Genomic DNA, 103,937 nt, shown 5'->3' on the forward strand with positions numbered 1-103,937 from the left:
ACCGGTTCAATCACTGGGTCATTTTTAAAAACCATGCATATAACTTTAGGGTAATCTCACTTTAGTACACAAGCTTCAAAATGTGGCATTGCAGTGTTTGGACTCCCAAAAAATGGTAGTTTAGATCATTAACAGATGTTAAGTGACATATAAAAATACAAAAGTGCCCTTTATATATCACCTAATTTTTTTTATCAATAACTCCTATATAAACTAACTTAAACAAATGTTAGGGTTTAATAGAGAATCCATAGGCGTTAGAACTGGAGACTAACAATAGACTATGAATCATCCAAACAGTTTTCACTTTGAGTCTTGATTCTCTTGAAGAATGTTGAATGCATGCGTGACATTTTCGGTCTTCGTTGCAAATACTTACACGTGATTGATCCTTGCGATGAGTTGCAACCTTTCTAGAAAATCGTTATGACACTAATCATCTACGGACCAAAATCACTCAATTATTTTACTTAAATAAATTCACCAAGCGAATTTCTTAGTTGTAGTTCACCATATTCATTTTTCAATGTAGTTCAGCCCAACCATCAACCATGAACCATCCACATAATATTCAATGTGAAGGTTCTGTTCCTTTTTTCTTCATTGCCTCTAGAAATATTTTACCTTCTACTATTGGAGATGTTATCGAAGGCTTCAGGGGACGGAGCCAAGGACCCCCCAACCCTCCCCCTAAAAAAAATAAAATGAAATGAAATAAAACAAAACAAAAAGATCCCATTAAAATGTTAAGGAGTATTCTCTAACTCTCTAAAATGCCCTTTCACTTAATTCTCAAGTTTTTTTTAAGACATTGTTTATTTTTCTTTTATAAAAACCCCATAGTAGACCCAAAACCTCCTATCTTATTTCTCTCCAATCCCTATCTGTTATATATCTCATTTTCTTGGTTTTGCCAAGAAAAAATGGCATAGGAAAAACAAGTCAATCACATTGAGAATTAAGATTTGGGAGTTGCCACAAAGCCTATAACCAACAGATATACTTAACAAAAATTTTTCATTACCATAAACCAAAAAAATATATAATGTGGCCCCTCTAAAAGAAAATTCCTCGCTCCGCCACTGGATGGTTTATGCAACTTTCACCAGTATAAACGAAACAATGAAAGGGCAAGCAAACTCAAGAGCATTAGAACAACCTCAGTGCCATCTTCCCAATGGTCTTGGTTCCGATTCTTTCCACTTTTGAGAACACAATAGCATTAGAAGTTTAGAACATGGCCTATTGTTATATACTAAATGGAAAATGACTCAACTCATTGTCTACCCAAGAGCAGGGCTATACTAAAGACAAACAATTAATAGTGTCTTCTTTAGAACAATAGTTTTGATATTTTGTATTTGTTTAAGTCACACATTCCATCATGTGATACAGATAAGGGGCAAACTGCTAATAATAGAGACTAAATTGATAGTTTTTGAGAATTCAAGTACTATAGTGACCCGTTTTGAATATTATGTATAATTTAAGACTATCCCTAAAGTACAAGGTACTAATCATGAATTTTCCTTATAATCTGAGACTATCCCTAAAGTACGAGGACTAAATTACACTTTTAGACATCTATTCTAATTAACATCACACAATAAACCATGGCATGCCATAATTGTTATAAACATCTAATCGGTCCAAGCCTAGTTGATTTAGGATAACTAGAATTGGTACTGACCCAATAATAATTGGACATAAAACTTAAAACCAAAATCAACGCAACAGTTTAAAATTTGGAACCAGAACTGACATAATCGATTTGCTTCGGTTTGGTCTGTTGGGAAACCTGACCCACTGACAACCCTAATTCCAACATGAGCATCTAATGCATTCACCCAAATCACATAGACCAAAATTAAATATAATGCAATTTTCAAGCTCGCACCTGTCCCTACACTGACCTGATATCAACCAGTTCCAACCCCTTTTTGAAATTTTCAAAGTAAAAGCAAAGTAGAAGTATTTGGCAATACCAAACTACTTTTCTACTTTTAGAGGGGGAAAATGACATTCACATTCAAAAACTTCAAAAGAACTTTCACATTTGCATTAAAAAAAAACAAGGGGTTTAATGAGAGAAAAATGACATTCAATATTATACAAATAATAACACATTTGAATGGGTTTAACATGGAATATTCATATTCACTTTAGCCTCAGCTTGGAAGGAGTACAAATACAAATATGTAGAGTGCAAAATCTTATATTTTGTGTTATTTTGTACATATTTGTATTTATACTCCTTCCGAACAAAGCCTTAATGATGCACTTGGATGGGGTTAACAGCGAAAATGCCACTAAATACCATTTTCAAAAAAGGGGTTTAAAAGTCAACATTTACATTAACATTCAAATGACGTTGAACCAAAAGTGGTACATATTGATACATCGGATGGGGTGTGTTGGTCTTGTATCAATGGACACCGGACGATTTACCCTCTTCTTTTTGTTTTTTTTTTCGAACTTGTTCAAAGGGGTCAGTATAAGGCATGGTTTTCAAACCGGACGGTTGGACCGAAAAACTGGGAATATGCCACTTGTTTGGTTCTGGTTTTCCTCAAAACCGGATTTTTTGCTAAAAAAATTGATTTGGTCAGCAAACTGCTGATTCGGGCAGTTGAACCGTTTGAACTGTTCAACGGTTTTGACCCCTTTTTTACTTTTTTTGTCAGAATGGGTCGTCCATTTGGTTCGAATGGTTGGACCATTCAACATGGGAACCAGACCACTGACCAGTTCGTTGTTCAGGTCGGTTTTAAAAACCTTGGTATAAGGTGTCATTTGATAAGTCTAAAATCTGAGAAGTTAAAAATATATTATTTGTGTTTGAAATCTGAAAATAAGCATAGATGCCTTTTCTACTTTTAGAGGGATAAAATCTTCAACATATGAGATTTCCTAATTTACTATTTTACCTCTACAACAAATTATTTGATAATTTTGAGTTCAATTTGCATTATCTCATAAAATATTTAACAATTAATATGAATGAAAAACAATAAACAATAGAATAATTAATAATTAATATGAATACAAATTATAAAAAATAAAAATAATTTATTAAATTCAAAATAATATTGAAAATACTAGATCATATTGGATTAGTTGGTCTTCTATTTGACCAGAGATGTAGATAAAAAATTAGAATGAAATGAATCTTCGGTCTCACTTGGTGTAGTGGGCATAGTGCAGAAAACTCATTTTGGTGATTTAAATTATGGATTCATAAGTAGACCGTCACGGTTCCTCTTCAACTTATAACTCTAATAGCTACCGCTATACCCAATATTGTCAAGTTGTTACCTAACCTTGAATCATGGCGGAAACTGAGAAAACACAACAAAAGGAAAGAACCGAAACTTTCGAATTTGCTAGAACTGTTTATTGAATTCCAAGGCCTGATAAACTTGTTCACCAGAAACATATACGTGAGCTGCTTTACGAAGATAGGTGAAATTTTGTTTGGGAAGTGTTGCTACCCGGATTGGCCGAGGGCAACAAGGTAAAAACACTCCTGGGTTATGAATGCTGGCCGAAGGCTTTGAGGGGTTCAGAGGAGGTGTGCCGAGGCCGAGAACCGTAGGCCGAGGCATATCATCTCTTCTCGGCCTCGGCAGATCATCTCTGAGTACTGTAGAAGCCATTGGCTGTCGGTTAAGTGGTGTGGTGAAATCCCTGGTAATCTGAGGTTCTGTAAAACAGTAGATGTTAGAGGCCTCGAGTGAGAACCCGAGACAAAGGCTCCAACAGTCAAGTTAGTACTAGGGTTGAAGAGAGGGATGTGGTGCAGAGACAGGGCTCTGAAGAGGGTGTTCATATGCACTAGGCTCCGGGAGGTAAGGTCATTCACTTAAATTTTGATTTAGAGTTAGTATTCAAGGATCTTTTACGTTGAGGGGGTACCCCATATTTATACTTGAATTTCATGGAGGTTGGTGGAGATGAACACCCCGATGAGCTCCGCGCGAGGGCGGTGAGGTTCGCGCGAGAAGCAGGGACGCTGGGGCACTCTGCTATTGACTCCGTACGAGAGGAGCAGGGTAACCCCCGCCGTGCTGGACTGTGATACCCTACATCAGGAAGCTTTAAAGGAGTGGCCTATGACGCCGATGACATCTAGACAAAGATCATAGTCGATTAAGCGATTCTGCCTTATACTGCATTCATGAAACCTTCCAGAAATTTCAACGCGTTTGGGATGAAATTGTTCTATATCCTAACAGTGAAAAGGAAGCAAAACGTTGTAAGCGAACGGGGCAAACAAGCGGATCATCTAAACATTATAGAATTGTTGTCCTCCAAAGAAGAGGAGAGTCATCTAGTGGAACGGAAAAGGAATATTCTGGTGACGCAGCATATGAATCCTGTTTTCTTGGGAGGAAGTATGAAAAAGAGAATAGTAGAACTGTTGTCTTTAGGAACCGAGTGTTTCTGTAATTTGGCTTGGCAAGACGACTCTTGCCGATGATTTCGTCGGCACGATCAAACGTTACCTCCACTTTATGGTTCAATCAAGTGTTATAGGTTTCACTTTCTAGTTTATAAAGCTTCACTCCACTCATTTGTCGATTCCCATGTTCGATTTCGTTGGCACAATCAAACCCCACCTACATATTTTTTTCGTTAATGGGAAAAGGGTTTTTGATTTCCATGAATGGATACGTTGTATTGCTTGGAATTTTGCAACAATAATAGTAAAACTAAGAAAAAGAGCAGGATAAACGGCTTTGGGCTGCTACAGGAGCTTCGATCGGGTTGCCATCATTAAATTGTCGTTGTGTCAAGAGGAATACGGGATTGAACAATGTTTATCTCTGAATTAGAACCTGATTTAAATTGGGAGTATAATATGTCATTTTGAAAATATGGAAGATATTTTGAACTTTCCGTCAGGTCTGGAACGTGCTTGACCAATTCAGTGACTAGCCCGCGTTTTAGCAATTTAGATCCAAAATTTTGTTTCATATCCTCTAATCAGACCATAAATTCTGACTTTGTGCTGATTGACCATTCTCCCAAAAAAATATCAAAGGCCACCTAAAACTTATTCCCTTAAAATAGGTCAATCCCTAAGATAGTTACTGTATGGGTATATCGGATGATCACACAATAGATATAATCGGCTACACACGATCCATGTCAGCTAACATACTTTGATACATTGTGAAATTTTAATCATTGGGTTGAACAGGATAAAAATACCATCCAATTATACATTTGAATAGAATTCAAGAAGCAACATTTACATTCAAATGGGATTTAACACGACATTCAAACTAGGTTTAGCAAGGGATTTAGAAAATGAAAAAAGTCATATTCAATAATATATCCGAATGGGTTTTAATATGGAATATGCCTTCACATTGGAATGAATTCAACGTAAATAATGGATTGAATGGGCAATGGAGTAAAATGGGTTTAAGATGATTTGCCTGAAAAGGAATCTATACGTTAAAAAGTTCTGATTTAACTTTTATGTGCTGGACGTGAAACCAACATAGGCCATAACTTTTTGGGAAAAGTACGAATAGGCCCATTGCAGAAATCTGAACACGAGGCCAGCTCATACAGAATTTACAATGACTCTCAAATTCAACTTTTGAAATTATAAGATCGATTCCCACGCCATGTAAGCGTCACACTTCTACCTATGCTTTTCCTGTGAGGTGGCAATCCAACTCGGATTACATGTCACAATAACATTTATTTAAAATTTTATTTTGAAATTTACCCTTAAATTGTAAAGACTAAAATGACCTTGTTAGGGCCTACGACCATTGTTCTCTCACACTCTCAACTCTCTTCTCTTCGACTGCTTCTCCAACTGCAACTTTCGTTCTCTCACACTTTCAACTCTCTTCTCTTCGACTGCTTTCTGCAACTGCAATTGCAAGTTCTCCTCCCCAGCGTCGTTTGTCTTTCTCACCCTCATTTTCTCCTCCCTCGCTCCCCCTCAGTCTCCCCAGCGGCGCTCCTTTCCATCTTCAAGCTTCGTCTTCTTAGACAAGCGTTAGCAGAGGACAACTCCAAAGTTTCCTTCTTTCTCCGTCAAATTAAGTTTTTTAGGAACAAAACCCTAGTTTCCATGGCTTCCAAGAAGAAGGCGTCCGAAGGTATCGCTCTATTGTCCATGTACAATGACGAAGATGAGGACATGGAGGATCTCGACAAAGAAGAAGAAGGAGAAGATGTATAAAACAAAGAAGGTGCGGTTGTTTCTGCATCTGCCCCTGAAGCTGCTGCTACTCCTCAGTATGAAGCTTCCCTTCCCAATGATAATTCGACCCCCCAAAGCGACAGGGCTGCAGCATGGACGTCGCAACAACCCCAAATGTCACTTCCACACTCACCGTTGTAGCAGGTTCCACCTCCACAGCATGCTAATCTTTCGGATGGTCAGGGAATGAAAAAAGGGTCTTTGGAAATCATTGATTATGCCCAATACGAAAACGCTATGTCTCCCGAAGTTGAGGTATTTGGTTCCTCAATATTTATAACCACAGGTAGCTTTTAACTTGATTATTTGTTTAATTGAGAACTGAATCATTGGTAAAGAGATCGTTGAGAAATTTAATTTGTAGAAATTTATTTATATTCATGAATTCACCCACTTGAGGTTAGAGCATAAATCATATATGCAATTGTAGAATTGAGCTCCATTTATAGGTTGTGATGTTAATTTGTTCCAATAAGAAGTTTAGGATAACTCCTTTTATTTACTTATTGAACTATATTCCTTTTATTTTGTCCTAGTTCAATTATTTTTGAAACCTTTAGATGGTAAAGTATCATCCATGGTTCTATTTACATTGATCCAAAAGTGTTCAGTTTATAATCTATAATTCTATGTATTGAAGAATTTTAATTTACACCAAAAATCAATCCAACTGATCAAATTAACCAACTACAATAATGATTCATTTTGAACCACTATTTTCAAAACCATACCAAACCGAAAAAACCAGAAACTGGTCACTTGACCAGTTCCGCTTTCCTCCAAAACGTTTTTTCCCCCAACCTAGAGGACACAACAAACCTGGAAGACACAAAGAATTTTAAGGGTCCATGCTAGTAAATGGAGGTTGATCCGTTAAAAGTCAAACTACTTTTAGAACCATCAACCTGGAGAACACAACAAACCTATAATTACACAAAATATTCTAAAATATGTGGTCAACCAAATTCAATCATCCACCAAAATCTGGTAAGCAACAATTGTATGCTTGCAAAAATTCCTCATTATGCTTAGACTCATATGGGATCAGATAAATAGGACCATGCATAAAAATGATTGTCTATAGCTAATACAGATTTTGGAGTTAATAAAGTCGTATCTCTTCTCCAAACAACCTCAGTCATAGTCCAAAAAACAAACTAAGATATTCCTTTGTTGTCAAATGATATTGTTTTTTTTTATGGCTTTTGCATGCCTTTATATTTAAAATTGTTATTTTAATTTCATCTTGATAAAGTTTTACCAAGTTAGATGATGCTTACCAGGTTGACACATTTGGCCCCATCTCTACCAATGGGCTATTAAGATATATATATATTTTTATAAATAAAACAAAATTCATTTGAGAAAAGAATACCTTAGAAATGTGATAAAGCATCACCCAAATAAGAAATAAACCCAAGAGCCCCACAATTATTCCACTGGTCTTATACTAATACTCCTAGAACCGAATGGAAAAATCTGATAATCTTTTCTCCAAAAAACCTCCATCACAGTCCGATAATACAAACCAATGTATTATTTGATTGTCAAAAGATATCGTTTATTTCCAAAGACTTTTGGATGTCTTTACATTAAAATTTGTCATTTTAACTCCATCTTGGTAAAATTTTACCAAGTTAGGTGATGGTTACCAGGTTGGCACATTTGGCACCTTATTTGCCAAGGGGCCATTAAGATTTGTTTTTTTTTTTTTTTGTTGAAGAATAAGATAAAATTTATTATGAAAAATAATACATTAGGATGGTGATAATCCATAAAGAATTTCAAAAGCCCAACATTGATCTCATAGATCCCATACTAATACCCGTAGAACCGAATGACAAAATCTTATCATCTTTTCTCTAAACAACCTCTATCACATTCCAAAAAACAAACCAAAATAATCCTTTAGTGTCATAAGATATTACTTCTTTTGTATAACTTTTGCATGCCTTTATATTTCAAATTGTCATTTTAATTCTATCATCGTAAAGTTTTACCAAGTTAGATGATGCTTATCAGGTTGGCACATTTGGTATCGTCTCTGCCAATGGGCCATTAAGATATATATTTTTTTAAATAAGATAAAATTCATTTGAAAAAATAATACTTTAGGAAGGTGATAAAGCATCATCCAAAGAGGAAATAAACCCATGTGCCACACAATCATCCCACTGGTCTCATACTAATACCCCTAGAACCGAATGGCAAAATCTTATAATATTTTGTCCAAACAACCTCTATCACAATCCAATAACACAAACCAAGGTATTATTTTAATGTCAAATGATATTGGCTGTTTGTAATGGCTTTCGGACGTCTTTATATTAAAATTTGTCATTTTAACTCCATCTTGGTAAATTTTTACCAAGTTAGGTGATGCTTACCAGATTGGCACATTTGACGCCTTATTTGCTAAGGGGCCATTAAGATATTTTTTTTTTTTTTTGTTGAAGAATAATATAAAATTTATTATGAAAAATAATACATTAGGATGGTGATAATCCATAAAGAATTCCAAAAGCCCAACATTGATCTCATAGATCCTATACTAATACCCGTAAAATCGAATGACTGAATTTTATCATATTTTCTCTAAACAACCTTTATCACAGTCCAAAAAACAAACCAAAATATTCATTTATTGTCACATGATATTGTTTATTTTCTATGGCTTTTGTGTGTCTTTATATTTCAATTTTTCATTTTAATTCTATCATGGTAAAGTTTTACCAAGTTAGATGATGCTTATCAGGTTGACACATTTGATTCCGTCTCTACCAATAGGCCATTAAAATATCTTTTTTTTTTAATAAGATAAATTTCATTTGAAAAAATAATACCTTAGGAAGGTGATAAAGCATCCTCCAAAGAGGAAATAAGCCCAAGAGCCCCAGAATCATCCCACTGGTCCCATATTATTATTTATAGATTCATTCCACTTTTTTCATCACTTGCTTCCCCTTTTTATTTATTATCACAATCTCTCTAAAGTGTATTGCCTTTAGAGACATGTCCTTCCCCCGTCACCTCCTCCCCCCACCCCTTTTCAATCGTTGTAATCCCTCATGGATATTCACTCCCAACTTTAAAACAACAAGCTCACCAGAGTTGCTGGTCCCATCTTCTCCCCCCCCCCCCCCCCCTACCTTACCCTATCTGAGTTCAAAGCAATTTAATTAATTGAAATATTTTGATTCATTTTGCAGTTTGATATAATATTTATATGGTTTGTCATGTTGACAAATCATTTATTGAGATGTACATCTCCTCCCCTTACCTTTTGTAATTTGATTTAATATTTTTAGGTAATGATTTAAATGTGAATTACTACACATATTGGTGTCAATTACACTTCCATCATGTTATCACAATTTCCTTAAATGTGATAAAATATTAGTATTTATACATTCAAATTTGTGGCAAAAATTAAGCCCAAGCCTGACCCTTGGACTAGTCTACTCAGGCCCACACACCAACGCCAATGTATGGCCTATGCTCGAAAGCCATTCTTAGTTGAACCACAAATATCACCATTGCATGTAGAAACTTTATTCTGTGCCCGCTTGGAAGGGATGAAGTGCACTAGCTTCTACCACTTCGAATAAGCCCTACTTGGTGAAAATTTCAGAGAGCCCAAACCGTATGCTTTGAAGATATACTTGAAACCAATTTAGGTAAATCTTCAATTCAGCCTCCTAAAATGGGCCCTTGGTATCTCTTTGGGATGACTGAAGTGCTATTGCTCTTGGCTTTCCAAGGTGCACCCCACAAAAACGGCCTATAAGCTATGTAGGTGTGGATATGAATAGATATTCACAAACTATTTGAGTTGGAATGGTGAAAAGCTTAATTTGACTTTATTTAAATTGAGTTTCGATCTAAGCTTAAGGCCTAATATACAAGCTCATTTGTTAGTCGAGTCAGACACAAGCTCAATAAAGTGTAGTTTGTGAAACTTGCAAGCCTAATTGAACTTATATATGATTTTTTTAGGAAGGTTGCCTCACTTCTAAGCACAAGCTGAGTCAAGCTCGAGCCTATGAGTTTTTGGGTTGAGTCAAATTAAAGCACAGGCTCAAGCTCAAACTCAAGTCTTGTATTTTCTAGTGATTAGAGCGTGAATAACTATATATTTTGGAATGACAATTTTCCCCATCCTCCCCAACCTGATAAAGATAGGATGGAGATTGCTATGGTGGGGGCAGGGACAGGGAGTGAAGCCTATCGCCCCAACATTGATTATACATAATGAATATTATTTATATCAAATATATATTCTTACATATAATATTATTTATATATTATATATATACCAAAATTCAAAATGACTCAAAATATTATTTATATTTAAAAATTTTAAGTGAATCTATTTTTTCAAAAAGTACTTTTAATTAAAACAAGTTCATAGATTTGGGCCCCCATTGGGAACTATTCATAATTGGGGATTGAGGATGGTGATAACTTTTGTAGGTGTTTGGCATCAGTGTTGAGAACATCACACCATTTTCTCATAAAAATGATGATTGGCATATGGAGTTGTATGCACCTATTTTTTGCTTGGAATTGGTATTGCCACATGGGCATTTTTTGATAAAATAACATTGATTTTGTTTGGTACCAGTGTTGGCATCATCATTTTCAACGTTGATCTATATTACCCAACATCCAAAATGATGCCACATCATTGCACCGCCAACAATAACGTGTCGTTTTTTTGGAAAACATTGAATCTGGTGTTGTTGTAAACCACATTCCCGATCTCCAAAGCGTGGTTTAGAGCAACGCTTTATTTTTTCCTAAAAAACTATTACCAAACACGAGGGCATTGTTTATAATATTGCATTCTCTCGGTGGCACCTACATGGTGCCATTTTCTTATAAAACGACATAGATGCCAAACATCACTTTTGTCCATAATAGGAATCGGGTTTAGGAAAAGGGGTTTGTTTCAAAATTGGGTTGGGATGGAGAATGCACGTCCGAACCAAGTTTGGATCTCCTGTCCACAAGAACTTTGCCCATGTTAGTCACAGCCATACATAGAGAATATCTCATCCTCTACATAGTATTATACAGTGGGAGATGTTCTCAATTCAGGGGGATAGTGTATTGTGGGTAGGCGTGGATAGAGTTATCGTGGGAGTAGATCCTGAGTCGTCCGAACCCGCCTCCCATTGCCATTCCTACCATATACCACACTGCTTGACCACCTAAAATCCACCCCAAAAGCAATGTTTTTTTTTTGGTAATAAAATCAATGTTTGGTGAAAATTTCGGAGAGCCCAAATGGACTGTCAGTCAAATCATTCATGTAGTCTACCCGAAGCGACTTCTGAGTAGCTGAAACAGCTCTACGAACAGCTCATAAGCCATATTTGGCGTTAATAGGCTATTACTCATTAATAGGCTAAGCTAGTAGCTGAACCAGCAGTTTTCCCTTTCAATCGTTTCGCTCTCATCGTATTCGCCCATTGGGTATAATAGGTTTGCGCCGACGGCGGGTTACAGAGAGCGGCACAAAAGTATACTTGGGGGTCTGCTACTTGTCGCCATGCCTACAGTTAGCGTCGGAAGGGATCGCCTCTTCGAAGCTTTGGGAAGAACTTACAGTAAGCTCTTGAGTTACTACTTGTCAGTGCTTCAATTTTAGTTACTAGAATTCGACTCACTGCTCCCATTTTCTCGTTCTCATTTTCTCAAATTTCAGCCCAAGAAGAGTTCGAAGAACTATGCTTTGATTTTGGGATCGAGCTCGACGATGTCGTAAGCATTTTATAACTTCATATGCCTAACTGCAGTTCTTTTTGTATTTCACTAATTTGGACAACTTCTCTTTTGTCTTTTGATTTCTGCTAGTAAAATTCCAAGAGCATGCTACGATGCCAGCCTAATTAACAAGTTCGAATTGGACTTAAGCAAAGAAGAGTAGAATATGGGGCTAGTTCCAGGAACCCAGACCTCCAATATGCAGTAAAACCAGAATAGTTCATTACTGTGAAAACAAGCAAATTGACAAATCGCATTCACCGCATATTTTCCTTCCCTAAAATTAGCAACCAACATAATTTCGTAGTTGATAGTTGATTGACATTAACATAGTTGACTACAATGCCCACACTCAAATCATGGACCTAAAACCTCGCCACCCTTATTTTCAATACTGTAGTTGAATGAGAATTACATGACACATACACGGGAGCTAGAACCTGATGCATGTTCAGGAGTCCGAATTGGCGCAACAAGAAACAAAGAGTAGGACACGGGTATAGAAAAGTATAATTAATCTATTAAAAGAGGGAAAATGATATTTTTGTTGAATTTAAACATTATAAGGCTATAGAAAAAGGTCTAAAAGATTATCTTTGTCATTACCAGGAAAATGACATTCTTTGTGTATATTGGCTGTTCATCTATGCTGAATAAGCAAAGAGAAAAACAAAATATCACAAAGAAAGTGTCCTTAAAGAATTAACTGTAAGAAAAGTATCCTTAAAGATTCCATGGTAATAGACAGATGACAAACAAGGCATTTAATGTTTTTCAGTTTTCCACCTCAGCATTTAGTTATTGTCTAGATAATAGTTACTTTACAGTTAGTGGTTATTGTCTGGTTGCTGTAACTAATTTGTCATCATGTATAACTGTTCTTTGTTCAAGTTAATGAGTAACTTTTTGAGTTGAACTGCAATATATTCTGAGTTGGTATCAGAGCATTGACCTAATTCACAGATTTCAATGGTTAAAGGAAACTCAACTACCACAAGTACAGTTGCTGCCGCTCCAGTCAATTATACCACTTCCTATCCTTCAAACATGGGTAATATTGCTCATTTTCTTCCCATTAAATTAAATGGGAACACTTTCAATCTCTGGAAGGCACAGTTTATGCCTATTTTTTGACTTCATCAATTGATGGGGTATGTGGATGGTTCAGTCAAATGTCCACCACCGTTTTGATAGGCCCCCAGTTAACCTTACGTATGCTAGGAGAAAGAAAAGGCAGCATAAGGGGGAGATGATTAGGCATGGTGCATTTATGGAGGAGGTCAGAAGGGAATAGGAAGAGTCTTGGGGCATTTATAGCTATGTCAGTTATGAATAAGAAGAGTTTTTGGGCATTTATAACTAGGCCAGCTGGGCATTTATAGAGGGAGTCAGTTATGCTACCAGAAGAGTATAAGAAGGGGCTTTGGGGGATGGGGGGTGAGATGTTTTTTCTTTGAGTGAAGAATATTGTGAGTGCTTGGGAGAGCCGGCGGTCTCTCGAAGAACCGACCAACTGTTAATGTTTTCTGCTGAATGAATACTAGTTTCTTTGTTGTTGTTTGAGTGTGTGAACGCTGCTGTAAGTCTGTGAATTGCGTGTCAAATTTATGGGTTATATCACGTTTATTGGTGACTCAAGTGATAGTGATAGTGCATCCAACATCACTTCGAGTATCAACCCAAAATATAGTGTGGCAACAAAATGATCAAATGGTTCTTGGTTGGATCATTGCAACTCTTATAGAATCCACCATGGCTCATGTGGTGAGTTGCAACACATCTTATGAATCATGGCAGAAACTTACATGCACTAATTCTTCATCCTCCAGAGTACAGGTTCAACAACTTCGTTTCCAACCAGCCAATCTCAAAAGAGAAACCTCTAGTTGTACTGAATATATTCAAGCTATTCGTACAACTGCAGATAATCTGACTGCAATTGACAAGCCACTTAGTGATGAAAATCTTATTCTCTCCACTCTAGGAGGGATTGGCTCAGAGTATGATGACTTCGCAACTTCAGTTTCAACCCATACTGACATACTTACATTTGATGATTTTTGTGGTATGCTCATAAGTCAGGAGATTCGACAAAATGACATGCGAACTCCAACTGATCTTCTTACTGTATCTATGAATGCTGCAACTAAAACTCAACAAGGGAGTGGAACCAATAACTCTAGGCGGAGTTTAGAATGCAAGAGGCGTAAGCTTCCCGAACACAAGGAGGCTTACGCATCATTAAGAGGAGGGGGGATCTCATTTATTCTTTATTTTTAATAAAAATCTTTTATATTAAGAAGACTAAAGATGCATACCATTAGTTGAAAGGGGGGGGGGTTGGTCTTGTCAAAGGGTTAGGGGGCAAACCACTTTCTTTCTCCTTATCTTTTATTCCCTTCCCTTCCCTTTTCTTTTATTTTCCTTTCTTTCCTTTCTTTTTATTTATTTTTGTCTTTTTGTATAAGATGTGCATGAGGCGTACACCTCTAGCATGCCTCAATGCTCATGAACAAAGCGTATGAGGCGCCTCAGAGGTGTTAGCGCCTCTGGCATATGCCTTAGGGCGTTTTGGGAGCGCCTCGCCTGGAGGTGAGCCTCCAAGTGTATGCCTCCCACGCCTTTTAAAACACTGCTAAGAACAGAGGTAAATCACCACAAGGTAATTCTTACTATTAGCCAAATTATAATCATTTTGGATCTCCAAATATGAATAGGGGTCAAGGGCGTGACACCACTAACAAGAATGGAAAGGGAAATTATGATGGTTACTTCCCACGTCGTATATTCTGTCAACTTTGTAGGCAGCCCGGGCACGTTGTTTTGCATTGCCCTCAATGCTATAACCAAGCCTTCTTAGGTGATATGCAATCCAATTTGGCCACTGCTCATTACAATTCCTTCAGTCATGTCTGGTATCCTGATTCCGGAGCCTCCAATCATCTTATTGCAGACATGAATAATCTTTCTATTCATTCAGAATATCAAGGCCCCGAACAAATTTTTGTCGGTAATAATGGTGCAGGTTTGAAGATATCTCATTTTGGTTCCTCTGAATTTTATTATTCTCATCATCATTTTCTTATGAAGGACATTCTCTTGGTTCCTGAAATCAAGAAAAATCTTTTATTTGTCCATCAATTTACTCACGACAATAATGTGTGTTTTGAATTTCATCAAACTTATTTTGTGATTGAGGATTGGGAGATGGAGAAGGAACTAGCTCATGGCCCGAGTAAGAATGGTCTTTATAAGCTTTCAGTAGACAAAATCACACAATCATCATCAAATAAATCTGCTATGACAGGAGAATGTGTTAATCTTCAACATTGGCACTGTCGACTTGGTCATGCATCAACTAATACAATCAAACGTGTTCTTAATCATCATCATTTACCATATGTAGATAAGTGTGATTGTTCTCTTTGTGGATGACTATTCTAAATACTCATGGATTTATCCTCTTTGTCGTAAATCTGATGTGACTCCTGTCTTCATTACCTTTAAAAAATTGGTAGGAAACTATTTTAATTGTAAGATCAAAGGAGTCCAATTGGACTGGGGAGGGGAGTATTAGACTCTGTCCAACTATTTGGTTGATAATGGTATATTACACAGGGTTTCTTGCCCTCAGACCCATGAACAGAATGGGGCTGTAGAGCGTAAACATCGTTATGTGGTTGAAACAGGTTTAGCACTCCTACAACAAGTCTCCATGTCTTCTATTTTCTGGAGTTATGCCTTCAAAACAGTAGTTTATATTGTCAATTGGTTGCCTACACTGTTACTGCATTACATCTCACCATATGAGAAGTTCTTCTCTGCGATTCCAGATTACAATTTCTCAAGACCTTTGGTTGCATTGTTTATCCATGGTTGAGACCATATAACAAGAATAAATTGGATGCCTGCTCCCTTGCATGTCTTTTTTCAAGATACAACCCTTCACATAAGGGTTATTTGTGTTATCATCTATCCTCAAAACGCATGTATATCTCTCGACATGCAATTTTTGATGAATACTCTTTTCCTTGTGCAAGAGCATCACATCCTAGTGGTTTTCTTACACCAATAGATTCGGGTTTTTTTATCTTTCCTATATCCAATCCAGCTACTACACTTCACTTCTTCAATATTCTTCATCTATTCTTCATCAACATAGAGATACATCTCCATATTCCTCATTTCATGATGATCAGCCCTTGACAAGCACATCTCCCTCTTCTGCTGATTTAGTGCCATCTATAGCACCACCAGCACCACCACCTCGACATCACATGGTTACCTGTTCCCATGATGGGACTTGGCGTCCTAAAGTTATATTCTTGGGTGCTTGCACTACTTAAGAAGCTGAACCCACTTGTTTTACACAAGCTGCCAAGGATCCTAAGTGGTGTCAAGCCATGATTGATGAATTTAATTCCTTTATAAAAAATGGAACTTGGGTCTTAGTTCCACCAAGCCCCGGGCAGAATGTGGTTGGTTGCCATTGGGTTTTCAAAATTAAACGTCACTCCCTGATGGGAGTGTTGAATGCTATAAAGCACACTTGGTGACTAAGGGCTTTCACCAACACGCTGGAGTTGATTTCAAAGAAACTTTTAGCCCCGTTGTGAAACCTACAACCATTCGAGTAATTCTCTCACTTGCCATTTCTTCTAATTGGACAATTTGACAGTTAGACGTTTCTATTGCTTTCTTACATGGATATTTAGAGGAAGAGGTTTTTATGACACAACCCTCGGGATTTGTTGATTCTCATAACCCATCTCATGTGTGTCTCCTCAAACGCTCATTATATGGTTTGAAACAAGCCCCCCAAGCTTGGTTTCAATGCCTTAGTGGCTTCTTGCTTGGACATGGATTTGTTGGCTCCATAACTGATTCTTCCTTATTCTTTTACAGAAATGACAATCTCATCATTTATTTTCTGGTATATGTTGATGATTTACTGGTTGTTGGCAATACCAATGATGCAGTCCAACATCTCATTAACTTATTAGCATCCACCTTTCCTTTATGTGACCTGGGCAATTTGCATTGTTTTCTTGGTGTTGAAGTCTCATACAACTCCAAAGGTATTATTCTTCATCAACGTAAATACATCTTGGATATTCTTACATGATCTAAGATGCTAGAATCCAAAGGAGTATCTACACCCATGTCTCCATCAACTACACTCTCTGCTACATCTGGTTCTGCTCTTCCAGATCTATCTACTTTTAGGAGCATTTGTTGGTATGTTGCAATACTTAACGATTACCCGTCCCGATATTGCCTTTGTGGTTAATTAGGTCTCACAATTCATGCACAGATCCACTACAGAACATTGGACTGCTATAAAAAGGTTGCTTCGCTATCTTAAGGCCACCTCGACATTTGGGCTCCAGTTTCAACCTTCCTCTACTCTCCAACTCTCTGCTTATTTGGATGCGGATTGGGCTAGCAACCCTAATGACCGCAAATCCACCACTGGTTATGCTATTTTTCTCGGGCCCAATCTTACTTCCTGGGCTTCTCGTAAGTAATGCACCATTGCCAAATCTTCTACTGAAGCGGAATACCGCTTTCTTGCCATCGCAGCAGCTGAGTTAACATGGATTTAATCTTTGCTTGGTGAATTGGGTATATTTCTCCCTGCGACTCCCATTTTGTGGTGTGATAATGTGGGGGCCACCTACCTGATTGCTAATCCTATCTTCTACTCTAGAACCAAACATTTAAATGTGGATTTTCATTTTGTTCGTGACAAGGTGGCCAGTCATAATTTGGATGTCAGGTATCTTTACAGTTAGTGGTTATTGTAACTAATTTGTCATCATGTATAATCGTTCTTTGTTCAAGTTAATGAGTAACTTTTTGAGTTGAACTGCAATCAATTCTGAGTCATGGAACATTAGGGTCTGACGCAACACAGATCCTTCATCCATTTAGGAGAGTCCATGCACCGCTGCCTTGGTCTTGATCCACGATGAAATTTGGAAATCTTTCTTACAAGGAGCAGACTTGTGTTTTGTACAGAAACTTCATCTACCCAGGGGAGCAGGGGAGTCCATGCAATACTGTCTCAAACTTGATCCACAATGAAATTTGGGAATCTTTCTTGCAAGTATTAGGTTTCCCAGGTAGTCCTCTACTGGTGGATTAGTCCTATGGGCAAGAACCTTTGGCTTTCACTTGATTATGTAATTATGTTGCTTAATAATTTGTTGTTCTAGTATGGTATAAGGCTGGATCATTACATTCATATCAGCAGTAATTTCTGTTGGTCAGTTTTGAGCTATAACATTGTATCCAGACTTTATACTTTGAGGAGAGAGCTTCAAGAGGCAATCATATTGATTGACACTCCATGGTACAGCTGCAGCCATAGAAGCACCCAATCCCCAACTGAGAATTCCCATTCAGATTGATGCTTGTCTTTTTATTGTAACATATTTGCTTGAGCAACATGTAAATCATCTTTTCAGAAGCTGCAAGACACAATCCCTACCTTGTAAATCCCAATTCCCAATTGAGACAATGCAATTTCTGATTCACGAATGTAATATGTAGTTAGATGTGGGGTTAGTTTTGTTGCTGAGATGTAAGTAGTATTATACCACCCTTATGATAGGGGCAAGAAAAATTGATTGTAAACTGTGTATTTTGTAACATGAACAGTTCCTTAAAAAAATTCTAGTTAATACAGTGTCCTTATCACAAACAGCTGGCTGCGACGTCAATTGTTTTTCCAAGGCACCAAGCTGAGGCTAAGTGTGTGTGTGTGTGGGGAGGGTGCCTAGGTGCCTCCTTGAATTGTAGTGACTTTTTTTGCTGGCTCATGTGTTTTTCAGGATCTAACTTATGGGAGGACGATTGGTAGAGGAAGCCTAGTGGATGGTCTCTACATTCTCGACAACAAAGCTGGTCTCTCGGTGTCATCCTCAGAGTCACATAGTCAATCAAATAAGAGTCAAATTTTCTTATGGCATAGTCGTTTAGGTCTTGTTTCTTTCGACATAATAAAATGTTTGTTTCCAGTTTTATTTAAGTCATGTTCAGTGTCAGAGTTCATGTGTCAAATGTGTCAGTTGAGCAAACTTTTCACTCAAGCAATAAAAGATCAAATGTTCCTTTTCATGTTGTGTATTCTGATGTATGGGGGCCTACCAATGTACTCTCCGAGGGCGAATATAAGTACTTTATTACATTGATCGATGATTACTCTCGCTATACATGGGTAATTCCTATGCGTAGTAGAGACGAAGTTCCGAAGATAGTGAAAGACTTCCAGAGGATGGTGTTTACACAGTTCCATGTTGAAATACAGATCTTCCAATCTAATAATGTGAAAGAATACTTCTATGGGGAGCTCAATGAGTTCTTCGCCTCCCACGGATCTATTCATAGGAGCTCATGCGCCAGAACACCACAACAAAATGGTGTTGCAGAAAGGAAAAACATACACCTTCTTGAGGTAGCTCGCGGGATGATGTTACACATGAATGTCCCAAAAAGGTTTTGGGTGGATGCTATACTTGCAGCTGCGTATGTCATCAACCGCATGCCCTCTAGAGTACTGAACTACATGGCCTCTCATCAGTTGTTGTACCCTCAGTCTCCTTTATTTTTCATCTCCATGAGAGTCTTTGGTTGTCGGGCCTTTGTCCATGATTTGTCTCCATCCCGAGGTAAGTTAGACCCTCGGTCCATTCCTTGTGTCTTTCCTCCTCTCAAAAAGGATATCGGTGCTTTGACCCAGTTAGTCGTAAATTCTTTGTGTCTATGGACGTGTCCTTCTTTGAGTCTGAGCCATTCTTCCCTCCTCCTCAAGGGGAGAGTGTAGTGTGGAAGAGGAGAAGCAGGTTTAGGTATTTCTTCCTTCTATTCCAGACCTTACTCCCTTCCGTGTCTTCCAACGTACACGTCGGTGAGATCAACAGGGTGATAGAAATGTGGAGCAGCCAAACACTGAGCAACTGAAACCATCAGACTCCCAGGAGGTAAGTCCATCCCCTAGCCCTACTCCTACTATGGATGACCTTGACATCCCTATTGCCCAACGAAAGGGAGTCAGGTCCTGCACTACCAAACACCCCATTACCCACTTTGTCTCCTATGACCACATTTCTCCCTCGCACCGAGCCTTCCTATCAGCAGTTGATTTTATCATTGTTCCAAAAAATGTTGCAGAAGCCTTAAAATGCCCTGATTGGGTAGATGCCATGAAGGAGGAAATTAATGCCCTCCACAAAAATCAGACTTGGGAATTGGTGGATCTTCCAAAGGGGAAAGACCCCGTGGGGTGCAGATGGGTGTTTACAGTTAAGCGCAAGGCAAATGGAACAGTTGAAAGGTACAAAGCAAGACTAGTAGCCAAAGGGTACGCGCAAGTACATGGGGTTGACTATGATGAGACTTTTGCCCCGGTGGCTAAGATGAACTTAATTAGGGTTCTCCTGTCCTTAGCTACTAATTTTGACTGGGAATTGCATCAACTGGACATAAAGAATGCTTTCCTGAATGGTGACTTAGAAGAAGATGTATACATGGTTCAACCTCTTGGATTCAGTGCCAAGGGGAGTGAAAATAAGGTATGCAAGCTACGAAAGTCTCTCTATGGCTTAAAACAGTCTCCCAGAGCCTAGTTCAGTAAGTTTCACATGGCAGTTTAAGAGATGGGATTCAAACAATGTCAGTCTGATCATGCACTCTTTGTGAAGAGATGTCAGGAGCAGGTTGCTGTATTGATAGTGTATGTGGATGATATCATCATTACAGGAAGTTGGAGTTCAGAGATACAAAAATTGAAACAATTCCTTGCATCTAAATTTGAAGTGAAAGATCTAGGTCCCCTGAAGTATTTCCTTGGGATTGAAGTTGCCCGCTCAGAAAATGGTATCTTTATCTCTAAAAGGAAATACACCCTTGATGTATTACAGGACACAGGCAAATTAGGTGCAAGGCCGATAGATACTCCTATGGATGTTGACCACAAGTTAGGTGACTGTGATGGTGAACCTCTAAAAGATGTGAAACAGTTCCAAAGGTTAGTGGGAAAACTGATTTATTTGTCCCTGACCCGTCTAGACATTGCCTATTCCGTTGGGGTCATAAGCCAATTCATGCACTCTTTTAAGAAACCACACATGGAGGCAGTAGAGAGAGTTCTTAGATACTTGAAAAAATATCCCGGAATAGGTCTACTATTCGGTAAACACAATCACCTAAAGGTGGAAGTCTTTACGGATGCTGATTGGGCAGGTGCTGTGGATGACAAAAAGTCTACATGTGGGTATTGCTCATTTGTGGGAGGAAATCTACTGACCTGGAAAAGCAAGAAACAAAGTGTGGTAGCAAGGTCAAGCGCTGAAGATGAATATAGAGCTATGGCACATGGGGTGGCTGAAGTCCTTTGGCTAAAGAATCTTCTAGGGGAGCTTGGAGTTGTTGTTCATAGTCCTATGTCTCTTTACTGTGACAACAAGGTTGCAATAAGCATTGCCAACAACCCTGTCCTACATGAGAGGACCAAGCACATTGAGGTGGACAAACACTTCATAAGGGAAAAATTGGAAAAAAGGGAAATTTGCATCCCTTATGTCAACTCCAAGGAACAACTTGCTGATGTCTTCACAAAGGGGCTTGCATACTCGCGGCACAATGAGTTATGTGACAAGCTGGCATGATAGACATATTCAGCCCAACTTGAGGGGGAGTGTTGTAAGGCTTACTTAATGGCTGCTGTTACAATTATAGTTACTTGTTTTTTGTTCTTTCTTTTTTCTTATTATTTTGATTCTAGGATATGCCACCAAGGGCATACTTGTAATTTCAGATTCTTTTATGAAGTTAATATAAATAGAAAACTGGCGGCTGCCAGTAGGGGCTTTTCTCTCTCAACCGTACCTCTCTCTTCCTCTCTCTCTCTCTCTCTCCCAATCCCCACAAATCACCACAGTTGTTTTTGTACTGCTCTATTATTTTTAGTATAAATAATAAGTGAAGGGGGCAGCTAGATTATTGCTCTCCTTTCTTTTCAACTTATCTTCTTCTCTTCTTCTCCTTCTCTCTTCCTTCTTTCTTCAAGAAACTCCTTTTATTTCATATTTTTTAATTCAACAAGCTTTCTACTTGGTATTAGAGTGGCTGCTAGGGTTTCTAGAAGCATTCTCATGTAGCCCTAGATCAGCCAACTGCATGAAGTAATAAAGGGCTGATCGATTTGCTGTAGATTGTCTAATTCTTGGATTTTTTGGTGTGATCTAGTCATCAGGAAGGTGATCTACTGTTCGACATCAAAATCAGGAAGAACTAGAGTACGGGGAAGAGTCAGGAAAGTTGGACTCTTTGTTTTTTATTTGATCTTGGGCGGCCTGGTATTGTTATATTTCTTTTGATTTTCTAAAGAGTGCAGTCTGGTTTTTGGATTTTTCTGAGCCTCCTGGAGTGATCGATTCACTTTTCTCTCTGTTGGGAGGCGTTGGGAGGAGAGAGATTTCTCTCCAACCAGGGCTTTCCTCTTTCGGAAGGGTTTGTTTCTGTGTGTGTGATATTAAATTGTTTTTGGAAGGTTTCCAATTTATTTTTTCTTATTGTTGAACTGTTTGAAGTAAGATGGAGAGTTGGAATACTAAGATGAAATCTACTGGTATTGTGGGACTGGGTGTTGGAGGTAATAGTGATATTTTTGGGTCTGTGATCATTATTACAGTAAAACTTGATGGTACAATTATTTGGAGTGGACACAATCACCTAAGATGGCTATTGGTGCCGGTGGAAAATTAGGGTATCTCACTGGGAGGAGAAAAAACTTGATACAGACTCTTCCCGATGGGTGCAGGAGAATTACATGATAATGTCCTAGCTGTGTAATTCTATGTTACCTCATATTGCAAAAAATTTCCTATGGGCTAATACTGCTAAGGGGGCGGGCAGATTATTGCTCTCCTTTCTTTTCAACTTCTCTTCTTCTCTTCTTCTTCTCCTTCTCTCTTCCTTCTTTCTTCAAGAAACTCCTTTTATTTCATATTTTTTAATTCAACAAGCTTTCTACTCAGTTGATGTAATTTGGTTTTGTTTTGTTCGTAATCATGTTTTGTTCTGATGTGTGTAGTGAGGTGCCATCTTGTCACCTGTTGGATTTACTTTTCAAAAAAAAAAAGAAAAAAAGAAAAAAAGAATTGAGAATGAGAGGGTTTGAGAGAGTTGTACCTTCCAAGTATCTGCCTAATTATAGGAGTGAGAACCTAGTTTGTTTGTTCAACCCATGATGGACATGGCATGTGCACGTGGTCAGTCATGGGCTCACATTGGGGGTGTTGGCGTTAGTGATCTGATCAGCTTGGTTACATGTAGCGACCAACAATCCTAATCTCGCCTGTGGCACATGGTTCATTAATGGTATGCCTTTATATGGGCGTCCACAGACCGGTCACTTTTTTGTTTGTGCGCCATGCGTTACTTCTTCAGTCGGTCAGTTGAACATATATGATGAGTTTGTATAAATGTGTCTTCTTGGTTTGGCCATGTATTTTCTCCTCGGTTCGAACACATGCCTTCTTCTGGGTGGAGAGTAGATTTCAACCTCACAACTTATGCTGCTCACTTCCGAGGGCAAGGTGCCTAATGTCAGGTATCAAAGTCAGCTTGGTCGAAGGAAATAGTTAGGTCGACTTAGCCGCCGAAAGTAGTACCGGGCATGTTGCGTCCAGGTTGTCCAGTGAAGTCACTGATTGCCCTTCGTAGTGCCGTTAATTGTGAAAATTGGCCCTTTGAATGGGACACGTGGCAATCTCCGATTGGTGCTCAACTTTAGCTGTATCAAAACTATATAATAGCACCATGTATAAAATACCTTGGCGATTGAGTTACCCTCTATGGGCACCTTGTCACCTAGGCATTGAATTGACAGCTATGGTAGTGTCCTATGCAATTTGAAATATGCTCAACAGAAACTTGAGCTACTGTGGCAGCTTATGAGAGTGTGATACTGGACATGGGTAAACATATTTTGTCAACGTGTTTACAACCACATAATTTTCATTCTGTCTTTGAGAGAGTGGTAGTCCATCCACAGAGTTCATATAAATGCCCGGTCATACATGTGATGGATTTGGACTTGGATCAGCGTTCTTTTGCCCTTATTTCATTGGTGGCTTGGAGTGTGACTCAACATACTGCTTGATCTCCTTTAGCATGCTTTTCCAACAGAAGGCCTGATACATACACTTACATGTACATAAGAACCTTGGATGACCTGGTGATGAAGGATGGAATTAATGAAGTATCATTGGCCTCTATGCATAGTTAGCTACGAATATGATTTGGCCTTTGTATTTAAGATCTTGTGTGTCCCATGTTTGGGTGGCAGTAGCAGCAGTTCACTCTCTTTGAATATCTTCAAGGGCACTATAGATAGGTACATGTATGGGTACAATACTTTCCTATTCAGCCATTACATTCTTTGTCCCCATCTTGTAGATAATCTCATAGTCATAGCCTAGCAACAAGGGTTCTTGGAGATCCATTCATGTTATTCCATAGATTAAATTCCTCGCTTTAATATGTATCTGAAACTTATTATAAAAAAATAATCTCAAATTTTGGTTCCATAGTTCACTTGTCAAACCTTGGTTTTCAGTTCCTATTTGAAAATTTTGACCAAGAAGCCCTGTGGTTATCTCATGATCTTGTACTATGGGTCTCATGTTGGAGAACATTTTCCGTTGCTTGTCAAGCATTGTTCATCTGCCTCCTTCACTTCAAACTGGTAAACACAACCAATATGACAAGTGAACTATTTCTCAACATTTTGTGTCTATGAAATTATTGGTGTTACCTATGTCAATTTAAATAATTTTAGGTTGATGTTTTATAAAACCTACAACTTGCAGTATTTGGAGGAGTCAATGTCCTGCCAAGATGTGGCAAAAATGATCACTTCATCATCATTTTTTTTTATTTTTTATAACAGTTCAAAGTAATTTTTTTGAAAAACTTAAAGAAGACATGTTTGGCTGATGTGAGCTAGCATTCTCATAACTCACAAGTATACAAGAAATCCAGAAACAACAGAGTATATTACAATTGTCTGCTATCCAAGGCAGATTCCCGACATATATTGGCCCCTTCCATGTCATTTTGTCATCATTATCAAGTGCTTCTCCATCTTGGTTACTATTAACAGCTACCATATCTTCAAAAAAATTAAATCTTCAACAATTTCCTTGTAGGCTTGTACTACGTAGAGTTATTAATATGCTCAATGAGAAATAATATCTTTTATCAATGGTGGTGCTCCTTGTGCCTTTTTCATTACAATGCCAAAAGGTCAGTATTCTGACATTTTGTTTAGTTTGTACTTTGTACTCCATCAACCATTTAACAGGCCAAAGATATTGCTGCCATCATGGTATGAGGTTTATGCAATTCCACTTGACAATGAATTTCATGTCAAGGTCCTTTCACCAATGTCCTCACCAATTATCACTTTTTTCCAATCATGATCCCTATTGAAAAGTTGCTTAAAACAACACCGATACTCCTATATAGTTGATATTTGGCAATTTTTTGTGAATTCACCTTGAAAATTATCATACCTTGAAGGACCCAGTTATGCTAATTCAGTAAATTCCTCATAAGTTGAGATCAGATGCCTTGGTTTGTACCCTTAAAGTTAATTTCTGAAATCCCAACCTTTTGATTTCTTTTATATGATGAAATAAAAAAATATTGGTCTGGTCATGATATCCAACCTGCTGGATTATCTGCTTTCCACTGAAGGAACTCTATTTACAAAAGGAAAATTAATCAGCCTGTAACCTATTAGTTCTTGAAAAAGTGATCTTGAAATTTATGCCTACAACAGCTTCTCTACTGCCGTGCTGAGATGGCCTAGTCAGTGATCAGATTTATTGGGGAAATTCTTAAAAAACTTTGTGTGTTAGGCTACCAAGACTTGAATGGATTTTCTAAACTCTCCACTCTACTGAACTAGGTGAATAACTCTTTGATGGTTAACAAACACGTTGTTGCTTTGTGAGGCATGACCTTTACTGCAGAAAATAATTGATCTAATGGACAATCTGGCCTTTAGGTTGGGTTAGAGGTATGTAAGAAAAGGAGAATGCTATAGTATCAGTTTGTTCAAAAGCAAGTCTAACTTCTGTAAACAAAACCCATAACAATTTACCCGTGGGTCATTCTGACAGATTTTTATTGACATTTTAGGTAGAAAATTGAGGTTATTTCAAGGAAATTAGGCATTGTGAGAGTAGAGGTTATTTCAAGGTGGGTTGGGGTTTGGCAATGTGAGATTGAAAAATCAGGCACTGTTAAGCAATTGGCTTTGGCGTTTCCCTGTGGAAAGTGAGATTATGACATAGAGTGGTGGCTAGTATTCATGGGATGTAAGAAATGGCTGGGATGCGGAATGTCTGCAAAGAGCAACTCTGGCTACACCTTGGAAAGCAATTCATGGCATTCTTCCTTTCCTCAACCATTTAAGGTATGATCTAGCTTCTGGTAATAAAATAAGGTTCTGGGAAGATGTATGGGTGGCAAGTTCCTTTTGAAAGATGTCTTTCCCTCCTTTTTTGTCCTCTCCAATTTCAAAGGTAAACCTGTGGCTGACTTTGCTGATCTTCACCACTCCCCTTCTGGGTTGAATTGGAATTTGGGGTTCGCCAAAAATCTAAGAGTCTGAAATCCATTTGGTGTCTAACTTGTTGAGTATTTTGGAGTCAGTGACCCTTGTCAATGATGGGAAGGGTGCTTGGTGGTGGTTTCTTTCTTCTGCTGGGCAGTTTTCTTGTAAATCTCTATTTAACTCCCTCATTTATACTTCTCTCCCCACTTTTCTTGTACAAGAAATCTGGTGTGTTCCTATTCCTCCAAAGGGCAGTGCATTTAGTGTTCCATGGGTGCATAAATACTTGTGATCTATTGCAAAGGAAAGGACCAAATTGGGCTGTATCCCCCAACTAGTGCTTTCTGTGTAAGTTGAGTAGTGAAACTGCTTTCCACCTCTTAATCTCTTGTCCCTTTGCTGCATTTGGGATTTTTTTCCTCTTTTTGGTTTTAGGTGGAACTCTCCTGCCAGTTCGGATGGACTGTTTAGCTCATCTGCTTCGAGTAGCCCAAAAAAAGAAGAGGTAGGATTTTATGGAGATGTACAAGGGCAGCGGTTTGTTGGACAGTGTGGGAAGAAAGGAATGCAAAAATCTTTGAGGAGATGGAGAGAAGCTTGGAGGTGCTAATTGATTGGATTACTCTTAAAAGTTGCTCATTGTGTAAGAACTTTGAAACTATTTTCAGACTTTGGAGTGGAGGATATTATCCAGAATTTGGGGTAGTTGCGCTCTTCATCTTGGAAACAAAAACTTCTAGAGGCCTGGTATTCTCCAATGATTAGTTGGAAGAAGCTGAACTTTGATGCTAGCAGTATGGGTAACCTGGGTCCTTCAGGTATTGGAGAGGTTATTAGGGATGAGGGAATCAACATTAATGTCTTATTTTCAGGCCCAATTGAGCAAGGTAGTTCAGTGAGAGCATAACTCTTGGCAGCAGTTTATGGGGTAGAGAAGGCTAAAGAACTGGGAATTGACGGATTGATTATTGAAGGGGACTCAAAGGTTGTTGTGGGATGGCTGGAGATAGGGCAGCTTGGGATCTAAGGAGTGATTTCTGTAGATTTTTGTGGTTGTCAAAGACATGATCATCCAAGTTCGCTGGGTTAGAAGGTCTTCTAACAGCTTAGCTAAGCAAGGCATTCAAAGACAGTTTATATGTTGGGCTTAATTGTAATATGGGTTGGGGGGTTTGCCTAGTATTTGGCATGCTTTTTGTTTGCAACTCCTTGTTGTATATTCTTCCTTTAATTTAATAATTCTATTCTTTGTGGTTGCTCATAAAAAAAATACAAGCGAACACTTTATAAACCTATTCCCAGTATCTTTTCCTTTTCTAAAATTAGCAATTAGAATACTTTTTGAATTGATACAAAACTTACTAAATTGATTACAATACCCTATACTTTAGCTTATCAAAAAAGAAACTTGAATCATCAGGCTAGCAGAACAAAACCTAATATGGTTCTTGTTTCAGACAACAGAAAAGGCCGTTATCAGAAAAGAAAAACATTTGGAAGAAGAAGCTGGAGAAGATGAGGAAGTTATATACAAAATCGAGGTTCCAGCAAACAGGTATTCTATGTTACTAATAAAAAAGGAATTCTTTGTTTCTGTCTGCCTATTCATTCTATTTGGCAGAGATAGAGTTTGGAATAGCTCAATTTAGTTATACCAAGCCTTAATGGGGCTCTTTTGTCTTGCAAAATGAATTCTGTTCTGCCTCTTATCATATCAAGGGAAATAAGTTCTGTCAAATTGCAAATTCTCGAATATTTTTTTTGTTACCTCATTTATTTCTTCCTTGAACAGATATGATTTGCTTTGTCTTGAAGGGCTTGCACAAGCCCTTCGCATTTTTATGGGGCTTGATGAAATTCCTAAGTACATAGTCTCCAACATTCCAAGTGAATCCTTGCTTAAAATGCATGTAAAACCAGAGGTATTGATTTATTAATTAAGTCATTTATGCAGTATTTTTACACTACATGCCATTTCATGGTTTTATGGTTTTAATATGTGTTTATTTGCAGACATCTTTGATACGTCCCTATGTTGTTTGTGCTGTTTTAAGAGGTGTAACTTTTGATGAAGCAAGATATAACAGTTTTATTGACCTTCAAGATAGGCTCCATCAGAACATATGCCGGTAAAACCTATTGTTTCAAACTTTCAGTACATTATGCAGCATCTCCTACTTGCTATCCACATTTTCTCATTGTTTTCTAGTCCTATGTTTTATAGAATTGTAAGCTTTAATACAAGTTGATCATAGAGAAATAGCTCTTATTATTTATTGAATAGCTTAAATTATTTAGCCATTTATTGATAAAAAAAAATTTAGCCATTTATATGGTTAATTGCCTCATTGCCTGCTTCTAACAATCCATAGAATTCCTATTCTTGGTAGTCTTATATGCATTGATATTATATGATTACAATCTGATATGAGATGCTTGCTTCTACGGTTATATGTCCTCATGCATAACAAGGCTTATGGAAGGCAGCAAGAGCTGCTGTGGTATGGACTATATGGGAGGAAAGAAACCAAAGAATCTTCTTTGAAAAAAGCAAATCAAAGGAGGAAGTCATTGAAGTCATAAAAATCAAAACTGCACATTGGGTGATGACCATGGAACGATTCAAAAACCTCTCCACGAATGACATTCTAAGGAATTGGACTGAAGTGGCACAAACAGATGTACCTAAAGAAAGTGTGAGAGTGGAGTGGAAGCCATCTGCACTAAATAAACTAAAACTAAACTTTGATGGGAGTTCCTTTGGCAACCCGAGAAAGGCAGGTATAGGGGGTGTGCTTAGAAATCATCAAGGAGAAGTTGTGGCACTTTTCTTAGGACCAATAGGTATTGGTGACTCAATTCAGGCTGAATCTCTGGCTCTCCTACAAGGATTAAAGCTGGCTGAGCAGATTGGAGCAACAGATTTAGAAATTGAAGGAGACTCACTACTGGTCATTTCTTGGGCTAAACAAATCACATCAGCACCTTGGAAGCTCAGAATTGTCTATAGGTAAATTGACATACTTGCAAGGAGGTTCAACTCAATTTGGTTGGGTAAAAAGGACTGCAAATGGTTTGGTGAATACCCTAGCAAAACAGAGGGCAAATAGATCTACCTTGTTCTGGGAAGAACTGTAACTGTTTATAACTTGGGTCATTGCAATGCTGAAACCAAACTCATGTAATTCAATATATTTCTGAGTTTAATAAAAGTCTTATTTGATGATAAAAAAAGGTGTAGAATTTCCATCAAGCAAAGGTGGTGGGCCTTTCTAGTCATCCAGGTCTCAACTATTAAGTTGTGTCACAAGCAATCAAGAACTTATTGTGTTACAATCTTAAAATGTTAAAGTGCTTGGCTTGGCACATTCCACAATCTTAAGGCTTTTGGTGTATTGGTCAAGCACACAACATTTGGTATTAGACAAGGTTCAAAATATCGATACGATTGATACGCCGGCCTGTATCGAGGCTCATTTCTCTTTTTTTTTGTTTAGTTTTTTTTTTCTATATGTTTCAGAGGGGTCGATTTAAGGCCCGTTTACCCCTTGCACCATGGTTTGACTTGAAACACCCACTGTAGGGGCGTATTGGGAAGCTCCCGATACAGTACGTGTCGACACTTTGAACCTTGGTATTAGAGCCTACCACCATTTCTCAAGTTTGAATCACGGTGAGCGCTACCTAGAGCAGAGTGAAATCTACCACGAAAAGGGCTACCTGTTGCCAGATTGTGAGCTGTCGTGGAGAGGGCTACCTGCCACTAGTTTGAGAGCTGCTGAGATGTTGACTATGGAAGCGTGGTGGTATGTTATGGCCCTAAAATGTTAAATTGCTTTGGCTTAATGCGTTCCATTAGTCTTAGGGCTTTCGCGTATTGGTCAAGTAGACATACTTTAACATTTTAAGACTGTAACATGTTGAGAAAAGAAAATACAAAATATTCTTTATAATATGTTAAGTACATAAATTTTGATTACTTGATGGTGTAAGTACATGTTGTTCACCATGACTGCGATGACAATGAAGGTACCAAACCAAAGTTACGGAAACACCTGCGACGAGTTCTAAACTCGGCACGAACTTGCGATGAGCTCAAAAGCCACCACAGATCTATGATGAGCTCAAAGCCACAACAAACCTACGATGAGCTCAAGGGCACCACAAACTTGTGATGAGCTCAAAGCCATCATGGACTGGTGATGAGCTCAAAGCCATTACGGATTGGCGATGAACGAATACAATGGTTAGCCAAAATCGCTTGTGACAAGACATCTAGTAGGATTAAGTAGGACATGTTAGACTAACCTTGACACCACCCACACCACGTCAGACGAAAGGAAGTAGCATACATGTATTATGAGAATCCTCAGACGAAAGGAAACTTCATCCTGGAGAGATCTCATATGACACGTGGCGAACCCTTAGCAGTGTCCCCCTGACAACTGACACTGAATCAAAGATTCCCTTTCCAAATAGGAATCAAATCCTTTTGGCTCCTTACCCTTAGGGCCTTGGGATCTCTCCCTATAAAAGGAGGTGTGAATCATAACGAAGACACGACTCTGTCAATAGAAGCTCGGAGCCTACCCTTGCTCCTAGCCTTCCTTCATCCTTCAAGGAGACCACCACACTTAGCCTTACCACACCACTCACAAATGGTATTCCAATAAATGCTTAGAAAGGTATGAGAGAAGTTGGCTTGTTATGTCTAGTTAAACTATTTAATAAGATAACGAAAACAAGAAGATGCCTGATGAATGGAGAAAGAGTAGCATGGTGCTTGTATTTAAGAACAAATGTGATATATAAAGTTGTAATAACTATTGCAGGATTAGACTTATGAGCTACACTATGAAACTTTGTGAGGGAATAATTGAGCAAAGGGGAATTGGTAGAAACATCGTGGTAACCACTGACCTTCAGTTTGTAGATGATATAATCATTTTCAATGATGGTAATGATCTACAAAAGATGAGGAGTTTGAGATTGCTGATGGGGGTGTTTGGAATGTTATCAAATTACTCAAATTTGAAGATTAGTCTTGAGGAGAGTTGTGTATCAATGGAAAATTTGGAGGAGAATGAATTAGGAAGAGTAGCTGATGTTCTTGGGTGCTTGATTAATGCTTAGTCGATGAAGTACCTAGGTTATCTGGGTGGAAAGATCAGCTAACTCCTTTGCAGATGAGTTAGCTAAGCAAGGAGTCGAGAGGGAGTCAATGTTTTGGGCACAAGTGTAATTTTTCCATTTTGTTCTTGGGAGTGTTAAGATCCATTTGGAAGATAAGAAAGTTTATCTTCCTCTCTATAATTACTTTTGTGATTAAGTAATGAAATGTTGTTATTGATAAAAAAAAGTATCTAGGTCTACCTTTAGGTGGCAATCCAAGTAGTTGTCATTTCTGAACTCCTTTCTTGTTTGGAAAAGGATTAGCAGCTTGGAAACGTCATTACATCTCCTTGGGTGGAAGAATAACATTGATCAAGTTCACTTTGGCAAACCTCCCTTTCTATTACCTTTCTGTGTTTAGGGTATCAAGAAGTTGAAAATAAATTTAAGAAAATGATGAAAGGCTTTCTTTGGGAGCTAGGGGAGGGTAAAAAAGATCATTTGGTAAAGTGGGAGGTAGTTTGTGGGAGTAAGAATCAAGGAGGCCTCAGAGTAGGGAATGTGGTGGTCTAAGAATTTAGTTTTGTTAGAGAAATGGCTGTGAAGGTTGCCGATTGAGAAGAGAGACTTTTGCACTGGGTAGTAGCAATGGCTTGATGGAAAGTGGCTAGGATGTTGTTGTATCTCCTCGGGCTACTTTGGCTTCCATTTGGAAAGCAATTCATGCTGTCCTTCTGTAGTTCCTAAACCATGTCTGGTATGATGTTAATTTGGGGAATAAAGTACATTTTTGGAAAGAACCTATGGGTGGGTGAAATGCTTCTAAAAGCCGGGCTGGGCTAGAAATGATCACCCTATTTGTGAACAACTTTGTGCTTTTGCAGTTTGATGTTGGGGATGAGTATTACCATGAACTATGGTATTTTACTAGAAGAGTGAGGTGATATCTTGGCATCCCATCTATATGATGGATCTATTTGATAATGAGCTTGTTAATTGCACTTCTTTGTGCTTGGATGTGTCATTTTTTTTCTTATTAGTTATTACATGGGAGGATGGTCTGAGGAGATGGATCTTAAATTGAAAACTCATGATTTCTTTGCAGTCTTGTCATGATTTATGAGAGAGCGATGGGAGGATGTAATTGGTGATACTAATCTTGATTCTTTGGGCTTGTCCCTGTTTCTCCATGGGTAACAATATTTCCCACTCCTTGTTGTGGTGGGAAGATCCTATGGTGGATAATTGCATCTATTGAAGTATGTGGTTTTTGCACATATTAGACACTTTGATGATTTCTTACTTGCATGATTCATAATTGTTTTATTTGTGCCATCAATTTTTCTTGTATTGCTGGAGTTTCGATATCTTCACCAGTTTTGTTGTTATGTAAATGTTTAAACAGAAATGCTTACTCCAAAATCTTGTTTTAGGCGGAGAACCCTAGTTGCTATTGGGACTCATGATCTGGATGCAATAGAAGGTCCCTTCACGTATGAGGTAGACTATCAAATGATAGCAATTCCCAATCTTTTTTTTGTTCATGGCATTACACTTCTTCTTTATCTTTCTTGTGATACATTTGGTCATGATATTACATTGCATAGCATTTTAAAAAGCAAAGAAGAATTTGCCTTCACCTAGGACAATTGTTTTTTCCTTCTAGATATTGACTCCTTATGCTTGGGTAACAATCAGTTCCAGATGACTTGGGATGGCTTTACTTGGTGTTTATTTGACTTTGATTACTTTTGATTTTTTTTTCTATTCAAAATTAATCACTACTATGACTTGGATTTTGTAAAAATGGCTAATGGATTCATCCTTAGTAGTGCTATCTGCTTCCTGATATTTTGGGTTATTTCACTATGAGGGTTTGCTAAAATATGGTGATGAATCTATTCTCTATAAATATTCGTTTCAGTCATTTTTCTTTTAAGACACAAAATGAATAAGGTACCAGTCAAAACACTGTCTGTTTGTATGTCCATCTCTCCCATACAACTGTGTTAAGTTTTTAAAATTTTGCCCCTTGGAAGTCTTCATATATCTTGGAGTTTATGGAGGTTATGAATAAAAAAAATATAAAAGATTGATTTTTTTTTGTATAAAGAAATGATTTATTAATGATATCTCAGAAATGTTACAAGAACCCCAAGGAGTGGCATGAGGTGCAACCTCCCTTGAGATTGAGTGTATAAACTACGCCAAAGACATTACAATGTTGCCCAATACAGATGTTCCCTCAATACCCCTTGTTTAGCAAGATGATTGGCCAAAGCATTTGCTGACCTTCTCACCCAAAGTGAGCTAACAGACATATTATTTGTTAACCAGCTTGCCTTTTTTAGGTAATCCTTGTAGCACCAAATGACTGATTCCGGATCTGCTAACCAGCCCACAACAATCTTAGAATCTCCTTCAATTAGAAGATGCTCAACTCTTAAAAGGTTTGCCATCTGAATACCCTGTAGAGCCACCAATAGTTCAGCTCTGACCAAGTCTCCTACTCCCACTGGACCAGAGTATAAAGCTAAGATTTTGCTGCCTTTATCTCTCAATACTCCTCCTATGGCTGAGGGGCTAGGGTTTCCTTGACTGCTTCCATCAAAATTCAACTTTACCCAACCGTCAGGTGGTGGGGTCGAAGAGGCAATGATCTTTTCCTTCCTAGAGAAGCTATTTGCCACTCCTAACCAATTCCTCCAAATGTTGTCAAAGGAAAACAAATGGAAAGAATCTAAAGTTTTCGGCTAGTGGATTGCCCTTGTTAGGATACACTCCCTGATAAGTAAAGGACTTCGTTCCTTTTCTTGGAAAATTCTTGCATTCCTTTCTTCCCAAATTCACCAAAGTTCCGCTGCTCTAATATATTTCCACATAATTCTCCCTCTTTTGTTGGGCCATGCAAAAGTTGATGGATCAAACAGTAGGCCTATATCTGTAGGTTGGTTCCACCTACTTCCAAACAAAGCAAAAATCTAAACCCAAATAATTATAGCGGAAGTGTAGGAAATTAGTAAGTGGAAGCAATCCTCACCATTTGCCTTGTAAAGAATACACTAATTAGGGGACAAACACAAGAAAGGTTTTTTTTCTTCTGCAAACAGTCCAAATTATTGATCTTCCCATGGAACACTTCCCAACAGAACAAAGTGATTTTAGGGGGGAATAGGCCTAGTCCAAAGCTCCTTAACTGGACAAACAAGTTGGGAGGAGGTAGCACAAAGGGCCTTGAAGAAGGAAGCACAAGTGAAGGAACCTTTAGGGTGGGGAGACCAAATTCTTTTGTCTGGCTTTAGAGGATCCAAATGTACCACATCTAGGACACCAAGGAGTTCTGTAACAGTACCAAGTTCAGCATCCCTTAAACCCCTACAGAAACCAATGTTCCAAGTCAAGGACAAAGGGTAAAAGGGGGAGGGGAGAAAAAGGGAGACAACCTTATGCGTAAACACGGAAATGGAATGGAGTGAAGGAAAAGAGGTCTTTGAGGGCTAAGGCACCCACCCAAATATCTTCCCAAAACAAAATAGAGTTGCCAGAGCAAGAATAATACCTGACAAAGTTAAGAAATTCGGAAGGATATTGTGAATCGCTTTCCAAGGAGTGGTCAAAGTAGCCCAACGAGATACACCAACATCTCAACCATTCTTTGAGCAGCCATGAATACTAGCTATCACCTCACACCATAATCTTTCTCTCTCCAAGGGACAACTCCACAACCACTTACCTAATAAAGCCACATTCTCTAGAACCATGTTCCCTAATCCCAACCCTCCCTCTTCTTTACATCTGCATACTACCTCCCACCTTACTAAGTGACTCTTATTTTCTTCCTAGGCTCCCATGACAGTTATAACCTCAGCCCTTAGGGAGTCACGTACTCCAATTGGGCCTGAATATAGACCAATGATTTTGCCTTCACTATCCGTAAACACCCCTCCAATACCAGATGGGCCCAAAAGGAATGTAATTAGAAGCCTTCTAATAAAAGAGAACGCGGATGTGGTTATTCTCCAAGAAGCAAAATTACAGGAAGTGGATAGAAGATGGATAAGAAGTATTTGGGGGAGAGAAGTGTAAGTTGGGTTTATGCCCTTTCCTGGGGGGTGTCAAGAGGAATTTGACAATGTGGAGAAATGAGGTGGACTGTATAGAGGGGTTAATTGGGTAGTTTTCGGTCTCAATAAAAATTAAGAGACAAAAGGACAATAAACTTTGGGCTTTGACAGTTGTTTATGGTCCAAACACCTATAGGGAAAGGAATTCTTTTTGGGAAGAGCTGAGTGATATTATGGTTCTTTGGGAGAGTTCATGCTGTTTAGGGGGTGATTTTAATATTATTAGATTCTCAAATGAGTCAAATAATCCGGGCCTTGGAATAACCACAAGTATGAGGAAGTTCATTAACTTGGTGAAGGCTTTGGAACTGAAAGGATTACCTTTCTTGCATGCACACTACACTTGGTTCATTTTTCAAAATAATTCAGTTTGCTCAAAACTGGATAAATGTTTATTCACAGTGGATTGAGAAGAGATGTGGGAAGGCTTAGTTTCAAAAGCTCTGCCTACAATAACTTTAGACCATTGCCCTATAAGTTTAGGGTAGGAGAGGCTTGTAGGAGGACTAACCCCGATTTGAAAACATGTGGTTGGAATGTTGGAAGGGTTTAGAATCCATCATATGGATGGCCGAACCATGCTAGATGGCAGGGCAAAATTTCAAAAAATTTTCTAACCCCTTTCGCCTTTTGGGTACCAACTTCCCGATAAATTTGAAATCTGAATTTTCAGGATTGATCTTGCACTAAACTGGACCAGATTTGAAACCAAATTGAAAGGGAATTATACCTGATACGGAGACCACAAATTGCAGCTCCCAAGGTGGAGGTTCCCACCCAATATCAGTTCCAAAATCGGCCTCCAACTGAAGATGGCGTAGTGTACGGGAGAAACCAATTTAACAACTCTGATTTCAGCAATTTGCTATCCAACTAGCTTGGATCGAGTGGGATGAGTGAGCCTTAGTTTCTTCAATGTTTTTCTTGCAAAAACATAGAAGAAAACTGATAGAAACTAGTTCTTGAAAAGGCTAGGTTGTGATGGGTTTCTTGAGAGACGAGAGAACAAGAGAGAACAAGAATGAAGAGAGATCTAGTCTAGTTCGCCCTTTTCTCTCTTTATCTCTTTATGGTGCAAAACTCCTAATTAGATTAGGAGGTGATCCAAATCTGATTTGGATTAGAACCTTTCTTTTGATAAACATTGACCTCTTGAGAGGATAGATGCTCCATACCTAGATCCAAACCTAGTTTTTGGCCCAAATCAGTTGTCATGTGACAACTTAATATTAGTAGTGGGCCTTAGGACCATTTCTCTTAAAGGCTCACGTCCCCTAGTGTTGCATGGCTACTTTGGGCCTAATAATGTATGCCGTGGGACCCCACAAAGGTCTCACACAACTCCATGAGGGTTCAACCCCACCTCTAAAAGAAATTGGGCCGAATTCACTGCTTAGGGCAGTGAACCCCTGAGCCAACCAGCATGGGCTTAGTCTGGGCCCAACATTTACACCTAAATGATAATTGGATTCAGCCACCCTATGAAGACCCAAGGATATTGGACTTATGTGAGATAAAGCCCATTAGGTAGTTAGCCCTGTAATGGTCTCTTACACTTAACCTTTGGGCCCATGATCATTAGAACACTGTTTGACAAGGAATCCCCAAGTCTAGCCAATGGCTGAGAACATTTTGAACTAACATGTGTCTCATAAGTGTCCAATTTAAGGGGTAATACACAAAAAACATACCAATATAAAAATGAAACACCAATGTACTTTATTCATTTACAAATAAATGTTCATGTACATCAGTTTGATTGGAGCTAAGGGCATACACCGTCTAACAAGAAGACCCCTAATTTCTAGTGAAAATTAAGGAGTGGTGGGAGGAAAGTGGAATCTTTGTGAGAAAAAAAGGAAGTGATATTTGTCATAAAGCTAAAGAGACTAAAAGAGAGGATAAAAGTGTGGAATAAAGAAAATTTTGGGAGGGTAGAGGATAAGAAGAGTTGGATTCATAAAGAGTAGAGTTATATGAGAAGGGGTCCTTGAGAATCTTATCAGAATAGGAAAGGAAAGAAAGATGGGTTTTAAAAAGAGAGTTGGAAGATCTCTTGAGGAAGGAGGAAATATCTTGGAGACAAAAATCTCGGTGTTGATGGCTTTTAAAGGGTAATGGGAATACTAGATTTTTTCACTCTCTAGCAAAAGAAAATAAAACTTCATCCATGGTGTGGAGTTTGAGGGAAAAATATTAACAGGGAAGATGACATTGTGAGAGTCTTTGTGAATAATTTTAAATGCATATATGGAAGAAATGAGGACCAAAGAAATATTTTACTTGAGCTCGTTTGGGCCATATTGTCTCTATCCCAAAAGGAACCATTGGAAGGTAGATTCATGTAGGAGATAAAAGAAGTACTTTTCTTAGTGGATAATTCAAAAGCTCCAGGGCCAAATGGTTTCACTTTGGCTTTCTACCAGAAATGCTGGGAGATAATCAAAGATGATTTGTTGGAAGCCTTCAATGAATTATGGGTTAAAGGTGAAGTAGAATGCTAATGCCACTTTTATTGTAGTAATTCCTAAGAAAAAAGAAGTTTTACACCCAAAGGATTATAAAATACAAACTAGTAAGTTTGGTGGGAAGCCTTTATAAAATCTTAGCAAGGGTCCTTTCCAAGAGATTGAGCAAGGTGTTGCAGCTTGTGATTTCAAAAAACCAAGGAGATTTTGTCTAGGGGAGACAAATAATAGACCAAATTCTGGTTGTAATTATCTGGGAGGGGTCAGTTTTTCCATAGCTGTTCTTTTCTTCTTTTTTCACAACCTCTTGTTGTACTCATGCCTATTTTTTATTAATGAAATCATTTCTGTGTTGCTGATAAAAAAAATGGTTGCAAATGAATGTGTAGAGGAAAAGAGGGGAAAAAGGTATAATATGCAAACTAGGTTTGGAGAAGGCTTGTGATTTTGTGAACTGGGATTTCCTTCTAGAGATTTTGGAGAAAATGAGTTTTAGAGATAAGGTAGCGAAATGGATTAGAGGATGCATCAATTCTTGTCACTATTCTATTCTGATTAATTTAGTTTCCAGATATTTCTTTCCAACAAAGAGGGGTTTGAGGCAAGGGAACCCTCTCTCTCCTTTCCTCTTCACTATGGTGGCTGATGTGCTAAATAGAATGATCTCAAAAGTAGATGAGAGTAATCTCCTAAGGGGATGAAGAGTGGGGAGGCAAGAAGTGATTGTGACACATACAAGGTTTGTCCGTAGGTGGAGAAATTGGTGGAGAAATTTAAAAGAGGGAAGAAAGCCGAAGAACCGCCATGATGCAATCCTTTGTGAGTGATCATTCTGCCTTTATGTCATCTCGACCAAAAAAATTTATGTCATCATTCTGTACAAAGGATTGATTCATTCTGTACAAAGTGATCATACTATTTACTCTCTTGACTTTGTTCTACATGTGCCCAGGCTACAAAAAAATTTATTGTATGTTAGTTCTCTAACAAAATCCCATAATTGCTCAGTGACCTTTTTTCCCACCCATTATGTTTTTCAGGACCGGAGCACGATGAAGATGATTGGAAGTGGGCATGAAATGGATGGAGTCTACCTCCTAGATGGACCTTTAGAGCATGGATTGTCAAGCTAGATTGGGTCTTGTTCCACTGAGAAAATGAGTCTTTTGAAATTATGACATTGTCGCCTTGGTCATATGTCTGCCAATTCTGTCAAGTTTTTGTTTCCAAACTTGTTTGATTCTGTGTCCGAATTGAATTTTGAATGTGAAGTTTGTCATTTATCTAAACAATGTAGAAACACATATGTTGCAAGCAGTAAAAGAAGTAACGTTGCTTTCCATTTGATCCATATTGATGTTTGGGGTCCATATGCTGTCCCCTGTATGTGGGGGTACAGATATTTCATTCTCTTTGTTGATGACTACAGTCGGTATACATGGCATTACTTGATGAAAAGTAGAGATGAAGTTCCTATGGTTCAAAACTTCATGAATATGGCCGAGACACAGTTTGAGTAAAGAGTTAAGATAATAAGATCTGATAATGGCAAGTAATACTTTGAACGTCACTTGCATAGATTTCTTGAAGATAGGGACACTGTTCACCAAAGTTCACGTAGTCATACTCCATAACAAAATGGGGTGGTTGAAAGAAAAAGCAGGAATGTGGTTGAAGTTGCTCGAGGCTTATTGTTCCAAACTCATGCTACAACTCGTTTCTGGGGTGATGCTATTGAGACAACTGTATATCTCATTAACAGGCTCCCATCAAGGGTCCTTAACCTTCATTTTCCTCATCAACTACTCTTCCCTGATGAACCTCCTTTTAATCAACCCCTTAAGGTCTTTGGCTGTGTTTGTTTTTGTTCATGATATGAGTCCTTCTCGGCGCAAGTTTGGTCCTAAATTCGTTAAGTGTGTATTCCTTGGTTACTCTCCAGTCCAGAAAGGCTATAGATGCTTTGATGCTCTCTCTAGAAAGAGATATGTCTCTAAAGATGTTACTTTTTTGGAATCCTCTTCCTTTTTCCAATCATCTCGTCCTTCTCTTTAGGGGGAGAATGCAAGTGAAAATCAGACTCCCTTCTGCCTTCCTGTTCATACCTCTACTTTTTTTTGATGAATGATAATGAATTTATTAATTCAGAAGCAAATTTAGAGCGAGTTCATACAACATCCCAAGGAGAGGCGCGAGCTGCAACCCCTCCTTGAATCTTACAAGTAAACTAGGAAAGAAAATCAAGAATCACAACTGAGCCCAAAACAATTCTTCCTTATTTACCCCTTGCTTAGCTAACACATCTGACAAAGTATTTGCTGATCTCCCCACCCACTGTACAGTGATGAACATATTCTTTGTAATGCCACATAGCCTCTTCAGGATTTTTCAACCAACCCACCACCACTTTGGAGTACCCCTAGCTGGTTTGCAAATTGCACCCCTTGTACAGCAGCTAAAAGTTCTGCCCTGATGGAGTCCCTAATTCCCAAGGGACCTGAGTAGAGCAACAAAATCTCTCCCTTCTCATTTCTCAAAGCACGCCCCATTTCGGATAATCCTGGACTACCCATGCTACTTCCATCAAAATTCAACTTCAGTGAGCCTTCGGATGGAGGAGACCAGCTTGTAATTGATTTGTCCTTTAGGGATGAACACCTCGCTACTGCTGACCAATTTCTCCAAAGGTCATTAAAGGAGAATTGATGAAAGATTTCCAAGGTCTTCAGCCAAGGTATTGCCCTATTTAACATAGTCTTTCAATTCCTGACTGCTCCTTTCCTTTTCTTGAAAAATTCGAACATTCCTTTCTTCACAAAAAGTCCAAATCAAGGCAGCATGAGCACATCTCTACATAATTCTCCCTATTTTTGTAGGCGAATAAAAGGTAGAATGGTTGAAGAGCATGTGAACTTCTGCTAGTAGACTCCAACTATTCCCAAACAACGAAAGTAGCCAAGCCCAAAGATCTGCAGAAAAGGGACAATATATTAATAGGTGGTAACAATCCTCACTGTGAGATTTACAGAGGATACACCAATTAGGAGAAATATAGAGGAAAGGTCTTCTGTTTTGTAGGTTATCTAGAGTGTTTACTTTCCGATGGAATACTTCCCAACAAAACGCCATAATTTTTTGGGGAACTGGCCTACACCAAATTTCTTTTGACGGAAAGGGTTGGTGAGTAGAAAGTTGAGAGATGGACTTGAAGAAAGAAGCACAAGTGAAGGTTCCATTGGGTCTAGGAGTCCATACCCTCTTATCTGGCTTGGAGGTATCCAAACAAACCTGATTAAGACAACCAAGCAAGATAGAAAGAGATTCAGTTTCATCATCCCTGAGTCTTCTACGAAACCCAAAATCCCAAGTAGGATCTAAGGGTATTCCCAAGGGTGAGACAAATTTTGAGACCACCTCTTTTTTGTACAAAGAAACAGAAAATAGCGAAGGGAACAAATCCTTTAAAGGTGTGTCTCCTACCCAAATATCCTCCCAAAAATGAACAGTGTTGCCAGAACAAACTTCATACCTGATAAAATTGAGGATTTGAGGAAGGGTGTTGTGAATGGCCTTCCAAGGTGCTGCTAGGTTAGCTTGCCTTGATACACCAGCATTCCATCCATTCTTTGACCTCCAATGAATGCTCTCCACCACCTCATGGCACAATCTCTCTCTTTCCAATGGTCATCGCCACAACCATTTCCCTAACAGAGCTTGATTTTTTCTAGTTACCCTCCCAAGTCCCAAACCCCCCTCTTCTTTACTTTTGCACACAATTTCCCAATTAACCAAGTGATCATTTTTTTCTTGTACCGGCTCCCATAAGAAATCTCTCATCAACTTCACCAGTTTCCTAGCTTCCCTAACTGGTATCCTAAAAACAGACAAAAAATAGGTAGGTAAGTTAGCCAAGGTAGCTCTAGTTTGGGTAATTCTCCCTCATAAAGAGACATAATTCCTCTTCCATGAGGCTAATCTCTTTTCAAACTTTTCTCTCACTGGGGTCCAAAATCTATTATCCCTAGGATTTGCCCCTAAAGGAAGCCCTAAGTATGACATAGGCCAAGCAAAGGTGGAACTCTCAAGACACTTCGCAATAGCCTCGACCTCCCCTACCTCCAAATTTATACTGACTATGTAGCTCTTTTCCAAATTTATTCTCAACTTAGAAATACTTTCAAATCCTTTGATTAGTTCCTTTAGTTTTGCTACCTTTTTGCTAAAACCTCCTTCACAAAAGATCATTAGGTCATCTGCAAACTGAAGGTGGGTGACGGTGACTTGGTGTCTCCCTATTCTCCAACCCCTAATGGCATCTTCACTGTCGGCCTTAGTAATGATCCTACTAATCACATCAGCTACTAAGGTGAAAAGGAAGGGTGAGAGTGGATCCCCTTGCTTGACACCCCTGCAAGCTGGAAAAAAGTCCCTCACCATACCATTTACCAGAATAGAGTAGTGACAAGTACTGATACACTCAAAAGTCCAACTACACCAATTGTCCCCAAATCCACAGTTTCGCATAACCTCTAATAGAAACTCCCAATCCACCAAATCATAGGCCTTTTCAAGATCCAATTTACAAATGAAACATCTCTTACAAATGTTGCCCTTGAATGAAAGCCCCCTGGGTTTCACTAATGATAGAAGGGAGGACTGTTTTGATCCTCAACGAGAGCACTTTAGCCAGAATTTTATAGATGCTTGCCACCAAACTAATAGGCCTGTAATCTTTTGGGTGGTTGGCATCATTCTTCTTAGGTATCAAGGCCAAAAGGGTTGCATTAATTCTAGGGATTATAATGTGATTGTCTGCAAATTCCTTAAAGACTTCAACTAAATCCTCTTTCATGACCTCCCAACAGTCTTAATAAAAACCCATTGTAAAGCCATCTGGACCTGGAGCCTTGGATCTATCCATTAGAAAGACAACTATTTTAATCTCTTCTTTCTCAAATGTCTTCTGGCTTCACACCACTTGGTAGGATTGCTACTGAATAAAGATCACCCCAGAAAGTTCCTTTCAAGATTCCTCCACACAATATTGCTATAGACTCTGCTACTTCTTGTTTCCACAGATGAAATGGCAAGCCTATTACATGCACCACCACACCATCTTCGACAAATAAATCCTTGGAGTTGGATGTTAGATTCCATTTAAAGACTGTGAATGATCCGAAATCAGCCTGAACATCGATAGCTGATATTTCCAATTCATTCTCTACTGGATCTAGGAGGGCTTTACAGTTATCGAAGGGGGTTACTATAAAGACACTGTTCAGCTTCAACCTGATTGCCAATAAGTCAACTACCCTCCTCCAATCAATAACCTTTTCCTTGGCTTGTATCACAAACTTACTATCCCACTCTTCTCTCTCTAGACCTCCCACCATTCTGCATTGGCCTTTTGTTTTTTCCATGACCACTGGCCCTTGTTCTACCCTGCTGTTGCTCAGATATGCCTTCTCCTCCCATATGGAGGCATTTTTTATCATTTGCTACTCTTTGAGCATCCAGTCACTTCCCCCCATCCTTGGCTCTGTTTTCCTGCTGGTAGACACACCAGTTGCCTTCGTCCTTTACCAAAAAAATCAGCCAAAGCTATGAAGAAGCCTTTTCTATTTCTTTTACATTCAACAGCATATCTTCTCCCTTCTAATGTACTAAAATCCTGCTAGTTTATCTGCTTACTTTGTGAACAGGCTCCAGCTATGAACTCTCTTAGCCACTCGATCACTTCTAATCCTTCCAGCAATATTGTACCCTTTTTCGCTTTCCTTCCCCTGGATTCTCATCTCTTCAAATAGGAAATTTTTTGCTTCTATCTTCAAGGATCTCCTCCACTGACCTGCCTGTACGAACTCCATTCCCTTCAAGGATCTTCAAGGTCTCTTGTCAAATTATTAGACTAAAATCTGTTCCTACGTCTATTCCTCCCTCTCTTCCTTCTCCTCCTCCTGTGTATCGACCTCGGTCCTGACAACAGTTTTTCATCAGACGCAGTAAGAGGGTGGCTCTTGAAGCAGAATGCCCATCACAATTTGATTCCCTAGACTCAGGTAATCTCGAACCTCCTAACAATCATATTATTGATTCTTACCTTGATTTTCCTATTGCCATTCGAAAAGGGAAGAGGACATGTAGTAAGTATCCTATCACTAACTATGTGTCTTATGATGCTTTTTCCCCTTCCTATTGTGCCTATATTTCTGCTATCTCTTCTATTTCCATCCCTTGTAGTGTTATAGAGGCAATGTAGTGCTCCAATTGGAAGGAAGCTATGAACCAAGAAATGGAGGCCCTAATAAAAAACCAGACTTGGGAGGTTGTTCCTTGCCCTAAAGATAAGATTCCTATTGGGTGTAAGTGGGTTTATACTGTTAAGCACGAGGCAGATGGCTCAATTGAAAGATACAAAGCTCGGCCTGTTGCCAAAGGATACACTCAAACTTATGGCATTGATTATTTGGAAACCTTTGCTCCAGTTGCTAAAATGAACTCTTTTCATGTGATCATGTCTCTTGCAGCCCATTACTCGTGGCCTTTATATCAAATGGATGTAAAGAACGCCTTTCTTTATGGGGGCTTACAAGAGGAAGTGTATATGGATTTACCACCTGGGGTAAGTTTCCCTAACAGTGATGGAAAAGTGTGCCGCTTAAAGAAGTCTTTGTATGGGCTAAAACTGTCTCCAAGAGTATGGTTTGATAGGTTCATGAATGCCATCTTAAAGACTGATTTTTCTCAATGTCAAGCTGACCACACCTTATTTATTAGAAGAGTCGATGGTAGAGTAACAATGTTGATAGTATATGTTGATGACATTGTTGTGACAGGTGATGATATCATAGGTATTTCTTAGTTAAAGTCATTCCTTGCTTTTGAATTTGAGATTAAGGACCTTGGTGATCTATGATACTTTCTTGGCATTGAAGTTGCAAGGTCCAACCAAGAAGGGGATTTTTCTGTCACAAAGGAAATATGTATTTGATTTGCTTCATTAGGTTGGGAAATTAGGGTGTAAGCCTGTAGAAACTTCAATTGATCCCAACCACAAGTTGAACTCTATTGAAGGAGAAGTTCTTCCAGACAGGGGGTATATCAGAGATTGGTGGGATGCCTTTTGTATCTTTGTTTGACTAGACCTGGCATTTCCTATGCTGTTGGAGTGGTTAGCCAATATATGTATGAACCTAGGACATCTCATATGTAGGCAGTTAACAAAATTTTAGCCTACCTGAAAGGATTCCCTGGCAAAGGGATGTTGTATTCCAACCACATCCATCTAAATATTGAGGCTTACACAGATGCTGATTGGGCAGGGTCCATCGATGATAGAAGATCTACATCCGGTTATTGTGCCTTAGTTGGATGCAATGTGGTTTCCTGGAGAAGTAAGAAACAATCTGTTGTTGCTCGTTCTAGTGCTGAGGTAGAGTACATGGCAATGGCTCATGGAGTGTCTGAACTACTCTGGTTGAAGACCTTATTGACTGAGATGGGCATCCAAGCAAATGTTCCAATGAGACTATACTGTGACAACCAAGCAACCATAAATATTGCTCAGAATCCTGTCCAACATGATCATACAAAGCATATTGAGTTGGATAGACACTTTATTAGAGAAAGAATTGTTAGCGGAGAGATTTTCCTTCCTTTTGTAAGGTCAGAAGACCAACTAGCTGATTGGCTCACTAAAGGTGTTCACCATCCAAAGTTTGCTAAGAACCTTTCCAAGCTGGGCATGATTGACATATATGCTCAGCTTGAGGGGGAGTGTTGAGAATGGTTAGACAGGGGTGTTTTTGATCATTTTCTCCTTTCTTGTACTCTCTCTGTATTTGGGCATCCAGATAGGGGCCTTCTTGTAATTATTAATTTTCAATTATATAGTGAACTTTTGAGGGTGTGAACAGTGAACATCACACACCTCTTGACACTTCCCTTTCTTCTTCCTCTTATTCTTCTTTTCTTCTCTTCTTTCTTTCACTCTCTTGAAACCCTAATTTCTGCAACTCTTTCAACCTATTTTCTCTCCACTTTTCGTATCCCAACCAAAGTAGCTAGAAAGCTAGAGAAAATCATGAGAGATTTCCTATGAGAACCAGGGGATGAAAGGAAAGATCCTTTAGTGAAATGGGAGGTAGTGTGTAAACCAAAGAGCCAGGGGGATTAAGCTTAGGAAATTTGTTACATGGGAGCACTGCTTTACCTTGGAAATGGTTGTGGTGATTGCCTCAAGAGGAGAGTTTGTGGCACAAAGTCATAGTAAGCATTCATGGTGCTTTGGGCAATGCAAGTCATAGTAAGCACTCATGAGGTACTTCCTATTTTCTTTAGTTTTGCAAAATTTGATGTGGGAAATGGTAGTAAAGTCCTTTTTGGGAAGATGTTTGGTTAGGTGATATACCCTTAAAATCTCAATTCCCTTTGCTATATTCACTTTCTAGTCTTCAAAAGAAACCCATTGCTTGCCTTTTGAGCCTTGTCACTTCAGGTTTAAATTGGGATTTTGGTTTTAGAAGGGGCTTAAGGGATAGAGAATGTGAACTTGTGATAGATTTGCTAAATAAGTTTGGGTTAGTCTTCTTGGATTCAAGGGTGGATGACAGTAGAATCAGGAAATCTACTCTATATGGTTTGTTTTCCTGTGCTTCTACCTAGTTCTGTTATAGTTGGGCGAGGGGGAAGAAATTTTCCTAGTGAAAGAGATTTGGAGCAAGCCTATTCCTCCTAATGTTCAAGCCTTCTGTTGGGAAGTTTTCCTTGGAAAGATAAATACCTTCGATGTGCTTCAAAGAAAGCTAAACATATGCAAGGCAAATGGTGAAACAATTCCTCACTAATTTCTTGGCCCTTTGCAAATTGTGTTTGGACAGATATTTCTTCTCTCTTTGGCTGCAGGTGGGACCCCCACAAGACTTCACTACGTTATTCAGCCCAAGTTCTTTTAGACAAGCAAAAAAGAGAGGAAGATTACTTTGGAAGACAGCCAGGGCAGCATGAGTGTTGACCTCATATTTTATCCCAAAATTTACAGTACAGCCCAAAAAAGATTTTCCCTTTGAGTTCCCTGTTTTGCCAAAGTATCAGCCACACTGTTGGCTGACCTCCTTGTCCAAGTAAGGATTACTCCAGTTTCCCTTGTTAAACAATAAATCTTCCTCATTTGCTTTGTCAAAGTCCACGCCCCCAGACTTTTTGTCTGCAGCTACCCTATTGACAGCTTAGAATCTCCCTCAGCTTCATAATTTTGGAAAAAAGCTGAGCTGGGAGAATTTGTGGAGGTAGGCCGTTGGAAAAAAGCTTTGAAGATTGAATCTAAGGAGCTCCTATTTGAGAAACTGAGATTAAATGGTCAGCTGAGCTTGAAAATCAGGGAAGCAAAGAGAGGGATGGTGCTGTTAGAAGGTTTGGGGGTAATTGAAGGGCTCAATGAGTTTTTGGAAGGTGCAAGTAACAAAGGCAAGCAAAATAGTTGGAAAGAGCTTCTCTCAGAAACTGGAAGAAGGTTTGTAGTAGAGTGTAAGAGAAACCTTAAAGGTTATTTTATATCTTTGACAGAATTCTTTGGCAAAGGAAGAAAGCAGATGGTCTGCCTACCAGAAGGAAGGAAGAGTCAGGGTTGGAAGGCAGTCCATGGGTTCTTATGTGAACTGCTGCAACACCTGGGTGCTAAAAGAGAAGAAACAGTAAAAAGGAAGATGAGCACTTCTACTAGTCTGGTGGGAAATAATAAGCAAGAGACTCTATTAGTGACAGCTGGGGCAGGCAAATACAGAATGGGAGTAAACATACAGAGAGGAGATTGGGAGAGTAAGCTGATAGTTAAAGCTTCAGCTCATATACTAGACTGGAGGAAAGTTGCAGATCTATTAATAGCAAGTTTAAAGCTGAAGAGTACGCTTATTTTAACACCCTTTGAGAATGATAAGGCTGTGCTGGATCTGCTGGAGAATAGAGGAGAGATTGAGGCATTAAATATCCAAGCTGCTCTTGGAAGCTTCACAGTATCAAGATGGTGTCCGGGATCAAACTCCAAAGATTTCTTTGTTGAAGATGGAGTGGTGGTACATCTCTTTGGTCTTCCCTTTAACTTGTGGAAGCAGGAAGCTGCTGAAGCCATTGCTTTGATGTGTGGAGGATCTTTAGGAGGCAGGTGCCTTTTAGGGAGACCTTTGTTCAGCCTCCATTCTATTGAATGGTGTAAAACCTGAGGAGATTCCTCGAAAGATTGAGGTGCTAGTTGAAGGGCTTTGCTATTCAGTGTGGCTGGCTTCATCCTATGAATCGGTGCTCTGGAAGGAGGCTCGTAGGGAGGGAGATGAGAAGGTTGAAGAAGAAGTACTGCGTGGCAAGAAGGGATTGGTTGATTCAAACAAGAAAGGATCTTTCACAAAAATGGAAAAACCAAGATTGGAGAAACAAAAGGGTAGCACTCAGGGGGTGGGTTTTATGCGTGTGGGAGCAGTGAACAGCCTGGAGGGTGGCAGGTCCTTTGCACAGGTTGTAACTGGCGCCAACTTGACCTGTTTGAACAAGGAAAAGGAGCCGGTCCAAGGAAGAATTGGATCTAGACCGGATAAAACCAAACCGAGTGCGTGTGACTTTTTTAAAAGTCACGTGAGGCCGCAGTGGCTTAAAAATGGGCTCGAGCCAAAGCCCATTCGAAAAGTCTTGGGTGCGATTAAAGGTCCATTTGGGTCAGCGGGCCCGATCCAGTGGTTTAAGAAGGCGCGTGAGCCTTTAGTAACTCATGTGACTGGGGACATGACTAAGTTAGACAATGCTAATGGTCTATCATTGTCCCCAATCGCGAGACAAAGGGGGGAACGTGCGCAGCGCCGAAAAACAGAGAAATTACTCGACTTGCGGTGGGTTTCCTGACGAAGGCTGAAGGAGTTTAGCCCCCTGCGGCGCTCCTCAGAGAAGCCGAAGCCAAGTTATGTTAAAGGAAGACCTGAAGAGAAGGAAGACAAGGATGAAGGCTGGGCGCAGTGCAGTGAAGGTGATGAAGACTCAGAGGACTATTCGGTTGATGGTACTAGCTTGGGCAGTGTAAACGACGAAGGCTGTTGCGCTGGAGGTGACGTGGATGAGTGGAATATTGTAAGATTATTTCAGGGTGACGAAGGCAAGCGGTACAACTCGTTCCCAAGACCTCAGAGTGTGTAAGGAGGATCATAAGTGGTAGATCGGGAGAACCGGAAGCAGAGCAGGAACACACCATCAAGGGGTGAACCAGGGGTAGAGTGGAAAGATCACCAGGGTGACCAAAGGACAGAAGTACTTCCCGACCAACTCAGGGAGATAAATTTTTACCAACCTCTGGAACAAGAGAGGGAGGCAGGGAGCAGTCCTTTTCCAGCTTGTCCATCAATCCCAAGTAACCAAGTGATTTCGGTTTGTGCTACTAATGTGTCTCCAGTGTCTTTGGTTCCAGATTCCGTTCTTGCTTCATGTCCTGTAGCCCATGATTATGTAGCCGAGCCAATAGATGGGCTCTCCGAGGAGGGAGAGACCGGAAGGAAGGAAGGTGGGAAGGTGCCAGAAGGAAGGTTTAGGAGTGAAAAAGTTTGGGAAATTATTGAAAGAGTGCTTAAGGAAGTGGAAGGAGAGCTGATCTGGAGAGGGGAAGGGGAGGTAGGAAGAGGGGAGGGGTTAGTGGAGAGGAGGGAAAGAAGTGAGGGTAGAGATGGAGAGGACTACGAGGAGAGAGCAGGGTTGGAGGGAGGTAATAGGAAAGGGAGGGTGGATGGAGAAGAAAGAGTAGAGGTGGGACCAGAGGAGAGGAAGAAGGGGTAGGTGGATAGAGATGGAGGGGATCCTGTAGGAAGGGTAGGGCTGGTGGACTCGGTGAGAGAAGACATGATAGCAGAATTTGTAGGGAAGCTAGGTTGCAGATTGAAAGATCTGAATGTGTTGAAAGAAAACTTACAGAAGAGGAAGGAGAAGATCAGAATAAAGAAGAGGAGATTGAGTGAAGTAGAGAGATTGAAGAGAGATGTAGAGGGTGATAAGAGGCTCGGGTTAAAGGGAGACAGGAGTAAAGGGGAAAGTAGTGGTAAGTGGCAAGGGGTTCACCAAGAAGCGGAATGAAGATTCTTAGTTGGAATGTGAGGGGAATTGGGAGTGCAAGGAAGAGGGCGACAATAAAAGAGGTAATCAGACGGTGTGACCTAGACATTGTGCTGCTACAAGAGTCTAAGAGAATGCAGTTTATTGATAAATGGGCAAGGAGTGTATGGAAAGCTAGGGGAATTAGCTGGGTGGCTGCTCCCTTGTGGGGTGCTTCCGGGGGGATTGTAACAATGTGGTGGAAGGTCTGGAGGAGTTGATCGGAAAGTACTCGGTGTCTCTGAAGTTTAAGCAGCAAGATGATGACTATACATGGGTGCTCACAAATGTTTACGGACCGAATGACTATAGAGAAAAAGAGGAGTTGTGGGAGGAACTGGCGGATGTTAGAGGGTTGTGGGATGGGCCGTGGTGCATGGGCGGGGATTTCAATGTGATCAGATTCTCGGAGGAATCCAATAAGGTTAACCAGAGGGTGACAAAAAGCATGAGGAAGTTTAATAGTTTTGTGGATGCCTTTGAGCTTAAAGAGATTCCCCTAGCCCATAAGACGTTTACATGGTCAAACCTCCAATCTAGACCCATTTGCTCTAAACTGGATAGATTCCTATTCTCTTTGGATTGGGAAGAACATTGGGGAACCTTGGCTTCTAGAGCTCTCCCAAGGGTGACCCCATATCACTGGCCCATAGTATTATGTAAGGAGGAAAGAAGGTGTGGAGGTCCTACCCCCTTTAGATTTGAAAATATGTGGTTACGTCATCCAAGGTTTACTAACAAAGTGAGGGAATGGTGGCATGAATGTAACCCACTGGTGGATTGGGAGGGGATGAGATTTCATAAGAAACTACAATTCTTGAAAGCAAGAATCAAGAAGTGGAACTTGATGGAGTTTGGGAGGATAGAAGAAAGAAAGGGAGATTTGATGGATAAGATTGAAAGCTTTGACTCTAAAGAAGAAAGGGGAGAATTTGGAGAGGAAGACAATGATCTCAGGAGAGATTTGAGAAGACAACTAGAGGATTGTCTGCACAAGGAGGAAATTAGTTGGAGGCAAAAATCTCGATGTAAGTGGTTGCAAGAGGGAGACAGAAACACTAGGTATTTCCATTCTCTAGCAGATGGTAGGAGAAGGAAGAACTTTATCTCCAAATTGGTAGTAGATGGAGTCGAGTTAGTACAACAAGAGGAGATTGCCAGGGCCTGTGTGGAGCACTTCAAATCTATTCTAAAAAGGCCTGTAAGTAGAAGGGTGTGGGTAGAAGGTATGGACTGGCTAGACATAGGGGTGGAGAACAGGAGAAGGCTGGAAAGAAGCTTTACTCTAGAAGAGATCAAGGAGGCTGTGTTTTCTATGGATAGAACAAAAGCTCCAGGGCCGGATGGGTTCACAATGGCTTTTTTTTAGGATTGTTGGGATATCTTGAAAGATGATCTCTTGCGGGTGTTTGAGGAGTTTTTCAGGAGAGGAATTGTCAATCTGGGTGTGAACTCTACATTTATAGCTTTAATTCCAAAAAAGAAAGATGCATCCCACCCGAAGGATTTTAGGCCAATTAGCCTGGTTAATAGCTTGTATAAGATCATTGCAAAAGTGTTGTCTATGAGGTTGAAGAAGGTATTGCCCGATATCATTGCACACCATCAAGGAGCATTTGTGAGTGGGAGACAAATTACTGATCAGATTTTAATTGCTAATGAGAGTGTGGAGAACTTTAAGAGGGATAAGAAGAAGGGAGTGGTTTGTAAGTTGGACTTGGAAAATGCTTATGACTTGGTGGACTGGGATTTCTTGAGGAGAGTTTTGACTAAATTTGGGTTTGGGGCTGGATGGTGCAAGTGGATCATGGGTTGTGTCAGGAGTTGTCATTATTCAGTACTAGTGAATGGGACAGTGGTAGATTTCTTTCCAACCAGTAGGGGTATAAGACAAGGAGACCCCCTATCTCCTTTCTTGTTCATTCTAATTGCGGAGGTTCTGGGGAAACTGATCCACAGAGCAGATGATAGGGGGCTCATTAGAGGCTGGAGAGTTGGGAGGGTGGAAACCCCCCTCACTCACCTACAGTTTGCTGATGACGCGATTCTATTTTGTGAAGGCGGTAATGTGAACTTGATCAGGAACTTGAAGTTGGTGATACGACTGTTTGAGCAAATGTCTAACTTGAAGGTTAACCTCGGGAAAAGTTGTATAGTGGGGGTGAATTTGGAGGAGGGAGAGCTCAGGGAGAGTGCTGAACTGTTGGGGTGTGAAGTTTCAGGGTGGCCGTTGAACTACTTAGGGTTGCCATTAGGTGATAATCCCATGCGAGAGAGCTTTTGGAACCCAGTGGTGGAAAGGTTTGAAAAAAGACTGGTATCCTGGAAAAGAATTACCTCTCTCTCGGTGGAAGAATTACACTAATTAAGGCCACACTTGCTAACTTACCCATCTTTTTCCTATCGGTGTTTAAAATCCCAGTGAAGGTTGCTAACAAATTAGATAAGTTTATGAGAGATTTCCTGTGGGAGCCAGGAGAGGAGAAGAGGGATCACAGAGTTAGCTGGGAGATAGTGTGTAGGAGTAAGTCTTGTGGTGGTGTGGGGCTTGGGAGTATCAGGAGAAGGAATATGACTCTGTTGGGGAAGTGGTTGTGGAGGTTCCCTATGGAGAAGGAGAAGCTATGGGCTAAAATAGTGGCAAGTATACATGGGCTGGAGGACAATGGATGGGACGCTGGAATCAGAGCTAGGACCACAAGCAACTCTCCTTGGAAAGCCATTCATGACCTACTACCAGTTTTCTCCCCTAATATCAGGTATGACTTGAATTCCGGTAATTCCATAAAATTTTGGGAACAAACCTGGGTGGGGAGCGCCCCTTTAAATGATCAATTTCCTTCTTTGTATGCTCTATTTGATTTAAAAAATGAGCCGATCTCGTCTTTCATCACCCCGTCCTCTTCCACTTCTGGGATTGGGTGGAACTTGGGTTTAAGAAAGGATTTGAGGGACTCAGACCTTGACAATATTTCGTGCCTTATTGCACTTCTTGATAATGTTGTCTTAGAACCCACTAGGGAGGACTCTAGAATTTGGACACCTACCCCCAATGGCATATTCTCTCGTGCCTCGTTCTTCAAAGTCTTAAGTCAGTCCACCAGTCCTACCTTCCCCCCTTTCCCTGTTGGTGAGGTTTGGTGCAGAGCAATACCTCCTAGGGTTGGTAGTTTTTGTTGGGAAGCCTATCTAGAAAGAATTAACACTGGTGATCTACTCCAAAAGAAGAGACCCAATACTTGTTTGTCACCTCAGTGGTGTGTTCTATGTAAAGTGGATAGGGAGACTGGTTTTCACCTACTGGTGTCTTGCCACTTTGCGAGGTCAATTTGGGATTGGGCTTCCTCCTTATTTGGACGCAGTTGGAATCCCCCATCAGACTTGCAGGGCCTCTTCTCCCCCACCTTTTTCAGGTGGCGGATAAAAAGGGGAAGGATAATGTGGAGAGGACTAAGGGCTGCAGTATGTTGGACATTGTGGGAGGAAAGAAACTCCAGGATATTCTCAGAAATCCAAAGAGGAGCAGCAGATCTGAAGGCTATCATACATATTAGGGCGGTATAGTGGCTAAAATATTTGAAACTATTCACAGATTACACTGTGGATGACATGTTGAGGAAGTGGGGTGAAATTGCAAATTGCACACAGTCCAAGTCAGTAATGAAAGTGGTTTGGACTCCCCCACCTAGAGGATTCTTGAAATTAAACGTTGATGGATGCAGTAGGGGAAATCCGGGGTAATCGGGGATTGGAGGTGTTTTTAGGGACGAAAATGGGGTAATCTCTGCCATGTTTTCAGGCCCAATTGGAGTGGGTGACTCTTTTAGAGCTGAGATCCTTGCAGTTATGGGAGGAGTCCGAAAAGTTAAGGAGTTGAACATCAAGAAACTCATAATTGAAGGGGATTCAGAGGTGGTGATAGGATGGCTGTCTAAAGATCAAAATGGTTTATGGAAGTATAACAATGAGAGGAGGAAATTCAAAAAGTTAAGACATGTTGGGTTAAAAGATCGGCTAATTCCCTAGCTGACGGTTAAGCTAAACAAGGGGCAGAAAGGGATTCACTGTTTTGGGCTAAGCTGTAACTTTAGTGTATTCTTTTCTCTTTTTCTTCTTTTTTCTTTCTTTTATGAGGCCCTTAGTGACTCTTGGAAGATAAGTGTGTTTGTCTTCCTCCTGTAAATTTTCTACTGATGATTAATGAAAGTGTTATTTATCAAAAAAAAAAATGGAAATCCCATTGCTTGGCCAATCTCGGACCTTGGAGTAAGGCCATAATTTCAGCTCTTAAAGAATCACTGATACCTTTTGGGCCAGAGTACAGTGCTATTAGTCTGCCCTCCCCATCTCTAAATACTCCCCCACCCCGAGGGTCTTGGATTGCCCAAAGAACTTCAATCAAAGTTCAACTTTACCCTTTGGTGTGCTGATGGTATCCATTGGAGTTGAACCACACCCTTAGCAGTAAGAAGGTTTGCCACTGTCGACCAGCCTCTAAAAATGTCCTCCACCGAGTGATCTTTGAATAATTCAGTTGATTTCAGCCAATGAGTGACTTTAGTGAGTATGTTATCAATTACTTGTTCCTTGGACCTTTCTTTCCATTGGAAAATTCTGTTATTTCTCTCCTCCCATAATGACCAAAGGATATCAGCTCTCGTAGCTCTCCACATCACCCTACCTCTTTTCTTAGGTAGTGTAAAGATGCTTGGTTCAAAGATGCTTGCCACATCCTTTTGCGGCATGTTAGAAAATTTCTGCTTCACAATGTCTTACTCATGTGGAAATCACCAATGTATCAAAAAATTAGAGGAAAAGTGCAGAAAATCAGATTGTGGGAGGACATTTGAGTAGGGGATTCCCCCCTTTCTGAGGTTTTCCCTTCCCTCTTTGCTCTTTCCAGTCTCAAGGGAAAACTTATTAGTGATTTTATTAGTTCATCCTCTTCACTTTCAAACTTGAGTTGGAATCTGGGTTTTACTAGAAATCTGAAATCAGATTCTTGAGTTTAGGCACTCAATCAGTAGGGTCCTTCTCTTGCAAATCCTTCTTGAATTCCCTTGTTGCTATGTCCTGCTCTCCTTCTTTTACTGTCAAGGAGGTCTGGTTTCAGTCCATACCTCCTAAAGTCAGTTCTTTCTGTTGGGAAGTGTTCCATGGCTCCATTAACACCTGTGATCTTCTTCAGAAAAAAAGACCAAATTGGTGCTTGTCCCCAAACTGGTGCTCCTTATGTAAGCTACACGGTGAGACTACCTTTCATCTTTTAATCTCCTGTCCTTTTGCTAACTATGTTTGAGAGTAGTTTTCCTCTCTGTTTGGATGCGGCTGGATTCCTCCTGTTAATATGAAAGGATTATTTAGTTCTCACACTTTCAGGTGCTCTTAAAGGAGAGGCAGGATTATGGGAAGGTGCACTAGAACAGCAGTGGTTTGGACAATTTGGGTAGAAAGAAATCTAAGGATTTTTTATGACAAGGAAAGAAGCAAAGAAACTGCGATCGAAGTGATGACTCTAAGGGTGCACATTGGGTGAAAACATTAAAGTTGTTTGCTGATTTCAAGGCAGAATATTTCTTCAGATCATGGGGAACAATTGCTAATACTGCTTCTAGAAAATCTATAACAGATGAGGTCTGGTCCCCTCTGGCTGCTGGATGGAAGAAATTAAACTTTGATGGTAGCTGTTTGGGAAATCCTGGTCCATCGGGTATTGGTGAGGTGATAAGGGAAGAGAATGGAAGTATTTTAGCCGTGTACTCAGGTCCTTTTCAGCATGGTGATGTGGTGAGACCAGAACTGATGACAGCAGTGTATGGTGTTGAAAAAGCTAAAGAAATGGGGATTAACAGGCTGATTATTGAAGGGAACTCAAAGATTGTTGTCAACTGGTTGAATAAGGGGGAAGGAGTGATATGGAAGCTAAGGAATGAGCTCAGGTGCTTCAAGCAGATATCTAAAGCTATGTTGATTCAAATTAGATGGGTTAGGAGGTCAGATAACAGCATGCAAGGTTCAAAATTTCTTAACGATACGCCCCATATCATATCATTGGCTTAACGATACGCCCCTACAGGGGTCGTATCAGGGTGTGACCTGGTTCACGGGGTAGACCAACCTTAGACTGATCCCTCTGAACCAGTTTCAAAGAAAGAAAAAAGGGTGAGCGAGCTTCGATACAGGCCAATACGCCCCTACCGGCATATCAGCCTGTATCGAAAATTTAAACCTTGACAGAATGGCTGATGGACTAACTAAACAAGGGATTAAAAGACAATCTATGTTCTGGGCTGGTTTGTAATTAGTGGGTTTTTTTTTCTTTTCTTTTGGGCTTCTTTTTCTGCCTGTAACTTCTTGTTGTATATGCTTTTTTAATCTAATCAATAAATAAATTCTGTGTTGCTGATAAAAAAATCTTGCTTATGACTTGCTTGAAAATGCCAATTTTTTCAAGTTATCTAGATTTGACTCCTCTTCTTTTGTATACCAACATGCAAAACAAAGAAAACTCAAGGTACATACAGTCCAACATACAGGAATTTCTTTATGTTGAATCTGTAAACTAGATATTAGTTATTTTAATAGAAATTCTTTCATCTTTAATGGGAGATGTTTTACTTTAGGGCCATTAACTGTTGAATTACTTGAACTGCATCTCTTATTGATTTGTCTTTTAGTGGATAAACTAGCCATATGGTGAAATATTCAAGGGTAAGGTAGGCACTCTGACATGCCATTCAACAATAAAGGAGCTCACGCCCTACTTAATTGCATATTTGCTAAAAGTCAAATCATAATTAAGCTGTTATGAAAAGTTCATTGGTCTAGAACCAACAACTGAGTATGTTCTGTAGGGTGTTAAATAAACCATTTTGTAATGGTGTGCAGAGAAAAACTGCAATTTTGGGCTCTCCACATCGGAAAGCTATTGCTACCTTAGAGGCTTGTCATAATTACTTTAATCTTAAATTATTTCTCTTCAGTGTTCACCTTGAACTCATGGTTGTGGAGAAAGAAAATTTTCATTGGTTTTAAAAACATAGAATGAGGCCCAAGTATTGTAACTGGATGTAGGGTTGCCACCTATTAGGATCATCTTTTTGGAAGTAGTCAGAAAACTTCATTAAAAGATAAAAAAGAGCAACTTTGGTGAAGATTTTTCACTGAAATAAGCTACACCACTTCAGGAAGTTATAGAATATTGATGGTCAACTATAGGAGATGACTGGTTATTGCAAACTTAAGATGCTTTTTTTTGCAGTTAATTACCAAGATCAAGGAAAAATTCATGTTTTGAACTTATGCATGATGGTTGGTATCTTTTTTACTCTTGGTTTAATCCCAGACTCAAGAATCGGAAAGTCCTAACATCCTTGAACTGGAAATTTGAAAGATTACTTAATCTTCTAGATTCTGGCTAAACATGGTGAATTGGTGATGCCAATTTTTGGGTGTTGTGTAGATGATTGTGATCTTTTAAAGCCATATTTCTTTTGCAACATTCAACATTGTGTATCATTTTTGCATCTTAGCCTTTTGGGTTGTTCAATAAATGTATTTACTGACTTGCATTATTTGTTTACAGGCTTTGCCACCCACAGATATAAATTTTGTGCCATTGAAGCAGGTAAGTATCAAACTTTCGATATCTGGCATACAATTACTATCTATTGGTACTTGCTTTTCCCATTGGCAGTTCTTTCCTACTTGACAAATGTTCCATGTTTAAGAGTTGTTTTTGATCCTCACCTGTTGTCTCATTCTTTGTCATGCCATCCACGTTTTGTCATATTAAAAATTTCTCCCTTTTTGCAAAGTTCATTGACCATATTCATTCCTGCTCAAGTCACTGCTACTGCCACCTATGTTACATAGATTTGTCAATGGCACGATGGTGATATATCGTGAATGAGGGTGAAGGGAAATCCTTTCCCAATTCAGTTGGAACCACATCTATTGACTTTACATTCGAGCCAGCTGGTACCTCAATATATGTTAATTTAGAATGGTAAGGTAGGAGCAGGAAATAATACAAAGCCAAACAAACAACTGAAATGAAACTATGAGAAAAACAAAGGCTACTGCACTTGTTTATCTTTCATGACTTCGATTGATAAATTTAATCTACTTTAAAGTGTTTCTGCCAAGAGCATTTTCAAGTTTGGTTAGAAAGAAAAGGAAACGTCCAAAAGAAAATGCCAATGTGCTAACTTCCTCAAAGCTTGTCCAAGAAATCTGTATTTTTCTTCCTAGTGATGTGGAAATCAAATTATAATTTGATAGAAGTTCTAGTTTTATAATACATGGTCTGCTAGAATTGGAAAGCCTTTTAAGTCTGATAGGAGTATGGTTCTCCTCATTGGCAATGAATAGGGACAGGGCTAATTTAGAGTGTGGTGGTCGTTGGCAATTGGTTAACTATCTAGATGAGATTGGGGAGATGTTGGTAGGTTTTGATGGTGCATACAAGAAAGAAAATCCTAGAGAGTGGAAATCAATTTTGAATGGTCTTGTCTCATGGATGTATAGACATACCTTTTGAGAAATTGAAAGCATAACAACGGAGCTAACTATTACTTTTGAATGGGTGAGAAGAACAGAAAATAGGATGGTGGATGCTCTAGCTAAACAAGGGGCTATTAGACAACAAATGTTTTGGGCAAAAATGTAAACTTTTGTATTGTTGGGGTGGATAATAATCCCTCCTTGATGTTATCTTCAAGTTGATTTTAATAAAATCTATTCTTACTGATGAAAAATGGTCTTGTCTCAAAGAAGAAGGGGTATTGATGGGGTTAGGTAGCTCTTGTAGTCTTAATTGTTCATATTGTGTTATTCATTAGAGTAATTGTGCCTACACAACAAAATAGGGTGACAAAATGCAAGAACACACATATTCTTGAGGTTGCTAGGTAGATTATGTGTAGCAGTCATGGGCCTCTTCGTTTTTGGAGTGATGTTATTCATTTTTTTAAGAGAAAAGAAAATTTTCATTAAAAGGAAATAAGTATCTGAATACAAACAACAGGTAGGGTGATAAGATAGCACCCACAATCATACAGTTGTGTTTCTTATAAACAGGGTTCATTCTCCTGTTCTTGGGTTGAAAACACCGTTTACTCTCCTTTGTTCCAATGAGGTTTTTTTTTTCCTATTTCCTTTCGGGTTTTTGGTTGTACTTGCTTAGTTCACATCCTGGGTCTCCACAGATCCAAGTTTGACATGATGTCTGTCAAGTGTGGTTTCTTGGGGTATGCATCTAACCAAAAAGGGTATTGTTGTTTTGATCCCATAAGTGGGGGGCGGTTTGTTTCTATTGATGTTACTTTCTTTGAGTTAGTTCCTTATTTCTTTGATACTTCTGCATAGGGCAAAACTAGTTAGTTTCCTAATCTTTCCTTCTAAGTCTTTTGTGTCTCTTCTTGAGTCCCCTTCTCTTCTTGTTCTATTGTTGATTTTTCTACTTGTGAGCATTTTGGTGATGGTAAGTTGCAGGGATACCAATGAAGGAAAAATCAACCTTCTTTGGATGATCCACCTTAAGTCTCTTCTGATGATGCAGATTCTATTGATCCATTGACTCCTATTTTTGTTTATCCTCCACTTGCTTTATGTGTACATCCTTTTGGCCTTTTCTATTGCTCTTCATAAGGGTAAGTGCTCTTCCACTGCTCATAGTATTTCTAACTATAGTTTTTGTTGTCTTTATCCTTTGCCTATAAATCTTTCTTTGCTTCTTTCTCATTTGTTTCTATTCTAAGGAATGTGATTAAAGCAGTAGGACTTGTGGAAAGCTGTCATGTAGGAAGAGATGGATGCTCTGCTGAAGAACAACACATGGGACATAATTTATTTTCTTCAGGGGAAATGCCTGTAGGATGTTAATGGGTATTTACTATCAAACATGGGGCCGATGGATGGTAGTATAGGACTTCTTATTTAAAGTTTTAAACTGAAATAAAAAAGACAAATCACTTCTTAATAATATAATGTATAAAGACTAGAATGCCCTAATTGTCAACTCTAACACTTCCCCTCAAGCTGGTGAGTATATGTTATATAGTCCCAGCTTATTACATATGTAATCCACTTTTCCTTGACTCAATCCTTATGTACACAAATCTGTTCACCGACTTCCTGAATGTACATGCGCTGTACTTATAACTCCATTAAGCACCTTCTCCCTTTTGAAGTGACAATCAACCTCTATTTGTTTTGTTCTCTCATGGAAGATTGAATTAGGTGAAACGTGGAATGTAGCTTGGTTGTCGCAATATAATCTCATAGAGTTGTTAACTTCTTGCTACCACTATTTGTTTCTTTATCTTCCATGTTACTAAATTTCCTCCAAGGAAGGTACAATACCTTGTAGTGGATTTTTTATTAGATATTGAGCTAGTCCAATCTATATCCATTAAGCACCTTCTCACTTCAAATATCGCACAACTCTAAGAACTGCATCCGAATGAGGAACTCGAGGTTTCAACATAAATTGGCTAAGTACACTAATTGCAAATAAGATATCTGACCGGGTAATAGTTAGATATTTTAACTTAATGACCAAGCTTTTGTACCTTCTAGAATCATCAAATTCCTCACCCACATTAATGCTTAATTTGACATTTGGCTCCACAAGCATTTTAGCTAGTATGGCACCCAATAATCTTGTCTTTCCAACAAATCAAGAACATTCTTCCTTTGGCACAAATTGATATCATGCTACGACCTTGCAACTTCTATTCCCAAGAAATACTTTAATTTGCTAGTATCTTTTTTTTTGGAAATAATCATGTAGAAAATGCCTTCAATCTATCAATCCCCAACCTGTCACTACTAGTTATAACAATGTCATCAACATATACCACCAACAAAATCTTTTTAGCTTCAGAGTCATAGTTGAGTACTGAGTGATCAACTTGACATTGCCTCATATCAAAATCTTTTACCACTTCACTGAAATCTACTAAACCAAGGACACAAAGTATGTTCCAATCCATAAATTGCCTTCTTGAGTCTACATACCTTACTATCCTCCTAAGCAACAAATCCTAGTGGTTACTCCATATAAAACCGCTCAAGAAGATCACCATGTAACAAGGCATTTTTTATGTCTAATTGAAAAGGGCCAACCATACATAGTTACTAAAGATATCAACACACGACTTGATTCAATCTTGGCAATAGGAGAGGAAGCCTCTGTATAATGCACTCCATACAATTCATGTGACTAACCCTTAGCAACTGTCCGAGCCTTCAACTGTTGCACACTGTCATATGGTAAGTACTTGACAGTATATGTCCATTTACCACCTACAACATGCTTACTAGGAGGGAGTGTGGTGAGCTCCCACTTGCGAAGGATTATGTGCGAGAAATTCAGTTGGGTGAAGAGATCTGCTAACTCATTTGCTGATGGGCTAGCAAGTAAGGGGTGAATAAGGATTCTTTGTTTTGCGCTCATTTCTAATCTTGTAATCTTGTTTTGTTGGTTGCGGGGGAGTGAAGATAGTTTACCTCCCTCTACTTGTATGTGTATATATTTATATTTAATTTTAATAAAATTACATGTTATTAATAAAAAAAATTATGTGCAAGAGCAAAGAGTTCCTCTTTCATTGCTTGGTGCCATTGAAAGTGGCAATGGCTTCCTTGGCATTCTTAGGAATAAACATGGATGACAAATGAGAAACAAACTGGCGAAAGAGTTCCTCTTTCGATGAGTATACAGTATACACTTGCTTGATTGGTGGCACTTTAGTATTAACCTGCACTTGAGGAGGTAATGGCTTGGTGACAATTGGAATATAGGAATGGGGTTATCAACCAGAATTGGGAGGGGAAACACTAGAGGTGAGGGGGGAACATCAAGACTAGTGAAGAAAGGAACAGATTCAAAGAATGTACAATCAGGATAGTCAAACAAACACTGGGAGCAGATTCAAAGAATGTTGCGAAGTCTAGGTTTTGTATTTGTTTCTTCAATAAACTTTTGATCTTAACTCCAGATTTTCCAGCACATTGTTCCACATCCATTCTAACAACAGCATCTTCCATTGGCACTTCATGCCCTTGAATAGCAAAGACAATATTCAATCGATCTGAGACTTTAAGACTCCCTTACTCTCTCAGCATCCTCAACTTCACACCTCTAGCCTTCCAACCTTGTTACTAATAACAAATTCTTTGATGCACTCTCACCTGTTTCCTGTAAATTCTCCTTTTCCAATGAATCTCCACCTTTCACTCCCTTGTTATACCTTTTCTCTCATTGGTAATAACTTGATTGACACTTTTAAAACCACCCTCCCTTTCCAATCTCTTCTTATTTTCTTCCCTTTCTTTCCTTACCACTTCTATTGAGCAAACAAAGCTCCCAAAAACTACCCCTTTACGTTCCACCTCAAATAAGGGCCCCAACTCTAAAGAGTTACACCCTTCTTTTGGTTCCACAACATCCTTTTCAATCTCAGTTAAAGAGACAACAAGATTGACCTTAGCACAGTCACTAGATTTTTCAATTTCAACTGCAGGCAGAAGTTCCAATTCTTTAGTAGAGAACTCTCCTTCCAAGTTTCTCATGTCAAAATCAAAGGAATAGGGACCCCACTTGTCTAAATCTACCTGAATTGACGAAGACTCCTGGTGGTTGAACCTTGTGCTCCAAATTGACTCCTCCACCGTACAATCCAATAGGTACTGTGAACGTTGATCTGAAGGAAGTTGCCTCACATCCTTGAACTTATCCACTACAGAAGAAAGTTCCCTTCCACGTTCGACCAATCTTCTTGAACCAGGCCCATACCTACAACCAACCCAAAGGTTCCACCAATTATGCCCCTATTAATATCTAAACCCCCATTGGTCCACGGAACTTTAGGCTCACCTAAGTCATTTGAGTCTTCAAGGGGCCCCCTTTGGAATGACCAATCTAAAGAATAATGCTCTGACTCAACAGACCCAACATTTCCACTTTTTCCATAAAACTTTTCAACTTCCCCCCACCCCTTGTCTATTATGAGGTCTACGCGCTCCTTGGGCACACCTTCCCCCATTAAACTGTCTTCGCCATATAAAGCCCTGCCAACCTTGGACTTTTCACTACTTAAGTCTCGGCTGATGTATCTCCCTGAAAAGACTCCCACCCCATGAACTTTTCCAGAAATTCCATGGTTGTCCTCGTCTTCAACCTTCAACTTACCTTCTTCCAAGCGATTTTTCATTTTCACCCCATTTAAACCAGATCTCTGACCATCAGAAACTGAGCCCGATTCAAAAAATCCCACCTCTAACCATCTTAAAGGATAGCAGCCTATCACCCCTAAAACAAAGAACTAAAAAATTTGGAATCAAATGTATTTCTTTAAATCAAGATTCATGTAAGCAGGAAGATCCTTCCAGGAGCTTGCCCAGTTAAACTTTTCTTCCACAAGCCTCCCCCACTGACCACAACAATTGCAAGCACCACACGTGGAGATGAATCCTGAAAATATTAATCCTACTAAACTTGTGATGCTATCGTTTCTGATATCTCCTCAATGATGTCCATTTACCCAACCTAATCTCTGGATATCTGACTTGATTATGCTACCAAGCAAGCACCTCTTCAACCTCTTCTTTTCTACCGAAAATAAAAAGAAAGAAACTGGTATTTAATCTTCAAACCAAGAAATTCTCTTTCGGTTTCCATTCATCTTTTGTCCACTTTACAACATTTTCCATCTCTGGATCTGAATTTACAAAACAACTGACCAGGCTCCTTTCTAGCAAGTCTAACAAAAAATGCAAATTACCAACTGAATCAACAAACACTTCCTTTATGGTGCACACACACTTAATGTTGCTTTATAGTTTATATTTCTTGAATGACTATTGTATAAGTGGCCTTTATTATGAAAATTTGATTCATCAACTAAAGACACCCTTAATTTCCACTCAAAGTGACCTGCTCAGCAGTCATCTCTGCTTGCTCTGTTTGCTCCTTATTCCTTTCATTACTTTTAGTTTTGATTCTGATGATGTGTGAGGTCTTCATGAATTATTAATTTCATTATATTGACAATTTTCAGAACTTTCTTGGAATCCATCTCACCTTTCCTACTGTCACAAGAATTTGAGTATGGTTATAATGATAGCAGTATATTGTGGTCTATAGATGATGTTACTGATAAAAATCTTATACAATATGTTTTCTTTTGCATTGGAAAAAGAAAGTGTGAATTTGTTTCATCATTTCCTTTTGTAGGTCAAAAGTTTCCGAGCAGATGAACTAATGGAATTTTACAAGGTCAGTCCAAATGCCATGGTTTTATAGATGGTTGTATACAAGTCAATAAACAAATTAAAGGATGAGAGTTGTGTTATTTAATTTCATTTCCTTATTTGTAGCTTAAGTACATTATAATAATTTTAATTTCATGGCTGCCTTTTCAAAATTTTCTTGGATTTCTTCTTCTATTTCAGTTGAATTTTAATTTAATAATATAATATCCTCTTGATGCTTTCTTTACTTCCAACACTTTTGGCAGACAGATCTGAAATTGAAGAAATTCTTGCACATAATTGAGAAATCACCAGTTTTTCCAGTCATATATGATCGCAACAGGTAAGATGGCTATTTTGTATCAAGTCCAACATTAACAGTTGATTTTTGCTGATGGAATTAATTCCATATTCTCTTAAGCTGTGTTTGGGTTGTGGGGTCGAAGTGAAAAGTGGTGCAGATCTGTAATTTGGCTGGTAATGGAAATTACTAGCCCTCAGTCATTCCATTTTCCATTGAACTGACAGTAAACATGGCTAAAATCCTGCTGTTCTATATGTTTCCCTCGTTTCTTTTTTCCCAGAACCAACTGGTGAAGTAGGATCTAACAAATCATTTTCCACTGCATGTTTCTGCTTCTGCCCTAATCCAAACTCAGCCTTATGTTATTGGCTTCCTGTCACTTTGTATAACAGCTTTTGACGTAAAAGAATGGCTATTCCTATGAAAACACTTGGCAATGCATTTTTTATCAATAGTTAATGCTATTATATGCATGTTATTTGTCTTATCGGCACTGTGAAAACTGAGCATCCTATTTCAAATTCTTGTCATCTTTTCACTGAACTGATAAACGATGCTTTATTAATAATATAATCATAAAGATGTCACAAGGGCCATCTTGAGTTCATCTAGCTTAAACAAGCTTAGACAAGCTCCAAAACCATCAATTGTCAAATTTTCTTTCTGCAGGACTGTTTTGTCCTTACCTCCAATTATCAATGGTGCACATTCAGCAATTAGTCTGCAGACAAAGAATGTATTCATCGAGTGTACAGCCACTGGTTTAACGAAAGCCAAGATTGTTTTGAACATCATGGTATGCAAAAAACCAGTTCTTATCTTGTGCTTTTGATGTTGACTTTTGTTTTTAGCTATTATGTAATGCTGCCTATGTGGAATGACTTCTCTTATGTTCACCCAGGTGACAATGTTTTCAGTGTACTGTGAAAGAAAATTTCATGTTGAACCTGTTGAAGTGGTTTACTCTGATGGGAAATCCAGTGTTCTTCCTGATCTATCAGTCTTCAATTTAGAGGTCCCTTTGTCTTATATCACTGGGTCCATAGGTGTCTCTCTAGACTTGAATCAGGTATTGCTATCTTGGGGACTCTATATATTCCATCATTGCTGTTTCAGAAAAAAAAAAAACACCAGTTGATTCAGTGCTGAACACTTATTATTAGCTGTTTGACATACAGATAAATTTGTTTTACCATTGAGTTCCGGTCACCTAATTTTTGCTTTATTAATCTGGATGAGATTTTTTTTTTTATTTTTTTTGTGCTTTTACATTGTTCAGTAGCGAAGGGTTCTGCATGTGAGGAGATCCTTTACCGAACTCAAAATAAAAGGACAACTTTGTACACAGACATCCTGGGATAGAAGGTTCCCAGTACATATCAAATCCTCTTGGCCCTCTAGCCAAACTTTTCTCCACTGAATTGGCTGATCTTGGAATCCACCTGAGTGATCTGTTCTCTATGAATGCCAAAACTTTACTCTCTGATATGATTACTAAGAGACCAAGGTCTGTCAGAGCCAAACTATTATCCATCCTATAACCAACTAGGAGCCATCCTTGATCTCAAAACCCTATTCCAAGGAATATCCCTTAGACGTAACATGGAATGCCATTTATGCTAAACAGTTTTTTCCCTCCCATGATGATTTATTTTCCCCCTTCTTTCTGTGTGTGTGCTGTCTGTAGGTATAAAGGATATACTTGTTATGACATCATCATATGTTATTTTCAACATTACTATCACTTATTCCTCTCAAGTAACAAGATACAACTTTTTTATTCCCCATGGAAATCAAAGCCCTAGAGTCCCCATAGTAGCCCTATAACTGGGCAAATAAACATTGGCCTGATCTTTAGCCACCTGCATACTTTTCTCTATCTGCTATCCATCTCCAAAATCTAAGGTACTTGGATAAGCATGATACCAAATTTGTTTTATGAACAAATCCATTATCATACTAATTTTGAAGCACTTTCTGAACCTCTCATATTTTGACTAAAAATCATCATTGGTTCACTATGATTACCCATTTACCTTATTCTTCCCCAACACTTCTATTCTTTCCTAGTTTCTTTGTACTTGAGGCCTCATTGTTGATACTTGATTTTATTTCCTCAAGTTCTTTCTCCCCCTCATATCAAGATTTAGAGTTTGTTTTGGATCGATATCCAATTGTATGTGGGGCCCATAGTTCCTCTAGAATTATGGGTGTTTCTGCGGTCCTGTGTGTGAGCTCCCAAAATGATGGGGATTTCTGTGGGCTTTTAATTACATTTGGGGTGAGGAGTACTTCCGCAGGCGTCTGTGTCTGTTATTGCTCTTGTGGGTGTGGGTTTGTTTAGAACTCCTACACGTGTGTGTTTATCGTTGTGGCGAGAATTCAAATATGTAATGATGGCAGTTACAGATTATAAACTGCCATTCTAAACTTAGTGGATAAGCAATTACTTGGCTTGCTGCCATGTGTACCATGCTGTCAGGATTTTCAGGCATCTGTAAATATCAGTTCTTTGCCTTGTTTCCTCACCTTTATGCTCTCTTGCTGCTTTAAGTGACTATTTGTCTTCTCTTTATTGTTGTTGCCCTTGCTCTCTGTTCTTTTGTACTCTGTTATCACTGTTGCTTCTTCCACTTCCTGTCGATTAAAGTGGTTTCCAAGCAAACCATAGTTGTAGATGTTCCAATGGACCCTATCGCCAGAAAACTTTCTAGTCTTGATGCGGCGCTTGTTGCTCAGGATTTGTCGTCAATGGGGATGTGTGATGACTTAAATGCTATGAATCCTCTGAGAAAGGATCTTGAGCTTGTTGCCAGCAAGATGGATGAAGTGAGTAGTGTTTCCGATTTTACTCAACGAAGTTCCCCTGCTTTAAAGAACTTTCTGCGATGCAATGGGTGTACTTGATGTAACTGTTGCGGGTGTGGGTTTGTTGAAAAGTCCCACATGTTTTCATTACATATTGACAGCTTCTTTCAGTACATTCTTTTTAACAATGCTTTGTCTTGATGTAACTATATTCACATTTTGTCTTTTCCAGTAGAAAATATATTTTCATTACATATTGACAGATTCTTTCAGTACATTTTGTCTTTAACAATGCTTTAGATGACATATTTCCTGTAGCATTAAATTTTATCCTTGGATTCTCATAATGTTTTGTTTGCTTTTAGGTTTCTAGTTTGTTGAATAAGATGCAGTTGCAAGCTGACAGGTCTGTATCAGTAGACGGGCGCAGTATTGTTGTATCTGTACCTCCAACTAGAAGTGATGTTCTTCATGCTTGTGATGTGATGGAGGTATTAACTCTGATGCATTGAGTGACCATGCTAATGCTTTTTGAGCATTCTGGAATTTTGAGGTTTACTTAACATAACCTTTTAGTAACTATGTATTCCTTTTTTTACTCTCTTTTAAGGATGTTGCCATTGCTTATGGGTTTAACAAAATCCCCAAAAGGAAGCCAGTGTCTTTGAAGCCTGTAGCTCTGAATCAAATCAGTGATCTTATCAGATTAGAGGTACCTACCAGAGAGTTCTTGTGGTTTTGTTATTTGTAAGGTTTTGTTTCTTACTTTGCAGTTACTATTTGTTTGCAATTTGTTATGTTCTGCAAGACCTGTTTGTTTTTTTCCTGTTTTTCTTACTTGCTATAGGTGCATTTTTTCCTGCACCTCATCATCATAATTTTCTAAGCCTTGTCCCAACTATATGGAGTTGGCTACATGAATATTGTTTTTCCACTCCATTTTCAGTGCCATATCCATTGTTAAAGTGTAAAGTCCTTAAATCATTTCTTGCTGCTTCAACCCATGTCCTTTTTGGTCTGCCCCTGGCTTTTCTAGCCCCTTTGACTTGTAATGGATAACTTCTTATGGGTGTTGTAGATGGTCTTCTCTATATGATTACGTGACTAAACCATCATAGTTTACTTTCCTTCATTTTATTACCTATTGGAGCCACTCATAGGTTCATTCTAATGACTTCATTTCTGATCCCCATCCTTTCTAGTTTTTCCACTCATCCATCTCAGCATACACATTTCTGCCACACACATTTTTGCTCATTTTTTTTTCTTAACTACCCCTGACATACTGCTCCATATGCCATTGCTGGCCTTACAATTGTTTTATAAAATGTTCCTTTTAGCCTATGTCGTATTGACATATAACATATGACTGGATGCACCCCTCCTTTTTGCCCATCCTGCTCTATTCTATTGGTGACATTCGTCTAAATCTTTCCCTAGTTTTGGATTAATATAACCAAAGTGTTGTCATTGGGTATTTTTTGTGGCAATAATTAATTGGATTGGATGGGATATTTTGGTGTGACTTAGTGGAAAATTGTTCTCAATATATACACAGGACAAAGCACATTGAAGTAGACAGACATTTCATAAGAGAAAGGGTGACTTGAGGGGAAGTTTGTCTCCCATACATTGCTTCTGATTTGCAGTTTGCTGATGTTCTTACAAAATGTGTTGCAAGGAACAAGCGGGAGCATGATCTACGCAAGTTGGGAATGCGTGACATTTACTCCCAACTTGAGGGGGGGTGTTGAGTTGGGCCGATTTTGAGTTATTGGGCCCATCATTTTATATTTTATTTTTAAGTTGTTAAGTTAGGAAGTTATTGGGCCTTAGGCCCATTAGTTTATGTTATTTTAAGTTGCGACTGTTCAGCTACTTAAAGTATCCGCCCTACTAAGGGTATTCTTGTAATCTTCCATTCTTTTATTTTAAGTATATAAATCAAGAGGGGTTGGCGGCCTGATCTATTCAATTCTGGTGACATCCCACTCTCTTTTCTTCTTCTCTACTGCTGAAACCTTTCAGCTTCTTCTACTTTTCTTCACAAGGCATTCATCTGAAGCTGTTATCAGCAATTTCTATTGTTGTAATTTGCATTTGTTGTTTGTAAGAGTTTGCACCTCGCATCCGTCCTTGAACCTTTGTAAAATTTTGGTTTAATTTCTCAGTAAAATTCTTCATTTATTTATCAAAAAAAGGATATGGAATTGCTTTTCTATTTTTTTTGAAGCCTGTTAGCAGCCTCCAACAGTCTTTCTATCCCAATTTGCCCCTGGGATTCTATCTACTTTGCAAAGAGAATAAAGATTATGTTGAGCAATGTGCTGCATGAGAGTGGCAATCCTTTGTGAGTAGTAGTGTAGGGAGGTTTTAGTTGTAACTTAAGAGTCTCTTTCCTTAGCTAGTCGTTCTTTATTATGTATAATAGCCCAATTAGGACTGTTCTTGTCTTCTCTTCTTATTGATGGGAAGAATTGTTTTATATACTTCAGATGGGTTGAAGGATCAGCAATTAGCTCTATTGACACAAATGCCGAGCAAGGGGTGATTAGGGATAAATTTTTTTGATTGGCTGTTTGATAATGTTTTTTGTTAATTGTTGATAAAAAAAGTGTTTGTTGTTAATTGATAAAAAAAAGGGGGTTCGGTAGCAAAGTAATGCATATACTTAATTTTGACAGTTAATGATAAAAGGACTTGTTTTATATACTCTTTAGTAGTTATTAAAGTTTCAGTGGCTAATAAAACATGCTTAATGTATATATTTCCACAGAATTCTGTGACGATTTTCATCATCATCATCATCATCATAATCTAAGCCTTGTCCTAGCTATATACATGAATCCTGTTCTGTCATTCTGTCTGTTTAGTGCCATAACATTTTAATGTTTCTTTGCTTGTAGATTGCAATGAATGGATTTACAGAGGTGCTTACATGGATATTATGCTCATGCAAAGAGAATTTCTCCATGTTGAACCGCAAGGATGACAAATCAACTGCAGTGATCATTGGCAATCCTCGTTCAACTGATTTTGAGGTCTGTTTATTGATTTCATATTATAGTTGAGGGGTGTGCAAAACTCAGTCCTACACTGAATTTTTCTTACAAAAGCGGAAATTATTTCTAAACTTTTATTTCCTTTTAATAGTAATAACTACCTTGCTGATTTTGAAAATGTGCTCAAAGCACATAGGAATTTATATTTTCCTGTTTATTTACTTGATACATTTGCATACACACATATGTGAATACACACATATTTACTTGATACATTTGCATACACACATTTTCATACACATACATATGTGCATATGTATGTGTACATTTGCATACACACACATTGGAATTTATATTTTCCTGTTTATTTACTTGATACATGTGCGTACACACATATGTGCATATTTATTGATTTCTAGTGCTTGGGTACCTAGGAAGACATGCATTTTTTTTTCTAAATCTATATTTATTTTTCAACTTAGAAAAAGGATGCTTTATATAGAGATGAACTATGTGTAGAAGCAAAGAGGAGGGGGTTTGGGATTAGGGAGGATGGTCCAGAAAAAATCTAGCATTGTTGGGGAAATGGCTATGGCGTTGGCCATTGTAGAGAGAGAGAGCTGAATTATGTGGAGGTGTGCTCGAGCAGCCTTAATATGTACAAATGGGAAGAAAGAAATGCTAGAATTTTCCAAGAAAAGGAGAGGAGCAACTAGGACTTGAAGGATTGTGTATTGAATACATTGTTAAAGACCTTGGAACATTTTCATCAATTCTCTTTTGATGATTTGTGGAGAAACTGGTTAATGGTAGCATGCTTCTCGTCCTCTAAGAATAGGGCAGATACAAGGTGGCTTCCTCTGTCTGAAGGATGTTTGAAGCTGAACTTTGACGGGAGCAGCTTGGTCAATCCAGGACCCTCCGGAAGGGGGGGAGAGGGTTCTGAGAAATCTGCTTGAAGAGGTTGTTCTTCTTTACTCGGGTCCTTTGGGATATGGAGATTTTGTCTGGGAAAAACTTCTAGCTGCTGTACAGGGGGTGCAATTTGCAAATTAGTTGGGAGTAGAGCAACTGATTATGGAAGGGGATTCCAAGATTGTGGTGGACTGGTTGAAGAACCCCGAGAATGTTGTGTGATACTACGAGAATGAAATTAAGAAGTTCAATTGGCTGATAAGTAATATGTCGATTTCTATACAGTGGGTGGGGAGATCAGCAAATGCTTTGATGTGTTAGTCAAGCAAGGGGCAACTAGGGAAGATTTCTTTTGGCCTTAGTTGTGACTTCAGTTTCTTACTTTTAGTTTCCTTGTAGTTTGTTTGGGGAGACTGTATCTTGCACCTCTACTAGGGTTGTTGTATGAGTTTATAGATAAGGGGTGATCATGGGTTTAGCACCAATGATAAAGGCTTCAGCCTAGGCCTGGGCCCAACCCAGCCCTCATCTTGCTCCTAGATTACAAGCATGGGTTTATGGGCTTTCTGGGCCTAGAGATTAGGTCAGACTTGGAATAACACTCAGTAGTGAATGTTACCATTGAATGTTGTCCCAAGTCCCACATTGCTTAGGAATGGGAATGGAGGCCTTGCCTTCATCTATATTAGACCTGCTCACTGGTTGAACCGAGATGGGTTCAGGCTGGGCTTTGCTTCTTTATTAATTGAAAATGATCAGGCCTGATCTTGGTCCTTATTTAAAGCTCGAAGCCCGGGCCTGAGCCTGAAGCCCAATAAAAACAAATATGTTATAATATATTAAGTATATATTATTTATAATGTATTATATAATGTTATTAGGCTTGTCGGGGCCACTTGATCCTTGAACAACTCTAATCTATATGAGGCCTTGCCTAGAAAGACAACTCTCATATTTGAGTTGACTCATCTCTTGGCACATGTATCAATTCATGAATATTTGTATTTTAAAATTTTTATATTTTATATATAATGATAAATATTTAATATTAAGCATATTATGTATAATACAAAATATAATATATTATACTATAAAAATATTATGTACATTATATATTATATATTTAATAATATATATTCTATCATATAGCGGGCCAAGTTGGGCCTGCATACAAAAACTTAGGCCAAGGCCTAGAAATTTGCGGGCTAAGTTTCCGGATGGGCCAAGAATGATCACCCCTATGCTCTATCTATTTGTTGGCATGTCCACTTTCTCATTGGAATCATTGTGTTGTCAACAGTGTTTTAAAACCCAACCTGGACATCAAATCATTTTCATATCTGAGTAACAGGTTAATGCTTCAACTGTTCGAGTTGAATGGGTCAACTCTTTTTTTTAAGTAAGTTAAATCTGATCTATTAGATGCTAAAGTCACCATTGCTAAAGACGAAGATGATGAAAGGCAAGAAAGTTCAGATTTGGCATTGTTACTTTAGATGCTAGATTGGTCTTTCATCTTCTACACCTCTCTCTCCCAATCCCTTTCTCACATTCCCACTTTAGGGTTTTATTTATTTTTATTTAAAATTAATGATTTAACATTTTTCAAAAGAAATGATTAAATATATTATTGCAATATAAACCATCAACTGGAGAATAGTTCAAATGGCTCAATGGGTTAGTGTCTAGGTTTAATGGGTTTAGACCAAGTCAATGGATTTTTACTATTTAAGAAGTAAGAACCCTCTTAACCTCCATGTGACAGGTTGAATGGTTCAACTGTTTAGGTTGCCCTAGACATTAACCAGGCTGCCCCTTGTGCAGCAGGCTGCCAAACCCCACATTAGCGGGAGCCTTGTGCACCAGGCTGCCCTTATACACACACACACACCATTGCATCAAGTAATCATCCCTAAATTAGCATCAATTTTTATCCCTTATTTATTTATTAATTTACATGTGTTTGAGTCTTGGGGTCATTTGCTTACATTATTATATAAGAAAACGCTTCCCAACAAATCCTCATTTATAATTAGGACTAATTGAGAAATTATTAGAAGAGGGAGGAATATAAGGGATGTCCTAGCCAATGGAGGGCCAGGCCATGTCTTGAAGTGGCAGTCAAGTGGGGAAAGAACCACCGAGGAGGCTTAATATAAATGTCATAATTCACTATTTGGCAAGGATATCAACATCTTTGGCGGTTGGCCCATTTCCCTTGATTTGGAAATTTTTTGTAAGCTTACTTTCTTTTCTCCAATAAGGAGGGAAATTACCATGGAGGAGCACTAGGGTGGTTGCTCTGTAAAGAGACTGGGCCGAATGGGTCCTAGTATCTTCTCTTGTAATATCTTTTCTTTTCTTGTTGGCTAATGGGCCTCTCTTAATGGCCTGTTATTTTTTTTTGTTTAATCTCTTTATGTTACTACCTAGCTGGCCACCCACTTAAGGGCATACTTGTCATTACTATAACATTAATTCTTAATAAAAAAAGGATTAGAGGAGAAAGGGAAGATAATTCGAACCTTTCTTCTTCTTCTCTTTTTGCCATCTTCTTCTCTTGTATTGTTGCTCTTACTTCTCTTCTTCCTTTTTTTCCCTCTAATCTTCAAATTTACACCTAATATTTGAGGACTGATTTACATCTTGGTATAAGAGCAGGTCTATTTCTTCCTTTTTCTCTTCTTCCTCTTTTCCCATACACCCTTAGATTAAGAGAGTGTATGGAGAGATAGGTTCTCTATAGTTTAGAGGATCTTTGGCCTAGTTGGTAGAGGGTTTGGAGAATTTAAATCTGGTTGGATATTGCCAAGAAGTGGTGTTGTTCTGTTGCTGCCCAAAACCCTAGCCGATTAGAGATTTTTGAAGGTACAGGTAAAGGTGAAGCTTTGGGTGTGGCGCTCTGTGCTTGGGAGGTGTCTTTTGACTCCTAAAGGAGGGCGGTTCAGGTTTGGAAGAAATGGGGAAGCTCTGGTAGGAGCAACTGGATCTTCTCTCTTCCTCTCCAACAGCTGGACGGAGTAAAACCCTAGTTTTCAAGCATCTGGGTTCTGGTTTGACTTAAAGTTTATATAGACAAAATTTCTGGTTCTTTGATTTTCGTTTGATTAATGGAGCCATACGGAAGTGAGTTCAAGCAAGTGCCGGTTTCCGGCCTTGGCTCGGTAGATTCTGTTTTGATTGGTGTGACCACAATCAAGCTAGATGGGACAAATTATCTTGCTTGGGCATAGTCTATAAGAATTTATGTCTATAGTAGAGGAAAACTCGGGTATCTCAGATAGTAAAGTGAAACCCGAAGAGACAGACCCTGAATTTGAGAGATGGATGCAAGAGAACTATACTATCATAGGCTGGTTGGTCAATTCTATGCAACTTCATATAAGTCAACATTATCTCTGGATGTCTTCGGCTAAGGAGATATGGGACAGTGTTATTGAGACCTATTCACAGAAGTTGAATGTAGCCAGAGTCTATAAGTTGAAAAGTGATGTGAAGAACCTAAGACAGGGGGAGAAGAGTGTAGCAATCTACTACTCTATACTGAAATCCCTATGGCAAGAAATTGATTTTATGGAGACAGTTGTATGGGAGAGTAAGAATGATGCTGAAATGTATAGGAAGTTGGTGGAGAGAATTAGGGTGTTTGAATTTCTCATTGGACTCAACCTTGAGTTTGACATCATTAGGCAAAATATCCTGGCTAGAGATGAGGTTACTATTCCTCAGGCATACGCTATGATAAGCAGTGAGGAGATTAGGCGACATTTTCAGTTGCAAAGTCCACCTACAGAACACTTTGCACATGTTGGAATAAAGCCAAAGGGTCCTACTGAAAAAAAGGAACAGATATGTGAATATTGCAAGAAACCGAGGCATACAAAGGACACTTGCTGGAAGCTTCATTCTGAGCTTCTTCCTAATAGGTTTAAGAATAACAATAGCTCTAAGAAGGGTAGTCAGGTAGGAAAGCCTAAGATAGCTATTGTTGCTATAGTACCTAAAGGAGGAAATAAGGAGAGTGAAGAAAAATCAACCATTGAGCAATTGGCAACAATGAAGGCGGATTTTGAAAAGTATGGGAGGCTACTAAATCACTTGGAAGCTACTGTTTCTTCATCTCACTTTTCCAACAACAATACATCATCTTCATCTGTATTTTCTCACTCAGGTATTCGTGCTTCTGCAAATCATGCTTTAGTTTCAGGTAATCATAAAATCCCTTGGATTATTGATTCCGGTGCATCAGACCATATGACCAGCCTGTCTAATCTATTCTGCTCATACCACCTTCTCTCTGGCAAAGAGAAAATATCCCTTGCTGATGGGTTTCTTGCTCCCATCTCTGGTAAAGGGGATATAAAGACCTCTGACACCCTTTATTTATCCTCTGTCCTTCATGTCCCTAAACTTAACATAAACCTTTTATCTGTTAGCAGCTTAACTAAATCCATGAATTGTAGCATAACCTTTTTTCCCACTCATTGTGTTTTTTAGGACCTGCAATCTAAGAGGATGATTGGTAGCGGCCATGAAGCAAACATAATATACTTGCTGGACACACTAGATAGAGCTTTTGGACCACCTCATGGAGTTTCCTTAGAGTCAGTTTTGTCAGAGTCTGTTAACAAAGTCTTGTTATGTCACTTTCGGTTTGGTCATTTGTCTTTTTTTTGCTTTGAGTCATTTGTTTCCAGATATGTTTAAGGGAGTGTCTTTATTGAATCTTCATTGTGAGTCGTGTGAACTGGCAAAGCATTGTAGACATTCTTATTCAGTAAGCAATAAAAGATCTCTTTCTCCTTTTCATATTGTTCACTCTGACGTGTGGGGGCCATATCATTTGCCAACTATGGGGGGTTACAGGTACTCTATCCTTTTTATTGATGACTATTCTCGTTACACTTGGATTTATCTCATGAAATCTAGGGATGAAGTACCAGCTATTGTGCAAAAATTTCATGAACTCATCCTCACCTAGTTTAACACTCGGATCAAAATATTCCATTCTGATAATGCTAAGGAGTATTTTGAGAAAACCTTCTCCGTCTATCTTAATACTTTTGGGGTTATTCATCAAAGTTCTTGTTTCGACACTCTACAACAGAATGGGGTGGCAGCAAGGAAGAACAAACATGTGGTTAAAGTTGCCAAATCCCTCTTATTTGCATCCCATGTTCCTATAAAATTTTGGGGAGATGTTGTTCTTACTGTTACTTTTTTGATCAACCGTATGCCCTCCCGGGTCCTGAACTTCAAAACCCTCTTTAGCCTTCTCTTCCCGGATGAGGATATTTTTTCTCTCCCTCTCTGTCTTTTTGGGTGCACTTGCTATGTGCATGCTCACAGTTATCAAAGACACAAGTTTGAACCTAAGGCTCGTAAATGTGTTTTTCTGGGATATGCTTCCACACAGAAGGGATATTGCTGTTTTGATCCAGTTAGTGGCACCCGCTTTGTATCTCGAGATGTCACATTTGCTGAGTTGCCTCATTTCTTTAGCATTTCTCCTGAGGGGGAGAAATCTGAAGAGCCCTTTGCTATGTCTCCAACTGTTCCTCTTCCCATTCCTCTTGAGTCCTATCATGAGGTGTCAACTTCTCCCACTGGGCCTACCTCCGATATTCCCATTCCTCCTCCTCCACCTCATTCTCCTATAATTCCTCCTCATCCTGTTCTCCAAAGGTGGTACCAAAGGCATAGATTCAGACATGGACATGTTGTTTCTACTCCTACGGAAGAGCCTTTTGCTCCTCCCATCATTACTGAGGTAACATGTCAGCTTTCTTCTAACCCATCAACATCTTTCTCAGACCTTGACCTTCCTATTGCTCTCCGCAAGGGCAAGCGGAAGTGTACAACCCATTGTATCTCCAAACACATGTCTTACAACCTTCTCTCTCCTTCCTACTACTCTTTTCTTGCTTCTGTTTCTTCCCATGTGATACCCAGGTCTGTACCGGAAGCCTTATCTAAACCTGAATGGAGGGATGCTATGATGGCTGAACTGGATGCTTTGCATAAGAACCATACCTGGGATATTGTTGACTTGCCTGAAGGGAAGGAACCAATGGGTTGTAAATGGGTGTTTACCCCTAAATATCACTCTGATAGATCTATTGAGAGGTTTAAGGCTAGGCTGGTTGCTAAGGGCTACACTCAGTTGTATGGTATTGACTATCTTGAGACATTTGCTCCTGTAGCTAAGATGACTTCAGTCAGGGTTTTGTTATCTCTAGCCGCTACTTTTGATTGGTCCCTACACCAGTTTGATGTTAAAAATGCCTTCTTGAATGGGGACCTACATGACGAGGTCTATATGTCTTTGCCTCTAGGGGTGTATGGGAAGGAAATGCAAAGGCAAGGTGTGTAAACTACAGAAATCTATTTATGGTCTCAAACAGTCTCCTCGGGCTTGGTTTGAGAGGTTCAGGGCCGCTCTTGTCTCCTTTGGTTACACACAAACTCAATCTAATCATACCATGTTCTTGAAGAGAAATGGCTCTCTGGTGACCTTCTTGATAGTTTATGTTGATGATATTGTGGTCACGGGTAATGACACTGAAGAGGCCAGTAAACTAAAAAGATTTCTCAACTCTGAATTTGAGATCAAGGATTTGGGAGATCTTCGGTATTTTTTGGGCATTGAAGTTGCTAGATCTAAGGATGGTATCTTCATTTCTTAGCGTAAATATGTCCTTGGCCTCCTTGCTGAGACTGGTAAACTTGGAGCTAAACCAATCTCCACTCCTATTGATCCCAATCATAAGCTTTCTGCTACAGATGGTGAGCTTTTATCTGATAAGGGGGTGTTTCAGAGACTACTTGGGAAGTTGTTATATCTTTGCATGACTCGGCCAGATATTTCCTATGCAGTAAGTGTTATTAGTCAATTTATGCATTCTCTCAAAGATACTCATTTAGCTGTTGCAGAAAGGGTTCTATGTTATTTGAAAGGTACTCCAGGGAAATGTATTCTATTTGCCAAACATGGACACATGAAACTGGAAGCTTTTACTGATGTTGATTGGGCAGGATGTATTGATGATAGGAGATCCACCTCATGTTATTGTGCTCTAGTCGCTGGGAACATTGTGTCATGGAGGAGTAAGAAACAGTCTGTAGTTGTTAGATCCTCAGTTGAAGGAAAACACAGGGCAATGGCACATGGTGTGTTAGAATTACTGTGGCTACGATCCCTTTTAGAAGAATTGGGGGTTGACTACGGGAAGCTAATGATGCTCTACTGTGACAACCAAGTAGCTATCAACATTGCACATAATCCTGTTCAACATGATAGTACTGAGCACATTGAGGTTGATAGACATTTTATAAGGGAAAGAGTTTCCTCAGGAGAAGTTTGTTTGCCATTCATCACATTAGATGAACAATGGGCTGATATCTTGACCAAGGGAGTTTCAAGAGGGAAAGTGACACACTATATAAGCAAGTTGGGCATGATTGACATCTATGCTCGGCTTGAGGGGGAGTGTAAAGAGACTGGGCCGAGTGGGTCGTAGTATCTTCTCTTGTAATATCTTTTCTTTTCTTGTTGGCTAATGGGCCTCTCTTAATGAGCCTGTTATTTCTTTTTGTTTAATCTCTTTATGTTACTACCTAGTTGGCCGCCCACTTAAGGGCAGACTCGTTTACTCTAACATTAATTCTTAATAAAAAAAGGATTAGAGGAGAAAGGGAAGATAATTCAAACCTTTCTTCTTCCTTCTCTTTTCACCATCTTCTTCTCTTGTACTGCTGCTCTTACTTCTTTCTTCCTTTTTTTCCCTCTAATCTTCAAATTTACACCTAATATTTGAGGATTGATTTACATATTGCTCTTTGATCTATTTGGGAGGAGAGGAATGGTAGGAACTTCTTAGAGAAGTCAAGACATAAAAAGAGATCTTGGAGGATACATTGGTAAAATTATGTCATTGGGTTATGACCTTAAAGCTTCTTGACCGCTTCTAAGGAAGTCTTTGGACATTTAGAACAAAAGTAGTGGATAGGTTAGAGGCTACTAGAAGATGATGAAGCAAAAGCTAATAGGAGGTGGGTTTTGAAGAAAGAATGGATAGATGGCAGTCAGAAAATGAATTGGAAGAGATATTGTGGACAGAAGAAATTAGTTGGAGACAAAAATCTAGATGTAGGTCATTTGAGGAGGGGGATATTAACTTGATTTTTTTTCCGCACCTTGGTGACTGAAAAAAAAAAAAGAAAAAACTGTGACTGGGTTGGAATGGAATGAATCTCTTGGGAGTTATTGAGGAATATCATCAAAGGCAGATTTACTTCCAGAGCAAATGCAATTTTCATAGCTTTTATTCCCAAGAAAGTGGATGTATCTTATCCAAAGGATTTTAGGTCAATCAGTTTGGTGGAAGTTTGTATTGAATCCTTGCAAAAAGTCTTGGCCTTGAGATAGGAAAAAGTGCTCCCTTTCTAATCTTCCCCAATCAAGGTGCCTTTGTGGCTGGTATGCAAATAATTTATCAAATTCTAACTGCAAATGAGTGCTTGGACAATAGGAAAAGAAAAAGGGAAGAAGGGGTGGTTTATAAGTTGGACATAGTGAAGGCTTATGATTTGGTTGGTTAGGAGTTTCTCTTGGAAGTTTTAAGGAGAAGGGGTTTTGTTGAGAGATGGTGTTTATGGGGAGGGAGAGTGTTGTGGTGTTTCATTTACAATTTGCTGATGACTTGATCTTGTTTTGCAAAGGTGAGGAGGAGGAAATGTTTAATTTACAACTTGAAAGCGTATCAATTCTTAAGGGAAATTGGGGAACAAAGTTGTTTTGTAGGAGTTAAAGAATTGAGGGAAGCAAAGGTTAATCTAGCTACTTCTTTAAGGTGTGAGGTGGAGAGTTGGCCTTTCCATACTCAAGAGAGTTTTTGGGCTCTAGTCTTGGGAAGAGGTTCACAAAGAAACTAGTTGGGTGGAAAAGTAATTATATTTTGCTAGGAGGTACAATCACCCTAATCAAATCCATCTGTTAAACTTGCTAGTCTACTTCTTGTCTACCTTTGGCATCCTAGTGGGAATTACCAAAAAATCTAGAGAAAGTTATGTGAAATTTCCTCTAGGAGTTGGGAGATTCTAAGGACCACATGGTGAAATGGGAGATAGTGTCACAAAGTAAGGAGCAGGGGTCCTTGGGATAGGTAACATCAAAAAGAGGAGTATATCCTTGTTAGGGAAGTGGATTTGGAGGTTTCCATTGGAGTAGGATAGTTTGTGGTACAGGGTAATAGTCAACATTCATGGTCTAGCAATAAATGGTTGGGATGTTGGTTTGGATCTGAGGGCAAGCTGTTTCTTTCCTTTGAAAGTAATTCATTGTTCCTTTTTTCTTTCCTTTGCAAGGTATGGTGCTTGTTCTGGTAGTAATGTGATTTTTTAGGAGGATAGTTGGCTTGTGGAGATCCCTCTTACGGTTAAATTTCCCTCTATCTACTCTCTTCCTTTGCATAAGTTAAAATCAATTTCTTCGGTACATTGTGATGGGACAGCTTGGGAACTAGGGTTGAGGAGAACTTAGAGAGTTTCAAATGGGGGCCCTTGATGAGTTGCTCTAAGTATTGTTCCTTCCTGGCTCTCAAGTGTGGTTAGTTTCTCTTTCAGGCCTCTTCTCCTGTGCCTCTTTTTTCAATCAAGGTTTTAAAAAACGAACCAGACAACGAACTTCAGGGTCTGGTTCCCGTTTGAACCGAACGTAGGGCTCGTTCTGACAAAAAATTAAAAAAATGACCAAAAACCGTTGGACAGTTCGAACGGTTCGACTGCCCATGTCAGCGGTTTGCTGACCAAATCAACGGTTTTTGGCCAAAAGACAGTTCTGGGGTAAAACGGAACCTCAGGTGACCGGTTCCTGGTTTTTCTAGTCCGACTGTCCGGTCTGGTTTTGAAAACATTGTTTTCAATGCCCTTCTTCATTCTTCTGGCCTGCTAGCGTCTTTTCCTTCTAAGGAAGTGTGGTGCAGGCGTGCAGCCCAGTACTTCCAAGAGTTGGGGTATTTTCTTGGGAAGTGGTTCTTAACATGATTAATACTTGTGACTTGTTGCAAAAAAGGAGACCAAATTGGTGTCTCTCCCCGAGTATTTGTTTTCCTTTCTTTGCTTGTTAAGAGTTGGCAGCTCACCTTTTAATCTCTTGCTATTTTGCTTCAAGCATTTGGGAATGGTTTCTAATCTCTTTGGTTGTAGATGTAAACATCTTTCTTGTGTTTCAGGCCTCTTTGATGCTAGCTTTCTTAGACGGCCTAAAAGGGCAAAACATTGTGGAGAGGTACAAGGGCAGCAATAGTTTGGGCAATTTAGGAAGAAAGAAATAATCATATGTTTCAGGGTAAGGTGAAGACAAAGGAGGAATTAATTGACAACATCTTGTTCCGGGTTGCACATTGAGTAAAAATTTTGGATTTGTTCAAGGATGTTTCTATTGATGATATCACTAGAAACTGAAATGCAGACAACTTGTTCAAACTCAAGGGCTGTCATACAAGAGATTTGGGCTCCATCACCAAGTCAAAGACTAAGGCTGAACTTTGATGGGAGCTCCTTTGGTACCTGGGCCCGTCTGGCATAGTAATAAGAGAAGGGGTAGTGAGAGTGGTGGCTTTGTAATCAGGACCCGTAGGAAAAGAAGACTTCCTAAGAGCTGAAGTTATAGCTCTCCTCCAAGGGCTGAGATTGGTGAAACAGCTCGGCTTTCAACAAATTGAAGTGGAGGAGGATACAAAACTGGTGATAAGGTGGTTACAAAGCGGTAGCTTGGGAATTTGGATCCACAGGCAGGCCTCGAGGGAGATTAGAAGTTTATCAAGGGAGTTAGGTGCATCTGTTAGATGGGTCAGAAGATCAGCAAATGATTTGCCTGATACACTAGCCAAACAAGGGACAAACAGGGGTGAATTGTTTTGTACTGAATTGTAAATTGAAAAGTTCAGGGGGGCTAGTCTCCTTTCTTATGGGGACTGGACCTGTGTATTCACTTAATCTATTTTAATGACAGTTATTGTTTCCTATCAAAATAAAAGAAGAAAGAAAGAAAGAAAGAAAACAAGATGGTGATTGGTGGCTGACTCTTCTATGCCGAAATCCAATAGATCCAAACAACTCTACCCATCTCACTATGATGCATATAAATTTTGATGGATACACCTTTGGGTATTGGAGAAGTTATTATAGACTGTAATGGCCATATCAAAGTCATTTACTTGGGCCTGATAGTCTATTGGAAACTCTATATCAGCACAATTGCCAGAACTCCTACACAGTTTAAGACTGGGTAGATCACTAAATATCACAAGTTTGATTATAGAAGGGGGCTCAGAAGTAGTGGTGGGCTGGATGAGAAGCAGAGTGGGAACTTGACAATAAAGAAGCTCCATGAGGGGGATCAAATCAATGATAAGAGACTTAAACATCACATATTCATGGGTTCACAGATCGACAAATAGCTTTTCTGATACCTTGGCCAAGGGGTGTCAATAGGAATCAGCTATTTTTGGGGGCTGTTTGATGATTTACAAACAGGGGAAAGGATACACAGTTGAACATATGTAAGAAATAAAAGAAAAAGGGCTGGTGATAGTGGTCACCTCTTTGGGCACTTTGGCACTTGTACATACTCATTTTTCTTAATCAATAAAAACCTAGGCTTCTATCAAACAGGATATCCAAACTAGCATGGAATTTGGAAAAAAAAATGTTTTACACTAAAAAAAGGCAAGGAAGTGAGACAAAGAAAGGGAGAGAGAGCTTCTTTGTTTAATTTTAGTATTTCTGTATTTACCTTAGGTGTCTGTTCAATTGTATATGTGTTTTTTTTGGGGTTTTCTTCTTGTATTGAAGTTCAGTGAGCATTAATTAATCCTGCTTTTTCCAGATTGTCCGAACAAGTCTCATGTCGGGCATATTGAAAACTGTTGGGCACAACAAAGACCATCCAAAGCCCATAAAGGTACACCGGTATTCAGAATTCTATATGTGCTTCATGTTTTTTCTTGTTATAGGGAAACTGCATGAACTTTCTCTTTAAACATCCAAAATCATATAATTCTATTGTTGAGTCTCAGTTCTTATTTCCACTCATGTTTAGCTAGTACTTCTGTCATCCATGTTGTTGTATTGTTCAAGCATTTTTTTTTGGTTGTCTGATCACAGTGGGGACCTTCTGAAACTTGAATTCACTAAATTGTGCATCCCCTGTAGGCTTATTCCATTTTTCTATACTTGGATTTTCTTTCCTCTTCTTTCTCTTGATTCTTTACAGTAAAAAAAATATAATGAGAATTTTATGATAAGAAAAGTGATAAACCCTTAAATTCAAAAAAGATTTAAATATAGAGGGTTAAAACAAATAGAATAAAGGTCACATAATTACAACTATCTGTATGAAAAAAACATAAGCCCCATGGGTGAACACCCTGGCCCAGTGCCCACAAATTACATTTTCAATTATTTCTTCATCAGCTGTTTCAATAGATTCCTTTTAGCATCCAGTGGCTGAGTTCCCCTTTAGATTTTTGTTTCGTTACTGAGGTTTAACCATCCAAGAATTAATGCCTGTTTGGAGGTAGCACCCATAGGAGTGGTGAACCCCTAAATTCAAGAATGACTCAAATGTAGAGGATTAAAACAAATAGAATAAAGATAACATAATTAAAACTATCTGTATGACAAAAAAAACATAAGCCCCATGGATGAACGTCCAGGCCTGTGCCCACAAATTACACTTCCAATTATTTTTCATCAGCATTTTCAATACATTCCTTTTTAGCATCCAGTGGCTGAGTTCCCTTTTAGATTTTTGTTTCACTACTAAGGATTAACCATGCAGGAATTAACACCTGTTTGGAGGTAGCATCCATAGGTTGTTCCTAGTGTTTAACTTTTGAGTTTCTAGTGCCAATTGTTTGGAGTTTGTAATTTGTACTTGGAAAGTCATTTGAAACACAATCATAACTAATGGCTTGACTTGACTTCACCCAAACATTACAAATATAATATTCAGAGTTGTGAATGATAACCACTGATTCTAGATTGATTTAGGGAAGAAGGAATATAAAATAAAAGAGAAGGATGAGGGGAGACCGTAAGAAGGGAAAGGTTGGGCAATTAACTTTTATACCAATGCCATAATTACAAAATAAACCCTGGTATTATTCAATGAGTCAATGACTAAAATACCTTAACAGCTTGAATTTGTTTAATCTTAATTCTCCTCAAGTTTGACGAAGTGTTGTACTTGTACATACCCACCTTGCACAAGTTGTCCTCAATTATAGGCCTTGGCACTCCCTTTTTCGACTAATCCACTACTTGAGTGTTGGACCTAACAAAAGGCAAACAAACTTATTCACTTTCAACTTGTTTTAAGATGAAACGTCTATCAACCTTGATGTGGTTAGTGTGATCATACTGTACTGGATTATGTCCAATGTTTATAGCAGCTTGATTACCATAGTACAGCTTCATTGGTCTCTTGAAGTTGATTCTCATCTTATTTAGTAAAGTCTTCAAACATAACAATTCTAAAACTCCATGTGTCATGGCTATATATTCGGCTTCAATGCTTCAATATGGCCACAAAAATTGTTTCCTACTCCAAGAGACAATATTACCTCCTATAGAAGTATAATACCCCAATGTAGATCTCTTGTCATCAAGAGGTCTTGGTCAATTTATTTGAGTATAAACCCCAACCTTGAGATTTCCATCACAAGTATATAGTAGTCCCCTTCATGGAGTACCTTTCAAGTAGCATAATGTCCTTTCAATCAAGGTTCAAAGTATCGATATGTACTAGGCTGTATCGGCCGATATGTAATGTATTGGGAGCTTCCCGATACGCCCCTATAGAGGGTGTATCGGGGTTTCAACTGGTTTAGAGGGTGGGCGGACCTTAAACCGGCCCCTCTGAACCATATTTGAAAAAAAAACTAAAAAAAAAAATTAAAAGAAAAGCTATTGATATTGCTCGATACGCCTCTACCGGCGTATCGAGCGTATTGATATTTTGAACCTTGCTTTCAATAGTTGCCAAGTGAAGTCTAGGCTGGTGCATATCCTAACTAACTACATTGACAACATAAGAAATATCTAGTTGAGTTGGACAAAGAAATAATAGTATGCCAATAAGTCTCTAGTGCATTTCCCTTGTTTAGTATTACACAACCCCATCGAGCTTTTCAATATCTTTTAGGATCTATATTACCTCCATGCTTTTCAGTAGCTTTTCAATATCTTTTAGGATCTATATTACCTCCATGCTTTTCAGTATTTTTTAGAAGATCTAGAACACAATTCTTTGAGAGAAAAAAAGATACCTTTCCTTGACCTTTCAACTTTAATGGCTAAGAAATATCTATGGTCTCCAAGATCCTTGATTTCAAACTTAGTGGCTATATACTTAAGTCTTGTTATCTTGACATATTGTTTTTTTATGTCTTTTGAAGGGCTTCACAATGGGGTTAGCCCATCCCCCAACCCAGGTGCAGGTGGGATTTGATCCCAAGTCTCCACTACGACCAACAGGAGTTATCTTTGACATATTGTTGTACAATGGTTTGAAAGTTGACATGCTTCACATTGTATATCCGAGGGTGACACAAATTGAAAATGTCTCTAAGAGATAGACTTCAAAGAAGAAACATGACCATAATGAGTATGGCTATGCCATAACTTTAGTTGCTCAAAGATATAGGGTCACAAACTCTCTGAGATAGACATCCCAAAAACTATCCTGGTTTATGGTCTAGAAGGTACCCTTTTCTTTGATGGATAACTGATTTTTTTTTTAAAATTAGGAAATGGAGTTACGAAAACAGTGCTAGCACCCTAATGCCACAAAATTCTTTTTTAGGAGGATACTTGGGTTGGAGAGGCTCCTTTAAATGATCTCTTCCCCTCTTTATTCTCTATTTCACAGTATAAAAAAAAAACCTTGTTTCTAAATTTGTCTCCCCCCTGGACAGTGATTTAAAAGGCACGCCTAGGCGCAAAGGTGAGGAGCATTTTGGGGTATGCACCTCGCCTAGGTCCTAGGCGCACCTCTTTCAAAAGGCGTGCGCTTGGTGCGCCTGGGCATGCGCTTGATGCACCTCACGCCTCAGCCCAGGCATGCGCCTTTTTAAAATTTTGTGCTTTTTGTTGTTTTTTGAGTCTAACGGCTGGTCTGGGGGCTTCGAGAACCCTCTATTTGCTTATGTTGTTCATTCATTCATTGCAATAAAACATCTTCTTAAAAGGCAATGAAAGTTGTAAAATCATTATTTTTTTATGTGAGAAATAAGAATTTCAGACCCTAACATAGCCTTGTTCGGGCTTGCCTCGAGGGGTATGCTACAAAGGCGACTCATAGAATCAAGAATGCAATATGTTTTACATCATATTAACTACTTGAAGCAATGCAATTAAGGAAAAAAAGAGATTGTGGGTTTTACATGCTTGAAAATGCTTTATATGTTTGCTTTTATTTTTAATTTTTCATTTGAATACACTTTACATGTTATGTTTATCTATTTTAATTTTAGATAATAGGTTTTTAAATCATTTGTTTTAAAAATTAATTTTATATTTTTACTAACACTGTTTAATATTTTTTAAACTTTTTGCATTTTTTTAAATCTTTTGGCATTTTTTTTTGGAATTCTGACTTTTTTTGTTAGCTTTTTTTTTTTTATGTAATTTTTCGCCTTTCTTAAAAAGGCGCACGCCTAGGCACAAATTGGCCCTTGCACTTTTTTTGCACCTTGTGCTTTTAAAACACTGCCGTTGGAAAATCCGTTGGCACCTAATTGAGATTTTGGGTTTCGTAGAGGCTTAAGGGAGGAGGAAATTGATTGCCTACCTAGTCTGTTAAGTCTCCTTGACTAAGTTTGCTCGGACCCTTCTGAACTAAATAAACATGTTTGGACACCCCAGCCGACTGAGCCTTTTTTGTGTGCTGCTTTTTTCAGGCCCCTTTCTCAGTCCCCTTCCAACCAGCCCTTCCCTATTAAGGAATTCTGGTGCAAGCCTATTCCCCCTAAGCTTTTGGCTTTTTGTTGGGAAGTGTGTTATGGGAAAATAAATACCTTGGATATTCTTCAAAAGAGAAGACCTTTCCTTTGTATATCACCTAACTGGTGTATCCTTTGCAGATCTTATGGCAAGGATTGTTACCACATTACTAATATCTTGCTCCTTTACTGTAGAGTTATGGAAGTGGCTCTTCTTGATGTTTGGGTGCAGGTGGAATAGGCCAGCAGAAGTAAGCTTGCTTTTTGATCCTTCTACCTTCCCATGGCATCAAAAAAGAGGGAGAATCATGTGGAGGTGTGCTAGAGCTGTGCTGATATGGACAGTGTGGGAAGAAAGAAATGCTAGAATCTTCTAGGAGGAGAGGAATATACAAGAATTGGAGGAGTGCATTCTGCTTAGGGTGATATGGTGGGTAAAAGCCCTGGATTTATTCCACCAATTCTCCTTTGATGATATATGGAGGAATTGGTTAGATGTAACAAGCAGCTCCTCATTAAAGACTAGAGTCTGCATGAGTTTGAAACCCCCTCCTAAAGGTTTTTTGAAGCTGAATTTTGATGCTAGCAGTCAAGGTAATCCAAGCCCCTTTGGATTGGGAGGGGTACTAAGGAATGAATTTGGAAATGTGGTCCTCCTTTACTCGGGTCCCCTAGGGATTGGGAACTCTACTAGGGCAGAATTGCTAGCTGAATTTGTTTTTCTGTTTTCTGTTTCTTCTTGTTCTTTGGAGAGGGCGCAGCTTGCGCCTCTTGACAGGAAGTTTCCATTTCCTCCTGCTCTTTTCTTAATGAAATCTTAAATTATTTATGAAAAAAAAAGTGCCTTGCACCCTTTAATGTACTTCATATATTACATTTGGCCCAAAACAATTGATTCCTAGTTGCTCCTTCCTTGGACAATGAGTTTGATAAATTTGCTGATCTAGTTACACAGTGGTAGGTAGCCTCCAGGTCCCTTGTCAATAATTTTATTTCCCTCGTAATGTGTCTGTAGTGCTTGGTTGTTAGTTCGCATCTGGTCCATTGCCACCTTTATATCCTCTTCCACTAGGAATGGCAATGGGGCAGGGATCATATTCCCCATCCCAAACTCCGATTCTGTAATAAATCCCCGTCCTTGACCCTGATGTTCCCCACGGGGATCCGAATCCTTGAAATTTTTTAATTAGCACTATTTTTAAAAAATAAAATTACTTAAAATAAAGGAAAATTTTAAAATATAAATAATATTTTAAATATTATATATATATATATATATATATATATATATATATATATATATATATATATATATATATATATATATATAATATAAAGAATATCATACACAATAATTTTGCCTTCAAGGAGTCACCTATACTAATTGGTCTAGAGTGTATTGTGATGATATTTTTCCAAGGTATACTTCATCAGCCTCACAACAACACAACAACTTAGCCTAACATCACCTGTAGATATAAGAGTATGAGATTTATCAGCTATAGTATTTTTATTTGTAGTCATTCATGGAGAGTGGGAGACGAGAGAGATAGAGAGAAAGAGAAGAAAAAAGGGAGATACGATTGAGAGGAAAAGAATCACTACTGGCTGCTGCCAGTTCTCTATTTATATTAACTTAATAAAAAGAGTAGAAATTACAAGTATGCCCTTGGCGGTACACCCTAGAACCAAACTAATAAGAAAAAGAAAAACGAAAAGTAACTAACTGATAGTATCTTAAGAAGTCAGCCTACTAACAACAACTACAAAGTAACAATTAAATAAGCCTTACAACACTCCCCCTCAAGTTGGGCTGAATATGTCTATCATGCCCAGCTTGTCACATAACTCATTGTGTCACGAGTATGCAAGCCCCTTTGTGAGGACATCAGCAAGTTGTTCCTTGGAGTTGACATAAGGGATGCAAATTTTCCTTTTTTCCAATTTTTCCTTTATGAAGCGTTTGCCCACCTCAATGTGCTTGGTCCTCTCATGTAGGACGAGGTTGCTGGCGATGTTTATTGCAGCCTTGTTGTCACAGTAAAGAGACATAGGACTATGAACAACAACTCCAAGCTCCCCTAGAAGATTCTTTAGCCAAAGGACTTCAGCCACCCCATGTGCCATAGCTCTATATTCATCTTCAGCGCTTGACCTTGCTACCACACTTTGTTTCTTGCTTTTCCAGGTCAGTAGATTTCCTCCCACAAATGTGCAATACCCACTTGTGGACTTTTTGTCATCCACAGCACCTACCCAATCAGCATCTGTAAAGACTTCCACCTTTAGGTGATTGTGTTTACTGAATAGTAGACCTGTTCTGGGATATTTTTTCAAGTATCTAAGAACTCTCTCTGCCGCCTCCACGTGTGGTTTCTTGAGAGAGTGCATGAATTGGCTTATGACCCCAACGGAATAGGCAATGTCTAGACGGGTCAGGGACAAATAAATCAGTTTTCCCACTAACCTTTGGAACTGTTTCACATCTTTTAGAGGTTCACCATCACAATCACCTAACTTGTGGTCAACATCCATGGGAGTATCTGTCGGCCTTGCATCTAATTTGCCTGTGTCCTGTAATAGATCAAGGGTGTATTTCCTTTGAGAGATAAAGATACCCTTTTCTGAGCGGGCAACTTCAATCCCAAGGAAATACTTCAGGGGACCTAGATCTTTCACTTCAAATTTAGATGCAAGGAATTGTTTCACTTTTTGTATCTTTGAACTCCAACTTCCTGTAATGATGATATCATCCACATACACCATCAATACAACAACCTGTTCCTGACATCTCTTCACAAAAAGTGTATGATCAGACTGACATTGTTTGAAGCCCATCTGCTGAACTGCCATGTGAAACTTACTGAACCAGGCTCTGGGAGATTGTTTTAATCCATAACGAGACTTTCGCAGCTTGCACACCTTATTTTCACTTCCCTTGGCACAAAATCCAGGGGGTTGAACCATGTATACTTCCTCCTCTTACTCACCATTCAGAAAAGCGTTCTTTATGTCCAATTGATGCAATTCCCAATCAAGATTAGTAGCTAAGGATAGGAGAACCCTAATTGAGTTCATCTTAGCTACTGGAGCAAAAGTCTTATCATGTCAACCCCGTGTACTTGTGTGTACCCTTTGGCTACTAATCTTGCTTTGTACCTTTCAACTGTTCCATCTGCCTTGTGTTTAACCGTGAACACCCATTTACACCCCACGGGGTCTTTTCCCCTTCGGAAGATCCACCAATTCCCAAGTTTGATTTTTGTGAAGAGCATTAATCTCCTCCTTCATGGCATTTGTCCATTCAGGGCATTTTAAGGCTTCTGCAACATTTCTGGGAATAGGGATGCAATCAACTGCAGATAGGAAGGCTCGGTATTAGGGGGAAATGTGATCATAGGAGACAAAATAGGTAATGGGGTGCTTGGTAGTGCATGACCTGACTCCCTTTCGTTGAGCAATAGGAATGTCAAGGTCATCCACAGTGGGAGTAGGGGTAGGGAGTGGACTTACCTCTTGGGAGTCTAACGGTGTTGATTGCTCAGTGTTTGGCTGCTCCACATCTCTATCACATCGCTGATCTCTACGGCGTGTACGTTGGAAGACACGAAAGGGAGCAAGGTCCGGAATAGAAGGAAGAGATACCTGAACCTGCTTCTCCTCTTCCACACTACTACTCTCCCCCTGAGGAGAAGCAGGGAAGAATGGCTCAGACTCAAAGAAGGACACATCCATAGACACAAAAAACTTACGACTAACGGGATCAAAGCACCAATACCCTTTCTGAGAGGAGGGATACCCCAGAAAGATACAAAGAATGGACCGAGGGTCTAACTTACCTCGAGATGGAGACAAATCATGGATAAAGGCACGACAACCAAAGACTCTCATGGGAATGGAAAATAAAGGAGACTGAGGGTACAATAACTGATGAGGGGCCATGTAGTTCAGCACTTTGGAGGGCATGCGATTGATGACATAAGCAGCTGCAAGTACAACATCCACCCAAAACCTTTTTAGAACATTCATGTGTAGCATCATCCCGCAAGCCACCTCAAGGAGGTGTCTGTTTTTTTTCTCTACAACACCATTTTGTTGTGGTGTTCTGGCGCATGAGCTCCTATGAATAGATCTGTGGGAGACAAAGAACTCATTGAGCTCCCCATGGAAGTATTCTTTTGCATTGTCGGATTGGAAGATCTGTATTTCAACATGGAACTGCGTAAATACCATCCTCTGGAAATCTTTCACAATCTTTGGAACTTCGTCTCTACTACGCATAGGAATTACCCATGTATAGCGAGAGTAATCATCAATCAATGTAACAAAGTACTTTTATCTGCCCTTAGAGATTATATTAGTAGGCCCCCATACATCAGAATACACAACATGAAAAGGAACATTTGATCTTTTATTACTTGAGTGAAAAGTTGTTCTACACTGTTTGCTCAACTGACACGTTTGACACTGGAACTCTGATACTGAACACGACTTAAATAAAATCGGAAACAAAGACTTTATTATTTCAAAAGAAACTAAACGACTATGCCACAAAAAAATTGACTCTTATTTGACTGACTATGTGACTCTGAGGATGACACCGAGTGACCAGCTTTGTTGTCGAGAATGTAGAGACCGTCCACTAGGCTCCCTGTACCAATCGTCCTCCCATAAGTTAGGTCCTAAAAAACACATGAGTCAGCAAAAAAAGGTTACACTACAGTTTAAAGAGCTTGTAATACTACTAATTGAAAGCAAATTTATAGGAAGTTGAGGGACATGCAATACACAATTCAGGTTAAGGCCATGGGGAAGAGATATTGATCCTTGGCCTGTAATGGAGGAAAAAGAGCCATCTGCAAGTCTCACTCTATCCCTTCCTGGCAAAAGGCTATAAGTCTGAAACAAGTTCGGCTTACCGGTCATGTGGTTGGAGGCCCCTGAGTCAATGATCCAAGGGGAATCCGTGGGAGTGACATGGAATGTAGAAGTCGTATTACCTGAAGTAGATACAAATGAAGTAGAGGGAGTACCAATGACTAAGCTGTCCATTTGTCGCAAAGCCCTACCATAAGATTCCAGGTGTTCTCTGAAGGAATTCTTTATATCTTCCTTGGGGTCAGAATTATTAAGGTGGTCCCGGGTACTACCGGCAACCTGAGTATCTTGGGTTGCCACATGTGCTGCATTCTATGCTGTGTTTATCTTCTTTTGACCTTGACCTTTACCCTGTTCTTGATTCTTCACGGCCCATTTGGGTTTCCCGTGGATGTCCCAACAAGTGTCACGTGTATGCCGTGAACGCCGACAGTGGGTACAGAACAACTTATCTTTATCATCAGTCTTCTTAGTGTCACTTTTCTTCCCCGTAGAGTTATTATTCATTGCAGCTAAAGCAACTTGTTGCTCCCCCTCAGCTGTAACCATCACACTCCGCCTGTTTTCTTCCAATTGAACAAGGGAGTATACCTCGTGAACCGACGACAACTCTTTGCTTCCTAGGATCTGAACCCTCAACGGTTCATATTCAGGGTTCAGTCCCAACAAGAAGGCAAACACACGTTGCTGAGAGACCAACTTCCTGTAGGCCTTAGCATCATCATCATGTTTCCACTCTATAGCCTGATAATGATCCAATTCTTTCCATATGGAGGTAAGGGCTGAATAATATGAAGACAAACTACGGTTTCCCTGTTTACAGGTTGAAGATTCAACTTGTAATTGGTAAACCTTGGCATAATGCCTTTGCTCAGAATAGGTAGTTTTGGCCTGTTCCTAGATCTAACTAGCGGTGTCTGCCCACATAAAGTTCTTCTTCACATCAGGTTCCATGACTGCGAGGAGCCAAGACATCACCATGCTGTTTTCTTGGTCCCACCTATCATGTTCTGCTGTCTCACCCTTGGGTTCTTTCACCCTTCCATTAATGTAACCAGCTTTACCCCTTGCTGTTACATAGAGTTTTACGCTTTTAGCCCACTCCAGGTAATTCAGACCATTTAAAGGGGTAATTGGCATGGGAAACATCATGTTTTTACCTCCCATACCAGCTGTGCTGTGGGTCGGTGTAACCCCCGATGAAGTTGATTCATAATTTGCCAAAGGACACTGCTGAAAACAGTCCAAACACCACAAAACTACACAACAGCCACAAGCAGAATACCAATCCTCAAGGAATTTACTTCTAGGATGTGAGGAAGAGAACAAGACACCGCTGAAATCAACTCTGAGATGGTTCAGTCATTAAACCAGCCCGGTAATCAGTCCAACACAGCCAAGGCAGACATTAATATCAGTTTGACTGCAGCTCATACAATCTAACAGTCCAGCATCCAAACAAATATATAGAACCAAGGAATAAGCCCTTCACACCATTGGCCAAAAAAGACAAAAACAAGAACACACCTGTCCAGCACCTGTTCGAAGGTGCCAACCTGAAATCGACTTCACAGCATCGAACAAAGAAGGAAGAGAGTCTCTTTCAGCATTGCCCTTCTCCGACTAGGGTTTCCTTGATATTACGACCAAGGAAAAAAACCACAGGAGGTGCCACCAGTAATCTGCTAGGGTTTCTCTGTCTTCCACGTCCAAGAATTTAAAGAAGGAAGAAAAGGCGAAGCAGGTTCAAAACAGGAGGGATCGAAGGTCTTTTACAGCCCAAAAAACCTAGCTCTGATACCATGTAATCATTCATGGAGAGAGAGAGAGAGAGAGAGAGAGAGAGAGAGAGAGAGAGAGAAGAAAAAGGGAGAAACGATTGAGAGGAAAAGAATCACTACTGGCTGCCGCCAGTTCTCTATTTATATTAACTTAATAAAAAAGAGTAGAAATTACAAGTATGCCCCTGGCGGCACACCCTCGAACCAAACTAATAAGAAAAAAAAAGAAAAGTAACTAACTGACAGTATCTTAAGAAGTCAGCCTACTAACAGCAACTACAAAGTAACAATTAAATAAGCCTTACAACATTATCCTTAAGAAGTCAGCCTACTAACAGCAACTACAAACTATCATCATTGTGATGATATTTTATCTTTACCTAAAAAGTAAGGCTTCTTTTATTTCCAAATAATATCAGCAGTGCACAACTTCAATCTTCCACAACATATATGTTGATTTTTGTGATTAAACTTCTAATTCCAGTTAGTGCCATTTATTCCTATTTCCAAGGAAATATCCATTTTCTACATATCCTTCTGATTGAAGCATTACTCCCTTAAGCTAAAAAAGAATATCAGCTAAATGGTGGCTGACTTGTTAGCCAAACAAGGGGTTAGTAGGGAACATTTGTTTTGAGTTTAATTGTAATTTCATTTTGTATCCATTGAGAGGGTGTGCCTTGCACATCTCCTTTGATTTCTCTTTTCTGATTCTCATCAATAAAAGTTTTTAAAGTTTACTTATCAAAAGAGAGAGAGAGAGAGAGAGAGAGAGAGAGAGAGAGAGAGAGAGAGAGAGAACATTTCTGTCTGGCTGGTTTTTGTACTGAAGTGCTCCCTTCTTTGTTTTGATGTCTAGTTTTGGAGGGCTATAGTGGGTCTCATGTTAGGCCCAATTTGGTTTACCTTGTTTTGGGCTTGATATGGGGAGGTACATTGGTATATATCTGCAGAAATAGGCCCGAAATGGGGGGCTAGGTTCATGCCATGACATGAGCTTGTTTGTGTTCAGCCTTTGAACTACCCTTATTGCTGTTATTTATTTTCTTTTGACTTGAATCACATTTATATTTAGTGTTGCATTATATTGTTTTTATATTTGAGTGTTCTTTGTTGTTACTTAAGATGAAGTAATTTGCTTTCCTTTAACTCGTGTTTATATTTCTATGCTTAAGCTGTATCTTCTGAGACTGGGCAATGAATTATTGATTGTAGATATTTGAAGTGGGTGATATATCAGTGTTGGATGAAACAAAAGATGTTGGTGCGAAGAATCAGCGCCAACTTGCAGCTCTATATTGTGGTGCTAACTCAGGGTTTGAGGTATAACTTCTAAGAAAGACTAGAAGCATTGAATGTCTTGTTGCTTTCTTGATAGTATTATACAATCCAAAGAAAGATCAATTGAATGTTTCATTTTGCCCTATCCAACAAGGGTTGTTTTTGAACTTCATTTTTCCTGGGGATTGGGTGCCCTTATCTTGGTTATTAATAGCTTTTTACTTTTTCCATTGGCTTCAAGGATGGTTTTTTTGCCGCATTTAGAACTTTATTGGTAGTGGCTAATGGCTCACACTTACGGTGTTTTTTTTGTTTTTTAACAACTCACTTCCTGAATGGTTACCATTTTCAGAAAGAAACCTACTTATCTTTAGCAGTTCTTCTTTTTTGTACAGTCTCATTTACACACTTTTTTATATGTACTACAAATCTATACTGTTTCCTTTTTATCAAAAAGGAAAAGAAAAAGCAAAATCCAAGGAAATTGAACTAATGGTTGAGAATAAACTCTTGTAACTCGATTTATTGGGGCTAAAGTTTCCCTTGGGAATTTTCCTAGCAATTAGGCTTTTTTGTATTATGAGAATGTAGGGGCCATTACTTGGTGTAATGGTAAAATCTCAGGCTGGTATGCGTTAGAATGCCGGTTTCAGTCTGAGGGTATCCACTTCATTTGAAAAAATGCCAAAAGTTAGGACCTACCCAGTCTACCCCCCCAGATAGCTGGGATCAACATTGGGTAATGGCCTATTTTTTTAGAATGTAGTTGTGTGTGTATATGTCCTATTTTTTTTTTTTAGTAGAATGTAGAATGTAGGGATCATTACTTGGTATAATGATAAAATCTCTGGCTGTCATGCATAAGTAGGCAGGTTTGAGAGGGTGTCCACTTTGTCCCCAGTCTACCCCTCCCCCAGATAGCTGGGATCAACTTTGGGTAATGGCCTATTTTTTTTAGAACGGTGTGTGTGTGTGTGTATGTGCGTGTGTTTGTATGTTTATGTGCACACATGTATTATATATATGTATGTATGCATTTATGTATGGTGTGTGTGTGTGTGTGTGTGTTTATTATTAATTTGTATCTCTCCTCTTTCTGTCATATTTCACATGAAAATTTTATCCTTTCCTCCCAGTTAATTCATTGCCTGGTGGATAGAATCATGGAAGTAGTTGGAACACCTTTTGTTCCAATTGGTGATGACAAGGGCTATTATATAAGGCGTTCAAATGTAAGCTTTTATTTTACACTCCATTTTCTTTGTTGTTGTTACCTATTGAGAGTTTGGTCTTGCCATACTTACAATCTTGCATGTTAAGGAGCCTGAATTTCTTCCGGGTAGACAAGCTAGCATCGTTTTCAGAGGGAAGCACATAGGGACCTTTGGTATTGTGCATCCAGAGGTATGTCAACTCTCAGGAACTAGTAAGGCATCTTTGTCTTGGGGTCTCTACTATTTTAATTGGATTTATTTGTCCTAACTAGTTATACACCTTGCTGGGGTTTGTTTTATATCATGTTAATCTAATTCCTGTTCAACATTGCTTTTACTTTTTGTGCTTTTTAGGTCTTGAGTAACTTCGATATTCCAGATCCGTGTTCCTTTGTAGAACTTAACATTGAGTCCTTCTTGTGGAGTTAATCCCATCACTACAATTGTAAGTTTCTTCAATTATTTCATTTTCCTTTTATGTTCCTTGCCTTCTTTCTGTGGAATGATAAGTGAGTTGGAATAGAGCTGTATTTTTACCCTCTGCTTTTCTTGTGGATTGTATTACTTCTAAATCAACCTCCAATAATACCACTGCCATTTACATGTACAACTCTAAAGCAAAGGTTGAGTAGTTCTTTTTCCTAGTGTTGAAAGTAGGCTTATCATTCCTTTTTTAGATACAAGTGAGATATGTTCCACAAACGCTTGATGATGTTCGTTGAAAATTGTAGGCAACTTGGTTTTGTGGTATTGGGCTATAGTAGGTTCATCTACCTGGTTTTATGGCTTATTCAAGGTTATGGAGGACATGTGATTGGAATTTCGAAGAGAGCTGACTGAATGTGCCATTGATTTTTGCTGATCAAAAAAAAAAAAAAAAGAAGAGTGCCATTGATTTTGGGGATCAACTCTTCGAATCGGAGGGTCACCTTTGTTCTCTTTTGGGCCTTACTCTTTTAAATCATTGATATTGTAGGACGGAATGTGCCATTGTTTTTTAGGGATCAACTATTCATATTGAGGGAGGGCCACTTTTGTTCTTTTTTTGGGCTTTACTCTGTTAAGTCATTGATATTGTATTGAGCCATGTGTTGTACCATCCCGTTTGATAACCTTGAGCTGTGAAGCCTGTGAATATAAACGCCATTCTTATAGTCAGTTTCTTTCTTCTATCTATTTTTCGTTTTTATCACTCATCTAAAAGATGGGATTCACTGCATCTGGAGGGGACTAGATGGTGTTGTACTCCATGAGTAGTCTAGCTCGACTGACCAATCTGGTCTCTGGCCATCAAATTATTTAATCATAGGAAACCAGCAGGGGTAAAGCAGTCGAAAAAAAACAGGAGCAAAAAAAGTATACTGCAATAGCACCTTTGGTTGTTAACATTTGTTTCATTGAGCAGGTGGTTTCTTCTCTTGCCACTTGCACCTTTATGAATTTGTTTCAGGGTAGGGAATAATTTGGATTGAAAATACAAAATGGTTCAGCCTCTTCAACAATCAAAAATACAATTAAGTGCCCGTTTGGGAGGGCTTAAGTGCAGCGGTTTCTGGCTTTGCAAGGTGGGCCCCAAACAGTTGTATTTGGTGAAAAATCCGGAGAACCTAAATTGGCTATCCATTAGCCATTTTAAGGGTTTTCCACTTCATTCTCTTGAAATAACTTGTCTGAAGCAGTAAAGCTTTACCTAATTTGCTCAGCCCTCCTAAACGGGCCCTAAATGAGCATTCATCTACAGTCGTCATGAACCCAACTGTCTATCCGGTGTTATTCTAAATTTCTAGTATGAGTTTATTCTTGATTCTTGAAGTATAGCCTTGGGTTGTGATATTTTTTGCCAGGTTGATCCAGGTGGATTGGGTGCTGCTTGTAGAGTACCGTTTTGGTTTTTGGGTTCTGAGGGCTTGTAAGGTCAAGGCTTAATTCAAATTTGAGCCATTCCTTGTACGAGTCAGGTTTATGGTCTCAGGTCCACCCCAATCCAATCTGAATCCAATCCAATTAAGAAGGATCAGGACATCCGTGAAGGATACACTAATCGAACTGGGGTCGGATGTTACTTTCAAATGATCTTAATTATGGATCGAGGTGGATATTCCGCCATCCAATCCAATAATTTTCTAGATACGCTGCCAGCAAAGTGTGCTAATACTCTGACATTATTCAATCCAGCTGCACATCAGGAATATGTTGCCATTCATCGGAGATGTTCCCAATACATGATTGGAATGTCACTCCGTCAGTGTGTAAGCACACTTTTTTGCTGGCTGCAGATATACTGTCATCTTTAGTCTTTTCTCAAGGTTTGGGAGATGTTAAGGCTCCATTCGTATTTCAATAAGTTATTTATCTGGGTAAATGCACTTATCTAGGGGTAAGTATTTCCTAGGAAACATTTACCTGTTTAGGTGCATTTAGCCATGGTCTTTTATTTTCCACTTAAATAAGATAATGACCATTTTGGCCATAAGGAGTCATTATTTACCCACTTAGAAGATGGGTATCACTTAATCCCATTGACCAACACCCCCCTCCCCCTCCCCCCCTTCAAAATCCACAAAACAAACAGGCCCTAAATCTCAAACGTGTCAAATCTCTCCTGGTATCGTACCTACACCTTGAGAGTATTGGCATAATGGCATCCAACTGCATAGCTGGAATATCTCTTGTATTTGTGCGTTAAATTCATGGGGAGATATTCCCGATTTACTGCTGGATGTGGTGCTCTCGAGGGGTGTACACAATTTTTGCTTTCAGATCTGGTCTTGTTATTTTAAATATTAATGGCAATAAAAAACCAAATTTGACTTTACGTTTGAATAATAATCAACCAACTCTAGTTTCATTGGAATTTTCATAAAATGCATGGGAGATATTCCCAATGTGTGGCTGCAAAACATGATGCATTTGAATAATAATCAACCAACAATAGTTTAATGGGTTCAACTATAATGCTGGAAAAACATGACACCAGAAAACTTATAACCAATCAACTAGGATCATAAAGGTAGTAACCAATCAGGTGGACTTTCATTTAAATTCACAGAGGTTATGATTGGTCAAAGCCTTTCAGGTACCATGTCTTTCCCGTATCATAATTTTCCCCCAAACTAGAATCGTCAGTTTCGTCACTACACCTCTCTTTGAAATAATCCCTTCTGCTTCTTATCGAACTGTGAAAATCTTAACGTTTACACAAGTAATCTCAAACCTGTCGAAGAGAAATATTTTGATGAGCTATTTATCCTTATTTACTTAGTACCGTAACAGGGTTATGGATTTTGAAAGGGTGGCTGTAAGCTCAATTAATTTCTATTAGTTTTTTGTACTTTATTTTTCAATCCAATTCAGCCTGTAGTTTGAGATTATTAGTACATCAATAGCCATAGAATGCATTGCAATAGAAATAGTTACAATTATACATAATATATTTATGCTATACAAAGCATGTAATTGCATTGGATTCCATGAATTCATAAAGTTAAATCCAAATACGGAAATACCATGCATCATGTATCATGTATGATTAATATTTATTTGTACATTTATTTAACATATGCTCTTACACTATTAAGTTTATAATGTATATCCAATGAATTAATTCTTTCTCATTGTGTATGATTAATAATTATAAATCCAATCCGTTTTGAATTTCAAATTGGAGTTGATTGTAATGTAATGTGTTGGATTCATGGAACGGATTGTATTGGAGCAACATCCGTTGACACTTTTTATCAATCAGGAATAAAGCAAGTTTTGATACAGTCCGATACATCAAATTAGGTGTATCGAACTTTGTATCAACACTCTTTTATATTTTTTTTAGTTTATTTTTTTCAAAATATATTCAGGGGGTCGATACGATATGTATCAGCTGATACATAACGAAATTTTGAACCTTGGAATGTCAATAAATACATCAGCAATCTGTACTGTAATTATGCATATAGAAAATAACATGTTTATTTATTGGGTTTTGTAGTACATATGTTCTGTTGCAGAAGTTCTGGAATTGCGGAGAAGAGCAAGTCAAGACGGGTGCAATTCAGGTGGCCCGAGTTAGTATTCAATTTGTGACAAAAGCCCAATCGGAACCCGCCCAAATTACACCCTGATTAATTGGGACATTGAAGCCAAGGCTAATCCTTTGGCTGTGTTTGGTTGTAGTGTAATTTTATTTGCATTATTACAAATGCATGGGAATGCAAATGAAAAAAATGCAAAATCTTGTTTAATTTTCTTATAGGTTTTGCTTTTTTCTTCTTTAGGTTTTAACTACTTTAATTGTACTGCAATCAAACAAAAATAAACTAAAATTTGAAACAAAAATAGATCAAAATTTACACTCAAATAATTTGTACTATCATAATTTTGCATCAGTGCAGATTTATCTGCATTGCAACCAAACACAGCCTTAGGGATCAAGTACAGTATATGCTGGGTTTTCCAAATTGTTTGGTGTGAGTGGCAGATGTGAAGTGGAACCTAAACAGTTTGTTAAGAGACCTACTACTCTATCTCTCCATCTATAAATAGTTCATCTCATATAGGGTTGTCAATAGATTCCTTAAGATTGCTACCCGATTTATCTCCAAATCCAATTATCCCAGATTTAGAAGTAAAAATCTGCATCCAATTAAAACCTGAGTCCGGAACAAAGCTATTCTCTTATAAATATTTAGTATAATTATGTATGTATAGAGAGAGGGAGGGAGATTGAATAGAATTATATAATGTTTATAATTGATGAATTTAGTATTTTATATTTACATACATTTTTATACATGTATAAGTTAAAAATAATTAGTTTTTAAACCTTTTTAATTTTTGTCATTTTACATAAAATGAGATGGATGCATATTAAATTTGAATCCTATCTAACCAACATATTGAATTTCAGATCGAATTTGGATTCAAATGTTTGATAGGGGCTCGGATTTGCTACCCGCAAGTTGCTCTCACATCTCTACCCACAAGTCAACAAGACATTACAGCTATGCATTGGAAATATCTCTCTTGTCATTCATGGAGAGATGCTCCCAATACACGATGGTGGTGCTCTATGGGAATAATTTGTGAGGAGCAGATCTAGAGGGTTTGAAATGTGAGAAGGGATCAATTTGCTTAGGGTTTCTTATTTCAAAATACCCCCAGTAGTTTTCATGTCAACCTTTTAGGTTCGGTTTGGAAAGAATACAAATACAAATATGTAGAGTGCAAAACCTTACATTTTTTATTATTTTGTATGTATTTGTATTGTACATATTTGTATTTGCACTCCTTCCAAACTGGGCCTTAGAAACAAAACCTTGGGGGTAACATTGATAGTTTGTTTATTTTTTCCATTTTTTAATGGATTTGATTGAATGGACATTATGCTCAATTTGGAAAGAGTGCAAATACAATATGTACCGTGCAAACACATAGGGCCTATTCGTTTGTTCTAACGCCTGACATCTGAAAGTGCAATAATTACATTAAGAGGTATATTGGTATTAGTGAATTTTTCTTCCTCTGAACTTTGAATGTAGAGAATATTGTTATGAATTCTGAATTCTAAAAACTTCAAATGTCCAATTTAACTCCATATAAGAGAATTTTTATTTATCTATATAATTCAATAAAGAAACAAAAATAAATATCGCCTAATATTAATTATTTATAATTATTAATAGTGATTAATTCATTAATCATTAATTAATAATTAGTAATTAATAATTAATTATTTGTATGATTAATTAATACTTATTATTAATGATTAATATTTATTACTAACAATTAATTAACTAATAATAATAATTAACTAATTAATTAATTAATAGTAATTAATTATTACTTAATTATGAATTATTATTATTCATTAATTAATGAAATATTATTACTAATTAACATATATTTAGTAATTAATACTTAATATTAATAATTCATAATTCATAATCAATTTATAATTATTAATTTTTATGATTAAATAATACATAATTTTAACAATTAATAATAAGTTTTTTATTACTAATAAATAATTAATTATTAATAAGTAATAATAAATAGTTATTATGATTAATTAATAACTATTATTAATAATTAAATAACTACTATTAAGTATTAATAATGATTGATTGATTAATTAATTAATAATTAATTATTACTTAATTATGAATTATTGATATTATTATTAATTAATTAATTATTATTAATAATTAATGAAATTATACAATGATAATTAATATTGTAATTAAATAATTTATATTAGAATATCACTATAACATAATATAATGAATATTATAATATTAATCATTAATTTTTAATGTTAGCAATATTATATGATTATATTATAATATTAGTATTATGAATATAATATTATTACTATTCATAATTTACTATATTATTTAATATAAATAATTATTGGTTTCATTATAATATTATAATTGGTAAATTATATTCTAAATAATTAGTTATAATAATTAATATAAGTAAATATTAATAGCACTATAAGACGATAATGAATAATATAGTTAATGAACTATTATTATAATAATAATATAATATGAATATTATAGTATATTATAATATTATGGGGAAAATAATATATTGGTGGTGGGTCCAATGGGTCTTCATATGAGATGTTATAAGTTAATTGAGCATTAGAGGGGCAATATGGGTAAAATCTATTAAAATAATGGCTTCAGTGTTAAGAACCACGGAACACCTCTCTAGCGCTGAAAGTGGTACGAAACTACTTCAGCGTTAAGAGATCAGAGGCACCAAACAAGGCCCTAGTTTAGAAGTACTGTCTTCAAACATTTCTAGCATACCTATTTGTATTTGCACTCTTCCCAAATACTCAGTTTCGAAATAGTATAAATACAAATATATATATATATATATATATATATATATATATATATATATATATATATATATATATATATTGCAAAATATGGTTTATAAATGCAATATACAAGGTATTGTACTGTATAAAAATAATAATAAGCACCAAAAGCGTTTCCTACCTTTCCCAATTTGTACATGTATTT

At 38.5% G+C, this 103,937-nt stretch overlaps 1 protein-coding gene and 1 long non-coding RNA gene across 6 annotated transcripts; both read left to right on the top strand.

Moving 5' to 3' along the window:
- Positions 1 to 3,542: 3,542 nt before the first annotated feature.
- Positions 3,543 to 4,573, top strand: LOC148863447 (uncharacterized). Its single transcript, XR_016110689.1, has 2 exons — positions 3,543 to 3,848; positions 3,944 to 4,573. It is a non-coding gene; the product is annotated as an uncharacterized LOC148863447 (long non-coding RNA).
- Positions 4,574 to 11,322: 6,749 nt separating this feature from the next.
- LOC148863448 (phenylalanine--tRNA ligase beta subunit, cytoplasmic-like) lies at positions 11,323 to 101,254 on the top strand. Of its 5 annotated transcripts, none has more exons than XM_088978018.1 (20): positions 11,323 to 11,841; positions 11,940 to 11,995; positions 28,088 to 28,185; positions 28,423 to 28,552; positions 28,644 to 28,759; positions 33,176 to 33,242; positions 58,037 to 58,078; positions 64,694 to 64,735; positions 64,977 to 65,053; positions 65,684 to 65,810; positions 65,916 to 66,083; positions 68,188 to 68,313; positions 68,433 to 68,534; positions 70,729 to 70,863; positions 83,630 to 83,704; positions 95,621 to 95,728; positions 96,823 to 96,918; positions 97,007 to 97,090; positions 97,255 to 97,345; positions 100,886 to 101,254. In XM_088978018.1, exons 1-19 carry the CDS (start codon positions 11,784 to 11,786, stop codon positions 97,327 to 97,329), a joined length of 1,782 nt encoding a protein of 593 aa, XP_088834144.1. In that variant the 5' UTR covers positions 11,323 to 11,783; the 3' UTR covers positions 97,330 to 97,345; positions 100,886 to 101,254. The 5 variants fall into 5 exon arrangements, with proteins under 5 accessions (XP_088834144.1, XP_088834146.1, XP_088834145.1 ...); XM_088978020.1 differs by having other exon boundaries at positions 100,905 to 101,254; XM_088978019.1 differs by lacking the exon at positions 100,886 to 101,254 and adding an exon at positions 97,632 to 98,058.
- The last annotated feature ends 2,683 nt before the right edge of the window (positions 101,255 to 103,937 follow it).

Source organism: Nelumbo lutea, chromosome 3 (assembly GCF_056320005.1).
Source record: "Nelumbo lutea isolate HS-2025 chromosome 3, American lotus-T2T, whole genome shotgun sequence".
Taxonomy (NCBI): Eukaryota; Viridiplantae; Streptophyta; class Magnoliopsida; order Proteales; family Nelumbonaceae; genus Nelumbo; species Nelumbo lutea.

Excerpts from the sequence above, each read along its gene's own strand:
- LOC148863448 (XM_088978018.1), top strand. The coding sequence starts at position 11,784 with ATGCCTACAGTTAGCGTCGGAAGGGATCGCCTCTTCGAAGCTTTGGGA. Across the intron at positions 58,079-64,693 it reads ATTTTGTGCCATTGAAGCAG|GTCAAAAGTTTCCGAGCAGA; the intron begins GTAAGTATCAAA and ends TTCCTTTTGTAG. Across the intron at positions 64,736-64,976 it reads AACTAATGGAATTTTACAAG|ACAGATCTGAAATTGAAGAA; the intron begins GTCAGTCCAAAT and ends CACTTTTGGCAG.